Consider the following 136,413-nt stretch of genomic DNA (forward strand, 5'->3'; position numbering starts at 1 on the left):
TAGCCATGCTGGAGCAAGCGCTGATATGGTGCTGAGATGATGCAGTAGGGATGCCTCTCCATGGCCTTTGCACTATTGTGCATATAGCACGTTTGCGATATATAGACGACATACTCATAATATGGGGACATGGTCAAGACAGTCTAGATAAATATGTAGCATTTCTAAACTCTGTTCACCAAACAATAAAATTCACATCAGAATCCTCAAGTGAGCGCATCAACTTTCTGGACACAACAATATACATTGACAATGGGGAGCTAAAGACAACGCTGTATAGGAAACCTTTCGACAAACAACAGTACCTAGAATATACCAGCCACCATCCCAGACATTGCAAACATGGCATCTTTAAAGGCCAAGTCACACGACTACGTCGCATTTGCGTTGAAAACCAAGACTACATAGATAGACTAGATCACCTTAAAGAAACCCTATCAAACTGGAACCACCCAAACAGTGCCCTTCAAACAGCCTACACCGCTGCAACCAAACTTGATCGAGCCGAGGTCCTCAAGCCCCGCCCGAGCATCACAAGAACAACAACGCTTCTTCTTACTACTAAATTCTCACAAACGCACTCCCAAACGTGAATAACATCCTCAGTAAATACTACCAATTCTCACCAGCAACCAGAAACTTAATAAGATTTTTCCCGACCCTCCCAGAGTAGCCTACAGACGCAACACTAATTTTAAAGATGTTTTTGCACACGCCAAACTAAAGAGGAAAGACAAAGAGGAAGTTGGGAACCAATCCCTGTGGCCGCCCCAGGTGCTCTACATGCAAACATATTCAATCTACTACTACAGTAAAAAGTACAGCGTCGAATTACGCACACAAGGTAACTTCGGCTTTCACCTGCACATCAAGCAACGTAGTCTACTGTCTAGAATGCGCTGCTTGTAGCAAACAATACATAGGTGAAACTGGACAACAAATTCATACAAGACTCAACGGTCACCGCGCCGACACAAAACACAATTTAGCCATAGCAGTAGCCAGCCACTTTAATGAACATGATCATATATTTGACAAAGCAAGGCTCTATGCACTACAAACACATTTCCGTTCCCCTCGCGAAAGGAAGTATACGGAATCATACCTCATACACAAGTTTAATTGCCTACACCCGACGGGAATTAATTTGGTACGCGGCAACTTAGGATCTTTAAAAGTGGTAACTTAGATCTGAAATTCTCATATCATCAACCAAGACACAAAACACATTATGCCACCAGCTAACCTTAATTCTTAACCTCACCTACTCTTCCATTTGGAAAAATTTTTTCCTGCCTACTACTCGATTTAATATACTCTTTCAGGTTTTTACGCCTATATCAACTGTACTAACCCCTTATCCCATGTACACTTGCCCCCGCCCGCTTCTGCGCACGTCACTCTCCTGTTTGTTATTCCGGTTTCGGTCCCCCCCCTCTCTTTTCCCTTCTTTTTTTCTTTATATATTTTTTGAAACCCCCTCACCAACACATTCCGAAGTCAATATGCCTTTTTCGGTGCCTCAACCCAGCGTATCGCCATTTCTGGATGCCACCGTAACGACACCTACGCTGAGCAACTGGGGCAATGCTCCTTGAAAGACCATGCCGCTGTCTTTCAGTGACCCCATACATTGCACCGCAGACTCCTCGTCGCCATCTTAACTACTTCAGAATTACTCGACGTATTGCTGCTATGCTACTCAAGTCACTCTTTCAACTCATGTTTTTTTTAATTTTTGTTTTGTTACTCGCGCACTGACCACCTGACCGTCTCTTCTAATGCCACAAGAACATGCCGCCAACGATACCCCTAAATGCTTCCTAACCTCCCGCATCGCCAACGCGCTCCCAGGCCCCAGTCTTTCTTAAAATTTTTAATCCTCTTTCTTGTTCTTTCTCTCTCTCTCTTTTCTGTCTTGGTGTCGCCCTGGCTTCCCCCCTTTCTTTTTTTCTCTCTCCTTTCTTTCTTTTCTTTCCTCCCCACGCTCCTACGCTCCTACTCTCCTGCTCTTGTCCCCCCGTCTTGGGAACGAAGCTCACAGACGTCGGACGACAGCGCTCGTTTCCTCTGAAGTCTCTCCCTTTAAAACCAGCCGCGAGCGACAACACCCGCACGTGACGTCACTGCACTAAATGTACAAAACTAACATGCCGAGGTTGACGAGGCCGCCTTTGATGAAGATAGGTCCTCCTATCGAAACGTTGGCCAGCCTTTCTGAGGCACCTTATCTATGTTTACAAACTTCATACCACAGTGTGCATTTCCATCTGTCAGCCCCTTTCTTGATTTAGCACCTCAGTAGGTCATAGCTGCACCACTCGTGTAAAGATGAAGCTCTTGTCGTTTGCTCACGACCGTCCCTATCGAGCATTGTTGTGAAGCCGGGGGCTCATGCGGCCACGAAGGTTCTATGGATGGCGCCGTGTCAGGTGCCGGAAGAAGGGTCCCGAGCGACGTTTAAGAGACGAGAAAAAGGTTTACATACCAAGGTACATGATCAAGTTTTACAAAATCGGCTCCAACTTTTGGAGCACACTACATGTTGGACTCCTTGCATGTCCGAGCCTCTTTTCCGCAGCAGTTCAGATCCGCTTTTTACGTATTTCCCCTCTTTCACTCGATGACGAGGAAATTCACTGGCGAATCACAAATGCCGAAGCGTTCACACAACGTTCCACCATTTTGCCGGCTCTCTTGTCTCCAACCTCCCACCGTTCTGCCGCCTCTCTTGTCTCCAACGTTCCAGCACTTTGCCAGCTCTCGTGTCTCCGACGTACCACCGTTTTGTCGGCTCTGGTTTCCAACGTTGCACAATACGAGGCAACCACGTGGCAAACTGTGAACCCGCCATTGACGACTTTTCCACGGGAGTCCTTAACAGTGGCCCTGTCATCAATTAGTGACTTCTTCGTGACGGTCAATCTGTCAGGATCGGGAGACTGGCCTTAGGGGTAGTCGGAGAGCGACGTTGTTGTCTTGAAGTGAGGTGTCATTTCTGGGCGCCAGAAAAGCCGAAGATCTGGAACATGACTGCTTGCCCGTAAGACTCAGGTGATATTGAGTCGCCTTGAGTGAACAGTGAGACGTGATAAGCATTTGTGACAGCTGCATGTCTGTTGGTGAAGCATCCTTTGCTCTGAGGGATCACCAGGCACAACAGCATTCGTTTGCTTCAGCTCGGAACGATTGGGAAAGTGCTCGTACGTACGTGTGCGTAGGCTATATCAATATTACATTTAAGTCTTAATGGGAAGCTTTAGCTCAGGCCCAACTCCGATGTCGCCTATTAATATACATGTAAAACGCATTAACGCTTTTCTGAGATAACCAATGGACCGATTTTAATTAAATTTGTTGCATTTGAGACAGAATGTTAAATTCTAGACTGTTGGAAGCGTAATTTTCATTTAGCCATCCAATCTTTTGAAGAGCATTCAAAAACTGGCAAGTTTGAAAAAAAATGGAAACGCAAAGTTTACAAAATCGTAGCACTGCACTAAGTATAGATATCGCAGTTCTGTGAACTGCACCCGTTAGCGCATCCAAAGTGGACAGATTTGATTTATTAATTTACATCTTACGTGAATTTGTTAAACTTTTTGTGAGTGTCTTGCAAAAGTCCTACTCACATATTAGTGCTCTATTTGAGAGCCATATATACCGTATTTACTTGCATATGATCGCACTCGCGTAATGATCGCACCCCTGAATTTTGTCATCAAAATTAGATGTCTTTTTATTTCCCGTGTTTTGCAGTTCGGAGATCGCACCCCGAACTTGCCGCAGCGATATGTCGTGTGCTAAGTCTAGCTAATAATGATCGCGCTTACCATCTGTCGAATGCTATGCGAACGACTCAAGACAAACGAAGCGGTCTGCACGCACCAAACATTAAGTAGATGCCTCATTTCATTACTTTCATCACTTTCCGCACTTCCATGACAAAAAAAAAAAAAAAGCTGCAACCAAACTTGCCTTTATTATGTGTAGGCTTTATAATGGTTGTAGTCAACAACAACAAAAAAGGCGCCTTACGATTCTTCTCATCTGCACTCGTGGGCACGCAACAAATCGCGAGCGGCAACGATAGTAGCCACGTATACACTGATACGTTAAAAGTGTACCCTATTCATACGCCGACGCTTGTAACACAGCTAAGATATACACCCATCCTTAGCGGAAACGTGCCGTATTAGTATAGTAGTGAAGATAGATGCCGCAGTTTCTGCAGCATGCCGGCCATGTGTTTCAATGTCACTGGCAGCTAAGCGCACCCATCTGTTTCTGTCCCCTCAAAGTGGACATGGCTACATTGTTGCCGCAAACTTGCCGATATTAACGATATTATTCATTACTTATACGGAAGAAACTGTTTCAATGAACGTGATGTACTCACGAGAAGAAAAAAAAAAACGGCCGTGGCTTAGCTTGGTTAAGCCTGGTGATTGCGAAGCAATAGTGTGTTATTCTCGGATCAGCTGGTAGTATGGCTGGTGGTAGTCTTGGGTTATGCTAGTGTTACGGCTTACAGTGAATCATCTAAGCACCAGCACGTCCAGGTGCATCTCGGACTCGAGCACGCCGTTGGCGAACGCCCGTATCGAGCTGAAGGACGAGAGGTCCAAGTAGCGCATGACGACGTTCTCGATGCTCGACACCCGCCGAACGTCGGCGGCTGCGAGGAGGCCGCTGCTGATGTCGCGACACGCGAGGATGACTCGGGCGCCGCGCCGCGCCCCTGGTGAGAGGAGCGGGAGTTAGGCCGCCGTTGGGGGCTACCGCCTCGCCTCGCGACGGCGTGAGATGGGGCCCCGTTTTTACACAGCTGGTGTGACGTCACTCTAGGTCACGTGGTGCGACGTCACGCAGCGAGGTCACGCTAAAGGTCAATGGTGCCTACCACCGCCTCGCCACGGAACAGGCTGAAGTGCGACCTAAAGTAGTATTGCTTCGCAATAAAAAATCGCGTTCGGCTTGCTCTGCCGGCCGCCATTTTTGTTTTGGTGTCCCGCAGCAAACGCGGGACGAAAATTTTTTTTTTTTTTCTTATCGCGGGAAATCTAACCCCCGCGTAAAGATCGCACCCCTGATTTTGCGTCAATTTTCCTGACAAAAAAGTGTGATCATTATGCGATTAAATACGGTAATGCATCAATTTTGTCCGCTTTAGATGTACTATTAGATACAATTTACAGAATTGGGATATCGTTTTTCATTGCCGAATCAGAGTTGTAAACTTTAGTTTAGTTTACTGAAAGTTTGCGATCTTGAATAACTATTTATAGAAATGTTGATGGCCAAAATCGAAAATTCGCTACCAAGTATGACAAGCTTTTAACTTTTCTTTAAAACAAACCTGATCAAATTTGGTGTAGTGGTTGCGGAGAAAAACTTTCCCGTGCATTTACACAGGAACCCCCGAGCTAAAGCTAAAAGAAAGGAAGCTTTAGAACTTATTATTTATTGGACCGATATCATTTAGTGATATTTGATGTGTAGCGGCTTACTGTCCTCTCTGTTATGACAATGGGAAACAGGCCAGGCACACCTTTTTACACATTCAGCTCCACAATGACAATTATACTATGCCATGTGTAGCAAAACAGCAAATAAACATATTACCGCAACTTTTAATAATGTTTCTATTTTCATGGAGAGTGTGTTGGGAGGCTAGTTAGGAAGACATAATTTTGGGAACTTAAGCTGTGCTAGGGACGAGACACCGAGGTAGTAGACAGGGCGAATTCAGACTAGCAACTGGTTTATTGAAACTACACAATGATGCCTCTCTGAACAATGTGCATGCCCAAGCCCGATCATAACCATGTGACCATGGAACACTCCCTTACCAAGCCCCTATCTACACCAAAAAATGAAGCTCTTTCCTGAAAAGATACACTGACGATCTGCTGACGCACTTATCTGGACCATGTCTAGCTATCAAGGAAGCTTCCAAGATTTCACGTGCCCTTTGGCAAGACAGGACAGGACAGGAAGGACTGCATTCGTCCTGTCTTCTTCTACCTTGATGTCTCGTCCCTAGCGCAGTTTAAGTTTCCCCAAAAATGTTTTTATTATTTTTTTTTTTACAAATTGAGATATGTAATGGAGCAGATACAGTAGGAGTGGAGATTTCACCGCTGTGGCTGATGCAATCTGAAGTCCCTGTAAAATAAGAAGTAGAGCAATTGGTTTGAAAAAAAATATGCCTGACTTGGCAACGTGCTTAATTCAATGAAATCATATTAAACAATACACACTATGTTCAGCCGAAGGCTTCACTTTAGTTTGGTGTACTTCTTTATAGAAAACTCGGTAAATTCAGGTAATTTGCATTACTCGCACACTCCTTCGCTGCAGCTCTTTGGTTCCACAGTTTGTCAGGCACAACTCTGCTATGAATTTGGAAAAGATTCCAAATGGCAAAAACCCATTACACTAGGCCAGTGCAAGAGGACATGTGCACACCATTGTTTTGCCTTTTGAAATGGTTTCTCTCTTTTGTACAGCCTTGAGGCATGATCAAAAAGCAGACTGCAAAGTTCTCCTCTGACACATTATCTTGTCACAAGAATTTAGACTGGTTAAGCACCAACTGGCTATATTTATGGCCAACAGAAACCAGTTGAGTGCTTCATCTGCACCCCCATAGTAGCTTGGATAACTCACCTTAGGATTACCATACTGGTCCTACACTTGGCCTCCTTTATATGTCATTGGATTGAGGTCAAACCTGATGAAATGAAAGAAAGATCAATTGTAGTATGCACATTCCATGCATAATGTAGAACACATTGCTAGGTGCAAAGCTATATGACATTGCTCGACAAGAAATAATAACTATTCCATCATATTGGTGGAGGTGTAATGCTTTAAAAAGCTTGTGCAGCTTCAGCAACAAAAGCCACTCACCAGAGCTTGCCTGCTCAGAAATGGGGCATGCAGACCTTGCCAGCAAAGAGCTCAGAGATGACTGTGATCCAGAGTGCAAGCACAAAGAATATATATGAGAGGCCCACTTGGTGGCTGCTGGGCAGCTGGTATGGTTCTCCCCCGATTTCATCCATGCTGAAGCCCACCGGGAAGATTACAGCGGCCAGGCAGAACAGAAGCACTGCACCATTGTTGTTTGGTCACCAAAGGGCAATGCTGCAGCTTACTGCCAGTACTACTAGAAAACAGCAGGCACGAATGTTAAGAGAAATATCTTCAAAAGTAAAGTCATGGCTGATTGAGAGCTTTATGAAGCTTCCATGACTGTTCACTTGAATGTTAAAAGCTACATTATCTATATTATCAATAAATAAATTTTAGAAATACTTTCACTTATGCTCAATCACTTGTAGGACTGCATCATTTCTCAAAATTGCAACAGGGATATGACACTTCTGCAACCCATCTCTTTGACTGAATTGAACAAGTATCCCCACCTGGCTTCAATGTGAAACTCATAAGAAATGTCATTATCAACTGATTCAATCCCACTACACAATGAAGGCCTCTCCTAAGGATTTCCAATTATCCCTATGCTCTGTCAACTGAATTCATTTTAGGCATGCAATTTTTTTATATCATTACTCAATCTAATTATGTGCCACACCCAAATGTGTTTTATTAGTTTTGATACCTATTCTGTTAAAGGGACCCTGAAACGATTTTGACGATTTTCTACAAATGTACTGAGTTGTTAGAGTAGGTCCTTCTGATCATTAATTGACACATCTAAGTGCTCCGCGTAAAGCGTGTAATTTATTATAAGGTTTTAAAAATGCACATCGCTGCCGATCGCAGCACACTGCTCGGCAGAATTTTAAGCCGCCCCTACCCATATGACAAAAATCACCCATATGACGTCAGTGGGGCGAGCTATCCGATTGGCTGACCAGGGCGCGTGATCAATAATTTTTCCAACTTTATGGTAAACAAATGATCTTCGTAATAGTTGGAATGTTAGTTCATTTGTTTTTATAAACAGAAAGTAACATAAAGAGAATGCACAAGAACAAATTTTCAATACAATTAAGCACTTCCGGCACACAGCAAGTGTCGTCTGCTTGTGTTACAACGTACTCCATTTTGACGAGAGCTCCGTGGTCAGAGTCGGTCTCAGTCTTTTCGCGAGCACTATGATTCGACTTTGTTGCTTTGTGGACTACAAACGTAGCGACTGGCAATATGTCAAGCTGCAACATCGTGTCCCTCTGCAAGGCAGCATACGAGCGAACTGGCTGCTGCGCATCGGACTGCCGCTATCCGATCGGCGCCAGGGTTTGCGCGTTTGTGGCCGTCACTTTACACCGGAAGATTACTAACGCAATAGCGTTTTGAGAGTCCGGTATTAGGGCAAATGCAAGCGCAAGGGGACAGGGTCTGGCCGCTTGACTGTGCCGTAACGGGATGAGCCATGCGATGAGCAGAATCGCAAATGTGAATGGTCTGCACGGTGCAGCCACCTGGTGGCACAGAGCTCAACCATACACAGTAGCAGTAACGAAGTGTATTCTTCTTTGCTGCTGGTGTGTATTTTTCGCAGGAGTGTAATCATCAACACTTTGTTTTTATAAATGTTTAAAATGTTTTACACTTGGTTAGAGCAATATTAGCGCTTTGTTTGGCTGGTTAAGCGCTGCGCCAACAAGTGGCTGGACCATGCAGACCGATCAGGCAGCACTTACGTCTACGCTAAAGTTCCTTCATCAGCTTGAGTTTATGCCTCCAGTCATTTGCCGAAATGACCAGCTTGCCTGTGGTTACCGGAATACCAGACACGTTCGGCGCTACGAAAGAATGCTTGCCACGCATGCTGCTTCGATAGCTCTCGCTTGGGGTCGACGGCCAAGCGGCTAGCGGAGAGGTTTCACGCGGGCGCGGGCGGGCTGCAAAACAACCGGAAGTGGACGATGTGACAATGCATCGTGACGTTAAACCAGTGAAGGCGGAGCTTAGCCCCGATCGCTCGGCGAACGAGTTGAGGAGGAAAAGCATGACTAGGGAGGAGGGTAACTTCTAATCGCTTGTAGCTCCATTAATACGTAACGCTTCACTTAAATTGTGGTGTGAATGTTCTACTTAAGCTGTACCCTACGCATCTACAAAATTTGTCCGAACCGTTTCAGGGGCCCTTTAATAGGATAAGTCAATAGTCATATGCATTATGCATTACATAAACTGTCTATCTCCATTTGTTCTAAACCTTACCTACAACATCAGCTGTTTGTATTTGACCCTCTAATCCATACTTCTATTTATCAATGTAGTAGCATGTGTTGCATAACAGCAGCATTCACTGAAGCTCCAAGGCTTGTATGCGACATTAATATCAGTCCAGAAAGCAGTTCAAGCAGTGACTTTTTTAGCTATGGTGGCTGTAAAAAAAGTAAACTCTACGACAGATGTTACAGCTTACAACTCAATAGCTTACAAGTCAGACACTGTTTCTTGGAATTGAATGTCAGCGACAACTTCAACTAAGGTCAGGCCCAAGGAATTCTTTTGTTGGCTGGCAGATTTAGATTTTAAATGTCAAAGCAACAGATTGAGAACTAATACAGCCTCTCTAGGCTGACCGAAGGAATTCACTATTGAATCACAAGAGAGAAAGCTTACTAGCAGAGAAACCCATCCATCGTGCATATGGAACAACACGGCCATTCCAGCGTGACAATCCAAGTAGCACTGTGGTAGCTGTGATGCACACACAGCCCAGTACAATGCAAACAAGAGCCAGCAGCCACTCCGGCTGCAGGCGTGGAGGGAAGCAGGTTGGTGGCCGACCCTGCAGCGTGGTGCATGTCTGTAGTAGCCCAAGTCGTGTGTCACCTGCACAGGGAAGATTTTCACTGAAGATGGTGTAAATGCGCTTAAAAGACAAGGATGATAGGTGAAGATGAGACACGCATATCAATGAAGCACACACTAGAAAGCTACAAGATAAAACAGTTGTCCAGGTCTTTTTTTATTTGTCAAGGCAGGTGTTAACCATGCATGACATCACCACAGCCTTCTGCATACACGTCTATGCTTGCCAGATCTTCACAAAACTGCCGTATGGAGGCACCATTTACAAAGGGGGTGAATATTTACAAAGGAGTCATGATATTTTGGGTAGGGTAATGACAAACCTTGACACCACTCAGAAATGCACCATTGGTACTCTCAAAAAGCAGAGCACAAATGTTATGTGTGCTTTAGAAACAATGGTGATTATGTGCAGGTATAGCTGATAATTTTCTATTGAGAAGCCACCAAAATCAAAAATTTATATTTCACATGTTGATACCATTTCTTTACTGATGCCGATGCAATCTTTTTTTGTCAAAAAAGCATTTAAAATGTGAGAAGCGTGCAAGAAGCACCCTATGCATGTGACACCACAGCCATAGCTCCAACAACGGGCACTGCCCCTTGCTTTGCAGATGATCCAACAGACACAGAATACAAGGAGGCTGTGACATCACTAGATGTCACAATTTTTTTTACACTCGACTGCACATATGGATGTTGCCTTGGTGTGAAAATGCAGCAGAGCACAATGTTGGGCTAAAATTGATGTTGCATGACTTCTGAAATGCAAGACAGCACAGCAAGGTTAAGACAGACAGGAAGGAAGTGTTGCCTCTCTTCTTTTATCTATCTTTGCCTTGCTGTGCTGTCGTGTGCTTTGAAAGCAATGTTAAAATACCACTGAGTATTTTGGGGTTCAGTTGCCTCCAGTCAATGCTTTGATGTTGCCTAACAAACTCCTTCTTTTTTTATGTGTTTCAGCTCTTAAGCAAGATGGTCCACTGCTATGAAGGCAAACAGGGCTGAATGCAGTATAACAAAATCACATGATTTGCGAGATTATGTGCCATGATGCATTGTGTAAAGACTGCAGACAAAAGCGTGCCGTTATCTCTGAGGCAATGCAGTGCTGTTGCACTTGGAGTACTTCAGCAGAGTATTACAAAGTTGGAAATAGTAAAATCTGAATCCCTGTGTATCCCTTCCAAGCCATTCTTTATGGTTTGGACACCACCTATGTGAGTAGTCTCAGAGGGAGAATCCACAATACAGTGGAAGCCATAGTGATCTCAGTAAGAGACAACAGGATCCAATGGGAATGCGATACATGATGGCTGCTCACCACATGTCAAAGTGAAACAGAGCTTTGTCAGCTGGCAAGAGTGGGAGCTAAGCTTGGACTATGGGGCTCAGGAATAGCTGGCACCTTGATAGGAGCCTTCCTATGACTCCTGCAGGGATGTTGGAAATGCTCGGGAATGGGACTCAGGGTGACATTTACTCTATGGTAACTTCACAGGATAGGCTGTGAAGGTAATTCTCCAACTGCCATTCATGCGAAATTCCAGAAACAGACTGCCCTGATCATAGCACATAACTCGAGATGCTTAATGCCACATTGTCTTGTTTAGACAACCTACCTCTTCTTGAGTGGAAGATAATGAGTCAAAGTGCACTGTGAGCAATAAGAGCACTCATGAAATGTATAACAAAGTAGCTTCACCTCCAGGCTCTAGTACTGGTCGACAGGCAGGGTGTCTACCAACCGGGAAAACCGGGAATTCTCAGGGATTTTGAGTAGTCTGAAAAAACTCGGGGAAAACTCAGGGAATTTGTGCTTCTATCAGGGAAAAGTAGCTGTAATTTTATTGAAAGGGTCGAAAGACGAGGTAATGCTGGCTCGAGTAACAGACAGGAATCGTAATGAATCGTCTTTGACGCCCTGTCGTCGGCTGGAGGAGTTGCCAATGAACAGTCAACGACCGACTTTCTGGATTCCTAATAATTTGGCCGGCTTTGCGGCACCACCACGCAATTCTCTTTTCCCCATAGAGTCAATGTATCAGAATGCCTGAAATTTGAAACGTAAGAACTCTTCGCCGTCCGATATTCCGGAGGTTGTGCCGGGACCGCAGGTCCGAAACGGCATTAATCAAAGCCACCACCGCTGCCATTTTGATTACCTTGCTGCCTCGAACCTGCGCTCTCGCACGCAGATCCGCTGGCAGCCGTAGCCACCACGGCGGCAACGCTAGGCCTAGGTGCTTCGACGTTCGCTATGAAGCTTCTTGCCATTGGATGCCGTGTTTTTTATTGAAAGAATTCGCTGCTGTCAGCAATGGCATGGACTCCGCCTTTGTGGTCCTCGCGATTGGCTTAGAAGCTTAGAAAGCACGGTGGGTTGCATAATGCCGGTTCCCGAAAGTGAGCTTCGCCTCCGTACCCAAATGTTGGTTGGTGAAGCATACGCAACCGTATTGCAGTGAAGCATAACTAGCGTGGGAAGGGGCTATTGCCATGGGAGACAGTATACATTCCTTAATTATACACGCGTGCACCCGGTATTTCCTATCACAGTACGAGCACTGATATGCCTAATACGTGTACCGGCAGGCCTTCAGAAGGTTTTAGAATGTGCCTGTGGCGGTTTGAGACCTTAAGGGCAGTAAATGACATGCATTTATTTTTTACAACTGGCCGATTTTTCTGACGTTTTTGCGGCCACTAGGGAGTTCGATAAATTGGACGTGGACTGTGCAACTGACCAAGATGCTTCAAGTGGTCTGTGGGGCGAATGAGTGCCGGAAGGAGGACAAGAACAGAAAGGACCTACACATTGAGGATTGAACGGGAAAGGAAGCGTGCTGCCGCCGTTTTGAAGGAGCTTGAGCTCAAAAAACAAAGTGCTGGCTAAAGGGATACTAAAGAGAAACATTAAATCAGTTTAGACTGATAAAAATTTCTTCAGCACTAATTTCATAAGCCTCACTGTCAGTATTAAGAAGAAAAAAACGATCAAAATTCAACTCTTTTAACTTAGTGCCATAACTCCGACACTGGCATGCCAATGTGTCGTCACATATTTCAAAACATTTTTTTCATGTTTGGGTCGTTTTGGCTCATAAAAAGTTTTTGAAACTTGCTAAGGTCAGTGTTTGTTTTGAGTCACTTAATATACAATACAGCACAACTTTACCAATAAAAATTAACTGGGCTGGAACAGATGCCATAAAAATTCACGACGTTATGATGAGCTGGTGTGGAAAGTTCGAGGCTGCGGTGCCACCAGTCTTTCATTTGTGAGTCTTTTCTGGCTTATCAAACATCTTCTCATGGTAAGAGTGGCTTTCTCAGCATTGTTAGAAATTAATTTACTAATACAGCTCAAATTGTTTTTCTCTTTAGTGTCCCTGTAACATTGATTCATGACAGAGTGTGCTATTACTGACACTTCACTTGCTTAAGGGGCGCTTCCTCGATACATATCACAAGTAATCAAATTTGTCTGTGTTGCTTTGTTCATTTTTTTCTTCACTATGTTCGCTACATGCATATGAATTAGTAAGCGTCTAGTAAATTTGAGTTATTGAAGAAAGAAGTGCTTGCATTTTACCTTCTCAATCCAAGTCTCGTCACCTTTCACACTTTTAGTTTAGCAGTCCATTTTCAGTGTACTTGCAACCACTTGCCCCGCAATATTTTCTCCTGATGCAGCGCATTGCCTCTATGAAAATATTGCCACCAATGCTCATTATGGAAGGCCACCATGGTAACAAACCTACTTACATGTGGAGCCTGTGCCTTTTACTCTTTTTGCCCTGACAACGTAGCATGTCATTCAGTTCAGAAGCTTATGTCTCTGTAGTAAAAGTCGTACTGTTAGGTTTGTAATGTGGAGCTAAAGTGCTTTCAAGCAAAACTTTCATGTTCTATTAAGCACGCTGACAGTTGCTACAGCACTCTCGTGTAACGCTTTATTTTTAATGGACACGACACTGCTAAACGACACGTGCGCTATAAAGTCCGCGTTTTCTGAAAAGAACAATACTTGTTGCGGAGACTACGCTTTTTGTTCTTGCCGTACAGTTTGTGATCGTCCAGCCCCTGTAACCCCTGATCTGACTCAGATGTGGATAACACTCGTTCTCTTTTTCTACCAACAACCTTTTCGTAGAGATATGTCACCTCACCGCAGGTGTCGCTTTTCAGCCTGCAGTGCATCCAGGCTCGCTACGATACCCACCACCAACGTCGGAGACGATCCAGTCGGGAAGCACAAGACTCAAGATGGCAAAGATGTTGGCAAGGAAAAACAACGTGCCCGAGATCACTGTCAATTTGTCCATAGTCACGTACTGTGGCACACTTCGCTTTGTGACGCTTCGAACACGTCACTCGTGGTTTCCGCACCTAGCACTTCGCCATCGACTGTCACAGCGTTCCGAGTTTTGGATGCTCATGAGCGAAAGCATACCCCAAATTCGGCAGCAAGGCGGTGCACCGTAATACAATATATTTGCCCTGTCTTCAGTGGGTGTGTACAGCGGGCAATGTTATCCATGTCAGCAGTGACTGTACGGAGTAGATGCCGGAGATGTGACGTTATGTTAAGCAGGCTGCAGCGGCACAGCACTGCGAGGCCCGCACGGCATGACACAACTGTCTTTAAGAACACCGACTACCTATGAGCTGCATAACACCACCACATCATGAAGCCATGTTCACTGTACCAACTGTAGCCAAGGATGGGCCATAAGCTATGTACGGATAAACCAAAATAAACACAACCAACACAATTGACAACATCAGCTTAGCGATCTTAGCGCTGTTCTTCAGTGGTGTTTGATATTGTAAACAACTTGTCATAATGCCGTGTATCAGGCTAAGGTTGTTGTAGTTTTTAATTATAAAATAATGTGTACTTATCTTCAAAGTAAAGTGTAATAAAAATTCAGTAATAATGCCAAGAATTACATCTTAAAAGTATTTTTAACTTGTGCTCCTGCAGCGGCATTTGGAAATATTTCAGCAACCCTGTTACACGTGCTTTCTTTTTTTATTATTATTGTGTGTGTGCGCGCTGAGCGCGTTTGTGCGTATGCAGCACAGAAGATGGCGTAAAACTGCTTGTGGTGCGCTGTTCGGTAGGATTGTCTTGTTTCAAACTCGTTGTGGTCGTCAGTGCGTCAAGATAATCATCTCGGATGCGCATCAACCTACCTTCTCCTTCAGTAACACGCCGGAACGCTTCTTGAAACATCATGAGCATGAGTGTCGACGCGTACGGACCCAGCTCGCAGACGCTTACATTCCTCGACACGGAGGAAGCCAGCGACTTGCTGGGAGCCGACACGCAGGGATCAGAGTTCGATTTCACCGACTTTACGTTGCCGTCTCAAACTCAAGCGTCTCAGGCAGATGGCGGACAGACACAGGGAAGCCGTGGAGGCCAGGTAGGTCGTGTTGTCGCGTGTGTACGTGCCACTTGCGAGAATACTTCTGTTGCCGCGATTCCAAATGCGCTAGGCCTACTTCGCAGGCGAGTGTGATAAGCCTCTTGCTTATTTCATTCGTCGCCGGAGCTTGCAATTTTGAACATGCAGCCGTTCTGCCACCCGTGCGTTTGATGCTGTTTTCACACAGTTGGCACCAGTATATGCCATCGCGTCTAGACCACGGAGTAGCGTTCACTGTAACGTCGTTTGAGTGAACCCGGCGATTTCGTTCGCCTGTGCGAAACCTTGCCCGAAGCTTCGACCATGCGTTTGGCGCTTTACTCAAACAAACATCTCGTTCTACCGAAATATGTCTGAAGGTTTTGGACTACCATTTCCCAGAAGAATGAGTTCATTTCTTTCTTAATCGGAACGTGCCAACGTGCCGCGCATGCCTTCCGTAACTGAGTCCACGAATGAGCCGCTGTCGCGCCAAAGCAGATCCATGTCTTCGTGTGCTGGAAAAATATGTCTACCAAGTGATACGTCACACCTCGAGAAAATGAGTGTGGCTGCTTAGCTCTAGAGCATATTCCTACTGTAGAGGAATACGATCCGGCAGATTAGGCTCCTATAGAGATCCGCTCCTGCGCGAGCAAGAGCGGGAACGGCGCAGTAATCTTGTGCGGGCATGTTCACAGACTTGATAGAGCGTTCTTTCGCGCGTTTTGGGCCACTGCATTTCCCGGCAGTGTAACACAGTCTAGAGCAGTTGTCGAGTTAGACATTTTATCTGCTGTTAATGGCCCAACTGAGCGATATTTACTGCATTGTCCGGACTAGGACGTCGTAAACACGTGCACAAGTGTTAAACTGATCGATGCAGAGCTTTGTTCGATGTTAGCCGTGTTCCGTTTAGAGCATTTCTTTTGGAAATTGGGTTGTGTCAGGGCACAAATGAATGGCGAAACACGTCATTCTATTGTCCAGCTGGCGACTGGGGCTAATAAACATTTCACCGCCATCTATGATTTGGGTATTTTCACGTAGCAGGCTCACTTACCCATTCCTTAGTGGCTGTGGACTGGCAAGATATGTGACCGAAATTGTGTTCTTTTCAGTCATTTTCGTTTACCGAAAAACCTGCATTGCGTTCACTATGATGCGACAGCTTCTGCTCGGTTTTCATGAGGCGAGTTCGAACTTTGCTGCTTATGCCCTTTATCACCAAGTTGCCTTTCTTATGACTAGTAGATCTTGACTGCGGAAATGCCAGTGTATAAGCTAGCTCTGACATTTGTTGATGTTTGTTGGCTTCAAGTGACAGTTCAGCTGAAACATGGCCTGCTGAAACTTGAAAGGAACATTGTTATGCTGTCATGTTAAATGACGTTACAAATAGGGACAAGGGTAGAAAGGAAGTATGTTAAATTAGCAAAATGAGCATTAAACAAAAGTGCAAACAAGATGACTGGATAGGTGCTCAGGTAAAAAACTGGAGCTGATGCAATTTGTGACAGATCACTTGTTTTGTCACTTTTAATAAAACAGTAATTTGATGATGATGGCAATGGCTATCAAAAATACATTCTTTTTCTGAAGAATTTTCGACAACCTCCTTGCCATAACAAAGCAGGCTTTGATTGCATTGGTGTTGTCGTGTAGTTTGAAATCGGCAGTCCATTCTGTTTGCTTTGTTGTTCGTGCCCTTGGTGCTGCTTCAGCAGCACATGTATGCTTTGGTATGTGCTGTAGGCTAGTTATGGTGTGAACAGACATTGGGCTGAGGGGGATACAGTATTAATCAATAAAATGAACACCAGACTTTCCTCTGAGCCCATTAATGGTCATGGTCTTCTCAGCGGGCTATCTGCAAAGAAAGTATGAACTCTTTTGCTAAGTGTTTTTCTCTGTTGGCTTCAAACATACTGGTGGTGGCCCTTTTGTCTGTGTGCCTTGATGCTTAAACAAAGTACTAATGAGCATTGCATAGCTTTCAGTCCTTGGGTTTCTCTTTTTTTTCTTTGCACTACTTCTATAACCTTTGCAGAAAGCTTCCTTGCAAAATAAGTTTAACCATTTCTTGACTTACCTTCATGGTACAAATAAAATCCAGATTCTGTCCATGTAAGATCGAATATCTTGATCACAGTGCAAATCTTGCATGACGCAGTTGTTGGCACTCATGAGCCAACTTGCACACTCTTACTGTGGAAAAGGCTCCTTTATGTTAAGACACTTTATGCAATGTCAAAATTACCTTTCGTCCTTATAGTCTGAGATAACTACAGTGAATAGTGACTTGTGACCCTCAGTCTGTGTGTCTCCAGTGGCTGCTGGAATGCAAGTGTTATTTTCTTGTGTGAATCTCAAAATTTTCTCCACCTCCATTTGCTGGAACTTTTGTAGCCTAAGTTATCTCTTGAAGATATGGCCACCTTGACTTGTGGAATTGCTAGGTCCAGCATTACTTTTGCATTGATAATAGTGTCTTCATATTTGTCATATTTATGTAGATTACAGGAGACCCTGATCATGAGAAGGAAATTGACATTAGAATTAAAAACGGGTTGAAGTTCATTCAGCAGGCACTACCAAATCCTGACAGGTAGCTTACCACTGTCGTTGAAAAGAACAGTGTACAATCGCTGCATTCTACTGGTTTTAACATATGGGGCAAAAATTTGGAAGGTAACCAAAAATCTTGAGAACAAGTTAAAGACCGCAAAGGGCGTTGGAACGAAAAATGTTATTCATTGATGACAAGAAGAGAGTGGCGCGGATCAGAGAACAAATGAGGATAGCCGGTGTTCTAGCTGACATTAAGAGAAAAAAAAAGGAGCCGGGCAGGCCACCTAATGCGTAGGCTGGATAACTGGTGGACCATTAGTTGCAGAATGGGTGCCAAAGGAAGGAAAGTGCAGTTGAGGGCAGCAGAAATTTAGGTGGTGTAATGAAACTAGGGAATTTGCAGGTGCAAGTTGGAATCTGCTAGCGCAAGGCAGGGGTAATTGGAGATGCAGGGAGGGGCTTTTGTCTTGCAGTGGACGTAAATATAGGCTGATGATGATTATTTATGTATTCCATCCATTTCTTGAAGTCTTTCCAACTCGATGGTGTCCTCCACTTCTTTATCTATTTAAATGTTGGATTTGAGGAGTAAGTCTCTTTGGAATGCAGTGAGCTTAGCGAGTGACAGCACCTCCTGTGACATATGCCACTTGGTTTTTAGTATGAGGGCATCACTTCATTCCAAAGAAGGTTCGGCCTTTCAGTGAGGGCTGGCATGACTTGGACTGGTGTCCTCAAAGCCTTTAAGAAATGGCACCGAGTTGCACACTGGTGGCTAAAGGCTATTCGTATCCTATAGTGAAAAGTTGCTTCTTCAAAATCAAGGTCCGCAAAGTAAATGGTTCCATTCTGTGAGGGCTTTATTGTCTGTGCAATGCTCAATTGAACAAGACCCCTTGCTTCCTGTTAACGATGTAATCTGCTTCCTGGTCTGTGAGTTGAACAAGTGTGGTCTAGACACTGGAAACAAACGGGGTTCAGACATGGGATTGATGACACATGCGCTGTTGATACTGCGACAGCACGGTGGTGGTTCCAATGGCTTGAATACACTTTGAGTGTCTATATAATTGCTGTCACAATAAAAACCAGCTGAATGCTGTTCAGGTTCTGGAAACTGTCACGGCAGTAAAAAACAGGCATTTGTCATGAAGATCTGCTGCTGAGGCCAAGATCGCTGGTTCAATTCCTCGCCGCAGTGGCCGAAAAGATGGCTCAAAAGATGTTTTCATCTAGCAGTGCATGGTAGCGATGATAGTAACTTCTATAATACTATGGTAGCATAGGATATCCACTGCCTGTTCGCTGACTAATCTTTATTTCTGAAGACCATTGCGGAATGTTACAAGCTGCCTGAAGTGCAAGTGTGTTCTGAAAATTTAGGCTTGTTTATGTCCGTGATGTGGCCCTCCTACTGCAATGCCTACAGGCAATGTGGGGTAATTATTGAATAAAAAGAAATATACTCCTTTACTGAGGTGGAAATGTAATGCTCGGCATCTATGCTGTGCCACGAAGATGGGCATTTAACATCCATAACAAAGCGCTGATAATTGAGCTTTGGCTAATGTCTAAAGATGAGAGATAAATGGGGTGCATTAATGTTAAAAAGAAAAAAAAGCCAGACATTACGACATACTTGAAATATACCACTAAACTGCCATGGAGGTGCAGCTTCAGAATCACACTCCACTAGAAAGTTGATAAAGGTATATAGTGTACTTGTTTTTTGCAATGGAGCAGCAAAAATCTTCTGGATATTTTGTACCTTCTTTGTCTCTGAAGGCGATGTTCTTGTAACTTTTTGTTACCTGTCTTGTGCCCTTCGTGCTTGTGTTACTAGTTGCTTCTTATAGGGCGGCTTGGTTTCCAATAAGCTCATTGACGTTGTCTTTTTTATCTTTACAGCTATATTAATTTGCATATCATGTTAACACAAAATTAAGCACCTTGCAATTCTAAGCAGCCTCTCTCAACAGCTGCGCCGGCATAACCTACCGATTCTACGCCAATTCTTCTTCTTCTCATGCTTTGTCAGTAGTAGTCCAAGATGCTGTGTCTACATTGTCACCAAAATCAAAGAGTACTGTGTAAAAAAATATTAGTCTGAGCACACAGCTCAAGTTCAAGTGCTCAAAATTTGTAGAAGGTGTGTTAATTATCATTATGGCATTGAATTTCAAGATACAGAGTCATAGAAATAATGCTATATTGTAGTCTTATTTTGCACTGATTCATTTCATTTTCCATTGTGCGGCCATTATAGCCAGATTTAGCCACTCAGTGGAACATATGAAGCATGAAAGTAAACAAAATATGCCCTATTGTGTTTCCTACCTATTTTTTAGAGGATTACTTGTGAAATGGCTGTAATCGTTATGCCCTTTTTCTTGCTTGTGAAGCTTCCTGGGGAGGTGCGCAGCAACGGCCTGGAGGTGGCCGCAGCTGGACAGGCCCTGGGCGAGCTCACCTTTGAGGAGGATGAAGAAGACCAGTACTACGCCAAGGATCTACCCGAGCATGCCTGCAAGTAAGTTGCGTTTCAGTGCCCGGGAGGCTCTGTGCTGGAGTCGTACCGGCTAACTTTTGTGATTTTACCATAATATGCCAGGTTTCTTGAACTTGCTTATTATTATCATATTTATGCGGATAATTTTACTACCTTCCTCTGCATCCACTTTAGTGCAAAGTTGATTTGAAAAAGAAAAGTACAAAACACAGCTGCTGACCAGTCTGATTTTTTGTACCTACTAGACTGCTAGCACGTACCCACAGCAGCACCATCCACTTATAGTAGCTGCCGTTACGAGAATGTTTTATGAATAAAATTGATTAACATTTATGTTTGTTGTACATTCTTGCTGCAGTTATAAGAGTAGAGCACCTGTTCACAGCATCCGTATAGAACGCTCTTTCTGAAACAAGGAGCATAAATAATAAAATAACAATTATTTTTTTCACCAAATCTTAGTATATCTTTGCATTCTCAACATACCGGGAATGAGATGCTTAGAAGAAAACCAAAGGATAAAATAAAGTCAGACTAGCTTGGTTTCTTACATATCTAAAGTAGCAAAAGAGCTAAAGTTAACAATCCCAGAAAGTAACACTCTGACAGGCTGGGGGCGATTTGACTAATTATTGCAACATCTCTATTGAATGTCAGAATTGTGGGAACAAGGGGTTGAAGCCTAGAGAGCGTTGACTAAAGGAAAACTGATATTTCATTCACATAGTATGTAAGTTCAGTCCAGCAGTTCTATAAGTCACCCTGCTTAGAGAATAATGTAATGTTTGTTTGCCTTGTTTGAGTTCCTTAGAGCTTTCTTTGTATGTCTAAGGCATTACTTTGAGGGAGCTCAAGTTTTAATGGAAGCTGCTTCTCGCAAATCAGCTAGATGGAGTCATCATGGAGGTCACTGTAGCAATGTGTGCATTGCAGACAGACAGGAAGGCCTTAACTTCACTGGAACAGGTTTGCAATTTTGAATACAGCCTACACGCTTTGGATACCTTGTGTCTGATACTGCTGTGTGCTGGTGCAGGTACTGCGGCATTCATGATCCTGGATGCGTTGTTCAGTGCAACGTGTGCAAGCGCTGGTTCTGCAATGGTCGAGGCAACACGTCAGGCAGCCACATGGTGAACCACCTGGTGCGTGCCAAGCACAAGGAGGTGACCCTCCACCGAGATGGCCCACTTGGCGAGACAGTGCTTGAGTGCTATTCGTGTGCCTGCCGCAACGTTTTCGTCCTCGGCTTCATTCCGGCCAAGGCCGACTCGGTGGTGGTGCTGCTTTGCCGACACCCATGTGCCGCCCAGTCCTCCCTCAAGGACATGAACTGGGACCCGGACCAGTGGAAGCCACTCATCCACGATCGCTGCTTCTTGCCATGGCTAGTGCGTGCACCTCTTGAGAGAGACCAGCTGCGAGCCCGCCAGGTGACTGCACAGCAGATCTCGAGGCTTGAAGAGCTGTGGAAGGACAATGTGGATGCCAGCTTTCAGGATCTGGAGAAACCTGGTGTGGACGAGGAACCCCAGCAGGTGCTGCTGAGGTGAGCATTTGTCTGGAAATGAAAGGGACACATATAAAGCCGATGCCCAAAATGAGCTATTTTTTTCTCCCGAACGAATGCTTTTACGTTTCTTAATCTCGGTGCTAACTGTTGTGATTGTAAGGCTTTTCTCTTCAATGTGCCAAAGCACCATACCGCAAGTGGTTTATCTTATGAGCACCCATCAAATGTTCGATGGCTCATCACACTGAGCAGTGAAGGTGCATGAAATCAGGTTTTTTTCTGTTGGCTTGTTCCTCACTGTTTCTGGGTTTATCCTTTTTCAAAAGTCTCAACAGTAAGGATTTTAAACTTTCATGCGTCAACAAATAACTCTGCACCATTTTGTGACCCGTTGGTACCTGTGAAAGACTTTCTGAAATAATCCGCAGGTATTCATTCACTCTATCTCCATTAAAACATCAAACCTTTTGACATTCGATGCATAGCTTTTCCACAAAAAAAAACCATGAGCCATTCCACTCTGTGAAGGTGGTTGACCAGCGAAGCTGTTTCGCTCACGACACGGCGGTGACACATAATCTTGAGCGAAGGCACAAACTTATTTATTGTCTTAATGGGTGGTCATTGTGATGAAAGGTACGCACACTCATTTATTGTCTTGATCAGTGGTTATTATATTTCACTCGCATCTGCAATCGCATTCTTTGATAATGCCAAATCGATGCAAGTACACTGCCGTGTGATCAGTTGGGCTGAATCGGTGTGGCATCGCAAGGGATGTATCTGCAACACGGAACACATAAAGCGCTCCCTTTTCGGTACCGACACATCCACATTGAAATCATCGACGATGACAACAAGGGTAGTGTCATCGCAGCTGATTCATGCAAAGTGAGTAGCCATGAAGCTTACGGGACTACGACATGACATGACAATAACTTAATATTTGAGTCCTGAGGAACTGGTATCTAGGGGAGCCGAAGGCTCCCTTGGATCAAATTGGTGGCTCTGCCCATAATGGGACCGGGAGATGAAGTCCTGCCGCAGTGTCGTGGGCCCTCTGGACAGCCTAGAGTTGAATGTGAAGATTGCTGCCCTTGAGCCATTGCATGTTTTGCTTGCCTATGGGGGTATGAGCCATTGATGATGACAGTTTTCGACGTGCTGTTCTGTATGTTGTATGTGCGATTGGATGGAATTGCAGCGCTGTTCGCTTCACTTTGACGAGTTCTTGCAGCCTCTGCCTTACGGGGCTATGGGCCATTGCAGTTTTTGCTTGCTTACGGGGTATGAGCCATTGATGATGATAGTTTTTGTTCAGGGAGAACAAGAATGCACGGAACCCTAGCCATATACAGCTTCGCTGTAATAATTGGTTCTGTACAGAATTTCTCAGGACATTTTGAACATTGCTGCCCTTGGTTAATAGTCAGCATCCCGGTTTATTAGAGCCCAGCTCTTAGGCTCCTGTTCCTACGGCGAGCGTCGGCATAGTCCCTCATAACTGAGTGAACAAACACAGTGAAGGATGAAAGTGAATGCATAATGAATGCAGCTGATGATGAAAGACGGCGATAGTAAAGAGAACACAAGGAAGAAAGCGGAGGATGAGGGTGTAGCGGAACCATGAGGTGGAAAGGGGAGGACAAGGGTATGGCAAAAGCGGGAGAAGAAAAGCATACTGCCACGCAAGTCGGGCTTTGCAGTGACAATGGCTACAAGATGGTGCCAGAGTAGCGCACGTTGTCTGTATGGAAGCAAAGTGCTGCATCAGCAGGAGGTCCCTCTACAGCGGCTGCTGTGAATAGTGTCCACGCATCACCCACATGCCACCTCTTGCGATCTCCCAATTAGCGAGGCAGTCGCGCTGCATTTTGCTCCATTTGCAACGTGCCGCATGAGACAGCTTATCCGCACCACCTAATACGTATACCGCGAAATGAAAACACATATACAGCTGCGCTCAAGTGTTGCATTAGGGAGTATAGTATCGTATTTACTCGCATAATGATCGCCCTTTTTGTCAAAAAAATTGACGCAAATTCAGGGGTGCGATCATTACGCGGGTTAAATTTCGCACGAAAATAAACATTTTCCTTTTTCATCCCGCATTTGCTGCGGGATGACAAGCAGGCGGCTGCCGCTGTCAGTGCGGGACACTAAAACAAAAATGGCGGCCAGCGGAGCAAGCCGAACACGATTATTTTTCTTTTTGTGAGTACATTACACGCATTAAAAGTTTCTTCCATATCAGTAATGAATGATATCGTTAATATCGGCAAGTTTGCAACAATAACATAGCCATGTCCACTTTAACGGGACAGAAACAGAGATGGGTGCGCTTAGTTGCCAGTGACCTAGAAACACGTGGCGGGCATGCTGCGGAAACTGCAGCATTTGTCTTTGCTGCTATCCTAATACGGCACGTTTCCGCTAAGGGTGGGCGAATTCAGTGGAACCCTGTTCATACGTTTTTCACCGGACCAAGGAAAAAAAACGTAACAGCCGGGAAAACGCAACAGTGAGGAAAGCTCCGAAAATGAATGAAAAAAGCGCAGCTTCAACTATAGACAAATAATTTCCACAGAGTGCGCTTAGAAATTAAAAAAGTCTAGAATGGTGGCTTGCCGTTTCTTTCGCTCGCTAGAAATCACCACACATTTCTCAATAGCCTGGAAGGCTGCATTGCTGTCAGAGCCGCGATGGCTTCTCCAAAGCTAGGATTTGGCAACTCCCCGGCATCATGCGGCTCGTGCTCCTCGTCGTCGCCACGGCAATGGCAATGGACTAATGAATATCCGCGGGAAATTTTGTCCTCTTTGGCATAATCATGCTAACGTGCTAACGATTGTTTAGTATTGCTGCGGAGCGCGCGCATCCGAGCAGCCCGGTTGCGCGCAGCGCGGTGTGCTTTCGCGAGAAATGTAAACGAGAGGAGAGCTGGCCCGATAGGCGGAGCAACGCCAACTTCCGTCTTCCCTTTAGCTATAGCTTCACGACGAGTGATGTCAGGGCCTCTCCTGAGTTTCCTTCCTCGGCGAGTCGACCCGTTCAACAAACCATGCGGTGACCGTAATCACAGTGATGATAGAGAGAGCATTTTTCACGAATGGCCACCTAGTGGCGGCTTCTCGAACTGGCGTGTGGCTTCTTGCAGCCAGTTCCATGGCCAAGCCCGGTCAAAACTCGTCAAAAGCCAAAATGGCGGTTGGAGCGCGTTGCCTACTTTAGCCCAGGTGGGTTCGGGTAGCGACGCATCATGCGGGAACGTTTTCACAGCTACTACGTAATAGCGCGGTTCCTTATACATTGGATCCTATGGAAGCTATGCCGGGACCAGATGAAAACGACGTAGCAGCCGGGAAAACGCAGCTGTGAGGAACGTAACAGCGGGGTTCTACTGTATCTTACCTGCGTTGCAAGCATCGGCGTATGAATAGGGCGCACTTCTAACGTATCAGTGTAAACGTGGCTACTATCGTTGCCGTTCACAAGTTGTTGTGTGCCCACGAGTGCAGACGAGAAGAATCGAAAGGTGCCCTTTATGTTGTTGTTGTTGACCTAAACCATTATGAAGCCTACAAATAATAAAGCCGATGCAAGTTTGGTTGTAGCTTTCTTTTTCATGGAAGTGCGGAAAGTGATGAAAGGAATGAAATGGGGCATCTGCTTAAGAATGTTGGGTGCGTGCAGATCGTTTGGTATGTCTTCAAGAGTCCTCCGTGTAGCATTTGACAGATGGTAAGCGCGATCACCATTAACTAGACTTGGCGTATTGCTGCAACAAGTTCAGGGTGCGATCATTACACAGGAAAGAAAAAAAATCGAATTTTGACAACAAGATTCAGGGGTGTGATCATTACGCGAGTGCTATCGTTATTCAAGTAAATAGGGTAATCGTCGAGGAATGCTTTTTTTTCTTTTGAGCAGACATTTCGCCTTCTTTCATGTATACAAAGGTACACATAGCATGTTAACCACACACTTTTTTTCCATGCAGAAGAGATCTTAACTGAGACAAGGTGCAAAAATCTTGTTATTCGGAAAACACTGAATTTAAAAGCTTGTAGTATAGAGAACACAATTTTCTACACATTAACCCTTTTACTCCACATCTATGCCACGTCGCACGGAATCAAGGCAATTTGAGTCTAATTTGGCACTGCCTTGTGGAAGGATTTTGATGCTTAATATAAAATTTTTAATGAAAATGAAAAATATTTGTGACTTGCTTTGCGACAGTCCTCATCTGAACATGCTCAGCTGGCTTATCTACTGCAGTGGCATCATCGCGCTTTTCCACTAGGCTGGTGCATCACTCAAACGCGGGGGGGGGGGGGGAGCATTCTGATAGCAGATGTAATTACAGATCAATGCCAGAAATATTGTGCCCCCGCCAATATTACAAAACTTGCTGTATGCACTCTCTTGGTGAACCGCCTGAAATACAAGAAATAGTCTGAGAATATGCCTATGGTCACTGTCACATATAACGGTGTTCTGAAACTTATTTCCAATCTGAACAACAAATCAGCTGGCGGTCCCGATGGTATTCCGTCGCAGGTATTGAAATCCTGCTCTCAAGAAATTGCGCATTTTTTAGTCGCTCTGTTTAATAAATCATTAAATACCATTTCATTACCTGCAGAATGGAAGGTAGCCCACGTCGTTCCCATACATAAAAACGGTCCCAAAAATGTACTAGAAAACTACAGGCCTATTTCTCTAACATGTGTATGTTGCAAAACAATAGAACACATCATATACAGTGCTGTGATGAAACACCTTCAAAGCAATAAATTTTTTTCGGATTTTCAACATAGATTTAGGCCCGGCTTGTCATGTACGACTCAACTGGTGGAGTTCGCTCACGATCTCTTTTACTCTTTTGACCTTGGATTTCAGGTAGACTGTATATTTTTAGATTTCCGGAAAGCTTTCGACACCGTTTCTCATGCATTGCTTTTACATAAATTATCTTGTCTCGGTATACACCCTGCAATAGTACATTGGATTGGAAATTACCTGTCTGGACGAACACAGCATGTTTTAATAAACGGCACTAAATCAACACCTGTCACCGTAACCTCTGGCGTGCCCCAAGGGTCTGTTTTGGGGCCTTTGTTATTTTTAGTCTTTATAAATGACATTGTGCACAATCTAGAATGCAAAGTGAGGTTATATGCTGATGATTGTGCCATATACAAGAATGTAGAAAATGATTGTGATGTAAGTAGTTTGCAGAATGATCTAAACAAAATTCATGCTTGGTGCATTAAGTGGGGCATGTCTTTGAACAATGCTAAATGCCAACTTGTGTCATTCACCCGTAAACGCTTTCCTGTGAGATCAGTGTATAAATTGGACGGACTACTTCTTGAAAAGGTCGAACACTACAAATACCTCGGGGTCTATTTTTCAGAAAATTTAACATGGAACAGACATATTGAATACTTAACCTTAAAATCATCTCGTATACTAAACCTTGTTAGACGTAATTTTTATAACGCCCCCCAGAAAGTAAAAGAACAGCTTTACATAACAAATGTTCGTCCGGTACTCGAATACGCTTGCCAGGTATGGGACCCTCAAAGCTCTAAACTTATAGAAAAGCTCGAACGCGTCCAAAACCGCGCTGCAAGATTTGTTTCTGGTAATTATAATTTCCGTAGCAGTATTACATTGCTTAAAGAGGACCTTGGTTGGAAAACACTAGCACACCGCCGATTAACTGCAAAATTAGAACTTTTTTTCCGAATCTACTTTGATCTCACAGGAATAAACAAGAACTTGTACATTTTCCCTCCCCACTTCATCTCTAAACGATGTGATCACGAGCTGAAAGTCCTTGAAATGCGCTGTTGTACTGATGTCTACCGTAATTCATTTTTCCCGCATGTTTCCGCACACTGGAATAGGCTTCCCAGGAGCATTGGTGAATGTAAAACGTGTTCAGAGTTTCTGTCTTTATTGTCACGCAGTCTGTCGTAGTATATTATCCCGTTTTCTTTGTATCATTTGGCTGGCATTGCACTTCATGCGATAGTGTACCCTTTCCATTTCTGTCTTGCAAATTTGCACCGCATTTCACAAGACCGTTTTGCCGTCGAGATGACTCATCTATGTTACGTATTTTGTTACTTTTACCACCTGTGCTCTGCTGTATCAAGTTTTTGTCACATGTTCACTTTTCTTCAATTTGTCCCCCCCTGCAATAATGCCCTTGTGGCGCTGCAGGTACTTGTATAAATAAATAAATAAATAAAATATACTTGCAACCGCAACACACCATAGTAGGAATACGGAGCAATGAAAACTCAGGCTCAACTCATTTCATGGCTAAAAAGAGGCAAAAAAGACGCAATCTGAGTCACTCTTCTTTATTACTACAAAAAGAATGAGTTCAGAATTTAATGTGTTAGAATGAGACACATCTCCGGGATGACCAAATATGGGTCTTAAAATAGGCTCAATTTTCTGACTTAATATAGTGCAACACAATTTTGTAGTACTATATTTACTACTCCTGGGTGGGTATTCTACAAAACCTTAATAAAATCTGCAATTGTTTCTTAAAACAATTGCAGATTTCTGCTTTTGCAGAGTCCTTCTTTTTACCCTTCATGTTTTTTGAAACGTCTATAAAATGTTTGAAATTTTCACTGCTTGTGTAATTGTGGCATATTTGGGATTTTATAACAAAATAAATATGATGTAGCTGTATTCTTTCCCTTTAGTTTGCAAGAAATCTTTTTAAGATTTCTCAAATATTTTTCAGATTCATCGCTGTAGCAAAAATGGCAACAAAAAAAAACCTGATTTTAGGTTAGTCAGAGGCAATTGCTCAAAAACCAAAGTTTGGTCATTTTTCAAAACATACTGTGGGTGACATAAATTTTAACTTCCCATGGGCCAGTAGTACTAGCGGTGTAGATTTACCAAAAAAAATTTGGCGGTGTTCAATGAATTAATTTTAAAGTTATAGGCCTTCGAATTTATAAAATCTGCATGTTGTTAAAATGCTCCTTTTTGCCTTTAATAAAATAGGAATTTTTTCAAGGAGCCAGTGGTAAGTTTTGCAAGGCAAAGATTGATTCCCTTATACAGAAGTAATTTCCTACGCTACTTAAAAATTTTGCTTAAAACTAAAGATAGTTGGGACTCCCCTTAGTCTATCCTTATCTGAATACATTAAGCTTTGATAATTTCATTATTTTGGCGTGTTGTTTCCTTATGTGCTGCCTTTTTGGGACAGCTAGCACGAAGCAGCAGAGTCAGCCGTTCATCGAAGTTCAGCATTAATAAGTCGAGCATGGCAAGAAAAGAAATCTGACATCACTGCAGCATCCTGGGCTGACATTAAGAAAGAAATGTTCCAAAACTTGTTTCGTTGTGCCAATTTCTGCATTCGTGGCGATGACAGTGAGAAGGCTTTCAATGAGTGCAGTAATGCGTTTATGGATTACAGATTGGGAACTATTTCCTTCTTCAGGCAGCTGACAGTAATACTGGTATCACATGACGCACTTCTTTTTTTATTGTGATTGAGCCTGATTGGGATAGAATTTTTTGGCAGCTCTTGGCTTGTTTTCCCAAGCGACGGGGAGAAGCTCGGGCCAGATCAGTCTTGATCGCGCTTGAAAGTGGCCATGTGACACCATTATGAGTCCATTTCATCAAAGTGCTGTTACAAAATGTGTACACTCTTATGTTGTCCAATTGTTTAAAAGTAGGGGTGTGCGAATATTCAAATATCAATTTTGAATTGAACAGTTAACATTCAAATAATTCCATTCGCAAGTCGAATATCGAATAGTTGGTTTCGTTAATATTTGATTTTTTGAATATCGGCATATTCAGTAAATGACCTCGCTGTGGTTGATGCCTCGACGCGCGAGCTTTATCTATACAAGGTTCAACGAGGTCAACTGGACTGATCGAAACGATTAATGCTACGGGAACTGAGGGAACAAAAATAGCATGTTTGGAAAGCACAGAAGCAGTTGCTAAGATCGGGCTGATTAGCCACCGGAGGGCATGCTGGTCGCCTCAAATACACAATTCAATGTTCACGCACCTATATTCATGCACTTCGGAGCTTTCTCTCCACATGCGAGCTTACAGACCGGCTTGGCACGCCGGCTCGTAGTACAGTCAACGACCGGTTTTTCAGACCCTCTAGGGAACGTAGAAACTTCCGAAAATTCAAAAAATGAATGCATGCAAAAAAAAAAACACTTTTTTTCTTTTTTTCTCGGATCTAGAGGCAAAGGGTGAAGTACCAGGCTTCCGAAGCCCTGCCAAAGCATCAATGAAGTGGCTATAAAAAGATGCGTTCAAAAACTGTATGCAGCCGGCTGCCGGTTTATTATGTACATGTGCATCGTCGGGCAGCCGGTGTTATTGCTGCAGTGGCTTGAAGAAGTCGTTCATTGTTGTTTGGACGGCGTTCCGGTTGCATGCGATCATATTCACCTCGATCTGAGCAAGGATCATGTCAGCACTGTACACCGATGAAAGAGCCAACAGTGCTCGCGTCAACTCGCCACTTGCAGGCGGCGCAGACATTGGCTCCTCATTTTCAACATCGGAGTCTTCTGAATCCCCCACAACCTGATGGACTATTTCCTCGTCAGTCAGTTCTGCGCCGGTACTAACCGACGGTACTGCTTTCCGCGCTTCGATGCCATCGGCGAGTACGATGAAGACGGAGTAGGGGCCATCGAAGGCAAGCGAAATTCTCAAGTTGCGAACAGTGGAGTTCGCTGACGAGCGTCGAAGCACCTAGGCCTAGCGTCGCAGAGCACACTTGACACAACAGCACAACCACACACCACTCTAGCCAAAACGTGGTCTGTGCAAACAAACGAGATGGCGCCACTCTGGAAACTCCGCCGGAGGCGGAAGTGCGGCGATGAACATAGCCAGCGTGGCCAGACCAAATGTGACAGCTAGATTTGGCTAGTTGTGGTTCAAAGCAGTGATATGCTTCGGCTGCAAGTCAATTTCCTTCGCAAGGGTGCTGCGCGAGGAGCCAAAGGACCTTCCGAAACTCCAAAGCGTCCGGAACTTCAGATGTCCTTATACATTGATTCTATGGGGCTCGTGGCGGTGCTGTGAAGACGTCTGAAATATCAGGCATGTCCAAAAATTTGGGCGTCCGAAAGTTCAGTCGTTGACTGTAGTTGCTGGCTGGTCGACCGCTGACCCGAACGCCACTTCAACGGCTGTCAGTCTAAAGGCCCACCCACATGGTGTGATTTTCTGGCAAAAAAGGAACAGCTGGCCGCCCGGAGACCGGTGGCCAAACCGTAGCTGTTCGCCGCCAATCATACTGGGCTTGATAATGTCGCCAGCGGCCAGCCGCCTGCCAGAAGCATCAAATGCAGGTGGGTAGCGCGGACCATTTGGGGCTCGATTGCATCCGACTTCCAATTGAATGGAGGACACCGCCTTTTTTTGTTGTTGTATGTGCGTGTAGCACGACTACAGGGGCTGCGCATCAGGCGGCACTCTCTGCGTAGCTCTGGTGTTGTTGCCAATAGCAGCGGCGCTGCGATTGACCATTTCTGAAAAGCAGCAGACGAAACGCTCACGTACACTGCAACGTACCTATATGCTTGACAAGCACAGGAGGTTTTGTTCAGATTTTTGGCTGAAGGACTGCGTTTATTTGGTCTGTATTCGCTGCTTATGATCAGACAATGAAATGGGTATTGTTTTTTGCCACAGATGCTAAAGTTGTTTCTGAAATTATGGAAGCGCGTCTGTCCTCGCCACTGGAACCTAGTCACACACTCGAGAACACTGGCATTTTTTATCGCAATTGAGTCCCATCTGGATTAACTTTTCAACGCGATAGAGAATGATCACTGCTATGCGTTCAGCAACTAGGATCGAGTTTGTTTAGCTTGCAGAGCTTAAGGGCGCAAACGACAGTCTATACAAGCTCAAATGAGCAGATTCGGATTGTACATAATCGCGATCGAGTGACCGCGCGTGACAGGAAAATTATACGTAACTAGTCACCACTACATCGAAAGTAAGTTTAAATTAAGCAGTTACATTGTACGATTGTTCTCTCCTTGGCACACCTTTTAACAGCGCATTAAGTGATGCCCTGGAAAATACGAACTGCACAAAGGAATAATGTCGCACAAAATCAGCTGCTGGCCTCATTGCAGTTGACGTGAGCTGAAATTTTACGAATTTAAAAACAGCAGACATTCAGAGAAAGGGGGCGAAACACCACCTCCACGCAACAGGCACCGCACGCAAGAGAGAGTGATTGCAGTGCTGCCACTCCTTTCACCACCAGCAGTGTCAGGGTCCCCTATGCATCGCTGCCTCTGTGCTCTGCACTGCCCCTTCTAGTTCACTGTAGCACAATGAAGGTACGCCGCCGTGTCACCAAGCCAGCACTCGGCGACGAATGTTCGGTCATGAAAGCTAGCTCCATGTGGGTCGGCCTTGACTCGAACGCATGATCTCGTGACTGGTCACTGATGAGCCAACCGTAGGAGCATTAACGACAGGCTTTCTGCAACGTTTTGCGGCCCGTTATCTCATCGGCCAGCGACAAATTTTTGTTAAAACCATACCGTTTAGTCAGTTAGGCCTAATCGGAACTGCGTCATCAGGTGTCGGTGACTAAAGGTACGGTAACTGAATTAATGCAGATCTATTCAGAGTGGTCGCACGACCCTGAGAAAGCCGACAAAATGCCTTGCCAATGAAAGTGAGTGCACAGGATGACTGTTGCATGTTCACAGCCGCCACCTTTGCGAAATACCATGTAGTGGTCCTTAGTTCAGTACACAGTTCGTAGGCGCACAACAGTCTCTTTTTGTAGCCACAGGCGACCTGTCACAACACTGGCTTTGGATTTACGTGGCGGGCTTGAAAATATCATGTGACATTGCGCCGACCTCCGGCTACAGACGCGCTTACACTGACAGCAGATGGACGTGGACAAATAAAGGCGTGGGTGGGGAGGGGGAAGACATTGCATGAACTTGGCGTGGGCCCTCCTGATTTGAGAACTCTTTAGTGCCGGCGCTGACCACAGTTGATGCGTGCGGCGCCAAGTGACGTGACGTGCACTCCCCACTTTTGTCTGTTGCCCACAATGGCCTTGACGAGCTGATGATAACTCGCAAAAACCACCTGCCATAAAGATGAAAAAACCCTCCTGTTTCCTGTAAGAAAACTGGAAAGCAATACTTTTTAAGCAATAGAAGATTGCCATTATACAGACCCTAAACCACATTTTATAAGTCGAGAAATGCATTTGAAATTGAAATAGACTATTTCAGGAATACTTTGTCGTAAAAAGTACTTCAGTGCATTCAGCCGAGGCACAGTTGTTGACAATCAAACGTCCCCTACACAGTGCTTCCACTCCTTCAATTACTTAAACTGCGTAGCCTATGGTGCAGAAGGGAATGCCCACAGTGCTCCGCCTACTGAGCGTTACCATGGTGCACAGTTCGAATTTGATTTTGGATGTCCATGTATGTGCCACTACTTCCAATTTTGGTGCCTACAACGCACCAAAAGTGATTCAGGGAGCCGCAGTATGCTCAGTCAGCGAACTCGTCGTGGAGCTGCAGTATCTATGCTATGTAGCAGACGGCACCTACATGCTACTGTAGTGCTTATGCACAGTGTTTGCTTTGTGCATGACAGGGTTTGAGTACGCACTTGCACTCATATGCTCCAGTCTGGCTGTGTTACGTGGTGTGCGGGCTGGCTTTGTCTCACACCAGCTTGACCGACCGATAGTAGCCGCATCCAGTTTGTGCATGTTGAAGTGCAATCAATAGCTCAATGTGAAGCTATGTGAGGCCTGCCAGAGCGACCAAAAGTGGGCACGTGCTGGCAAGTCTGTGTCGTCTGGTTTATGTTTCGCGTGGTCCTAGGCCAGTTCGGTTTTCAAAACTAGTCGAAATTAGCGAGGATCGACGGCTACGATGCCGATAAGCAGGGAGGACAAAATTAAATTCCTACGCGGCCTATCGAGCATGAGCAGATGATAGGCTGTGTTTTCCGAAAGTACGTAATTATTTACCGAAATTAGAAAGCAGATTTTTGCTTACTTGTGCCTGTTTATTAAACTGTGTCAATAAATATGCAAAGTAACAGTAGGAAGGAGTACACTGATCAAAACAAGCGCCTTTACTGATTGATGTCAGCTATTGGCCAATAGCAGCTGCGTATGGGAATATGCTATAGAGCCAAACCTGGATATATTGAAGCCACGTATAACAGATTGTTGTGTAGAACAAACAGCTGTAATATCCCTTTGAAAATTTTTGTATGATATCTTTATTTTATACATCAAGTTACCTATGCTATATCGAACTTTTTTGTGATCCCCTTCAGATTTGATAAACAATTGAAACTTTAGAAAAGTGATGACCTTGCTCGAATTATTTAAGTAAATTGGGAAGTTAGTAAAATCGAAAAAGGAATTTTTTTGCTCCTTCGAAATCTAAAATTGTAACGTAGCGACATGCAAAGGCTACTGCGGCATCATATTTGCTGCTAATCCAGCCATCTGTCGCATAAACCATAAAATAATGAAAGCAACCACCACTGCCCTTACTGAGGCAGTGCTGAGTTGGCTGTTCCGTGGATAGATATGGTGTGAAGCCTCATCAAAATAAAGCTAGGGATGTGACCATGGCACCTAGATATTCTAATGCGATAGCTTTAGAGCGGACGCTCGAAGAAGAACCTGTCTGTGTCATACTAAAAAATAAATCACCACTTTTCTTACTCATTTATTTCAGGAAAAACTTCGTTAAATTGAGTTTGGCCAAGTTTGTTTCGTTAATTCGGGTTGGTGATAACATTGAATCCTATGGGTACCTGCCGGGGAATGTAAATTTCTTACATTCGAGAGATCGGGAGCTTCATAAAATCGCGTTTCATTAGATCGAGTTTAGCTGTATCCGGGTTCGACTGTGTTGCGAAATAAAGCGTCCAAAAAAGAGCGGGGAGCAGACTTCTGTTGAAAAAAGAGTGTTTGAGAAAAAGGTGACTTCGTGCTCTGCTTGTGAGCTCCACACACCGTGCAGCTCTGCGAAATTTGGCTGAGATGTTGAAAGCAGTGTATGCTATCCGTAGACTGTTTTTTCACCAAGCCTGAGGGGTGGTGACATTTTACATGTCGAACATCACATTTTCTTTTTTTGCCTGAAGCAACACAGACAATGTGATTTATGTCTATTGTGTGGCTGACGCGCAGTCGTAATGCCAACTTTCGCAGAATGGTGGCATGCTGCAGTAGTTTCCGGAAGTTGCACTTCTGGTTAATTAGAACACTTTGCTGTCTTGTGCAGAATACAGTGGTGTCCCACTTATAGTAAAATAAATCACAAGCTCTTGAATAAAAATTGGCGGCGGTTCTTGCAGTTTCAAAATGACAGGTGATTGGAATGATGCGCTGTTTTGCAACTATGTGACGTTGCATTTCATTCTTCAGATGGAGTATCTAACAGACATTTGCAGCTAGGTGTGGGAAGGAACGTACCGGGTACAAAAATGAAACTGAAAATCTGGTTTTCGGACCCAAGTGCTGCCAAATGCTGTTAGTTTTTTAGCATTTTTAAGGGTGAGTCCATATATAACAAACTACTAATATAACGACAATTTCTCGCCAAACTATAGAGTTCGTTATAAACGGGTACAACTATAGTTGCTATTCCTGAGGGCCACCATTAATGCAGGTGAGAATGGTAGGGCTGGTACTTATCTGCTGCTGACAGTGGTCTGCCTAATTTTTCAGTTCCATAAGTTGCAAATATGCACTATATTTTGGTTTACACATTCATTATATTAAGGTTGCTACGAATACAGATACAAAGAAAGCATAAAATTTTGGTCGTTACTTTAAAATAGTTAGTGTTAAAATTTGCAGTACTGAAATTTTTTTACATTAGAACAGTAGGTTTCTGACTGGGGATGTTTCAAATGTTCTTTAATCTGAAAAATCTTTACTTTGTGGTTTGTATAACGATAACGAAGGTTTGTCACATCAGTTATACATGGTCATAAGTGTTATCATATAGTCAATCAAGAAAATGACTCCTGAATAGCAAGCTGCTCTGCAAGCCTTGTGCATTTGTTACACTGGCTACAGGTATGAGGATGGCTACCAGTACCAGAACATCTTTGGCCCTTTGGTCAAAATGGAAGCAGACTATGACAAGAAGCTCAAGGAGTCGCAGACACAGGACAACATAGAGGTACGCTGGGACATTGGGCTCAACAAAAAGATGATTGCCTATTTCACAGTCGCCAAGTCTGATACAGGTGAGCAAAAGCTATCTTTCAGAGGATTTGTGTCTTGCACCTTGCCGCCAATGCAGTGAAGCTGCTCTGTTTGACTGTTTGTGTAAGTCATGCACTAGGAGCAAAAAATTTGTTTGAGTGGGAGTTGGGATAGGATTACCGTATTTACACGATTATAAGTCGACTCGAATGTAAGTTGACCCCCCCCATATCGTGTGTGACGAGAAAAAGAAAAGCATACCCGTGGGCGCATTTCATAACGAAAATTTATTAGTAGCTGGCATGGTCACTGGACTACTACTCCTCACTGCTGCTGCCATCGTCATTGCTGCTATGGTCCCATAGCATGTCGCCGTCCAGCGAAATTCTGCATTTGCATACGTAAGTGCATTTGCATACATACATAATTCCACGCCGAGAGCACCCAACCACATAGAGCCGTCAGGGAGGCTCTTTTGACATGTCTGGTTGGTGTACGTTTGCTGTCTTCTGCCGCCAGCCACTCGTACTCACGGCGGAGCAGGTCCTTAAAAGGCAAAGATCCAGACTTGTCTTATGATCATGTCGCACGTCACTAGCAGGGACCGATCACACATTTCGGTGACATACGCCACAAGCTTGGCCTTCAGCTCCGGAAAGCATCCCGACTTCGGCCTGTGGAAAACCTTTTCGCTTGCCGTCACAGGTGAAAGTTTTGCTTCGCTGCCGTCGCCACTCTCGCACCGCCCATTGAGAAACATCAAACTTGCGGCCCGCTGCGCAGTTATTTGTTTCTTCAGCGTAAAGGATGACAGCCCTCTTCAATGCCGTTCTGAATGAGCGCCGAATGTTTAGTGAACTCTGAGCACTCATGACGACTGAGGAAGCATGGAAGTAGCACGTGGCCGGCAGTCAAATCAAAGCATGAAACTAAAGAGCTACAGGAAGGGAAACACACGAGCTGCGAGTGGTGTCTGCTCTTCCATGAACTATCGATACTCCCCACAAGCGCCGCTGTTCTGAGGGTGCCGCCGCAAATGGAACAGCGGCACTTCCATGAACTGTCGACACCCCCCACATGAGTGCTGTGTGCGCTGTAAAACTGTAAAAAATGTTGAAGAACCTTTCCGAAAAGCGAACAAACGGGAGGGATAGCGGAAAGCTACGGGTGGGGCCGTAGAGCAAACATAAAATTGGAACTACGTTGTAGCTCCCCTGCTATCTCGTTGGTCTCGCTTTTTTTTTCCGGTGCCATGTTTTGGTTTCGATTGTAAGTAGACCCTCCCACTTCAGATATTCAAATGTTAAAAGAAGAGGTCGACTTACATACGTGTAAATACGGTAGTTTTGGCTGCTCTTGGAACCCTAAAACACCCTTCATGGAAACCCCTGGTTTTCAAGAAGACAAAACTGGTGGTGCAAACATCAGTTTGGCATCCCATGTTGAGAGCCACTCAGCGAAGGAGTATCAACCACACACCCTTGTAGAATGCACATCGAAATGGGGTGCCTTTCACATTAATGAAGCGGTGTGGCGCTCAGCTTTTGTTGATAATGAACAGTCACTGTCTGCATGAGCCATTCATATTTGCAGCGAGTAAAACTGAGACATGCAACTTGCTCATTTTTCCTCTAAGGTATGTACTGCCCTTCTGGTACAACGTCTTGCTTGACAGCATCTGCCACAATAGTGCGGTTTCGTTGGCATTAAATATTTACATCTGCATGAGAAGTGATTGTAGCCCCTTTAGAAGCGCACTTGCAGGGCTGGGGCGTTTGACATGCCGAATGGGGCAGTGGATGGCGATGGTCAAGTTCAAGTCATCCACTGAAAGCCAAATTGAGGATCAAAATAACAAAAATTTGGGCTCATGGAAACGCATGGGTGCCGACCAGTACCTTCAATGGGGATCAAATTAACCGGGGTCTGATTAACGGAAGTTTACTGTATTTTTGTTCTTTTCCTGTGTTCACCCAACCATAGTGCTTCCAAGCAAAATTGCTAGAAGGAGCTCTGGCCCTGCAAGCAACCATGGGAATGATCGTTAGTACTATTTGGAATTGTCTCATCTTCATGCTTCTGGCTTCAAAATTCTTTATGATGCAATTTATTAAATTTTCTTCTTTTTAATAATTTCCTAGCACTCGGTTTTGTAAACATTGCAAGTTTCTGAGCACAAGCAGAATCATTGCGAATTGTGGCATTTATAACACAATATGCTGTCAAAAATTTTCAATTTGCAAAGTCGCAGAACTGTTTCAAGCCAGAAGGATGACGTTTAGGCAAATGCATGTATTGCCCATCATTCCTATGTGCAGGGATGTTAGTGCTGCACTAATTGCGTCATCTTGCACCAAACCGTTGAGCTGCGCCAACCTGCGCCAAAACACTCATTTTGAATGAATTTTCCAAATTTAACAGGATGTGCGTTCTCAGTGGCAACCACACAGCCATAGGCATGCATTGGCTAGCACTTAGCCCTGCAATTCAAGCCTCCGCAATTCGTTTCAGTGTTTTCATCTCTGGAGGGTGGTTGTGTTTGGTGGCATAATTGTAACAAGGCCACAAGTAAATGAAAACTGTTTTGTGCTATACAGCGAGCGCATTACGAAGGTTTTATAAGAGTGTTGCACATTTTCATATAAGCGGACCAGCTAAAGATGAGTTGAACTGGCGCTCATTTCATGGGGTAGTGGGAAGGAAAGCCGCGCTGAATGAATAAGGTTGCACATTCTGCTCAACGTGTAGCCCATTAGTTTCGTTACACATTCTAGTACATTCTAGTAGTGTTAGTACACTTACATCAATTAATGGGCGCCCGCCGTGCATGTGATGTTTGAAATCTAATTTGCACATGCACCACATCCGGTTACCGGGATGATAGTGCGGCACACCGACAAACGATCTGCTTGCTTTCATGAAACTTCTTGGTCACACATATTGAATGGCAACTGTAATCGTACCTCACATATGCACTCGGACTACGCAACTTTCTGCCCAGCCACACCAAAGAAAGTCAGGCTCTTGCCATTGCAGAATGCAAGCCAAGGATGTAAAGTTTCATATTTAGTCACCCTTAGTGGCCAAATTGTGGTTATAGTTAAACATTTGCAAAATCACAAACATTCGAAATTGTGTTCGCAGCAACGATGTGCACAATTTGCCTTGAGCAGATCAAGGCCAAAAATTTTAATAAAGCATTGTTCAGCGTATGAAATACAGTTGAACCCTGTTATATTGAACTCTCAAAAAAGCCCCTATCAGTTTGATATAGGGCATAATTCAATATAAGCCTGCTAAAGAACTGGACGTCGTAGAAGCACATACCATTTATAAAAACATTTTATTGGTGGAACTAGCGTAGTTTAATTCACATGAAATAGTCCTGTGTCGTCTTCCACTTGGACAATATTGCTGCGTGCGACAGCACGCACTTCTCCACAATGTCTTAAACAGTCGGAGCAGCCAAAGCTGCAACCTTCCACATTCGTGCAGAAGCACTGGACTAGTGCGAGTGCACCAGTCACCTTGGAGGATGTGGGCAAAGGACACTCGTTGCTCTCCTCATTGTGCCTGCTTTCACTTGTGTTTCTTACGATGTCAGCAATGTAGTCTTCGCTTTCGGGCTTTCCCGTGGCTGCGACACCACCATTTGCACTCACAAACTCATCGACCGTTGACCTGTCAATGGCTTCCGGAAATTGTGACAGATCGCTCTAAACCTCGGCGACACCGGCGTTGGCTTCGTCGCACTCATAAGCATTTTCAGAGTCATCACTGGGTCGTTTGTCTGCTTTAGCCCTAATCTCCTCCTTATTCTTCAAGATCGTGCTGAGAGCATCTTGGAATATTGTATGCTGCGGCGACATCCGACTTCTTGCCTTGTTAGACTCGATTTATGATTTCGAGCTTCACAGTGAAAAGCAAACTCAGTGTGCTTCGCACTAGCCATCACGGCAACACTGCGGGAGAAGGCCTGCAAGGTGCTAACACAATGAACGAGGAGAGCAGCGAGGCAACTCAGACTTTGACTATGCTCTGACCATCTTGCACGACGACGGCACAAGAGCCCCTGATTGGCTGTCTGAGCAAGTGCTGTGGGTGGGCCAGAATAGTTTTTTGCAGGGGGGTGTTGGCGACTTGCCCGACGCGGCGTGGTCATGGTAGGGAGAGCAGGTGGATGGAGCCGCACCGCTGGGCTAAACCTCTTTTGGGATGTATCGGCAAGTTTCCTTGCTGCCGCAAGGGAAAGCCAACTTCTGGGGGCACTTTTGCACCGCTTGACGTTCGATATATCGAGAGTGGCTGCTATTTTTGTTCGATGCAACCATAATTTTTGCTATATGTACTCATAGTAACTATACCGTGTTCAGAAATTGTTCGATATACAGGATGATTCAATGTAAACGGGTGCAATATAGTCGAGTTCGACTGTATATGTTGCTGTTTTACACTGGCTTCACGGCGCCTTTGGCGAAACTGTGAATAAACACGAATAATTGAGCTTATCCAAAATATTCATTGACGATGCAGACTGGAAAGCCAGTGAACATTTTTATCCATTTATTGTTTTCAAAAATATCTTTGCAGCTTTTTCTTGGCAAGCGATGTGAAGTACTGGTAAACATGCAGTGACCTGTATGTCAACTTCAGATCTATCCTGCGGTATTCTCCTATCTTAACTGAAGGTCGCCAAGAATTAAAAATTACCCGAGGGCACTACACGAATGGCGTTCACTGTACCTTGATGGGTATTGTTCATGGTGGCCACTATAAATATTTCTCGTTCATTGTGCACTGATACATTTTTAATGAGCTAAATATATAGGCTTACATAATCGATGATATGTCAATAAAAAAGTTGTGGACGATGTTGTGAAATCACCGATAACAGCATTTAAAACCTAGGATTCGTGAAGACTTAACGAGAAAAAGCCTGGGAGATAAATAAAAAAACATAATCAAGCAAGAACTCGCTGTGGCCGTGACAACATATCTACGCACCAAAAATTTCATCATGCTTTATGCAGACCTTGTCAAATAGGAGCACTGGGAATGAGCGGCCGCGCTTTTGTCTTGCCACGTTAGCAGTTTTTATCCATAGTAACAGTCTTGTAACATTTCACTTTCCAAACGGTTATAAGGCCGTGGCCCAGGCTTGCACATTCATAATATACACAATGCACTGATGACATTTATATCTGATACCATTTATATTACTGGTATTATGTTGTCATGCGGAATTAAAAAAGAAAATCCTAGGTTTCTTTTTTTTCTTTCTGCCAGTCTAGGTAGCTGTATATTGTTATCGGTAATTTCTCTGTGTATTCCACAACCTTTACATTGACACCTTATTGAATAAGTGAGGTAATAAGTGTTAGTTCATTAAAATTAAATAATATTTGCTTTTTCACAATAAAAAGAAAGAAAGAAAAAGTTCAACTAGAATTAACACAAACCTGTCCAGAAAGGGCAGCTGCCTTGCAGGCTTCTGCAGAACTGATCTGCCGTAACCTAATAGTGTTCTGCAAAGACAAATAAAAAACACCTTTTCTTCATATGCCAGCATTTCACTCATATTCACCTTTGCCAAACTGCTCCAAAATGAACAATTCATGCTGCAAACCTGCTCCAAAGTGTCAAATTTGCTGCTCCCAGAGGTTGTGGGAGATACGGGGTCCTCCTCCGTACTCTTGGGACAAAGGAACGACAACACAGTAGTGCAAACAATCACAAGGGCATTTATTGCACCTTTCATAGATCAATGCCTGCTAGCCGAGTTGCTATCCCCAAAACATGCCGATGGGCGCGCGACAAATCTAGAAGTCCGACTTACCGCGACCGCATTGCGAGCGAATATGTTCGCCCCATGCTGGATCCCAACGCCTGGTCGTTCGCGTGTAGTCACGCGAATGGTGGCACGTTCGAAGGCGGCCACGCGAGACAGTCTCGCAGAAGCATGGTCGCCGCACGCGCGAGCGGCACGTCCGCTCCCGCTCGCTTCCCGAACCCAAAGAGAGCAAGCGCCTTCCTTTCGACGCCCAAGTAACCTCGCCTGTCGGTGGCGTTAGCAGCGCAACACTAGCGCCATCTCTCGCACTGCGCTTCAACCACTCCGACCGCCGCAGGCGCCAGGCCACGCGGCGGGCGAAGCCGCCCTGCAGGAGACGCGCTATGCGGGAAAAACATCAGGGGACGCGCGAGAGTCGCGCATCCCCACAAGGTACAACAAAACTTCCTTGGCTGCTTCCATCCCTCTGTGCTGGATAAACAGGCATTCCGACAGCACTCATAGTCATTAGCGTCAGATTTTCCTCTAACAATTTTTGTAGGAAATGCTATGCACCTGTGCCTAGTAGCACAGTCATTAAAATGACAGTACATGGGGACAATCAAACGACCGTACACACAGGTGTCTGTTAATGGCTTTGGAACACCAATGCTATTAATGCTACTTTTGCTGCTCCCAACATCTGCAGGTAGAATATGACAAATCAGTTATGTGAAAGCCCACTAGGTGGAGGAAGATTCATGAAAAGGAAAGTTGCCATATACCTGACAGTAGCTCGAAGCTACAAAGAAAAATGCATGTTTTTTTATTATTATATTTTTTTTAATTAAAGAAGCCCATACAGTTTCTTCGAAACACTTTTGTGTAATAAATGCTCTCATTATTGTGCTCTAATCTTCTGTGCAGATATGCGACTGATGCATGGTGATGAGCTACGACTGCGCTACCTTGGAGAACTGCACAAGCCATGGTCTGGTGTGGGCCATGTCATCAAGATCCCTGACAGTATCCTTTAAAACTGCAAATAGTTTTGACCTTTTGACACCTTTGTGTTAGTTTAGAAGGGCGCCGGGGTATTTTTTCCTTTCTTGTCAGTTGCTGCGGTAGCTCAATGACAATGGTGAGGTGCTTCTTAGCAAGAGGTTGCGGGTTCAATGGACGATTTTAGGAAAGCCTGCAGCACTTAAGAAGGCAAGGGCAGTATGGGAACCTTGAAGGCCAGTCTCGGTTTCGGATGCCATGTGCTGACTGGCATATACTGGGGCTGCCGCAGGGTGTTTACTAGCCCACTCGCCATAGTGTCCCATTAGTATGCCAAGCCCACCATCGAAAGACTTGAAAAACTGCGTGCTCTGATTGGTCTTTGTGGGTGGATGTGACGACGCATGCTAGATTGAACTCGTGCTGCTCGCACTTTAACGTGCAGAAAATGTCTCGCACTGTTTGTGTGTGCTTGCCTTATACACAGTAATGTGTGAGATTGGCAGCTGATGCTTTTTCTCGCGGGCTCTTCGGCTACACGCCAATGCAACCTGCATTCTGCGAGAAATGCATGAGAAGTTATCTGCCCGCAAAACATGCGAAAGGCTGGCAAAACGTTATTGGATGGCTGCTGAAATGAATTAGGGTTGCGCAGCGTTTTGTGTGAAACAGTGTGGTCTTGCGTGCTCTCAAACATATAAAACCTACTCGCAGGAATCTCGTACATGTTTCCAGTATACACCAAGGCGTATTTATCAGCATGGCATTTTGGGGCCATTTGGGTCGCACTTATCTTTGTTTTGCCATGTAACCTGTTGTGCTATACAGTCGAGACTCTTTAAATGGAACCTCGAAGGACCATGAAAATTGGTTCCGTTTATCAGGAATTCCATTTACTGAGAGACAAAGCTGAATTTACAGTTGCATGAATGCAAAACCAGCCAACCATGAGGATGGTGTTCCGTTTAAGAGGCAGTTTCCTTTATTAAGCAATTTCTGTTTACCGACATTACACTGTAGTTAGCTAAAACGGTAGAAGACAGGGTTGAGGCACATCTTACTTTGGTGGCTGCAAGTGAAGCAGACAACAGAGCGCCTTCCCTCAAGATTGCCATAATGTCTTACTGGAAGCTGCTTGAGGCACACGTCATTTCCTAAAATGCTCCATTCCCGGCTGCTGTGGCAGTATTCCGACGAGGCAGGAATGCGAAAATCATTTGTGTACTATATCTTGTGTGCACATTAAAGAACCCCAGGTGGTCAAAAGTAACATGGTGCAAGTAATTGGGGAATTAAACCTCAATTTTCATTCACTTCTATTAAAATTTTTGTTGTTTTGGCATGCTCATGTTTTTAAATTCTAGGATAGACTTTGCTATTGGTGTTTTCTGTCTGCCTTGGGGCTTTTTTTCTTGACTACTTTACACAGACTACAGTGAGGAAGTAGGCATTGAAATGAAGACAAACTTGGGCGTCCCATCTGAGTGCACCTCCAACTTTGTGGTTGACTTTGTGTGGAAGTCCACCTCCTTTGACAGGTGTGTGTTGCGGTGTAGGGCCTCATGATTAGTTTATTATGATATAAAGATGAGTTTAGCCTTCTTTTTCTTTTTCTTTTAATGATTCTTAATTTCAATTGGGATCACACACTGCAATGTCAGGCACATGTCTGAATGTCATGTTCATCCCAACTTTTATAAGAAGCCGTTTAACTGCACAAATTTGGAGAGCTTCTGTGTAAGGAAATGCAGGGTGCTGTGTGTCAGTTGATAGCTAGGCTGATAAAGCAGGAAGCTGGCCCTAATAATCATAGTATATATAGTAAGCTGACTGCAAAAAGATGCCTTGTGTGTGCACTACTGTCTTTTCCAAGTATAAATGTTATAAAAAGAGGCCTTGTTGGCACTGGACATTGTTGCTGAGAGTGTGAGGAAGGTGCATTATTTGCCTGCCAAACAGATTCAGACCCTGTGAGAAATAATGAGAGCTGCCTGTCTTGTCCGTGTTGTGATTTGTGCTTGTTGGTCACCATTGTAGGATGCAGGCCGCACTCCGCAAGTTTGCTGTCGACGAGTGCTCGGTATCGGCATACATCTACCATCGGCTGCTAGGCCATGAGGTGGAAGAAGTGGTGATGCGCTGCCCATTGCCCAAGCACTTTTCAGCGCCCCAGCTGCCTGAGCTGAACCGCTCACAGGTGTATGCAGTGAAGCACGCACTGCAGCGGCCACTGTCGCTCATCCAGGGACCACCTGGCACGGGCAAGACGGTGACATCAGCAACAGTTGTGTATCACCTGGCAAAACAGAGCACAGGGCCTGTCCTAGTGTGTGCACCCAGCAACATTGCCGTGGACCAGCTGACGGAGAAAGTACACCAAACGGGTCTGCGGGTGGTACGGTTGTGTGCCAAGAGTAGAGAGGCCCTGAACTCGCCCGTATCCTTCTTGGCGCTGCACAACCAGATCCGCAGCATGGACGGCCACTCTGAGCTGCACAAGCTGCAGCAGCTGAAGGACGAGACGGGCGAGCTGTCGTCAGCTGACGAGAAGCGCTACCGCATGCTCAAAAAAGCCTGCGAGCGTGAGCTCTTAGAGGTGGGTGCACGTGTCACCGTGCTCGAGTGTGTAGCGGCCTGTGCTTTGTCGTGGTGTCACCTGAAGCTGGCTTGTGGATTTTGTTAAAGCATGCCTCGGCTGGTGGTCAGGTGTGGCCTCATATTAGGGAGACTAGGTGTACGCGAAGCTGTAATGTCTTAATTATAAATGTGTTGTAGTTAATATTGTCTCCCTTCTGCATGTGTTGACAGCCCACTCTTATGGCTGATTAGTAAGAGTAAGGTTTACTGATATTGGCAGTCCTTCCAGTTTTATCAGCACAAAAAAAATGAGAGTTACAAGAAAGTTGTGGAGGAAGTCTTTGTTGAAGCATTATTCCAAAGTTTCAAAATGCGCCACTGAAACATCAAAGTGCTCGGATTTGGCCTCTGCTGTGCTAATCTAGGCAAACTTGGTTGCATATAAAAAAGGAAGCAATAAATTGTAATTACTGCTTAAAGCAGACTTCCTAGCCGTTTCCTGAATGCTTGGCCAAAATTTTTTTTAAATTAAGCATCACGTTCACAACTATGTAGCCTCCAATTACAATGTGCTTGTCATTGTGTGGTAAATCAAACTGTTAAATCCTGTGAATTTCACATAATTGTTATGTTACGTTGAAATACATGTATGGAGATTTTTTAATCCAACATTTGCGTGGACAAAGGTGCGGTTTAACGCAAACTGTAAGTGAATACGCAAGGTTTATGCTGTATCCCATTTTGGTGCATGGTTGTTCAATTTTAACCTTGGTGCTTGATCCTTTATAAAAAATTGTTGGTTGCTTGCCACTTATGCTATCTATTAGCAGGCCTCTTAAACATGTGGTACTTAGAGCCACTGGAATTTAACTTTCTCTTTTAAATTCAACAAGGTTCATTCAACCTAGTTCAACAAGAACTTTACTACATTACAAGAACATTACTGCATTTCTCAAGTGCTATTTGTGTTTGGTATGTTGTAAGCCCTGAGCTAAACCTTCCAAGTGTATCCATGCCTAGCAAAGCCCTGGAGGACTTTTCTAAGTAATCATAGCATGACATCACTATTGAATTACATTGCCTGACAAATCTCCTGCTGTAAAAATGTTTCGAATCCTTCAAGCACAAGTAAACTTAGGCATAGTTATCAGATCTATCAGCGACTTTCCATTTCCTTTCCGATAGTGTGCTGGAAGCTACACAGGGGAAGCGGCAAGGGGGCACAAGGGGACAGTGTCGGCTGCAGTATCTGCTCTGCGCTTTTCATCTCGGAGGCTGCACGCAGCAGATGCACCTATGCGAGACTGCGAAACCAGCACTGAAAAGATTAACTGGTTTTTCTTTTTTCTGTCTTTTTGAGATTGCAGACATATATATTTTTCATTTAACTCAGATTAGCAATAATTGATTACTGTGAATGTTCTCACACTTACGAAATCAGCCAGTAGCGGTTGTGGGTCCAGCTGCTTGCTATGACACTTCATGATGACACTGCGGAAGCGAGAGCTAGTGATATTTCATTGCCTCTTGACACGAGATGGCAAATTCTCTATTGCATGCAGTGCAATAATATTTGGCTCACATGTTCACAGTACCCAATTAACAAATCAATGCCATTCTCTTACTGTGGTCAAATAGTTTTTCAGGGAACACCTGCCTAGTAATAAAGCCACTGTATGACTGGTACAGCTCTTTCTTTATTGAGAGAAAAAAACAAATGGCTGCTACATTGTATTATGTGCATAAAAAATAATCATCATACAATTCCATAATGAAGCTGTAATTAATACCTTACTTGTACTAATAGGGCATTTTCTACAAAGGGTCCTTCACCAGGCTTGGGCGCAGTGAGCAAGCTTGGTGCATAGTTATTGTGCTGGCTGCAAGGTATTTCATATGCCGTAAAAGCAACTGAAATTCAAACAGCAGCCCAAATGCTTTTACTTTTGAGTGGGCCTTGCTTGCTAGCAGAGCAACCGTGTCATACCAAAGGTGTGTCCACATATGTCTGCAATGTCATCGATCATGGCATGTTACTTTGATAAGTCATTCTATGCAGAACATGCTAAATCTACATCACAAAGGCGCCATGCAGCATTAAAGGAGGAGAAAGGAGGTGTAAGGATCACATGATGCGTACATGATGTGGCCCTTCATCTACAGTATGGTCAAGGGCAGAGAATGACTGTCGCCTGTGGACATTAGTTAGGGCAAGAGAGTGTCTGTGTTGGGAGCTTGCCTTCTGTCTGCATATCTTCAAGACATTTCAATTTCTCCCAGCTCCTCTATTAATGAAACAATTTGAGATTATTGTGGTATAATTCTCCCTGGATGGTGTTTTACAATTTCCGGTATATATAACCAAGATATCTGATGCAGCCTGGTGAGGTAACTGGACCGTGCTACGCATTCTTATATCAGCGCAGGATTACTACCAAAAAAATCAAATAAGTATTTTCCGTACAGCGTAGGGAAGGGCTACCAGTGTTTTAATTATTAAGCCTGAGAATGGTGGCCTTGCAGGCTGCCGATGTCATCTGCTGCACGTGTGTTGGGGCAGGAGACCCTCGGCTAGCGCGCTTCAAGTTCCACTCTATCCTCATCGACGAGAGCATGCAGGCCACTGAGCCAGAGTGCATGGTGCCCGTTGTACTTGGGGCCAAACAGGTGAGAATGCGTGTCACAGTGCCATGCAATGAAAATACTTGTCTTTGCTGTGCAGAATCTATTAGAGGACATTAAAAAAGAAATTGCCTGCCTACATTAGCACAGTCAAATTTCGTTAAGTTACAGTTGGCCGGAGCTCGGAAAAAGTACGTATTAAACCATAGCACTGCATAACCGAAATAGCATGAGTTCGCCCACTTACCTGTCAAAAACGGAACTCTGAGTGCGATGAAAGGGCAAGAAATGTGTAGTATTTATTCATTTCGTGTGACAGTCTGTTATAGTCTAATCTCGTTACTTTGAACACGCTTAATTTGAACATTCGGTTCATTCAAACTGACGACGTGGTCCCGTGAAAGTTATGTGTATTCCAATGGGCAAAGACGCCCGGTAATTCGAATGCCCAAGCATTTGCATTTGCGACGGTTAATTCGAACATACTGCATTGTGACAATGCTCTCAGCAGCGCACCAAATCACGTGGTGGTGCCTCCTACCAGCGTTCCTCTGACCCTACCATAGAAAAAGAGCTTAGGAGAAACTCCTCAAAGTTGTGTGCGAAGAAAAAAAAAAATATGTGGTGGAAATTTGTGTGCATGCGTGTGTAGGCGCGCATCACCGATTACTTCTGTTAGTGACAGGTTAGAGACTTCTGCTAAGTGTTTCGGCACCGCCATGTACACCATAAGTCATTGAAATTTCTAGACACAAGAAACCTTAGCCGTCCGATTTTCCGGACTTTTTGCCATGACCGCAGTTCCGAAGCGGAATTAATCGAAGCCTCCACCACCACCATTTTGATTACTGCGCTGCCTTGAGCTGGCGCTCTTGCACGCAGATCCGCTGGCAGCCATAACCACCACCTTCAGCAACGCTAGGCCTAGCTACTTCGACGTTCACTACCAAGCTTTTTGCTGTCCAGTGCTGTGTTTTATTACGATAGAAATTATGTGGACACTCCAGGCGCATTTCTGTCGTCGCCATTGCCGTGAGGTTCTGTATGAGTGAAAGCGTGTGAGGCGAGCTGGCGAACGGTGGTTCAATCTTGCATGCGCAAGTGAGGAACGCGGCCCGGATGCGTGCCCTCTCCTGTGTTGTGTGTACTGGCACGTCCATTGGTGGTTGTATTCTTTGCTGATGCCGCCACTTTGGTGCTTATCCATATAGGCAATTAGGCATTGCCGGATTCGCGTATAAGTGTAAATCATTGGCTTACCGGCCTCTCTACTAACCGAAAAGTCAGATGATCTTTTGCGACACAGTGTGCTGTTGTCTAGACTATCAGTTGAAACCACGGGGTTAACCTTTATGCGACGTGAAAAAAAAGAGTGATCGTGGTACTCGCTAACCGATAGTCACATGACGTGCCACTACGGGATCAGCTAATATATTTAGGCTCTATGGAAACTGAGTTGGGGATTCGTCACATCTGCATTTTAAGTAGGTACATTTAACAAGGTACTGTATGCCTGTTCATGCAAAGTTAGCTGTTAGTGCATTGTCATGATGGGAACATCTGAACGTTGAGGATGACACAAAGGGTGAGCGTTCAATTGCTAGTTTTCTGTTAAAAGCATACGAAGAAGCTGTAATCTTAATTCTATTCTTCATACTTCAAGTAGCTGTATTTCATTGCACTGCCGTTCACTGGGAGAGTTGGATACAAAAAGTTTAACGACTATAAACATCACAACCTTTCCTTGGATTCGTTCTGATTTGTTAATATTTTAGCGTAAGGGTTCCAAACGATATGTGCACACTCTATCTTAGGGCTGATTAGTGACTCCCTTAATGCAGCTGATCCTGGTCGGTGACCACTGCCAGCTGGGCCCCGTGGTGATGTGCAAGAAGGCAGCACGGGCGGGGCTGTCGCAGTCGCTCTTTGAGCGGCTTGTGGTGCTTGGCATTCGGCCCTTGCGTCTGGAGGTGCAGTACCGCATGCACCCTCAGCTGGCCCAATTTCCATCGAACTTCTTCTACGAGGGCTCCCTGCAGAACGGCGTGTTTGCTGACGAGCGCCGCATGCGTGGTCTGGATTTCCCGTGGCCACAGCCAGAGCGGCCAATGCTCTTCTATGCCTGTCAGGGCCAGGAGGAGATGGCGGGCAGTGGCACCTCGTACCTGAACCGCACCGAGGCTGCACTGGTGGAGAAGATCTGCACACGCTTCCTGCGCAGCGGTGTCAAGCCCCAGCAGGTCGGCGTCATCACGCCTTACGAAGGTCAACGTGCCTACCTGGTGCAGCACATGCAGTTTCAGGGGGCTCTGCATGCCAAGCTGTACCAGGAAATTGAGGTGGCCAGCGTGGACGCCTTTCAGGTTGGTTGTTACACGAGTGGAGGAACATTGACAGATCCTTGCCCATTTACTGACTTGCATTGTTGTACATGCATGTGGGTCGGTAAAATGAGAACTATGAACTAGTATGTAAAGGGGAGACGCTCTTCAAAAAAAAATTTTTTTTATTGTTATTTGTACTAGAGGTATCAAAATTGGTCTACGCCAAATTTGCCACTTACGCTAAATATAGATCTACAAAGTAGGCAGTGAAAAATAAAATGCTCATTTATACCTCTAAACAGCATCTCAAGCGTAATGCATGCTGAAACAGTCAGAAATCTGCACTTTCTTTCGCGGTAGTTTCAGGTTCACAACTGTGGTGTTCATCACGTGCAGCTGCTGCGCAAATACTGGGGCCAATAATTTAGCTTGCATGAAATCAATTAGCAACTTGATTGGGGTCTGTGTCAGAGACGTGCCATTGTCTATGCCGTCGTCACTGCTGTTGTCGCCTCTCTTGCACAATGCTGCCGTCTATTGCGACAATGACCGCCCCGTCGGATATCTCTTCACAGCACGAGGCAGCTTTATCTGCACTCAGAAACTCCTAGATCGAAGCACCACCTATTTCATCATCAGTAGTCAGTAAATTTTCTACTCCACTCGTACACTACCTGGTGCGACAGTCAGGCATTATGACACTTAGCTTTCATAATGTAATCAATTTCAGTAGGTTTTACTTCTTCAGTTGTCAGAAATGTGATAACAGAAAATTGTTCTTTGGTGCTTGTCTCAAGTGGGGCAGCCGTCTTTACACTAAGACTATTACTATGGTTGTTCAGCTGTACTCATCTGCCACCTACTGAAACTTTACAGCAAAACAGTTTTCTAAACTCGCAAGCTTCATGAAAGTGAAAGATTGGCATACATATTAAAGGAGCACAAAGCTGCAAAGGAAGTTCATAGGGGTATCTCTAAAAGAAAGCTTCACAGACCTCAGACTGCAATCTGCTTGCTTCCTGGTTAGTTGAGATGGTAGAGTGACTGTCCTGTTTAGGCATTGGTCTCGGGGTTTATTTCCGTACAAGAAAAAAACATTTCTTTGCCTGCACAGCTGCCTTTTTGAGAAACTCGTATGTGTTTACTCTTCTTACTGCTAGGTTGATGCTAATCTTTTCCTTCTTACTAGAACTGTTTACACTACTAGCACTAATGTCGCCACTTACAGGTCAGTCACAATGAATTTCAATATTTTATTATATATTTATGGTTTTCATTTCATTGAATCACATACTTCGTTCTTATACAGTCTGTACTTGTTACTAGCGTCACAAAGGGCTGCCTCCGTGTCACCGCATGCGCCTTGAGTTTCTTATCTCAGCTGCGTGCTGTTTCATGTGTTCATTGGCGAGGCGAAAAGCAGTTCATCTTCTGCTTCTATTTTAAAAGTGCATTTCGCCACTGTAGTGCTAACTCTTTGTAAAAACAGTTGGGCCGTTAAACACTGCTTCTGCATTTTCTTTATGGCTTCGAGCTGCAGCATCTATATTCTTTTTCTTGAGTTCCTTGAGTCTTTTGGGACTCTAACAAAGCAGCTTTTGCAACATGGACCTGCCTTATAAATCCAACTATGCTTTCAAGCTTGCTTTAGTTGTTATCAGTAGTAGGAAGTTCAGGTTTAAGCTTTCCAGCTGCCTTCCAGTGTACTTATTTTATCCTGGCACCTGCAGGGCCGAGAGAAGGACCTGATCGTGATGTCCTGTGTGCGGTCCAATGAGCACCAGGGCATTGGATTTCTCAACGACCCCCGTCGTCTGAATGTGGCACTGACACGTGCTCGCTATGGGCTTATTATTGTGGGAAATCCCAAGGTGCTGTCAAAGCAGCCTCTGTGGAACCACTTGCTGAGCTTTTACAAGGAGAATAGAGTGCTGGTCGAGGGTCCCCTAAATAACCTCAAGGAAAGTCTAATCCAGTTCAGTAAGCCACGCAAGCTGGTCAACACGGTGAACCCAGGTGGTCACTTCATGAGCACCACTGTGTTTGATGCTCGAGAGGCCATGGTGCCTGGTAGTGTGTATGACCGCTCATCTCAGCTGAATGGTGGGCCAGACTGGCGGAACACTGGCCGTGGAGCCTGGGCACCCCTCAAGGAGAACTTCCCTGAGACAGCTTTTGGCCGGCACCACGACCCACTGGCATATATCGGCCCTGCAGAGCGGGCGGCAGCCAATCCTGGCCTTCCTGTGCCTGTGGGGCTGTTCATGAACATGGCACATGTTCCACCGCGCTTCTACAATCAGCACCAGCAAGCACTGCAGGCACGGCGAGGGGCTGCTGGCCCAGCAAAGGGCCCCCCACCCCGCCGCACAGCCCGCCAGCAGCAACAGCCTCCACCAGGACGGCGTGCCCCACCAGGCTCGCAGTTCAACAGTCAAGCTAGCCAGGTACGGGTGCTTCCTTGTTGCAATCCCCCCTTCTCCATCCTTCTGGTGTTGTGTCCACGGGATCTTAAGGGGGGAGGCTACCCTGGAGACCGAACTTTCTTATTTTTTAAGATATCCAGATGAAACTTTCAGGGTACGTTCACACCACCGAACTATGAGGAACTGCAAAGTTTCATGAAGATATGTTTATTAGTTCCAGAGTTATTGAGGTCTAACTAGGTTATTCATGTATACACCTGAGGAAGAGCCTGGAGAAATGCCAGGACATCGTAGGAAGCTGAAATTCACTGTGATGATCCCTTGATAGATATCCCAGGGGGCTAAAGAGCCTTTTTCTTTAATTTCCCCCCAAAAAATTTTAAGACGACCTTGAATTTGATGTAGCCAATAATGACCACATTCATCAAAAATTAATTGCTTATTATAAATTAACTGCACCAGCTTTCAAAAAAAGAAGCCTGTTACCCCCTGGCAAAGTCATTCAGGAACAGAATAAAAAGAACGGCATACAAATCTGAAGAGCAGTTCTTGAGATATCGCCTTCCCCAGCACCACTCCTAGCGAAAAAATCCATTCCGAGAAAACGGGCCTTAAAGTTGAACACATGTGCTTTTTTTATTAGAAAGCTCCTGCAGAGCTTCTAATTAGCTCTTGCGGCTCCAGGCACACTCAGTGTGTCGGATTTTCGACTGGCGACAGCCGAAAGCACGGTTCCGCCGCTGAAAAGCGTCTACGCAGTCGGCACTCGCAGAGGAAGATCGGAAGTTCGATGCTCGTATTTTTATTTATTTATCACAGTACCCACAGCGCCAGTTTGGCATTACAGTGGGGGGGAGAAGTACATATATCATTGACAAACAGCAGTTAATATAGAATACATGAAAAGAAAGATACAGATCAGGGCAAATCGCCTTCACAACAAAAAGAAGAAACAAAGAAGCAGAGCAAAACCGTACATGTGCGAAGTGAATCAAAGCGGTTCTGTTGACGCAAGCACAACGTACAGAGAAGAAAAATTGCAAGTCATACGGCTGAAGCAAAGGCATCATTTGAAGATAGCGATACAACATCGCTGGGCAACCTATTCCACTCACTGACCGTCTTAGGAAAAAATGACATCTTAAAAAGCTCCGTCCTACATCTATACTCTTTAATTTTAAGTGGGTGATCGCGCCTGCCAGAAGTGTAGTCCGGTGGCCTAATGTAGCTATCACGATTGAGGCCGGTCTTAGAATGATATATATTGTGCAAAAATTTTAATCTGAATGTTTTTCTACGATTTTGAAGTGTATTCCAGCCTAATGTTTCCTTTGTTTGGGATGCGCTAAAATACCGAGTATAATTTTGAACCACGAAACGGGCTGCTAAGTTTTGTACTCTTTCTAGTTTCTTTATGTCTGTTGCAGTCCACGGGTCCCAGATAGTACAAGCATATTCCAGTATTGGTCTTATGTTAGACTTGTAAAGCAGGTTCCTTGTTTCTAAAGGAAAGCACTTCGCATTTCTACGTAGCATAGCAAGAACTCTATACGCCTTAGCAATTATATAGTTAACATGACGGTGCCAGCATAGTTGAGGGGTCAAGTACACCCCAAGGTATTTATATTCACACACGGATGCAAGATTAGTCCCGTTAATGCTATATGTATATACATTTGGTGACCTTTGTCTCGTAAAGCACATCTGCACAGTTTTATCAAGATTTATACTCATGCCCCATTTATCGCACCACTCTGTAACCTTGTCTAAATCTTTCTGTAGTTCATTATAATCATCGGGACCTTTCATAACGCGATACAAAACGCAGTCGTCCGCAAACAATCGAATGAAAGATGATATGCCAACGGTAATGTCATTCATGTATAACAAAAACAATAGCGGACCCAAAACTGAACCTTGAGGCACCCCCGATGACACATCAACACCATGCGACAGCCTACCTCCAACGACTACGCGTTGTGTCCTATAATTTAAGTATTCTTTTATCCATTCAATAACCGTTTTATTTATGTTGTACCACGACAATTTCTCAAGCAGTAAAGAATGGGGCACTAGGTCAAAAGCCTTCCTGAAATCTAAAAAGATGCTATTTACACAGCCCCCTTTGTCAAGAGTGGATGCTAGGTCGTGCGTTAATTCTGTAAGCTGAGTAATACAAGAAAAACCACTTCGAAATGCGTGTTGCTGAGGGATCAACAAGGAAAACAAATGTAAGTGAGTCATGATATGGCTAAAAAGTACATGCTCAAAGATCTTGCAAGGTACGCTAGTCAAGGACACCGGTCGATAATTAAACACAGATTTTCGAGGTCCTGACTTTGGAATAGGAACAACATTGGCAATTTTCCAGTCTGTAGGCAACATTCCGCATGTCAAGGACTTGGCAAAGAGCACATAAAGGTATTTAGACAACGGGCCTGCACAAGCGGAAAGAAGATAGTTCGGCAAGCCATCGGGACCACTGGCACTAGTGGTACTTAAACGCTCAAGTTGTAGTTGAATACCCCTCCTGTCGAATACAATGTCATTCATTGGTTCCCCTCCGATAAGCCCGTAGTGAAACATTGAATCAGTATTAGTTGCGCGCGCAGAAAAAACAGAACCGAAGAACGAGCTAAAACATTCTGCCTTATCTAGACTATCATGCACAAGAGACCCATTGTGTTCGAGCTCAGGAATTGACACTTCGTCTTTTCTATTCTTCTTGATAAACTGCCAGAATTCTCTAGGGTTACTTTTTAACTTAGAATGAAAAGAAGCATAAAAAATACTTTTCGCGTGTGATATTGCGGAATTCGCCTCATTTGAAGCTTGTTGCAATTGTTGCTTTTTCTGGGGTGTCGGCTTCTTCCTGTACGCCTTGTATACTTTATTTTTTTTTCCTAGTGCCCTACGAACTTCCCTCGTGAACCACGGCTTACTTCTAGCCCGCCTTGCCGTCATTACCCATGACGGGACGAATTGGTCACGCAACTCAAAAATCTTCTTTTTAAGTAAACACCACAATTCGTCTACGTTAAGCGACTCTGACAATGTTTCAAATACGTCGTAATACGAGTCGAGTGCCAACGAGATTTCATCGACTTGTGCCTTTCGATAGCTGTATATCCGTCTACCTGCGCTATTAGCGACTTTAATGTACTCCAATTTCAGTTTGCACAAAACAGCGTTATGGTCACTTATGCCTGGCAAGATCAGCACAGGTTGCGTATCCACAGGCAAATTAGTGAAAAGTAAGTCTAACACATTGCTTCCACGGGTAGGTTGGCACACCAACTGCGATAGCGCAAATGAGTTGTGTAACTTCATCAATTCTTTTGCTGACGCACTAGACACATTAGGTATTGTCGCATTTTGCAACCAATTAATTTCGGGTAAATTAAAATCACCACCGATCACTAAGGAGTCATAATTTCTCACTTCTACATCTTCCACTAGCTTAGTTAAAACCTGTACCTTACTGCCAGGAGGCCTGTAAAAGGAACAAGACGCATATCGTAAAAGTACAAGACGCATATCGCGCTCCCGTGCACCGAACACCTGCACTGTCTTGGGCTTTGCTGGCATCGCGTGCTGCGAAGAACTAGCGAAAAGAAAAAAGCTGAGCAAATAATCTAAAAGATAGCGCAAGCTCATGTTGAGGCGGACGGAGCAAGGGGCAACAACGACGCGAGCGCGGCATCAAAGGGAGCAGCCGCCGCCGCCCGCGCAGCAGCCAATGGCAGGCGCGCTTTAGCCCGCGAGATTTGAACGCGCTGCTCCGGCCAATCAGCACTCCGCATCACATCGCGGGAAAACGCCAATAGCGCCTCAACAGCGCCGACGATACCATTTTGCAAGGCAGCAAAATAGAGAGAAAGAATCCACGGTCAAAACGACACCAAGATGGCGCGGGCAGGCCGCATGGGCCGGGAATGACGCGCGCGCGAAGTTTGACTTGATTTCGGCATTTGCGCATGTTTTTTGGGCCGCGGTGGCCTCAAAAGTAGCGTTATTTTTGGTACTTTACGGTTGAATTAGGTGCTGATAATTACAAAACAGGTAGTTTATGAGACATACAACCCAAAAATATGGTTTTTCAAAAATCGCCTTTTTCGCGATTTTTCGGTTTTCAAGGGCCGCGTCCCCCCTTAAACTGAATAGCTTTCTTTGCCTCTTTCACCCATTTTTGTGGGGACGGGTGGCCGGATTGTCTCCACCAATGCATAGGGCACGTGGTCTTGCAAAACCAAGCTGCAGCACACATTCATTGCCGAGCGTCAGCTATCTTATATTCTCTTGTAAGGGCTAAACATTTTTTCATGAATTTGTGACGTATTTCATGACGGCAAAAAGTAAACAAATTCAGATCTGCTTTTAAAAACTGACGTGTTCACTGCCATGTATGGTGACCTTTATTTTACGCTTGTTATCCCATTCATGGTAGCTGGCACACCACTGCGAAGCTGGAGCAACTGAAATATAATTCATTACACTGTGCATTAAACTTACTTTCGTTGTTACAGGGACTAGGGCTTGCTGAAGAAAAGCAGGCAGCGGGACTTTTGTAATGCAGGCAATTTGTTCTTGCACCCATTACCAAGCAATTAATGCCGCCATTGCATTAGTGCAGAAAAATATTTCAGATATCATTCTTTGGTGCCCTACCGGCTCTTATGTCCATCCCAATACTCTGTGATGCCTGCATATACCAAGCATTTAGTTACATATTACACAGACCATGGAATTGGGCCCCTTTTGTGAAATGATGCACCATATTTCCAGTGACAAGAATGGCGTCCTATGGATGTCTTACCAACATCCACTGCCAGGACCTCAATATCCTAGGGATGTGCCAAATGCCTCCTGTGAATGTCTCTCACACGACCACTTGCAGCCACACTTTCCGTGTCCTGCGGACATCCGTTGCATGTTCGCAAGGGACATTAGGTCAGAAATACATGGGCTTCTATGGGGTGACGTTGAAAAATTTAAAATTTTGTTAAATCTAGGAATTCGTTACATGGAGGTTTGTTACATCCAGGCTTAACTGTGTTGCTTGTGTGTCGGCTTGTTTTCTGCAGTCCACGTAAGTTATTAGCTTATGTTGACAATCTTTGATGGTTACTGCAACAAACATTACTATACTCGCAGGCAACTTTCTGCGGCTATAAAGGGAAACCTACAGGGGTGGAGCTTCCACACATGTACTACCGCGCCAAGCAGTCCGCCAGTTCTTTTGGTTGCTCGGAACAGTTTGTTTTCTCTTCCTAGCTTAAAATAACGTGGTTGAAAATGCGGGACTTGTGCGCGTTTTGCCTCCATAGCTTTCCCTTCATAGCCACAGAAAGTTGTCCACGAGTATAATTATAAATTCACAACCTGGCAGGTGTTAGTGCATGGCCGCTCCTTCTTTGTTCTGCAAATGCACTTCTGAATCTCTTGGTGTTTCCCATTTGGGCTCACAGATATGCTTCCAAATACATTAGCAGCCAGTCAAAACAGGTAAACACCAACTGGAAGTAAGCCTTGGTGATAATGAAAGGAACTCTCATTCTCGTGCCATTCAGCCGTGTTATCATTGCGAGTACAGTAAACATTTGACTCCATGTATTTCAACCTTTCAGTTAATTCGATCCTGACCGAAGGTCCCGGCAGGCGCCCTTACATTTCTATGACCCAAACTTCTGTTATTTCAATCTCAAGATTGGCGTTCAGCTGATAATTTGAACTGGTCAGCTTCGCCACAATACAGCCGTGCTTTGCGGTCAAGCATACCAAGAATGTAAAGGGGCCACTGTCATGGGACATAAGGACTTAATTTCACACATGTGCGTGCGCCATCTTCAGTCATAGTATAAGCTCCTAGACGATAAATAAGCATGATGGCAGCCATTAAAAGCTGTTTCTGACGTTACTGTGGTGATTTGAACGCTTGTTTTGCGCACCCTAAGTGTGTCGTAAGTGAGACAGTTAACGAGGCATAGTATGCATTGCTGAACTATACGTGTGCACATGCGCCATGGGCCGAGAAGTGGAGAAAAACCATCTGTGTTTTAGGAAAGCTAAAGAAAAGGAAGGCGGTAAGATGAACTCCAAAGTCGAGGGGTCGTTTAGAGCCAACAAAAGAGTGGTGATGAATATAAATCTTTGAATGCCTACCAATGAAATTATTAGGTGTCTTCGTGCTCGTACCGTGACTATAGACGGCACGTGCGTGTGTAAATTAAGGAACATGTGCTATGTCCCGTAACAGTGGCACCTTTCTCCACTTGTTATGCTTCACTGCATAACATGGCTGCTGTATTTTGGCGAAGCTAACATTAAAGGCAAATACTGCCAAGTGAATAAACGGCTTGTTTCTGTGTGTGTCCCTCTTTTCCTTTATTTTTTGTCTTTCGTATAATTAGACCAGTTTCGTCAGTCCCATCTGGGTCGAATCAACGGAAGTCAACTAGAACCTTACAGAGATCACGGCTTCGCAACTTAGTAACTACTGCTAACGGATCTGCATTCAGCACACTTTCGTGTGTAAAGACTACTTTCCAGCATTTAAGTGAGGAGAATGCTAGATACTTCACTACACCATGTGTTCTTGGACTCATTGATGCAGCAAGCATTTACTGAGCTGATGTTTGCTGCTTGAGCTATGTTAAAAGTGGAGATAATTTTGACTGGCAACAGTGGCAATAGTTCCTATCTAAAGCCTTGCCTCCAACCAAGGCAATTCTGAGGCAAGCAAGATGTACTTGTAGAGATTAAGCATAACACTGTGAACAGTTGGACATTCATTTCCATGGCAAGTGGCCACGGCAGTGACTTGTCATTCGTATGCCCAGCGCTATCTACAGTGCAGCTTTAAGCACAAAATGGCATACTCGATGTCGATATCTGCAGTTGATCTTTGCACTGTTCTCTTGCTCAACAGCACACCATTTGCACTGCAAATGCCTTGTCTGTTGAGTACCTCTGTTTGGACAAGTAGTTGTGACATAACGACAACAAAGAACACTTATACACAGGACCAGTGCGGGTGCTCTATGCAAGCGCTCTTTGTTGTCTCTTTGCACTGTTTAAACTTGCCATGTCTGTCATCCTTTGAGGGTAAGCCATTGATTCAGCTTTGATTTTGGCATGTATAGCCTCTCTAGTTGTGTATTACATATTGTGGTGGTAAAAGGCCAGATTTGACGAGACTTGTGCTCATTGTGCGTGCAGGGAGTACTGTCCCAGCCGGGTGGCAGTGGGCCACTGTCGCAGCCTGGAGTGGGCGCCCTGTCGCAGCTGTCACAAGAAAGCTGCTTCCTGGGGGAGGAGCTTCGCTCGCAGGCCGAGGGCATGCTCTCCCAGGACTCGTCTTACCAGGGGGACAGGCACTGTTTTGGACAGCCACCCTCTTCCTCCACAGCCCACTTCGCAGCACAGCAGCCCTACTGAGGAGCCAGGCAGCGGCAGCAGCAGCATCAGGCAGGTGAGGAGGCTTCCACTTGCTCCAGATCTTCATATGCACATCGGAATGGCAAATCTGGTTTGCTGATTGTGCAATGCCATTAGTGCCATTAGTAGTGACCGTCATTGTGTAAACAGAAGTGACATGTTGCTGTAGTTTCCATGATTTTGATGCTCGTTATCTGTGTTACTGCACAATTGAAGTAAACCTCCTAGACTGACACTGTTGTCGTGGTAACTTTATTGCAAATCTTCCATTAGCCCTCAGTGATTCGTCAAAATTTTGACAAATCACGGAGCGCTAATGGCGAATTTGGAATAAAAACTGTGGAATAGTTTTACGTTATTGTGACCTAGATTCACTGTGAACTTCTTGGATAACTGTTCATGACACACCACTGTAGCCAGAGCTGTGGTTAGGCCCTGCACATATTGAATCATGTGCAGGGCCTATAGGACCTATAGCTTTTAACAGCAGCCTCAAAAAGACTCTGCATGGGCTGCCAGAGTTGATGGTGGTGGTATGTGTAATGTTGCAGGCGGACTGAGGCAACAAGGCCATGGGGGCCCCCTGGACAGGGAGACAGTGGGGCAGGGGCCAGCCCCGGGCATCGCGCGCCGGCGCACCACCCAAAGTCCGGGACCTGAAGAAGGAGGCCGGGCCACGCCCCCCCTCTTCCTCCTCTCCATCACCGCCGGAGGCAGCACCACAACTGCGCAGGCTGCGAATAAACAAGGCACTGTGTGTGCGCGGCGCGGGCAGACATTTCCAGTCTCTTGTTTGACTGTTTGGGAAGCTGCTCAGGCAGCCTGACAAAATGTAGAGAGGCCATTCACTGTCTCTCTCTCTCTTCTTTTTGTGTGTGTGTGTGTGCCCTAGTTCCAGCAGTGCAGCACCCACAGGAATGTTACCATGAAGTCCAGTACATGTATAACATTGAGGTGCATGCTGGGAGAGAGAAATGTATAATGGCACAGTAGTGCACAGATTCACTGTCTGTGCCGAGCTGTAGTATTGTGTTTCACATTGCCAGGCCTATTTAGAAGTGCAGAGTGCTTGCACCACACTGCTGCGATTCCAGAAGCAGGCAATGGGCTCCATCCTGCCCCATATACCAGTAACAGCATGAGCCATTAAGAGGAAGCTTTAGCTCTGCTGCTCCTATCTAAAGACATGGAAAAGAAAAAATTTTTCTCAACAACCACTGCAATGAATTTGATGGTGTTTGTTGCATTTAAAAGAAAAAATTAAAGTCTGTGGACTGTTGGAAGTACATTCTTTATTTATGCCATCAATTTAAAATAAATATTGCTGAAAATTGCAAAATTTAGAGAAACGAAACTATCAAGTTTACAACACTAGCTCAGCAATGAAGAATATCACAATTTGAAAATATTTAATAATATGGCTAAAAGAGACAAAATTTAATCAGTTATATATCCCTGTTAAATATCTTCCTGATTTGTAAATAAGACTTGCAAAACTCTTGTAAACATTGTAACAAATCCAAGTAAGCTGTAATTTAGGAAATCAAATTTGTCCCCTTTTGATGCTCAGAGCTAATGGATGCTGTTCACAGAACTGCAATAAGTTTTTGGTGCAGCATTACAGATCTGTAAATTTGCGTACTAAATTTGGCAATTTTTGTAAATGCATTCAGGTCCTAAATTGAAATTGCGCTTTCTACAGTCACTAGAATTTGACTTTCCTTTCAAGTGCAACAAATTTCCTAAAAGTTGATCTACGGTTTATGTCAAAGGCATTTCTACGTTTTACATGTATATATTTTAATAGGCAGCATTGGAGTTGGGCAGCAGACAAAGCTTCCTTTTCCTCACTAAAGCTTCCTCTCCTGAGGGACTCCCAGTGCGTTGTTTGCATTGCCTTTGAAGTGCCTCTGATTATGCCTTTGAGAGCACTTCTGGTGAGTGCCCTTGAGAACAAATCAAGGAACACCTGTGAAACCACTGGACTGAACTGGAGCACACAAAGACTCTTCTTTGCCCGTAACTGTGCATTGATTAAAGTGGAACTTTTCAAAAGCAGTTTCTTAAGATGTTTTAGTGCAAGCCCCAGCCATTGCTGTCTCGGTGGCTTTTTGTACCACTTTTGGGATAATTGCGGAGTACATTGAGCACAATCTCTTGTAAAGGTGAACAACCCAGAATCTGAGATAGATGATGAGAGGCACAAAAATTTGGAGGGCGCTCAAGCTTCGCCTTTTAGGATGGAACGCAATAGCATTCAAAGATCCCTGACTGCTCACGCTTCCCAGTAATGTAATGTAAGTAATGTAATGCTTACCAGAAAATGCTCGCAGCGAACTCTGTGCACGAAGGCAGGCTTTCTGGTAGAAACTCGGCTTCTTGCGTGGGCCGCGATGCAGTGGGGGCAAGCGCCATCTGAAAGTGTTTCGAGGAAACTGGCTCGCCGCCCTGTGGCTTCCAAGATATATGCCGGCACTCGCAAATGGCGGAAGCCATGGCCAGTCTATGTATGGTAGAAACGCTGGAAAAGGTGTTTCTTTGAGTTTTTGCTTAATAGAATGATGTTTTCTCGTATAGTAAAATTACAATCCGACGCTATCTGTAGGTTGTGTGTAAGTCATGCTTTACGATTTTTTTACGTATTTTAGCTTGAGAAATTCGGTTAGTTCAGTGGCTTCCTTGCGCCATGTGGTGGGCCTGGGTATCGATGGTTCGAAAATCTTGCCGAAACAGCGTCCAACGCTCCAGCGATGCTTCGTACCATCGAACCTTTTTGCATCATGTGGGAATACAGAATTGCGGGACCATTTCTGGCTTTATTCAAAATATAATTCCAAAAGAAAAGCCTACTTAGAGCAGCCCCTATTGCATATGGGACTTCCTGTCTCGGTGATTAATATTTTCTTTTGGTGCAGGCACCCTTGTCGAGCCCAAAAGGACGTTTGTCAGATTGTGCATGAATATTTCGTTGCTACCGGGAGATTCACGTGAAATACCTGTCCCTCATTATTAACATTACATCAAAATTTTTTTAAATCTGGCATCTTCGTCAAAAATTGGCCTGACCAGATAAAAAAAATTATAATCCTCATTTAAATATAGGTAGTACTGTCCGGAAGGTTAACAGGAAGCAAGTACTTAAGTTTCCATTGCGAACCATGGTCAATCTTCCCCTTGTGGGTACGTGCCGTGAGTTGAAGGCGACAAGATACAGTGCTTCGTCTCTGCTGCGCAGTTCCCCTGTACGATGCATAGCCAATAAGCCCAATTGGAAATGCTGCTCAAAGGTTTATTGGCATACCTTTAAAACGGGCCACACTGCTCAGCCCATTCCCTTTTAACTCCAGATGGTTACCACAAGAAGGGAGGGAGGCAGCGACCACATTGGTATGATGAGATATTTTCGCTACTGATATCGCAGTAGCATTTGTGCATAGGAATAGCAACTTTACTGACCTCTCGCTCATCTGTATTAGCCCCCGAGATCCTTTAATGGCGCCTTCTCGCGTGTGACGTAAAGGAAGTGGGGAAGGGGGTGACTCTCCTGCTGCGCCGTGCGTGTGCTCGCTACGTGGCGGCAACTTGAAGCTGTTGACTGATGTGCTCTGCTCGAGCATTTAAAATGGGAGTCGGCAGGTTCATAGAACAGTGTATAAGGATTGTTTTAGGAACTGTTCCCTGCAAAATCGAGCGGAAGCGCAATTGCCACCACACTTAAGGTGGATTGCTCCTGGCGCCATCTGCTAGTCAATGTGCACATTTGCATGGAGGGCAGTGGTTTTTCATCATTGCAGTTCTGTTGTTCTGGCGCACTTGTAATGATTTGTCGGCCCTTTTTTGACGAACTGCAGCGTTTGACCTTCAGCTACCATGTCTGCTCTTTAATACTGTGTTGGGCTGTGTAGCGCGTGCTGCGTGTTCGATCACCTGCTCCAATGGCCGTGGACAATCCCATTTTGTTGCTGCCCAGCGCGTTAAGCATATCATGAATAACATTTGATGCCATTCTTGGGACCTGATCACTGTGCAAGTTAGTGCATGCACTGCTTTATAAAAATACGGTCTGGAATGTCTGATACAAGGGCGGACAAGATTGGCGGAGAAAACAATGTTATACATATAGTCTTGCGCTGCAGTGCTGACCTTTGCAAGATAAATTTATTTAAACTTGGTTACTTTCCCTGTGGCACAGCTCGCCGTTAGTCAGCTCAGCATAACCTTTTCTTTCGTTACTCCTGCAACGGGTGGTAGCGAGCACATTGCACGCATGAGGTTCATCTATCGTTGAGAATTATTGCTATTGTGTGACAAAAACAAATGGCAACCTTTGCTGCTACCACTGTTTACAAAATATTTTGTTCTTAAGCATGTCATACATATTTAGAACTAATACAAGGAAATTGAAATGCTTAGGTTTGCCGGTACTTGACCAAACAAGTAGCAGTCCTAAGCACTTAAACACTTCACATTAATGCACACTAAACATACACGCGAAGACTAAAATTTTCACAGGCTTGTCATTGTTTTCTCTCTCTTTATAACAATATTTTTATAACACTGATAAATGATGCTTTCGGAGTCATTGCCGGTAGTCTGAAAGTGCATTGAACGGAAATAATTTCTGCTAACCTAAACAAACAAAATTTTTTCGTTAGAAAGTCGTTATGTGATCTATTTTGCAAGAAAGTTGTGTAACGCATGCTTGACGATTGCGAAACATGGTAGACCATGGTGCATCTAATGTTTGCGATAAACTGCTTGTCATAAGAATTATGATATTCTTATTGTCAGAAAAAGTTTGAGGTTTGCAACACCAAGCGACTAGAATTATGTGCGAAATCTAAAATTTTTATTCACCTACAATGCCGCTTAACCGACACGAAATTTTGCGAATCAGCCCTGTGACAGGGCTTCATTTCTGAATGTGCGAGTCTCGATCGTTTACTCGTTCAGCGCGGTGCTCCATGATTGAGTCACGAGGTTTATGACTGTCCCCGCCCGCGAGGGCTGTTATTATATGAAGAAAAATTTCTTTATATAAAAAAAATAAATTCTATGATTTTACATAAGAAAACCATCATGTTATTATATTATCATCATATTAGGCTCGCCGTAGTGGGGAACCGCGGATTAATTTTGACCACATAGGTTTCATTAACGTGCATCTAAATGCACCTTTGCACAAGCGTTTTTTGCATTTCGCCCCCATCGAAATGCGACCGGTGTCGAATCGGCGACCTCGAACTTGGCAGCGCAACGCCATAGCCACGGAGCTAACACAATGGGTGGTAGCATAAAAGATACACAATATATAACGTTTGTTGTCTTCCTAATGCTGGCATTTATAAATCTAACACTAGCAAAAAAATTTGGAGGACGCTTAAGCTTCACCTGTAAGATTGTAACGCGATAAGATTTCAAAGATCCCTGACTGCTTGTCACACTTCCCGGCAACAGCTGCTTTCTTGCGGATGCGCGGAGGCGAGCGCGATAGTGGTGTTGCAAGGAACCAAGCGGGCCACGCCGCTCGGAAAACGGGTTTGTGTTTGATTTCCGCGTAACAGAATCACGTTTTCTGGGATATTCGAATTAAACTTCAGCGCCATCGTGTCTGTAGGTTGTGTTTAGGTCGTACTTTACGATTTTTCGGACATATTTTGCTTTGAGGAATCAGCTAGTTCAGTAACACCTCTGCACCATGTGGAGGGCCTGCGTGGCTGTGGTAGGGAATGATTTTTCGCCAAGCGACGTCCGACGCCGACATAGTATTTTTTGCTACACGGGGCCCTTAACGTTATAGAGACAGTTTTAGTTTAGCATAGGCAACTTATAGCGTACGCTATACGCTATAGTGTAGCGTACGCTAAGCAGCACACGTTTTCTACAATTATAGTTGGCCGGCGATATCTTCGGATGTCAGAAGCCATATGCCGTCGTTGCAGCTATTTCCTGACTGCAGTGATAGGTGGCGCTGAGATCTCGAATGTTAATGAATGAAAGTTAACTAATGAACTTGAGCCAAGAAGCAAGAAAACGCTGATAAAAGCATTGGAGGCAGTCATAACAAATAAGCTAATTCTGCACAGCTGGAAACAGTAAAATGAATTTGATTTATAGAGGGAAAGGCGAAAAGACGAACATAAAATTCTTCCAACCAATTACGATAACATCAGTTATATTAGGCTGGTGATGCAGGCGGTGAAATTAAAAATGCAGTCATGGGTAAAAAGTAATAGAATACTCGGAGAACTTCAGAACGGTTTCAGAAGTGGTACGCATTTAGATGATAGCCTGTTCATGCTTACCCAGTGCATAGAAATAGCTAAGGCGGAAAATAGAGCTGTATTTAGCCTTCCTGGACATAAGCGGTGAATACGACAATGTGAACAGGGAACTCCTGTGGAACATATTCAAAGATGAAGGTATCGGTCATGAGGTAATTGATTTCCTACAGGAAATATATAGAGAAAATAATGTCGAAATAACATGGGAAGGAATAAGAGTATGTCAACTGTCGAGGTACACAAAGGATTAAGGCAAGGTTGTCCTCTCACCGCTGCTGTTCATGCTTTATATGATAAGTATGGAAAGAAGGCTTCAAGGAAGCAATCTAGCATATAATCTGTCATACAGATTAGGCGGAAAGGTTGTTAAGCAACGACTACCGGGTTTAATGTATGCGGACGATATTGTACTTTTAGCAGATAGCCAGGAATATTTGCAAACTGGTTAATTACTGTGAAGACGAAGGAGACAGTCTAGGTTTCAGCTTTAGTGCAGCTAAGTCCGGTGGGATGTTTTTCAACGATACAACTGATCAGGAGCTTACAATACAAGGCCATGAAATACCCCGAGTGGCTGAACACAAATATCTCGGGGTGTAGATAAACAAAGGGCAGATGTACATGGAAAAGCACGAACATCTCATAGCAAAGGGGCGAAGAGATGCCGGGATAACGAAACATAGGGCATTGTGAGGGTACAACAGGTATGAGGTACTGAGAGGTATTTGGAAGGGAGTAATGGTGCCGGGGTTTACTTTTGGGAATGTGATCCTGTGCTTAAGGGCAGAAGTTCAGTCAAGACTGGAAGTAAATGGGAGAGCTGTTGGAAGATTAGCACTAGGTGCCCACGGGAAAACCACAAACGAAGCAGTACAGGGGGATATGGGCTGGGCATCGTTCGGAGCACGAGAAGCTCAGACTAAAATCCTATACGAAAAACGCCTGAGGAAATTGGACGATAACAGGTGGGCAGCTAAGGTATTTAAATACCTATACAGAAAAAGCGTTGACTGACAGTGGCGGAAAAGAACTAGGAAGCTAACCAGTAAGTATGCCAGACACGAGGACAGAGAAAGACAGAGCATTAAACGACAGGTTACAAACGTGGAAGGTAAAAATTGGATAAATTCAATGTAAAAGAAGCATAGTGTTGAACTATATCGATACTGGAAAGAGCAGATCAGGAAGGAAGCGTTTTATGATAACTCGAGGCAGTGCCCTACTCTTTGAAGCTAGGTCAGTACGTCTTAGAACGCGGACTTATAAAAAGAAATTTAACGAACAAGAAGATACATGTACTGTGTGTGGTAAATCTTTAGAAACAATAGAACACCTCACACTAAAATGCGATGGTTTCCTTCCTGATGTCGATGCGGGCACAATCACGCTTCCTTAGGCCCTTGGGTTGAGAGATAACAATAGTAATGTAAATAAAAATGCAGTGGAAATTAGCAAGAAGCGATTGGAGGATTGTTGACTCAAAAGCAGAGATGCGACATAAGGTTAAATGTGTAGGAAGATGTACTTAAAGAAAATGACGAATTTTAATAACTTACAACACAGTTAAACAAAAATAAAAGGCTGAGCATCGTGGCATCTGGCATCACCCCGTTTCAAAGGGGACGCTCCTACCTTCCATCCATCCATCCATTTCTTTCGTTAGGCTTCGACTCGTTCGGAACGAGGAGCAATCTTGAAAACACCACGAGGTTATCCATAATACTCTGACGTCAAAGCGGCCTGAGACTAAGCGAAAGCCGTTTGCGCAATCATTTGCTACGAACAAAGTGCTTTTTACAAAAGCAACGCCAAATTCAATTCGAAGCGGGCAGCCGGGACCGTCACCATGTTTCACGCAAACTCGGCGAACCACGCAAAAACGCTAACGCTAACTCGTTTGCGTTGCGTACGCCCGCTATACCCGCTGTTTCGTTTAGCGTTCAGCGCATGCGCAGGGACGACCCGCTATTAGAGACTTTTAGCGTGCCCGCTATTCCGGCAAACCGGGGCGGTTTGGGCGGATTACCGGATGGTCGGGGGCGTAAACGTGAGCGGCCTGATTGGTGGCGCCAGCTGGTGGTGCAAAGCTCAACCACATAAACATAGAGACAATTACTATATTATTCTTAGCTGGGGTGTAAGTTTTCGAAAGCAGCGTAATTGTGAACACAATTACGCCGCTGCCGAAAATTTGCACCAGCAGCGAGGCAGAATAAAGTAGGTTACTGCAATTTTAGCTCTGTGTTTGTCTGGTTGAGCTCTACAACACCAGGCGGCTTCACCGCTCCGGCCGCTCACGTTTACGCCCCCGACCATCCGGCAATCCGCCCAAACCGCCCCAGTTTGCCGGAATAGCGGACACGCTAAAAGTCTCTATTTTTAGCGTACGCTATACTAAACCTGTCTAGTAATAGGAGATCGCCATGCTAAGCGAGCACGCAGTGGGAGCGCGAGCAAACGCGTGAAAGTGAGGCTATTTTAGCGAGAGCATAGCATACGAGAATAGCGAATCCTCCCTCTGACGTCACCGGAGTGCTGTTTGCAGTGCCGCTATCGGCTGCGCACGAGGCTTATTGAGGGGGCAAAGGAACGGGAAATGGCATCAGCCGTGAGGTTTTGGATCAAATGCTCCAAGGAAAAAAGTTAAGCTATATTAGTAAATTGCCCTTCTGCAATACCAAAAAGAAAAGGCTGCGGAGTTACTGCGAAATGAGAATGGTAAACCGGAAAAAACAATAACGCGAAATGTCTGGCGAAGCTGGCTTGAAAACGTAGGTTTCTCCGATTCAGAAAAAGGTGCACGACAGCACAAACGCAAAGGTGCCAGTTCACCCACTCACTGCAAGGTTCAAAGGTGCACTGCACCGCGGCGGCACTTTGCCTTGCACTCCGTTCAATCGAGGACGAGCATGCAGGGTGCACCCCTGCACCTTGGCGAATCGAAGGCCTAGGTGCAGTGCACCGTGAATAAGTGCGGAGAAACTTGGCTGAATCGAATAGACCTCATGTACCAGTTTGCCATGACGTCATCGATTTTGACAGTCTGCTCGGGGCCTAAACGTTTGGACTACAGGGTTGTGCTACATTGTGTTACATTCTAAAGGAGCCAAGCACGGAGCTTGTGGTACATTCGACTGGTCACTTTCGAGCGCACTCGCGGAACGGTTTACATTCGCCTCGTCGAAATCGATCGCTCGGAGGCGCTCTCACTTTTGAGCTAGGAGCGCGACCAAAATCTGACAGAATCCGCATCGCGTGGCTACTCCGATTATTTTGGGAGCAACTAGCACGTTCGGTTGGGTCAATGCTTTGTCTGGCTCCACTCTCGAGAGGGCTACGCATCGCTGCAAACCGAGTTGGAGCGCAGTAGGGACCCGTCGAATATACCATTAGAAAGTTTTGAGAAGTGGCAGTGCGCCAAAACGACCCGAATACGAATAGTACCTCGAAACCCGTAACGTCAAATTGTACCGGCGTTGTCATTTAGGCGCGAAAAAAAAAAACAAGTTGAAGTATGCCTCTCACCGCGGAATTGACGAAAAACGTGTTTTGCGTGTCCCTTTAAGTTATAAATGCGTTGCTCGCTATGCGCTTGGCGATGGATGGAGTGTGACTGGACGCATCAAGCTGAAGCAAACGACGTGCGCTTCCGTTGTTCAATATGTCGCGCCATTTTCGTGGCTTCTGTACCGGACGCTATCGGCGTGTTATAGCTGCACCCTCAAACTGCGCTTCCTGGCCAGCGCTAGTTCCCCTCGGGCAGCTCCCGTCGACAATACATTGGCGGCGACTGGTGCGTTGGTTGAAGCACAACTGGCAAGACTGCGCGTCACGGCGACTGCGTGCTTGCAAACGATGTGCCGCAATATGGCTGCAACACGGCTGACCAAAAATGATACTATTCTGATACTATGAGCCGTATAGTCGAAGTACAAACGTCACTCTGACTAGCTATACAGAACATAAGAAAGTCGCAGTGTTGCCGGAAATGTGAAGTATCGATTGCGATAGAAAATTAGTAAAGAGCTGTACGAAGTACGGATTTATATAGTTTTATCGGCCGTATAAACTTGTGAACATTCGCTTACTAATTAAGTTAAGAAGCATGGTGTCACGCGCGCGCAAGCAAACATGAACACATCTCACTCGATGACCGCGCACACGAAGCTATCAGCACTTGGCGACTCCATCCCCATTGCAGTTCCTTTTCGAGATTGGGCCCGCGCGGCCACGCCATACAGCCGCTGCCGGAGTAGAAGCCCACCCACCCCACGAGGCTTGCGCACGACGGAAGATGGCGCGCTTCCTCCCCCTTTCACTGCTTTCCTCCCTTGCACGCGCAAGATTGAGCCACCATCGTCGGCTCACTCTCGCACGCTTTCACTCGCATACAGCGCGCGGCGGCGATGTTATCGCCCTTGGAATTTATGCGGAAAACTGCGCGGCGACCACGGCGGAAATGTGCCTGGAGTGTCCATATAAACGCTATCGCAATAAATGTCTTACGATGGGCACGCTCAACTTGTCGGAGAACGTGTCGCCGCAGAACCGGCTTTATGCCGCTGGCGCCACTTTGGCCAGGGCGGCGTTGCACTGTATAGCATGCGTCACCTTCCGAACTTTGCTCCTGAAGGCGGCGTTCAGCTCGCAGACGCTGGTGATCACCTCCCCGTCCACCATTTTCAATGCGTGCCAGACGAAAACATTCGAAACGATGTGCCTGAGGGTGAGCTCATTTGCGAAATGCAACCTGCATTTAGTTCATCCCGCTGTGGTTGCTTAGGTTGCTGTGGTTGCTTTGGTGTTGTGCTGCTAAGCACGAGATCGCGGGATCAAATCCCGGTCACGGCGGCCGCATTTTGATGGGGGCGAAATGCAAAAGCACCCGTGTACTTAGATTCAGGTGCACGTTAGAGAACCCCAGCTGGTCAGAATTAATCCATAGTCGCCCATTACGCATGCCACATAATAATGTCGTGGCTTTGGCGCGTGACACGCCATAATTTCTTTAAAATTTAGTTCTCGTTCCGGCACCGTTTATATGTGTGTTGACATGACATTTTCGGCATTTTTTTTCTCGTTAAGGGGCCATGAAATGTCATCGAACTATTACGCGTTTATCAAATTGTAAAAGAGTAGAAGGGCCAATATGGTTGTACACACAAAAAAAGAAGGAATTGTGCAAAACCATCGACGTTGACTGTCGATGTAAGCGAAATTAAGCCGAGCACTCTTAGAAACCTATTCGCTTTATTGAAGGAAAGATGCGCTTGATGGCGTACTTGTTGCAGTGAGGACATTTAGGCAGCTTTTCTTCCATATTGCACATTTCTGTAGCCCGCCGCAGTTGCTTAATTAGTGGCCATGGTGTTGTGCTGCTAAGCACAAGATCGCGGGATCAAATCCCGGCAGCGGCGCCCACATTTCGATGGGGGCGAAATCCAAGAGCGCCTGTGTACCGTGCAGTGGGGACACGTTAAAAGTCGCATTGTTGGTCGAAATTAATGCGGAGCCCTCACTACCGCGTGCCTCATAATTAAATCGTGGTTTTGGCACGTTCATCAATTCTGTAGAGAACAGAGCCGTTAGCAAAAGCACATCTGTAGTGGTATCGCAGCTCTCTTCTGCAGCAGCCACAAGGGGAGATGGTGGTAGGATAAGAAGAGGGCCGCCCTTCCCGAACGCTCCACCACGGCATCTAAGCATTCAGAAGCACCAGGGCCTTGCGCGACGTCAAGTGCCGGTGGGTCCGGCTGTTCACTTATGCATGCTCAGCTCGGACGACCTTACGGAGGCATAATATGTCTCATTGAAAAATCGGGGGTCAGAGCGCTAACGGAGACTTTAGGTCTGGTGCTGTGCCGGTTGCCAGGCGAAAAGAGAAGTCCGGAGGGTCGGAAAAATTAGAGAATTTTAGTGCGTCCAGTATTCCGGCAAGAGCGGGCGGTTTGCCGGATGAGCGGAGGCGTAAACGTGAGCGGCAAGATTGGTAGCGCCAGCTGGTGGTGTAGAGCTCAACCACATAAGCACCGAGTCAATTTCTATATTCTTCTTAGCTGCTGGTGTAAATTTTCTACAGCGGAAATTTTCTACAGCGGCGTAATCGTGCTCACAATTACGTCGCTGCCGAAAATTTGCACCAGCAGCGAAGCAGAATATAGTAGGTTACTGCAATTTTATCTCTGTGTTTGTCTGGTCGAGCTCTACGCCATCAGGCGGCTGCACCGCTCCGGCTGCTCACGTTTACGCCTCCGACCATCCGGTAATCCACCCAAACCATTCCCCGTTTGCCAGAATAGCGGATACGATAAAAATCTCTAATTTATATACGGTAACTTACCTGACGAGGATCAGAAAAGAATAGCCAGCGAGAGCGTCGTGCTCTTCGCTTAAACAGGTAGGTATTCGGTTCCCCAGGTCCTCTACGCTTTCCCAAGTGTTATTTCACCTCATTCCTTGGTAGCAGCTGAGCCGGAGAAATTCCGTTGACCCGCTCGCAGTCGCTGACGAAGCGGGGCGCTTGACCTTTGACACTGTAAGGTGTCGGGAATGTGGGCTAACCGCTAACCACCGCCGTTCGCTGAATTGACCGGTGGGCACCGTCGCTTCTGCAGACGCAATCATATTGATTGCGGTGCTTGCATCTTTGCCAGCTCCCAGGCGTTGGACACGTGTTGAAGGGAGAACGTACATTCAAAGCAGCACGCTCGCCGGAGTACCACATTTGTTCAGAGTGGAGCGTGTTGTGCCATACTACGAACACCACGTGGAGACCACGAGGTGACGGGAGCTGCCATACTACATGCGCCACGTGGCTACTACGAGGCGACGAGAGCTCCCATTTCTCCGCGACGAACCAAGAATTCGACGCGGGCGAGGTCATCACCCTGCCCCACCTTGTTTCTGTCGACGAGGGGTCGCCGAAGGGATGTAAGGGAGAACCGGCCCATTGTGAGAGCAGACAGTCGCTTGCAGCCGCCCAGTCGGTCTGATGCGCTCCTACTGCTACCTGTACGCTATCATCCACTATCTATAAATATTGTATAAAGTTTTTCGTTTCTTCTTCGTCTGCGGAAAGAGTCCGTCTTTCGTCCTCAACCCCGAAGTGACAACAAGCGCCAGGCACAACAGTCTGAACAAGCCTAGTTGTAGCTTCGCGCAGCACTGGATGATTAAGAAATGTTTATCTGGAACTTGTATGTCTGTGAGCACTAAGTTCGCATCAGTGTTCTTTTTTTCTTATGTTTACGACGAACGCGTCTCACAGCTCGGTTGTGCGGGCATATCTGCCTTTCGCATGGGCAGTGCAAGCCGGACCACCGACCTTGAAAACGGGCAGAAGAGCCAAAGACGGCTATTCGCTTTAAAGTTGTTCTTCTTCTGCAACGCGTTCTGCAGCTCGGAAAATCGGCAAGACGTAGAAACTTCCACTACGCGACCGCGGATTACTTTCATAACGCCATTTCTGTGATCTCCAGGACCGGCCCACCTAAGTATGCAAGAATTAAGCCGACTGAGCAGACGTGCCTAACCTCGGAAAGGGAGGAATATAAAGTTAATAATGGAATTTAGCGCTTGGAGATTGCAGTGACGATACTTAGATACCGTTTGTTTAATTGCGTAACACCGTAGGTAACAGAGCCGGAAGCGCACAGCTGCAGGAGTGGTACAGATGGGGCTGCATATAAGCCGATTCATTATGACTGCTGTCCTGTTCGTGTGCTATCTTGAAACACAACGATCATCATGACCACCGCGAGGCTTCGAATAGCAAGTTTCGCTTTTAGGAATACTAGCGTCGAAGCGAGTTGCCATCACTTATGATGATGATGATGGTTTATTGGCATGCCCTATGAAACGAGATGGTGACAAACATTCACTTAGCCTGCTTGAGCTAATCAGGTTTACTATACATGCTTTTCAGTCTACCATTTTGCATACATCTCCTTAATGTTTTGTTCTCTTCCTTAAAACTTATATCCACCTTGTACCGTTACCTATGCCTGCAGCGGACCCGGTCCTATTCATTTCTTCGCTGCGTTTTTTCCCGCTAATACTCCCAGCGTCTCTTGCTTATATCGACTGCTGACAGATTAATGCTTCCATCCAGTTTATATCTCGGTGCTTATGGAAGGTGTACGTTACCTAAGCATTGCTGGGTGACTACCTTCGCATTCCATGAGGATGCGCTGAGTTGTCTCCGGATTTTTGCTGCAGCAGATCCATGCCTCATCCTGATGATAATATTTGTTTCGGTATATTTTGTTCCTTAGGCAACCAGCCTTGAGCCTCAAATAGCAAAACGTACAAACAAGCAAGGAGTCATTTGTGTTATCATACAGATTTTCCCTTCTAATATTTCTTTTATAATCTCTATGGTCTTTTTTTGTTTTACATCCTTTGCATCCAATTTACCCTCTCCGTTTCTCTCACTTTCTTTTTGATAATTCCTGGTTGTCTATTTACACTTTCAAATATCCTGCACTTGGTTGCCAACTTTCTTGACCTGTTCCCTTATTCTAAGTTCATGCTTTTGAGGTAAAGATATCTTTCTGTTTTAACCGGTCATTTATTTTCATCCTTGTCCCTGAGTCTTCCTTCAAACGTAATTTTGCTCTGCGCTTCTCTGACTTCAAAGAGGCCCAACTCATGTTGCCCTGCACTGCCTCATTTGTGGTTTTACCGTGGGCCCCCTAAGTCAACCAGCCTATTGATTTTGGTTACCTTCCAACATCGACAAGATATATATATATATATATATATATATATATATATATATATATATATATATATGTATATATACAGGGTGTTTCTACGAAGACTTTAAGTAATATTTAAAGATAGCCGTTTTGAAATAAGTGGGCGATTCCTTCAGAGACACACCGCCAGTGGTGGCGACCACGGGGATACGGGTGATGCGGAGTGCTTGGTCGCCAATTAACAAAAACAATTCATTAGATTTTAAGCTTTTAGTTTCAAGGGGCTCATCGTAATTGGGCAATCGAAGCGGGGTCGCCTTACAAGCCATGACAACTTTTGTATTTGGAAAAACTTCGATTAATCGCGGAAATGTGGCACGACGAATTTCGGCTATCAAAGTGCACGAAACCGAAACTGGGCAGTTGCAGCGAGCGCAAAGCCGCGCCCCTCTAGGCGCCCTCCTAGAGGCCTGGGCTTCTTTAGCGTGCGCCTAAATCTAAGTGCCTGGGCGTTCTTGCATTTCGGCACCATCGAAATGCGGTCTCCGCGGGCGGCAATCGAGCCCTCAACCTCGTGCTTAGCAGCGCAGCGCCATAGCCGTTAAGCAACCGCGGCGGATGAATACCTTTTTCGAATGATGAGCAAGCGTTTTCACCATCAATGCAAAACGAAGTTAACATCCTAGTATATTCACGTTAGCAAGTTTCTGTCATTACGTTGCACATTATAAAGCGTTGTTCACTAATAGCAAAAATTGAGCATTGATAGCAAATAAGCATTTAATTCACATGGTCGGGAACCTTGGAGGAGCGCGAATGATAGCTGTGTACTAGGAAATGTGTGGCTCACCGCTCAGTGAAGCATAGCCGTGCTCTACTATACATGAGCTACCATGTTTTCTATTATGGAGGAAGGAAAAAACTGTTTTTACTTCCTCCATGTTTTCCATCTACCGTGACGTCACCTACGGGTTGAAATGACCCAGGTGATCAAACTTTTATTCCGATCTTTCTTCCTTTCTTTCTTTCTCTTTGATCGTACATGCACAGTTGAGGATTTAAAATATTCAAGAAATATTCGGAAGAATATATTTGTACTTGCGAATAGTGACTATTCGATTCGAAGGCCGAATAGGATTGGACATTTTTCGATTTGTTATTCGAAAATGTCGAACATTCGCACATCTCTAATTGTAAGTCATGCGATAGCTTCGTAGCGTAAACCTGCTATGTTCAATTGTATCGTATGATGCGCATGTGTGTGAAGAAAAGACGTCAGAGAAGATGATGTAATTGCGATGCTGGCATTTCGATGTTTGTTGGCTTCTCTCATTTATTCACGGATCCGTCCTCGTGCTGCTTCAGTTCTGGCATCGGCGCTCACGCCACCTGCAAGCATAGGACGGTGCTGCGGGGCCAGATTGCTTACCCAAGAAAACAGGGATGGTTTTGCTGAAAAATCTTCCCATGCAGGATATTTTCTGTTTGTAGGACGGGCACACCGCAAGGCTCTGTCATTTCCCCAATACAGTTTAATCTAGTTATGCTCGGATTAGCACAAGAACTACAAAAACTCGACGGCATTGAACACACCGTATACGCCGATGACATTAGAACCTGGGCTGCAAAGGGCAGTGACGGCCAAATCGAAACTGCCCTACAAGGCGCCATTGACGTCGTAGAAAATTATGTTCAAGGCACGGGACTCCGCTGTTGCCCTGAAATGTCGGAGCTTCTCCTATACCGCCCCACACTCCGTCGACGCCCCCGACGGGGCTCCACGTATAAATGCCAATACGAGGAAACCAAACTCCACCTGAGGGATGGCAGACCCATACCCGTGGTTTCTAGCATCCACGTTCTTGGTACGACCATAGAAGCCAATGGAGCCAACCTTACGGCTATCTCCAAGATCCTTCGACAGACCGCTAATACATCCAGACTGCTGAAACGGGTGGCCAACCGATGGGGGGGTATGAAGGAAGAAAGCCTCATCCACCTTGTGCAATCTTTTATCATCTGTAACATTACTTACGTTGCACCCTTTCTCAACTGGTACAAAGCTCAAAAGACTAAACTGGACATGATCATCAGAGGAGCCTATAAGCAGGCCTTAGGACTACCCAACCCCACGAGCACGGAACTTCTACAATTAGGTATCCACAACACGCTAGACAATTTAATCAAAGCGCAACGTCGATCCCAACTGGAGCGGCTTACTCTCACAGAAACGGGCCGCAGCATTCTAAACAAGCTTGATATCACCTACCACCGCCAACATGGAGATAAACACCCAATACCACACGACATTCAGCAATTGATACACGCCGACCCTATTCCCAAGAACATGCACCCAGACCACAACAAAGAACGCAGGAAGGCACGAGCTACCTCCCTCATCAAAGCTTATGCCAACACCTCGGGCGCCACCTTCGTCGACGCAGTTGAATACCATGATGGACTTTGCTTTGCGGCGGTTACCATAGCAGGCGGCTTGCTCCGACATGCCGCCAGCATTGTTACCCAGAATGCCGAGACGGCCGTGGAAGTGGTCATCGCCCTGGCCACTCTTGACCCAGCATATCACACCATATTGAGCGATTTTCGCACAGCAATCAACAACTACATAACCACTCCGTATCTTACAACAAGCCCCGGATTCGTCTGAAAATCAAATCACCCTCGTCTGGATCGCAGCACACGCCGGCGATGTCCACCCGCACCTCACCAACCTCAACGAGGTTACACACTCCGTTGCACGAGGACTATAGTCAACCGTGCCGGAGACGGTACAGGGGCACCCGCAGGACGCGACCTCCTTGCAAGATACGACCTTGTGAACTCATTTTACCTCGAAAGAAGAAGCTTCCCCACTCCTCACCGTAAGTTCAACAGAGCACAGGCACCCACCTTTCGCCTGTTACAGACTAATACATACCCCTCCCTCACACGCTATCACATCATATACCCCGACATCTACCCAAGCCACACGTGCAATATCTGTAAAACTCAATCAGCAACATTCCCCCACATGCTATGGGAGTGCAAACATCAATACCCAGACGTTAAACCCGTGACCCTCCCGTAGAGATGGCAGGCCGCCCTGCGCAGCTCCCATCTCTACGATCAACTCTGGGCGACCCAGCAGGCCTATACGAAGCGGCGAAGAGGCATGACCTCGACGTCCCATCGTGGGAGGCCTAGGCCCAGCCGACTAAGCTGCTGGTTCTCATTAAAGTTCACTCTCTCTCTCTAGGACCATCTGCCTGCTTTTTTGCCTGTCACATTATTTTTTATGCACGCATCACACAAGAACTTTTCACCAGAAAGGAGTGAACTTGACAGTGTTGTAGAGTGTTCGCCTAACTTAAAACGGCGATAAATAGTATTTCATCTCAATACCTTGAGCACAAGAGGACACAGCGTGTAACATGCTTTATGCGTATGCCTATGCGAAACAGGGGAGGAGGCTGGTGAGGAATGCTAGTTGAGTTCATCTTCTGCCTGCGCTTGGTTTGTTAAGGCGACTGGACATGTAACGGGTAAATGCTTGATCACCTGCAGTTACTACCATTCGTGTCTACCACTGCCTTCACGCAATGAATGAGAACGGCATTTTGCTTGAAATACGCCGACGTGACAGAGCGTAGCAGAGCCTCACTAACAACGAGCACGCCCCCAGTTTTCTTCATACGGTTGTAAGACATATGCCGTTCTGGTGTCTTTGTAGGGGACTTAGGGCCGCTCAGATCTTAGAGAGGAGTTTTAGGCTTTGCTTGGCCTCCCCCTTTTGCCTCTAAATGGAAACTAAATGCTACAAGAGAATATTGGATGGAACGTCACCTCGAGCACGCAGACAGATAGTGTGGCCGCTTGTACAGATCCCGTCACTTACGTCTAGAGCGACGTCGCACTGTGCGGCTGAATTTTATGAAGGCGGATTTAGGGTATGAAATAGTTGTAGAGTTCTCTAAATCAAAACCACACGAATCTAGTAATACATACGTTGAACGTAGAAGGTGCTGAGAGATTACGCTTTTTTGTTTCTTTAAAGCACAAGGGTACACGGTGCTCTAGACAGTCCTGGTCGAGTCTGTACTGCCATGGTGATAAAAAGTTCTCGACTTGACTAAGACGGGAGAATGTGGAGGGATATACAGGCTTTACGGCGCTGCCATCCGAGCACGTGACTGCGCCGCCGTCACTTGCCTTTTGCCTTCTCCCATAGCAGAGAGAAACAGTTTATCGAATAAATATATGAAGTTGAAGCCCTCAGTTTGATGTTCACTGACGTAGGGGACGAGGCACAGGGTCATTCCTGAAAAGCGCTGTCTGAATGAATTATCAGCTCGCCAGCGATGTAGCTGCTTCAAGCAAAAGCACATAAGAAATGTTTACGCTTTTCGTAATTACATCGCATCTTATTTAGGTGTATAAATTAAGTATTTACCTAAATGTTTAATACAGTACGTATAATTACAGAGAGTCTACAGGATCCATGGCATGCTAGTACCGACATAGCCCAGATGCTTATTTTTTCTACTTTTTTATGACATAGGACAGTTATCGTCACTTTATTACTCTGCAATCACAGGCAGGTCTAGAGGGAGAACTCCTGAGGGTCCTGGCCAACAGCGCCACACAGTTTCCCGAGCAGTCCCTAATGACCAGCCTACAAGCTCGGGAGGGAGGAAGTGTCCGTGCGAGCCCTGGAAACAACCATCGCCAAAATGCCCACAACACAACCGCGCAAGGCAGAGTGGAGTAATCGTGCCTCCCTACGCCTCTTTGTGAAGGTGAGCGAATGAAGGCGCCGAGTATGTGTACTCACCAACCATAGTGATAAAGCAAAATATGCAAACGACGGGAACCAGTCGCAGGCGTGCTTCAATGTTTCACTTGAAGCTTGATATGCACAAACTGGCCCGTTAGAATATTTTATGGAAGTGAACGTAGTTTGAGCGTTTTTCATAAACCATCCATGAATCTCATCTATTTCTTATGTTGTTTGCACCACTATGCCACAACTCCGATAATTGGGGTCAGCAGTATTTGAAATAAATAAATAAATAAATAAATAAATAAATAAATAAATAAATAAATAAATAAATGCCGGCATACCAGCTGTGGTGACGTAGTGGCTGTGGGGTTGGGCTCTTGAGCCTGAGTGCGCGGAATCGAATAACGGCCGTATCGGCCGCATGTTAACTACGTTATATAACCATTGCGGTGATTTAGGAATTCGGCTGGAGATGGTATCCTTAGTGAAATGTAGAAACTTAACACCGTTTATCTGATTGTTTCTTTTCCATTTCTCCTTTCTTTTTTCCTTTCTTTTTTTTTTGTGGTGAAATCGTAGAAAGCTTCCAACGGTCCCGCAAAGCAACTTCGCTGTTTTCAGATATTAGAGTAAAACAATGACTTTGCCTCCTTTGTCTTGCTTTAACCTCAGTTCCTTTGCAGTGGGGGACAAAAGAAACGCCCTCTTCCCTTCCCCCTTTCCTCTATGTGTTTGTTAATTTGTTTAATTTTTTGCTATTCAGCGAAATCACCACAGTAAGCGTTAGATGCTGCCGTTTCGCAAAATTAGGCTGCCATACACTTTATTATTATTCTTTTCGGCTTTCAAGTACAAGACAGCCGTAGTCGCATGAGACGGCCACTTCGCAGAAAACTAGCAGGCGTCGTATAATCGTATAACCTCTTCGTGGAATCCATGTTAGTAGCACTTACCATGCGTTACGTCGCCGCAGTCATTAACGGCCGGCTTCGGAAACCAGTGAGGAAGAACGGCGTCAGGGAGAGAGCGACCGGGCACTGATTAAGCCTACAGCGGTTCCTAGAACGCAAGGCGATGAGAGACGCTGGCCTAGGAGGACAGGGAAGGCACTTGGCGGGTTGACGGATAACTAAAAAGAAAGCTACCTTCTAAACGATGTCAAATTGAACAGCGAAAACTGTATGGATGCTAGATCGCTTCGTTCTGGGAAGAAATGCAATAGGTAAAGAGAAAGAAAAGCGACAAGAAAGCGTTTAACCATCACGAAGGGCCCCAATATATCGTAATTAAGACACCGGATACGTGCAGCCTTCCGTAGTATTGAATGACAGTGCTAACTATCATTGGCCGAGAGTGAAATTTCAGCGTATTCTTGGTAAAATAATATGTGTTATATTGTCACATGTATAAAACTATTTACACGGTGCATTTACAAGGTGTATATAAACAGCAGCCGAGAATCCCGAGATGCTGTTGCCACTTCGTCGTCTTCACCGTCGACGACCTTGTTCTCTTTTCCCACCCAAACAATATGTACCTTCCGTGCTCGTTCAGTAATGTAATGGCGGTGATAAGCATTGTTTGCACAATAGGGCAGATGCACACGCAGGTATGACGCACTGCCTGCAGGCCAATGTTCTGCTAAGTGAACTCACGCGCACGGGCGCCCCGTACGCACACAAACGCGCATGCCTGCAAGTGAGACAGGCATCGTGAGGTCCGAGTCTTTACTCCAGGCATGCATACACAGGGGACATGGCTGAGGACAAGGGGAAAAAAAGAAAGCCGTTAAGTCGCGCCTTCACCGTGCTCCCTTCCCGCATGTACACATCGGTACAGCGGTACGCATAAAAGCATAGGCAGCACAGGCCAAAGCTATTTACAAGCAAAACTCAAAACAAAGAAGAACACGAGGTGCGGCATAAAATGTACCATACAACAAACACAATAACATCTCATTGCAGATATTCAATACAAATCAGACAGAAAGAGTTGACCGTCACTCAGCATACGCTAAAGAGGATGAAGGCGAGAGCCTGCGCCCTCACGAGTCACTGATTGCATTACTTGACATTTTTATTCGAATACGTTGTTACTTCCTATTACTTGTTTTCTCCCACCAGAGGTCGTGGGTTCGAGTGCCTTAATTAACTATATCTTAATTATCTGGGCCTTAATTACCTTCACCCTAATTAACACCAAAAGGTCGCGGGTTCAACTCTTGACCTTGATGATGTCAATTGGAATCCAACTGGGAGATATGGCCTGTTCGCCAATATCTCCAAGTGGTTTCAACAACAATCAAAGGTCGTTGGTTCGAGTGCCTTAATTAGCTCTATCTCAATTAACTTTGCCTTAATTAACACTACACGTGGTGCTCACGCTGTTTCTTCGCCTCGGCTTCTCGATTTCTTATAAAGAAATGGATGGTCTTATTCGTCCTATTGAACACCAAAGGCCATGGGTTCGACTTCCATCAAAGGTCGAGGTTTCGACTCCCACCAAAAGTCGTGTACCTTAATTAACTTCGCCCTAGCTCACACCACAGATTCTGGGTTCAACTCCTTACGAATTTCGGTGCCATGAATTTTGGTGCCATGATGTTGGGCATCGCATTTTTCGACCCATGAGCCATCTAAGGCTTTCGCCTTAATAATGAAAAGGCAATGTACGGAAATAATTAACGAACGATGTTTCGAAGAGAATGGTAAGAAATTTCACTGATCAAGGTGAAAAATAAGCCAAACTTGTTTAGTAAAGAAGGCGAAGTATATTTTAGAATTTGAAGACTTCGTACGTGACAAAGACCAATATTCATGGTGTCGTGTTTGGTAGTAGTGAATGTTGGGGTGGAGGTGAGCAACTTTGGGTAAGAATAATACGCCGTGTTCAATCTGTGATTTGTGTAACTGTGGCACTTGTTGGATAGGTGCATGATGCGATAGGCGGTAAACAGTGGTTCAGAATGTGTTCTGTAAGGACAGGCAGCAATTGCTCTAAGCGTATACTTCTGCATAACTGAGAGCTTCACGATGCTTGTCTGTGTTGCAATACTGCACACCAAAACGTGGGCAGTGTGTCTTGTTTTAATATGTGAACATTCGCTGAGAGCTAAAGTAATTTGGATGAGTGAAAGCCAAGTGTGGTGACAATTCCAAGGCGTTTCATTAAGCTAGATCTGAAAATAAAAGGAGCAAAAAGAATAAGGTATACCGTAGGGCTTGATTTTTCGTTATTTACAACCACAAGAAGGCAAGAGACAATTGAATCGTCACATAGGCATTGAAACTGCTCTTCAAACAAATATTCAAACGCGCTTACATTTTGTCAAATAATAAGCAGCGTGTCGATTTCATTAAAAAAGAGTAAAGTGCGAGAAACAGATTCATTATATCACAAGAACGAAGTCTTAATTATAGCACCAATGATGTTTACATTCGGACCGCTCCATGGATGTTTACTTCTGATTGGAAGTAGCCTGAGTAAGGGATCAATTCAGATACAAGTAGCTATATTACAATGGGAATTCTTCCTTGCAGCCCTTTTCGTTCGGTGCTCCATGGTTTCCAGCAGACAGAAAACCACTTAACCCTGGCCGGTAGCATCCGAGCATTAAAGACGCAAGCTCATTTATTTCAACTTGAGACATACCGTGCGAATACCGACGACAGATGCGTGCGAGTGAAGTTTCAACAAAGCCTCGTTAAATTTCTTAGTGTTATATCATACTAATATCAATATTTTATCGGTTTAAAGTGTCAACTGCTCACAGAAAATTTGCTCGTCTAAACTGCACGAAATGAAAAAAAGTCATTCTCACCCTTCATTTAATGGTTGCATGGGATTCAGTCCTTCCCGCCTTTTAAACGGGTCACCAAAAACTAAGTGCAGAGAAGTCTATGAGCAATAACAGAACTAAGTTAGGATGAGTCGAATGAATTAACAGAATGACTAAAAAAATTAAACGTATGCTTTTATTTCTAAAACGTCGGTTGGGGCGAGCAATTTTTTTTTATATGTAACATCACCTTTAGAAGGAGCTTCTCCGTTAAAGCACCAGCGCTGTGGTGAAGCAACCTTCGCAGAGCACAGTTGACAAAAAAACGTCAGTTCAACCGTGGACATCGATGTTACTTTTCATTGCCTACTCCTTATTAGGTTTCCAGATAGTAACTGTTCAATTTTAGACGCTTCATGCATTTTTTGAGGTTGCTTATTTTCGGAACTTCCTCAGGAAGGGCCACTGCGTCGCCGACTCTGCGCCATGCCACCCTCTCTCCCTAGCTCTGTTCCTTTTTTCCCCAACAATTGAAGTTAGTAGAGGCTGTTCGTCACACTGAGCGAGTGCATACTAAAGTTACTTCGGAGCCCTTCTCTCTTCGACAAAAATGAGCAAATCACCAGGGCGCCGTCACCGGCGCTGATCCGGCGGTCGAAAGGGCAAGAAAGATGAGCGCAAGCGGCTCTATTCGTCTTCAACAGAAGTATCGCAAGTATCAGCGTCGACACTGTGGTAACCTATGCTGCGGTGTACTTTATTGGGCACCTCCAAGCCTGTTCGCAGTTGTCACAAATACTATAAGTAGCGCACTCCAAGACAGCATCACTTCTTTAGCAGCGTGCCGCGTGCGAATGCAAAATGTATCCGTTAACTGCTAACGTGCCGTGACCCTTGGTTCAATAGGTCAAGGGCTTTCAGAACACAAGCGACTGGGGGCCCCTTTAACTGCATTTCAGTCTGGCTGCACTTGACATTTCCTGGCGTTTCTGCACCGTCGGCCGCCGCCGCCGCAGCAGCAGCGGCGCCCGCTCCCCCTTTCTTCCCGCCGCGGGAAGGGACGTGCAAGGGCGTCTCTGGCACGTGAGGGTCGCGCGAGCCCGCGCTCCTCCCGGGGTTGCCGCCGCCGCCTCGGAAGCGCCCCCAGGCCGCCTCGGAAGCCGACGGCAGCGGCGGAGACGATTCCGAGGATTACAATCGCCGGCAGCCGAAGTGCCGCGGCGGCGCTGCAGGCGCGTCTCGGGCGAAACCCGCGGGTCGATGGTGGATGCTGCGCGCGCGCAGCGTGTTCCCGGCGTTGCAGCGGCAGACCGGGTGCAAGGCGGCGCCAGCGGAGGAGCAGGGAGAAGCGAGCTCGGCCGATGCCGGTGAGGGCCGCCATGGGGCCCCGCGATGGGCGCAGCCGGGCGCTGGGCGGCGGCACCGCGCCGCGCGCCGCCGCCTGCTGCTGCTAACCGCCGCCGCCGCCGCCATGTCGACCGGGCCGTCCGCCGTCTTCCCCGGCCAGCCATGACGGCCGCCTGCACCATCCTGCTCTTGGCCCTGCGGCTTGCGCCAGGTGAGCGAGCCCCGCCGGCCAGGCCTAGCCACTAGGCCTAAGAGGAGACCGCGCCATTGGCGCGCCGCGGGGCCGTCGACCCGCTGCCGCTCTGAATCACCCACGTGGGCCTCGCAATCCGGCCTCGGTAGGTGCGGGCCCCGAGGGGGCCTGCACGATGGCTCGGAACCCCGGGGGTCCTATCGCGCGCGCGGGGCGGCCGCCGCGGACGAGGGCGCCCCCCCTCCCGCCACACGCGACTGCAGGGGTGCACGGGCGCCCCTGCCGCCACGGGGACACAGAGGGGCCCAGACCTATTGCTCTCAGACCGTCCTCAGTAAGAAGGAAGCACGAACATCGAAGAGCGCGCGCCAATGAAGTGAAATTCGTTGCGCAAGCGAAGCTTGCGATCCAGGGAAGCTCAGAGAACTCGCACGTCAGACAGGAGGCTATACGGAGAGGGTGCCCCCCGAGTCCTAACTACAGGCAGAGCACGCAGAAGGGAACGTTCCAAGAACACCATGGAGGATTGAAATGGCACATGTACATCTAGTCTTGTGAACAAATGAAGCATGAGGTTCCAAAGCGGACTTTCGGCAACTGCAAGCACGGCGCAGCCTCGTCAATTCCATGTGCCTCGCTCAAGATCTGGTGATCCAATGTTTTTCATGGGGCCGCATGGCCATTGGTTTGCGCACCTAGCGCCGAGCATTGTACCACGTGCTCTTTCACTTGCGAGTCAACCCTTGGACGTGCACGTGCCGGCCGATCCCGTGGCACCTCACTGTGTTGCCGATATCTGCACAAAAGTGATTTTTAAGAGACTCCCGCTCTTCAGCTCACTTATGTACTAGCGACATATCAGAGTTACGCGGTGTGCAATACCTGCGGGTTTAATAGTCTGGAGTTACAAGCATCTTGAAGTTAACATGACCGTGAGAAGGCTGCTTCTGGCCAGGAGTTGGTCACGCTTGTTTAGGGCGGATAAGATTGTGCAAGCGTATTATGATTGCATTGCTCCATCATCATAGAGTGATGCGTTGGTACAAAGTACTTGACGTGAAGCTGCAATAAATGACTTGCTGTCGTGAACGACACTCTGAGACTGCGTTTTTCACGTGCAAGTGATTCGGCAATGATGAAATCCCTAAGGAAACAGCACAGTTTTCTTCTAGAGAAGTCAATAACCTGACTTGTACGTTCATTCATGACGCTGCCCGAGTAAACTCGCTTTGTTCATAAACATATCGCACGGTATGTCCTAGCGGATTACCACTGGAAATTGGATAAACTGCAATCAATAGAAGTATAATTGCTGCAGTAGTAGGTATCACTTTCACATTCTTAGGCTCGATCGAATTCTGCGCGGAAAGAACGCTCAGTGTTTCCTGGCCACATTGTCTTTCTTTAGCACACCCCTCCCCCGCCTCTCTTTCTTACGCCCGTACATCCACAGCTGCCGTACTTTATCGGTTGCGGCGATGAGGACTTGGTGACTTCACACATCAGTATGTTTGTACTTATGAACCACAGATAAATCCTATGAAACAACATTTGAACCGCTCAAGACGTACTGGAGCATTCCCGAAGTGACATCGTCGAAGAACTGGGCTGGCTTAGTGGCATTGCAGACGAAGACAGAAGATTGAGAACAAATGAGGAACGTGAAGAATGAAGAAAAAATGACATCCAAGCACCCTAAGGGTAGACATCGTCATCCACATCATTTCCAGGAACATAAGTTTACTGCGGCGAAGGTTCGATACTGACCCTTTTGGTTCTAGTCTTATTTAGGCCGTAGATATAAAGCGCGGCTTCAACATATGTGGGAATTTGGACAGTTTTAGAAACCAACTCTTGGTCAATTACCTTGGCACAGTTTGGGGAAAGTTCACCATGGTCGCGCTTTCGGTTCCAAGATTTGCTAAACCGCCCAGCCTATCCGAGGGACTACCATCCCCTAGAAACGATAGAATATCCTATCTAGATTTACTGTCGACAAGATTGAACAAGGAAATTATACTAAAATGACGGGGACATTGAAACAGTGCATTCTAGTAGAAGAATCCCATGGAGCGGAAACTTGGAGCATAACAAAGCTTGAGAAGAAGCGAAGGAGCGGGCCACACACAATAGAGGGACAGATGAGAAGCGCCAAGTTAAGATAGATAAAAACACCTGTATTTATTAGGGAGCAGGCTGGTGCTGCTGATATTCTAGTTGATATTAAGAGGACGAGGTCAAGTTGGTCAGGTCATGTAATGAGTAGGAGGAGACAGCCAGCTAAATGGAGTAACAGCGCGGAGTGCAGGACAGCATGAAGCTTAAGGGTTTGCCTTCCTGCTTCACTGAAGTGACGCAGGATATAGCAGAACATAGGAAAGGACAGAACGTGAGAAAGGCATAAAGGAGAGATGCCTCGACCTGCACCACTAATATATCGCAGGTTATAGGAAAGGACACTCGGAATGAACGAATGAAGCCCAACGATCACTTCTTTGATCCTATCCTGTGCGCTGTTGCTTCATTTAGCTATAATATGTACTAGCCAACCCAAATAAGCACAATTTTGAAGACAAGCAGTAATCGGTTAGGGTAACGCTGGGTGCCAAAGGAAGAGAAAGACATTCAAGGACGACACTGAATAAAGGGCTGGGACGAAATTATGACATTTCCAGGCATAGAATGGAACCGGCTAACAAAGGATAGGGGTATCCCACCCTAACCCTTCCTGTCAAATTACAACAAATGCAGGTTGTTTAAACTTTTGATCGCATGGATATATACTGTTTGTGTCTTTTCCTCCCTCTCGTCATCTAGATGCTAAAATGAAGGCAAACAAGTCGAGAGGGAGAGAGAAAGGAGGCCAAGAAAGAGAGGGAGGCCCAATAGATACAGTTTTTTACCGTGCACGGGGGGGGGGGGGGGGGGAGGAGGAAGATGTAGTTAAGATGAATGAAATGGGAAAACACGACTGGGATGCACACCGCAATCACGACGCGAAGCAGCGCGCAGCAAGAACTGACAGCTTCTCTCGCACGTCCGTTAATATCAAGTTGCTTCAGTTAAGTTTATTTTGTTTTCAGTAGTTTTGTAGTGCATTCATCTATAATAGACGCAAAGAGGTTCCGCTAGCGCAAACATGCGTTGTAACCGCAGTCTTAGGCTCCTCCTTTCTCCTAGTGGGAGTCTGGGAGTCTGTCTAGTCTGCCAAGGGCGTTTGCGCGCTAGAACCGTAACGTAGAAACATACAAACTACATGTACGGATGTCTCGTCCCAGCTGGAGGCGTCAGAGCTAGGGCTGCTAGCTGTTACCATAAGAAAAAAAGTAGGGGACGCTTAAGCTTCGCCTTTAAGAGCGATAGCATTCAAAGATCCCTGATTGCTTCTCACGCTTCCCGGCAGCTGCAGCGTATGTAATCGTAATGTTTACCGGGAAAAGCTGGCGGCGCACGCTATGCATGAAGGCGGGCTTTCTGGTGGAACGCGGCCTCTTGCGTGGGCCGCGATGCGGCGGAGGTGAGCGCTAGCGGGAGGTGTTGCAAGGGATCGGGCGCGCCGCTCGACGCCGTGGCCGGTCTATGAATGGTAGAAACGCTGGGAAAATGGTTTGTTTGAGTTTTCGCGTAGCAAGATTATGTTTTCTCGCATATTCAAATTACAATCCGACGCTATCATGTCTGTAGGTTTTGGGTAAGTCGTACTTTGAGATTTTTCTGCCTATTTTAAATTGAGAAATTCAGTTAGTTCAGTAACTTTCTTGCGCTAGATGGAGTGCCTGGGTATGCGTGGTTCGAAATTCCTTTTGCCGAAACGGCGTCTGACGCGCGACGCCGGACGCCGACGCCGGATTTTCTGCGACACGGGGTTTTTAACGCCATCGCGTTAATACGTCCATAGGCAGGAATCATAATGGCGCTGACTTACATTCCAAACGAGATAACTTCTCACTGAACCGCCAAACAATATGTCGGAGCTGTTCCTTAAAGTTCACGGGGGTTGTAATGTGGGCTTGTTCGTTATGCATCTTCAAGGGGTGTACGGTAGCACGATTAAAAGGCGGTACAAAAGAAGACTTACAGGGGCACACACAGCGCTGTGTGTGGCCCTGTGTGTGGCCCTGTGTGTCTTCTTTTGTCCCGTTTTTAAATCGCGCTACCGTACACCCCTTGAAGATGTTGCTTAAAGTTGACAGCTGAATCCAATAGCTTCAAAAAAGTCAGGTAGCTGTCGATCATGATAATATTTAGCGTGGCTTCGCAGCTTCTTTAATTTACTGTACGCCGGGCGCCAATTATAGAACCACGAAGCTCAACTGGAAAGGTGGCGCTAATTAGCACGCTTCTAGAGTTGGAAGCTCGGTCTGTGATGACGAGGACGAGAAAGGAAGGCAGACACTGTGACCCTATACTTCCTTTATAGTCCATTTAGGCACCCAGTATGTCAAATCACCTAGCTCTAGAAGTCACTGAACCTAACAAAGTCAGCCGCACTCACTCATGCTTCACCATTCGTTAAGAGCACATATCTCCCTTCTAAAAGTAATACAATTGCGATTCTAAATATGACCGCAACTATTCTATCTATTTGTCATGAAGTACAAATACATGGACACGGTTGTTAGTAATTGCGGACCATTTGAACGCCCTGTCCATACAGGGTGCGAAACCGGTCGTGGACGCCGTCGCTCAAACAGCAGCGTAATGTCGACGTAGGAGAATGTCGACTACAAAAATATTGAACGAGCAGATTTAGTTTAGAGGTAAAAAAGAACCAACCAAACCAAACCAAACAAAAACAATGAGCACATATAGCTGTGTAAAATGTAGCGTAGCCCTTCTAATGAATTTCACATTCTAATTTTTATTATTCTGATGATTCTTTTCTATTTTGGGCTTGTATTCAGGAAAAGTTCTTGCGTAAGTTAACGCTGGGGCTATCGCCGTGGTGATTGTTCTGTTTTTTACGCCCACCGCCATCATGAGCGACGGGCGCCACAGCGTCGCCCAGTGGGGGAATATCGGGAAGTTGGAGAGGTCAGGGTGAAGGTCAGGCTTTTGAACTGCTGCTCGACAGAGATGAAAGGCGGACATATGAAAGATAGGAACAGAAGCGGCAGATGATGGTAAGGGGGCACGATGATTAAAAAAATATTTGTGATCTCACACACGTGTGGTAGTGATGCTCCGAGCTGTGAGGAACAGCCAGCATTGTCTGCACAGCCTGCATCACTTGCACTATTGTTTTAGCCGCAGGTGTACCCAAACAAGCAAGTACCTGCTGTGGCAAGGTGCTAACCACTTGCTTTATTATCGTCCTTATGTGATAGTTCAACGCTGAGCTTTAGCTGGGCTGCTGTCGTGCGGCCTGAAGGCACGTTTGCGAGTCCAGTCTGGTGCACTTTACTCGAGGATAAGCTATCGGAAGACAGTTTCCAGCTCTTGTGGCCTCCATTCGCGGAGCAGACACCGACGAGGCTACTAATGCGAACGTTAGAAAGGTAGTATGAAGCTAAAGAGAGGCTACAAGGAAGGTAAAGCTTTCAATATGCGTGATTTTTTTCTGCAGTCTAAATGGCTTTGCCATCTTTAGAGAGGAAGAAAGAATAAATTAGGAGAGTGCAGGTAGACCCCTGCTTGCCTGCACAGCGAGAAGTATCATGCAAATGAAAGCCATTATGCTTTACTGTGGTGACGCTGCGGCTGAGCTCGATTGGCTAGCCAAATAAAACTGACACGCCAAGAACGAGGTGGATGACAGAGCAACCATGACAAAAAAAAGGTCCACACGTAGAACCGTCTGCTTGCCTTTTATATAGGTAGTAAACGTTGATTCAACCATGCTGCCGATGTCTGGTTTTCAACGCTTGATCTTATGCTATGCCTTTGGATTGATAGCCTGTTCAATTACCATAGCACGCGCGTGCAGATTTCAATGTGTCAGACAGCTAAACCTTAAGCTGTTAAGAAATAGGAAGCGGTGAAGGACTGGGAAAGAGGGGCTGCGGCTAAGTAGGTCTAATATTTCAACATAACATAGCATGATTATATATATATATATATATATATATATATAAGGCACGAATCTACGCTAAACAGTATTTGTTTGCTCATTCTGCAATGAAGTGACTGCATTTGAGCGAGTAAGTGGTCGAGCAGCTGGAAGTATATCGTGGCTCATAGCCAGTTTATCCAGAGAAATAAAAATTAAATAAGTAAAAGGCCGTGGTCAAACGTTCATATGTGCGCATCAATGTTTAGCCACATTAACGAGAAGTGGGCGTGTTGGATGGAAGGCTGAAAGGGAAGGCGAGTCGATGACGCTTGCGCAAGCCTATGTGTTGGCGCGCAAATGGCTGTCTGCGCGCTGTTGCAGGCGACATTGACAGCGTGCGAGAAATCGTTAGTCGCTTTCCAGCGCCATTGAGGCTCGGCTCCACTGGCGACCCTGGCAGCGAATGGCGGCCGCACTCCGCATATAGACGCGACGTTTTGTATCGTCCAGCGTTTTGTTTCATCAACATCGAACAAATTATAGGGATGCAGGGAGTTATGTATAGCAGATGCACACAGCCGCTTCTCGGGATATAGGTGGTAATGTTCCGATATACCTCTAAATTGATATAGCAGATCCAGTTCACGCATACAGTCATTCATCTATGAAGTATTCAATATCGCATTAGACGTAAAATGTAATCAGCAATTACTTTCACGGCTCAATTTCCTGATCGCTGAGTAAAGCCAATGCAAGCCAGTGCTGTTACGAAGAGAGACATATTTTATTGCTAGGAAATGCAGAGAGGTCGACCTGAGCCAGCGCGCTCTAGCCTGCTACTCGATAATACACAAAATATACGGATGTTGAATGTCTAAGATCCTTTTTATTTTACGACTACGAGAGCGTGTTTCATTGAAACTCGCGGCACACCAGAATCAAAGCACCGCCGCTGATAGGCCTGTTCCTCGTCTTGTGTTTAGCTAATATGAAGACGTATTCAGGCTTCTTGCAAAGCGGCTTCATCTTCGTGCAAGGATACGCTCTGCGAACGAATTCAGCGCCGGTGATTTGAAGGAGAAGAAGCGGACCGAGTACTGGCTGCATCACTCTTATAGTACGTAATAAATTTCTCGAAAAAACTTACTGCTTGACGAAGCGGCATCATGGCCTACAGTTGCCTCAGCCTCATAGCCTACAGAATTGACGGCGCTTTGCTCATTTACATTGCTTGGGCCGTCCTGTCAATATTTAAAGACAGCGTGGTTACTGGTGTTCTCTTATGGTTGCTCAAGGTCTTGATAAGTTGCAGTAAGGCTGTAGTTCTAACATTTTCCAAAGGCAATGACACCGTGCTCGTGAAGGAAGCCGCCTATATTTGCGCTTGCTGAGAAGCCATTTCCTTCATGTGGCAAGCGCTAATATATTTGTCTTCGGCTTTGCTCCCATGCGCCTGTTTTCTTGTGCCACCGACAGTTTGACATGGATTTGGCAAGGCTTCCATTGCAAAAAGGCAAGCCTAGCACATATTGGTTCACAGGAAGCTATAAATTTAGTGACGCACACTGATGCGATGGATGCTGAAAGTATACACCACATGTAGTCGCCAGTACATTCTTTTCTCTTTTTTTCCTACCGTTACGCTCATCTATATTGATTAAAAAGCGGCCGCTTCTCTTGCTAGCGGAACAGCGTTTGCACTTGTCGCATATTCTCGTTGATAATTATTATATAATGTAGTCGACGTATCATTTTATAAGCGATGGATCGTTTTGCTGTAACTTACAACAGGGAATGGTCGCCTAGTAACCGTTTTTGTGACGCATTGAAAAGACTAATGACAGTGCCCATAGCGAAGAGGAGAAAGCAGTTACGCCTTATCGTGTTCAGTCCTATCGTTGCATTCATTGACTCTTAGTTGCAGGCACTGATTTTGTCGCGTCGGTTTGGAAGAACGAGCATAATAAATCTCGGCATCCATTGCTCCGCCTTGGGTGACCATGACATCAATTCGGCTTTATCAGCTGTACAATGCTTGTGGCGAGCTGATTTATTTGCAGTGTGAAAAGACTACTAACCAGCCCAGTTATGCAGAAGTCTTCAAGGTTCAGGAAGTTTCAGGTAGTCAGAAGTTGGGATTCACCCACCAATAGCAAAGATGCTACAAATAGAACCGTTTCCAAATGACCCACTTCATAGAATTCTGCGTGGTACTGTAAGGTGGATGGCTTTTCTTGCACTCTAAGTTGCATGTGTTTACAGAAAGCATAAGACGATTGAGTGGTTTGATTTAGAGAAACAAACCATTCAAATCCAGGAAACACGTGTCGACTGATGCATGCTGCCATTCGTCACATCTCAAGTCGCGCGCCTATATGACATCCTTGAGGAGACCGGGATGTGAAATTTGATGTTGATGGACAAAAATGCTCGCATAACCATGTTCGAAACAATAGTGCACTTCTCGAAATGAACCTGCGATAAAAAAAGGGCAGCCTGATGAACATGGCGTGGTTGGACACATGACAGGCGTCAAACTGCGTAGAACTCAGCTTGTTGGGGAGCAAGCGTGAGGCAGGATGTCTACGAAGACAGGCAACAACAAGAGCTGTTTATGAAGGAGCAATAGCTGTGCCGTTGGGAGTGCGACTAGCACAAATCCTACCGCCATACTTTTGATTTTCTTCATAAGCTATCTAAGCTGCACCGCAAGTCATGACGAAAATGCTACCAAGAAAATACGGTTCAAGCCGACCCAACGCCGCTGTAATTGCAGTGCACACGAAAATGGGTAGACACATAACCTTTACTCGATTCATTTCTTGATTAACTTTCTTTTCTTCAAGACTGGCAATGGCTTACGACAGTGGCTTTTATAAACAATTTTATTAAGCAGGCGAAGGGCTCATATAACGAGGCAAACTGGAAGCTTTGTTCTCCTGATAGTGCTACTAGTCTGCTCGTCTCTGAAGCTAAATCCTTGATGCAAGTATTATTTCTTATGTAAAACGTGGATTTCCGTTGCTTATTTATTTGTTACCCGTACCTTCAGTGGCAGAGGGCATTATCGTAAGGCGGTTACATTGACTAGATTACTCTCACTAGCGAAGAAGAAAGAAAACATATGAAACATCAAACGGCCATAAACGGAATGGTAATTCGCTCACAAAATTAGGTAAGGGATGGGAAAAGCCTTTCAAGGGGGTCCATGAATCATCTGTTAGGCGTTGATGGCGCCTCTGGGGGACAAATACTTGAAAAGCACTTAGGAGGGCCTAACGTTCCCAGCAGTGGTCGCGTCGACAGTAGTTCAGAAAAAAGAAGTCATTGGTGTGGCACAGTGGACAGACAATTTTATACTTGACTTTAACCTACCCGATTCTTGGCGAATCCCCCAGAGTGGGTACGTGTCAGTAGATCACAAGGTTGTACATCTACATGTCGCAGACGATCGAGGGTTCGAATACAGCGGGCATTTCTCCAATACACCCTCTACTTAATATTAATGTTCCCTGTGCTCGTCCATTCTGTTTTCTCTCACTTTTGTTGAAATTCTAGTTATGTCTCTTGAAAAGATAATTCTTTTTCTGAAAGCTTCTTCCCCTGCATCATGGCCTGCGCACAAACATTAAAAAGCAGAAAGCAACGGGATGTTAGGGAGGCTCTGTTCCCGAGTACACGAGTTGGCGCAGAATGCTCACTGCACTAAAGACTCTGCGAGTGATAACTGTGCACCGAAGCACCGCCACAAGGAGACAATAATTGGGGAGTGTTCGAACATTGTCATTGCAGGCCTGCTTGCAGACTGCGGCGCCGCATGCACGATCTCGCCGCACCGTTCATTCGACACGCGCTAATATTGCCGTGTCGACGGCACTTATTCTTTTGCTGAAGAGCGATCGTGTTTTCATTGACACGTGTTGTCCCTGCCAAAAGTGATGCTCAGATAGTGGCACAAGAATCAAGTGCCGGATGCGAAGATTCGTGTGTCCTTCCTTCCCCCTTTCGCGCCAGTCTCGCTTTCCGCTAATACGCGCCGTGCTGCGCTCACCGTGAACGCCAGAACTACTGCTACTCACTGGTAAATTGTCAGCGGCCTTTGTAAATTTGTTCGGTATACTCATAGTAAGCGATAACGAACACCTGATACGAATTTTGGCTTAAGAAAATTTTCCTCTCAGCGTGGCAAGTCAGATATAGCGTCATCGGCACAACTCCATAGTCGCCAGTTGCAGAGAAATATGTTTCAAGGAAGGGAGGCTTGGTAACAGTTGGACCGCGTAAAAGACGAGAGCTTCGCAAGCAAGAAGGCAATACCAATTGATTTTCACGGTAAGGAGAGGTGATGTCGGCCGGCGTGTCCGTCTGTCATAAAGCCAAATAGAAGATATAAAGTGCAAATGGATAAACAAAACAGAAAAGCTGACGAAGAACACAGTTCTCAAATAGACATCAGATGCACTTGAGAACAAAAGAAAAAATCGCTGCAATGGCGTGGGGTCATACGTTTGGTCTCTATTTGAGAGCTTAGCCCCACCGAAATGCGGCCGCTGTGGCCGGGATTCGATCCCGCGACCTCGTGCTCAGCAGCCCAACACCATAGCCACTGAGAAACCACGGCGGGTGACGATTAAGCAAACAAGAAACAAATTGCACCATAAGAAGCACAACGGGTACCTCTGCCTGCCTCGAAGGAATAAAAGTCCGTAAAGAAAATAATCATAAAAAGAACGCGCAATAGAACGTACAGAAGGAAAATATACGAAGAAAGAAAAGAGAGAACATGATGGATAAATAAATTTTCGAGCTAGATATAACGGAATGTCGGGACATGTCGCTGCGATAAGCTTCGAAGGAGGAAGCCAAACATATCACCTCGATGGTCGCATCGAACTGACACCACACGACAACCAGAATTGTACGTGGAGTGCACGAGGCTAAACGGCAAGACTATGTCTGCTACATGTGAGCTGCGCTAAACTGTGCATCGTTTACTCGTTGGACCAGGCAAGGACGTCCAAGAACTCGTTTCTACACACCTACATACGACTGATTTTCTCAGCCTCCTACAAAGAAAGATGCGGGCACAGCTTACAGACTACCAGACAACAACGTCTTATGATTGGCCTGCGCATCCACCGAGGTTTCTTTGTTCTATGATCGACTTCATAGCACGAGCACGATCGACTTCCCATCGCACGAGCACTTCGTTCCAGCCAGTGCGTGGACCCTTGTTGGTGCCTTGATTAGGGCGTGCGTCTATTTACTCTGCCTTAGCAGCCAACTGCCTGCGAAAGCGTAAGAGAAGTTTCGAATGCCAGCTTTCAGCGTAGAAGGGCTTTTTTTATTGCGTTGAGGCCTTTAAACACCTCAAGATATACAAACGACAAGTACACAGGACAAGCACCAGGCTGTGTTTTCCAAGCGCTTGGCCCGCGTTCTTCTTTTTGAGCGCTATCCTATATTGGAGCTTGAAATATAATGGACGTTTGGTTCCGGCAGCCTGATCGCGCTTTGATAGCGAAGCAGCGCAATCGAGTGGCAGCGACTGGATCAGTGAGAGCACGGACCTGCCGCGCGCAGACCACGCGGTTTACGCTGCGCTCGCTATTAATGCGAAAACATTATATATGTCCCACGAGGAAGGAAACAAAGATCAGCGTCGTCAGTGACGTCATCAACGTCTTTATGACGTCAATAGCAATGCAGAAATAAAGTTAGAACAAGTTAGAGTAAGATGACTTAAGGTGGAGTAAAGTGAATTAAGGTGAAGTAAAGTGAATGAATGCGAATAAAAGTGAATTAAGGTGGCTTAAGGGTGTTACAAATTAGAACAAGGTAGATTAGGGTTGAATTGCGAAGAACACGCGACAATGCATGGCGTCACGTATTGTGGACGTAACCAATTAATTAGAGAAGTCATAATGCTTTCGCATTCAGATCACGTAGGGTACTTAGTGACTGTCAATTATTGTTTACTGCTCTCGATAGAGACACATTTCGGGCGACTTTGTACGATGAAATTGCGTTTCGCTTCCAGTTTTGGCATCTGAAGACGAGGAGCGGCTGGTGCGAGATCTTTTTCGGGACTACAACAAGCTGATCCGGCCCGTGGAAATAATGAACATGACGGTGGAAGTGCAGTTTGGGTTGTCATTCATCCAGCTCATCAACGTGGTAAGTATACCGCGTTCACTATGCAACTAGGCTTTGTTTCTTTCTTTTTCTTTTTCTTTTCCTGGTTGACGCAGTTGGCCTTATTCAGTGGGCGCCGCCACTAGCCTTATAGTTTTTACTGTAAAACGACATCACGCGGACAATATCCTGGCAGATCTGATCGTACAGGCGGCAGCGCCTACCACGGTCCTTTTCTGAAACGCGCTTTTATTAGTCTCACGATAGAGATTAAAAAATATAAATAATATGGTGGTCTGTCCTCTGTGTGAATCTCGAGCTTTAGAATTCTGGAGCTCATTGCCAAGTGTACCTACATTGAAACATTTGATCGAATTATATATATATATATATATATATATATATATATATATATATATATATATATATATATATATATATATATATATATATATATATATATATATATATATATCATCATCATCATCAGCCTAGTTACGCCCACTGCAGGGCAAAGGCCTCTCCCATACTTCTCCAACTACCCCGGTCATGTACTAATTGTGGCCATGTTGTCTCTGCAAACGTCTTAATGTCATCTGCCCACCTAACCCTCTGCCGCCCCCTGCTACGCTTCCCTTCTCTTGGAATCCAGTCCGTAGCTCTTAGTGACCATCGGTTATCTTCTCTCCTCATTACATGTCCGGCCCATGCCCATTTCTTTTTCTTGATTTCAACTAAGATGTCGTTTACCCGCGTTTGTTGCCTCACCCAATCTGCTCTTTTCTTATCCCTTAACGTTACACCCATCATTCTTCTTTCCATAGCTCGTTGCGTCGTTCTCAATTTCAGCAGAACCCTTTTCGTAAGCCTCCAGGTTTCTGCCCCATATGTGAGTACTGGTAACACACAGCTGTTGTACACTTTCCTTTTGAGGGATAGTGGCAACCTACTGTTCATGATTTGAGAATGCCTGCCAAACGCACCCCAACCCATTCTTATTCTTCTGGTTATTTCAGTCTCATGATCCGGATCCGTGGTCACTACCTGCCCTAAGTAGATGTATTCCCTTACCACTTCCAGTGTTTCGCTACCTATCGTAAACTGCTGCTCTCTTCCGAGACTGTTAAACAGTACTTTAGTTTTCTGCAGATTAATTTTCAGACCCACCCTTCTGCTTTGCCTCTCCAGGTCAGTGAGCATGCATTGCAATTGGTCTCCTGAGTTACTAAGCAAGGCAATATCATCAGCGAATCGCAAGTTGCTAAGGTATTCTCCATCGACTTTTATCCCCAATTCTTCCCACTCCAGGCCTCTGAATACCTCCTGTAAACATGCTGTGAATAGCATTGGAGATATCGTATCTCCCTGTCTGACGCCTTTCTTTATAGGGATTTTGTTGCTTTCTTTGTGGAGGACTACGGTGGCTGTGGAGCCGCTATAGATATCTTCCAGTATTTTTACATATGGCTCATCTACACCCTGATTCCGTAATGCCTCCATGACTGCTGAGGTTTCGACTGAATCAAACGCTTTCTCGTAATCAATGAAAGCTATATATAAGGGTTGGTTATATTCTGCACATTTCTCTATCACTTGATTGATAGTGTGAATATGGTCTATTGTTGAGTAGCCTTTACGGAATCCTGCCTGGTCCTTTGGCTGACAGAAGTCTAAGGTGTTCCTGATTCTATTTGCGATTACCTTAGTAAATACTTTGTAGGCAACGGACAGTAAGCTGATCGGTCTATAATTTTTCAAGTCTTTGGCGTCCCCTTTCTTATGGATTAGGATTATGTTAGCGTTCTTCCAAGATTCCGGTACGCTCGAGGTTATGAGGCATTGCGTATACAGGGTGGCCAGTTTCTCTAGAACAATCTGACCACCATCCTTCAACAAATCTGCTGTTACCTGATCCTCCCCAGCTGCCTTCCCCCTTTGCATAGCTCCTAAGGCTTTCTTTACTTCTTCTGGCGTTACCTGTGGGATTTCGAATTCCTCTAGGCTATTCTCTCTTCCACTATCGTCGTGGGTGCCACTGGTACTGTATAAATCTCTATAGAACTCCTCAGCCACTTGAACTATCTCGTCCATATTAGTAACGATATTGCCGGCTTTGTCTCTTAACGCACACATCTGATTCTTGCCTATTCCTAGTTTCTTCTTCACTGTTTTTAGGCTTCCTCCGTTCCTGAGAGCCTGTTCAATTCTATCCATATTATAGTTCCTGATGTCCGCTGTCTTACGCTTGTTGATTAACTTAGAAAGTTCTGCCAGTTCTATTCTAGCTGTAGGATTAGAGGCTTTCATACATTGGCGTTTCTTGATCAGATCTTTCGTCTCCTGCGATAGCTTACTGGTTTCCTGTCTAACGGCGTTACCACCGACTTCTATTGCGCACTCCTTAATGATGCCCATGAGATTGTCGTTCATTGCTTCAACACTAAGGTCCTCTTCCTGAGTTAAAGCCGAATACCTGTTCTGTAGTTTGATCCGGAATTCCTCTAGTTTCCCTCTTACCGCTAACTCATTGATTGGCTTCTTGTGTACCAGTTTCTTTCGTTCCCTCCTCAAGTCTAGGCTAATTCGAGTTCTTACCATCCTGTGGTCACTGCAGCGTACCTTGCCGAGCACGTCTACATCTTGAATGATGCCAGGGTTCGCGCAGAGTATGAAGTCGATTTCATTTCTAGTCTCACCATTCGGGCTCCTCCACGTCCACTTTCGGCTAACCCGCTTGCGGAAAAAGGTATTCATTATACGCATATTATTCTGTTCTGCAAACTCTACTAATAATTCTCCTCTGCTATTCCTAGAGCCTATGCCATATTCCCCCACTGACTTGTCTCCAGCCTGCTTCTTGCCTACCCTGGCATTGAAGTCGCCCATCAGTATAGTGTATTTTGTTTTGACTTTACCCATCGCCGATTCTACGTCTTCATAAAAGCTTTCGACTTCCTGGTCATCATGACTAGATGTAGGAGCGTAGACCTGAACAACCTTCATTTTGGACCTCTTATTAAGTTTCACAACAAGACATGCCACCCTCTCGTTAATGCTATAGAATTCCTGTATGTTACCAGCTATTTCCTTATTAATCAGGAATCCGACTCCTAGTTCTCGTCTCTCCGCTAAGCCCCGGTAGCACAGTACATGCCCGTTTTTTAGCACTGTATATGCTTCTTTTGTCCTCCTAACCTCACTGAGCCCTATTATATCCCATTTACTACCCTCTAATTCCTCCAATAACACTGCTAGACTCGCCTCACTAGATAGCGTTCTAACGTTAAACGTTGCCAGGTTCAGATTCCAATGGCGGCCTGTCCGGAGCCAGGTATTCTTAGCACCCTCTGCAGCGTCACAGATCTGACCGCCGCCGTGGTCAGTTGCTTCGCGGCTGCTGGGGACTGAGGGCCGGGGTTTGATTGTTGTATTCATATAGGAGGTTGTGGCCAAGTACTGCACCAGGGTGGCCAATCCTGCTATATATATATGGCCAATCCTATACATATATATATATATATATATATATATATATATATATATATATATATATATATATATATATATATATATATATATATATATATATATATATATATATATATGTAATATAATGTAATATTCTTGTGCCCGTTAACGGTGCCTTCAAGAGTTTTGAAGTTTTCATGGAACTTCTCCATGTTACTAAAGACGCTATTACTCTAGCAGAACCCATTACTTTCGTTTTGCATGGTACAAAGTCACATGGAATATCTTTTGCGAATTACGGTACTCCGCCTGATTAGGTGGAGAGCCTGAAAGTAACACGCTCCTGCACACTCCGTGCGTCTTTAAAAGTGCAGAAAGGCATTAATGAGTCCGATCATATAGTGCAACCAAAGCGTTACAGTTGTACGAGGGTGCGAATCTGAAGCGGCGACCACGTGGAATGCATTGCAGGCGAAGTATCGTTGCGCCTAATTCGCCGTACTTGGTGCCCAAGCGGATATCTCGAATGAAATACACTCCATGTATCTTCTTCGCTTCTATTTTACAAATTTCGGGCAGTTGCCATGGCTTTCCTGCAAGCAAACCAATTCTCCTAACAGCAGCGGCCTCATGAAACGAACTTGCAGCCCTTTTTCGATGTGGCGCCACTTGGAGTCGGTGCGTCCGCATGCACTGCACAACGACCTCGTTAAAGCAACTAGCTCTCCTTAGTGGAACAAGTTTCGGCCATCATTGAAGCACGGTTAACCGCGTAGCGTGAGGTGGGCGCTCCGACGTCATACAGAAAAGACGTTGGACATACGTCTCATGTGGTCGCCGCTTAACGGAGATTCAGGGAGCGCATTCACCTTGAAGATTTCAGATCACTGCACTTGCCGCATAACAATGCCTCTCTGCGCTGTTCCTCAATTCTTAACAAATGCTTTAGAGTTGTATCGCATCTGCCACTATGACGTACTGCATGATAAAAAAGCCCGTTGTTGATTGGATCTCGCTGCGCGTTTGTCCCGCGCGCGTCACTACAGTGGCATCTCTCCGTTTTGCGTGTTTTCAGAACGAGAAGAATCAAATCATGACGTCCAACGTGTGGCTGCAGCTGGTAAGTGGGAATTTGTTGGCTTCGCTATCGTGGGCATCCCTCGAGCCGCCTGCGGTCGCTGCAGGTCTGGACCGACTACCAGCTCAAATGGGACGAGGCGGACTACGGCGGCATTTCGGTGCTGCGGCTGCCTCCGGACAAGGTCTGGAAGCCGGACATCGTGCTCTTCAACAAGTGAGCGAACGCTGCCTGACTCTACTACTAGCAGTCTTGCACTCAGCCATTTTCGCTGCTTGCTGAAAGAAGTTCAGGCACTGTGGTGCTATACGAAAAAATAAAACATTGACAGCTGGCCAGGACGTACATATCACCTTGACATTGTCACTGCGCGTGCTATAGTATACCTTGAAATTCACGCGAACGGTCTTATTTGCAAGTTCGTGAGCATTTCTTAACGACTATATCATTATGCTAAAGGAACTACAGAGGGGCACATTGACGGAAACAATATTGATAGAAATTTTCATTCGGGACTCTTGTCTTCATCACAATACTTCCCTTTCATTATTTCTTCGAGCTTATATTGAGGCAGTATATAACCACCATCCAATACAGGTCTGTACATCGCAAGGTAGAGAGAGAGAGTTAACGCTTTATTGTGCACGGGGCTGAAACTTCCTAATTGGGTAAGGAGGAGGGCATCGCAAGCTAAATGAGCCATGGGACACTTTTCCATGCCCTCTCTTTGTGCCACTTTTCTCCCTTTCCCAGAATATGAAGCAAAACACTTAACTTTCCTGCCTTTTCTCTTCACACTTCTCTCCTTTGGGTATAGTGTCCGGGACGCTGTCATGACACTAAGGTAGAGCACCCGGCCCGCACTCCGAGAGAGCTCGGGTCAAATCCTAGATCAAAGCTTACCATAGTTTTCTCGCTTTTTGTTTAGCAAAACCTACGCGATGACGGCTATGCACGCAACTTAAAACCAAGAAGATGACTTCTCAAAAATTTTCTTTCACCACCTCTGCGGTCGAGGTTCGTCGCACGACTGCTATATAGTTATTAATCATCGGGAGATCGATGTACCTGAACTACCTAATGCAGGGCTGGTAGGGAGTTCGAGCTGGCGCAACGTTCAGAGTCTCTTATAATCGGGTCAATTCAAGGTCATTTGCATGGCCTTGGAACTGCAGTCTTGGCAATGCAGTACGGTGTATCACGCAAATATGCAGCACCCCTGTCCATCATAACAATACCACACTTTCCAGCATATCAAAGATAAAAGAAAAGCAAGGAATATTTAGTTCATGGTAACTATTTCTTGAGTTGTGTTATGTTTCTAGGGGTGTCTCACAGTAAATGTGACGAGCCAAAGAGACGTCTTCCTGTACGCTTCCAAATGTCGGTGACGTAAGACGTCGGGAGGCGTAGTCAGTATATGCATATGCCTGTTCTATACAATGCAATAGAATGCAATATACTCAGTAATACGAAGTGCTGATGATTTTTCTCTCGCGGCATCGCTGTTGAGGCGTCCTTCTTGAAATAGGCAATTATATGCGGTGCCCGAGGCAAGAGACTCCCCTAGCCTCAGCAACCATTGCTATTTATTTCCCTCCCACCTCCCCCTGCACTGCCCATCGAGGAGCAACGAGCACGATTCGGAACGTGTATTCACGAGTCCAAGTGTGAAGCGTGCAGTGCAGTTTACATGTATTTACACGTAGCCAGTGCCAGTGAAGCGCGCCCTACGCTATTGCCACAGACTTCGCCATTGCTGCGGTACAACGAGGGGCGTCCAAGCTAAGCCTGAAGTTGTCGCCAACAAACAAAGACATATTTATGTGAGTGAAAACCATAACTATTATCTGATGTAGTTGCGTGCCGCTGCTTATTCCAGTTTTTTTGTTGTGACTGGAAGTGGTAAGCGCGTAAAATTTTACGCTCTTTAGATAGTCTGGAAGCTTGCTTCGCATTATAATTTCCCCATCATCATGGTTTCCTAGAAAGCTCTTTGAAGGCACAAGGAGTTTGAAATCCTTAATGTAGGTGCAATAGCTACAGTGCAGACGTGGCTATATACAGAACAGACGTAGAACGAGCATTCCTCGCGCTCGAACAGAAGTTGACCTGCGTGAGTAACCTGGTTTTTCGTTTCTTTATTTACATCTTACATTGGAGCCTTGCGCACATCATGACAAGGCGAGATTAGCATACATTGTTGCTGGAGACTGTAAGCACAGGCTGAGTCTTTAAAGAGAAGCCTTGGCACAATTCTGCCTGCAAGGGGAATCAAGGGGAGCGCTTTCTGTAGCTCTTGTTTTCCGGACAGCCCATTTTTACTATCACACGGGCTTTGCGATTAATTCAACCAGTGGTTCCTTAGAGGTAAGTTTTGTCCTAGTTGTAATATACTTCTACACTCATGACAGGCTTTCATGCATTCCTGCTTATCGAAAGTTGCAAGTTGTGCCAAGAACCCTGGCATGGCACTAAGCTAAGTCCTAATGATGCGTGATGCAGCGCTAGTGCAAGAACCATTGGCGTTTCCAGCTGATTGGCTAACTGCGGTGTAAGTGCGGGAAATAGGATCGGCTGTAAACAACAGGTGCTCTGTGTACGAGAGCGTCGCTTCTCCCCCGCAGCGCGGACGGCAACTACGAGGTGCGCTACAAGTCGAACGTGCTCATCTACCCTAGCGGCCAGGTGATGTGGGTGCCGCCGGCCATCTACCAGAGCTCGTGCACCATCGACGTGACGTACTTCCCGTTCGACCAGCAGAAGTGCGTGATGAAGTTCGGCTCGTGGACGTTCAACGGCGACCAAGTGTCCTTAAAGCTGTATAACGACAACTACTGGGTGGACCTGTCCGACTACTGGAAGAGCGGCACCTGGGACATCGTGGAGGTTCCGGCGTTCCTCAACCGGCACAACAACAGCAAGCAGCAGCGGCCCACGGAGACAGACATCTCCTTCTACATCACCATCCGCCGCAAGACGCTCTTCTACACGGTCAACCTGATCCTGCCCACGGTGCTCATCTCGTTCCTCTGCATACTGGTCTTCTACCTGCCGGCCGAAGCCGGCGAGAAGGTGACGCTGGGCATCTCCATCCTGCTCTCGCTGGTCGTCTTCCTGCTGCTCGTCTCCAAGATCCTGCCGCCCACGTCGCTGGTGCTGCCGCTGATCGCCAAGTACCTGCTATTCACCTTCCTCATGAACACCATGTCGATCCTGGTGACCGTGATCATCATCAACTGGAACTTCCGCGGCCCGCGCACGCACCGCATGCCCAACTGGATCCGCGTCCTCTTCCTCAAGTACCTGCCGGCCATGCTGCTCATGAAGCGGCCGCACAAGACGCGCCTGCGCTGGATGATGGAGATGCCAGGCGTCGGCATGCACCACTACCACCCGAGGCCGCCGCCGCCGCCGCCCGCCGCCGCGGCCGTGCCTCCCGCGGTGCCGCCGCCCCCTCCGCCGCCGCCGCCCGCGCACCACCTGGCGGCCAAGCACGGCGGCGGCAAGCACGAGTGCCTCGAGCTGGCCGACGTGCACCACCCCAACTGCACGCGCAAGGCGGCCGGCCCGCCGGCGCTGGCCGGCGGCCGCCGGGACTCGGTCGACGGCCGCGACTCGGCCGCGGGCGACGTGCTCTACCTCAGCCCGGAGGCGTACCGCGCCACCGAGGCGATCGAGTTCATCGCCGAGCACCTGCGCTGCGAGGACGAGTACATTCAGGTGCGTCTCCCTTTCCTTCGCCCCGTCGAGGCTATAGCTGTTTGCGTGTTGTTATTTGGCCGGATGTGGTGGTATACCGTCAGTTTCATTTATCGTCATAGATCGGCAACATGAGCCTAAACTGCTCAATCGCCAATAATTTCGCAGGATATGCACTCACTCACACTCACACTCGGAAGAGAACAGCAGTTTACGATAGGTGGCGAGGCACGGAAGTGGTAAGGGACTTAGGGCAGGTAGTGACCGCGGATCTGGATCATGAGACTGAAATAATCAGAAGAATAAGAATGGGCTGTGGTGCGTTTGGCAGGCATTCTCAGATCATGAACGGCAGGTTGCCATTATCCCTCAAGAGAAAAGTGTATAACACCTGTGTCTTACCAGTACTAATGTACGGGGCAGAAACCTGGAGGCTTACGAAAAGGGTTGTACTTAAATTGAGGACAACGCAACGAGCTATGGAAAGAAGAATGATGGGTGTAATGTTAAGAGATAGGAAGAGAGCAGATTGGGTGAGGGAACGAACGCGAGTTAATGACATCTTAGTTGAAATCAAGAAAAAGAAATGGGCATGGGCAGGGCGTGTGATGAAGAGGGAAGATAACTGATGCTCATTAAGGGTTACGGACTGGATTCCAAGAGAAGGGAAGCGTAGCAGGGGGCGGCAGAAATGTTAGGTGAGCGGATGGGATTAAGAAGTTTGTAGGGACAACATGGCCACAATTAGCACATGACCTGGGTAGTTGGAGAAGTATGGAAGAGGCCTTTGCCCTGCAGTGGGCATAGCCAGGCTGTTGATAATGCTGATGATGACGACACTCATGTGTGCTGACACTCGGCTGTGCTCACCACTCCCGTTGCTCACGCCCGTTCATACTCAACGACGCTCAATCGCGTTCATAGTCGCCTCCGGTCTCATTTACCGGCGCTCTCTCACATGCACGCTCACGTCCATTTACACTCACTGACAATCACTCACGTCCACTCAAAATCACCGTCACTGACATTCGTTTGTTTTCATGTGAACTGTCATTAACTCCTTTTTTTTTTCACTCACGTCCACTCGAACTCACCGGCCCACTCACTCACACCACTCACACCCTTCGTCTCTCACTAAAGCTGCACCTTACACCTGCGAAGTGATTGTGGGGCAAGTACCCGTAAGTGTACCCGTCAATGCCCAATATCCGCAAGTATGCCGCGGCTACGGAAGTCACCAGATCAGCTGCATCTGCAAAGCTTTATTTATTTATGTTTATTTATTTATTTATTTATTTTTCTTGTAATGTTTCTTATAATTGTCGTTGTCTGCAACCTGTATCCTCTTGTCTCAATATGCTCTCAGTTTATGTGGCAAAGTGCCCTCCGGAAAAGCACCCGCTTCAAATGCACGCTGCGGCGATGCCCGCTTGAGCACTTCGAGGAAGTGCCGCGCAGCTTGAGGGACGCAAAAACTGCATATATTTGTTCCTTCTGGTTATTTATGGTCTGGGGATTAATTACTGAGCGAGCCAGTGAGTTAGTGAACTTAGGGGGTGAATTGAGCGAATAAGCGAGACGGCAAGACAGCTGCTGTGTGCAGTCGAGCTCAGCTCGTTGGAGAGGTGATGGCATAATTCCGCCCTCATGCGGACATCTGTCTCCTCACAAGTCTCCACATTTGATTGTGGGTGTGCTTTTCAGTACTAACACTCTTGTCTGCCTCTGCTGTCTTAACTGACGCACTTATCCAATCCATCATTCTCGTTCTGGGAGAAATGCAAGCAGTTTATTATAGCAGTACCTGCAGAATCTGCCGTTGCAGCGATATTGAAAAAGGTGACATGTGTTACCTTTTTATTTCCCTTAGCATAGTGGGCCTGTTGGTAAATTTTTGGAGCTGCTTAAATTTTGAACATGCTTTGTTACTGTAACTATGACACGCAATTACCATTTTTCCTTCTATTTTTCCTTTTTTTTCTTGAGTAAGGCTTTGTTACACAGCTGTCCTCCAATCAAAGAAACAGCCTGATTAAAGTTTTAAACGCGTAATTATTTCTGTGCCTAACCAACGATGAAACCCGTCCGTCCGTCCGTCCGTGCGTCCATCACGCAAGCGAATCGGTTTCAAGATAGAGCCCGCAGCAGCGAGCAAATTGACCTTTGTGCTGCCTCTCGCTTCAACGCGAACTGAGCGGCGAGAACACAGCGTACACGAAGCTATCAGCACTCGGCGCACTGTGTCCCCATCGCATGTCGCTTTCAAGATAGGGTCCGGGCGGCCGCGCCATACGCAGGCTCCGCCCCAGTACGGTTGATCATGGTTGATAAAGGTTCGCATCGAGAAGAGGCAGCGTCATAGACCATGTCTACATACGAGGTCTACCAAACGCGACACTGTTCAATTACGTCACGTACTTACAGCAGGCATCGGCCAGTGCCCATCTTCCGCGAAGCAGCGGCATCATCCAAACATACTATCATCCAATTTTAAGATAAAGAAAAAAAAACGCAACAAGGACCAAACAAGTGACAGTGCACATAATAAATGTTGCGTATATGTGCTTCATTTACAAAATCTCGTACTTTCATCCCACGCCCATATCTTCTGTGAGTTATCTATAACACGAGTGAACATTGCTACTACTCGCCTTTCCGTCGTCTCCTGCTGGTCTCAGTTAACATTTCAGTGTTGCAACCACGCTTCTCAGTTTCACGATTCTTTCGCGGTGTTTGTCGCAATTATACCAAGCACAGCTGCATACGACGACGAAACAGCAGGCGATTAGTAGCAAATGCTTATCCGTCATTTGGATAACACCTACAGGAACATACTTCTGCGTGTAATTTTTTTTCGTGCAGCTTGCCCTGCAGCATATATATTCATTTAAGTAAAATGTGGAAGCCCTCGTCGTATAAAAAATTGCTGTTGTGGCTTAGCCAACATGTGGTTCATGAGCTAATGCCCATAACAGTGCCTGTTTGACTCTTTCGTAGCTTGGTTGCTCTTAGCACTCTTTCTCGAGAGGCGCCTTATTAAGTTGCACAAAGAGCTATCGTGCTGTGGATACGAAATGACGCGGTGGCGTACTGTCAATAGCGTTTATTCGAAAAAAAGTTATTTCGGTGTCATGGATTCTAAAGTGGGAATCGGGACGTTGCTGCCTCATGAACACACCTTTTGAGTATTTCGGGCTTCAGAGCAACTATGTTTATTTTTCTCGAGTAGATCACAGTTTGCACTGTCACGCGCGCTTTTGCAGATACGTTGAGGCAAGAAAGAAATAACGTCGGATTATTGGCAAATATTGTAACTGGGGCTGTGCAACCAGTCCTACGTCAGAACGTACCGATCAGCGACGCCATTTCGTTGAATTACATGGTTTACTTCCTCTTCCTTTTTTTCTTTCTGTTTTCAATCTGCATTGAAGCACCATCTTCTGCCGATAAAAAGCGATCATTTGGGATTTAATTAATCAGCTGCTTAACTCTGCTTTTGACCGACATTGTTTGCGAGCAGGGGCACGATGCCAAAGGTAATTGGCATATTTTGCACATATGTTGGGATAACAAAAAGGCAATCAATTTGATTTTAATTGTATTACAAAAGGGCGCTTAAGTCTAAAATTCAGTATGTTCTAAACGCAAAAGCATAAGACAAGTTTTGATTTGCACGCAGAACAATAAATAACGATTAAAGGCATGATTTCTCGATTTTCTTCGAAAGCAAACTTCGCACCGATAAAAACAAACTATTTGAATTTCGTTTCTAAAGTACAAATCCTTCCAGTAACTTCTCATCGCTTTCGTTATCTTGCCTTTCCATCGCGCTTATCCCTCCTACAGTATACACGGTAGTAAACCAAGTGTACAACCATCCTTCCCTTCCTTTTCTTTCCCTAACACAGGTAACATACTTCTGCTACAATTTGACCATATCACCGCTATCTTCTGTGAAAATGCAAAACTAGCATTCCCCCAAAGCCGGTTTCCACAAAACAGCGTCGCCGCGCCAGTTTTGTCGTGTACCACAAGCTGTTGCTGCACGTCTTGGCGGCTCCATTGACCGCCGCCAGTGCTTTGTTCTTTCTGCCGCTAGCGCTCATCTTCTTTATTTACCTTGCTTCCTTTTCTGCGCTGCACTTTCCACTGTGCATCGCTCGTCTCGCGCGAGTGGATCGATTAAGGAGCCGCCAGCTTTTGCTACTACAAAAGTTAACAGGTCGCTCTCGTGTTTAATCCTACAACTCTGTCTTGGTCACTGCGTCCATATTGTCACGAGCCTTCAGAAGTGCTCTTGGAGGTTTAATAAACCGCAGAGCAGCTGGCTCCTGGAAAAAGCGTCCGTCAGGGATGGCTCGCGAGCAGGGAAGGGAAGCGCGTCTTCTTTGTTTTTTTCTTTTAGGCTCGACCCACTCTTGCCCTCGACCCACTCTTGCCCGCGACCCACTACCCACATGTGGCATTATCCCCCATTCCGAACAGAAGCACCGTCTCGATGCTGCAAGATAGGCGTAAGCAATAAAAACAAAACAAACTAAAAAATAACACAACGCAGGCAGAACGAAAGTACGAACTAAAGAATAACACAACGCAGGCAAAACGAAAGTACGAAAAAAGAAAAGGAAACGCTCCGCTGGCACAATTAATGAACAGAGAGTCAAGCTCACCAAGATAAATGAAAAGCAGAAACAAAGAAGGATGAATGAGAGAAAAAAAATCACGAACTCGCAGTGTACGGCTTCATGCGCACAACATGAAGTATGTCCGACCTTGGTTGTCGTTGTGTCCGGGTCCGAGTCTGCGATGTTGTGTCCGGGACCACTTCGTAGTTAACGTCACCGACGCGGCGTAGTACTTTATGCGGTCCAAAAAATACTGGCTCAGCAACTTTTCACCGAGGCCACGGCGGCGAACAGGGGTCCACACTCAAACTTGGTCTCCGGGGTTGTAGGACACGTCGCTGTGGCGGATGTTGTTGCTTCGTGCGTCCATCTGCTGCCACTGGCCCCGCGCGAGCTGCCGAGCTTGCTCGGCACGCTCACTAAATTCATCGGCGTCAGCTGTCAAGTGGTCGCCGTCTGGACACGGCAGTGTAGCATCCAGCATCGCCTGGCCTACGCGACCGTAGAGAAGGCGAAATGGTGCGAATCGCGCCCTCTCTTGCACGGCGGTGTTACACGCAAAGATCACGTAAGATCCGATCCCATGTTTTGTGTTGGACGTCGATGTACATGGAGATCATGTCTGCGATCGTCTTATTTGGTCGCTCGGTAAGTCCCTCGGTCTGTGGATGATACGCGGTCGTAATTCGATGCCTGGTGTTGCTTAATTCAAAAACTTCACCAGTAAGCTGGGCAGTGAATGCTGTCCCTCTGTCGGTTATGACAGTGGAGGGAGCACCGGGACGCAGTACGATGTGGCGCATGAAGAATTGCGCGACCTCTGAAGCCGTGGCTCGTGGAATCGCCTGCGTCTCAGCATAACGTGTTAAATAATCAGTCGCGAACGATCACGCATTTGTTGCCGTCGGCAGAAAGAGTAAACGGTCCGAGAATGTCCATGTCCATGGTCGAAAGGCGTGTGAGGTGCTTCGATTGGCTGAAGGAAGCCAGCCGCCTTAACGGACGGTGTCTTTCGGCGCTGGCATTCACGACAGCCTTTAACGTACTGTTTGACGTTTGCCGAAAGCTCGGGCCAATAGTACATCTCGCTTACTCTAGCGAGTGTTCGTGAGAAGCCTAAATTGCCAGATATGGGTTCGTCATGGCAAGCGAAGAGGACGTCGTCACGCATGTCTCTTGGAACCACCAGGAGGTAAGTATGGCTGTTTGAACGGACATTCTTCTTATACAGCATGTCTCGTAGACAGAAGGATGTCAACGAGCGGGACAGATGGCGTGGTATGGCTGTGCCGCGGCCCTCTAAATGATCGATGATCGGTCGAATCTCAGCGTCGTTACGCTGCCGTCTGATCAAGTCTGACGAGCTAATGGCGCCCAGGAAGCCGTCATCGCCCTCTGTTTCCTGATTGACAGGATCAATGGGTGCGTGGGATAGTGTATCAGCGTCTTCGTGCTTACGGTCAGACTTGTAAACGATAGTGACGTCAAATTCCTGTAGCCGCAAGCTCCACCGTGCCAGTCGTCCCAAAGGGTCGCGCATGCTTGCCAGCCAACAGAGGGCATAGTGGTCCGTCACTACTTTGAAAGGACGACCATAGAGGTAGAGGCGAAACTTGATAATCGCCCACGCGACTTCGAGACACTCTTTCTCTGTAGTCGAATAATTCGCCTCGGCGCGGAACAGTGAGCGGCTGGCATAGGGCTATAACACTTTCCACTCCATCTTGACGCTGAACGAGCACTGCGCCAAGGTCAATGCTACTGGCGTCGGTATGCACCTCTGTATCGGCATCATCGTCAAAATGGGCAAGAACGGGTGCTGACTGTAGGTGCTGTCGTAATTCACCAAAAGCTGCCTGTTGCTCAGCATGCCATACAAATGGCGTGTCGTCCCTTGTAAGGCGAGTCAGAGGCTCCGCTACTTCGAAAAACCCTTCATAAACCGGCGATAGTAGATTAGATTAGATTATGGGGTTTTACGTGCCAAAACCACCTTCTGATTATGAGGCACGCCGTAGTGGAGGACTCCGGAAATTTCGACCACCCGAGGTTCTTTAACGTGCACCTAAATCTAAGTACACGGGTGTTTTCGCATTTCGCCCCCATCGAAATGCGGCCGCCGTGGCCGGGATTCGATCCCGCGACCTCGTGCTCAGCAGCCGAACACCATAGCCACTGAGCAACCACGGCGGGTCGGCGATAGTAGGCGCACAAACCCAGGAAGCGCCGGGCCTTCTTATCGGCAGGAGCTGGAAATGCGGCCACAGCGGCAAGCTTGTCTGGATCGGGTCGGACCCTGTGGCGCTTACTACATGCCCGAGGAACTTGAGCTCTTCATAACCGAAGTGCCACTTTTCCGGATTAAGTGTGAGGTCTGCAGATCGGATGGCTTCTAGCACACTCCGCAGGCGGTCAAGATGCTGCTCGAACGTTTCAGAAAATACGACCACATCATCAAGGTACACAAGACAAGTCTGCCACTTCAGTACAGTGAGGAACGTGTCCATCATTCGCTGGAAAGTAGCCGGGGCTGAACACAAGCCAAAAAGAAGGATTAAGAAGGACAAAGGCTGTTTTCTCGCGGTCTCGTTCGTCTACCTCGATTTGCCAGTAGCCACTTTTTAAATCGGGAGAAGAAATATAGTGGGCACGCCATAGCCTATCTAATGAGTCGTCGATACGCGGCAGCGGGTACATGTCTTTTTTAATCGCTTTGTTAAGCTTCCGGTAGTCAACACAGAAGCGGAGCGTTCCGTCTTTCTTTTTGGCAAGAACGACCGGTGACGACCACGGGCTGTTGGAAGGTTCGATGACGCCATCGTCAAGCCCGGACCTGCGTACGTATGGCTTCGCGTTCTTTTGCCGATACGCGGTAAGGCTGCCGGTGTATCGGGCGTGCGTCCTCGAACGTGATGATCCTGTGTCTAGTGGTGGGAGCCTGGCGTACGTTTGAAGAACTCACGAAGCAGGTCCGGAATTCATGCAAGAGCTTGCGCTGTGCAGTCTGGCTATCGGTGTGCTGTTCAATATCAATGTCGATATGGCCCAGGGACGTGTCTGCTGTCTTCACTACTTTCGACGTGAAACAGTTGTTAAAGTTTGCATCTTCGTCTGCAAACGCTATCGAAGTGGAGCGGAAAAGTTGTCCATGCTCGTTGCTGAAGTTGGTAACGAGCAGTTGCGATTGGCCATCACGAAGCTGTATAACACTCTAGCCACACAAACACTTTGCTTCAGGAGGTGTACCAAATTAGTTTCGGCCACCGCTTCGCCATCGCGTAAGCCGCAGCATGTGACGTCGACGAGGACACTGGCTCGTGAAGGAAGCGTTACACTGTCTCCAGAAACACGAAGTACGTCGGCACGCCATTGATTGTCCCGCACGTTGATTGCTCGGTCGGCTGAGAATGTGATACGACACTCTTGAAGATTAATAATAGCGTCATATTTCTGCAGGAATTCAACGCCAAAAATAACGTCACGGGAGTATTCGCGTAAGATAAGGCAACACGCTACGAATGTAGATCCCTGAATTTCAACTCTAGTCGTGCAGACGCCCAGTGGGGCAACGACGTGGCCGCCAGCCGTCCGAATCTGCGAGTTATACCATGGCGTGATTACTTTCTTCAGCTGCGTTGCAGTTTTCACGCTTAATATAGAGTAGTCTGTGCCGGTATCCACTAAAGCACTAACGGCGTAACCGTCAATAGTCACTGCTATATCGAGAGAAAGCCGGTCGTCCTGTTCAGCTGCAGGTGGCGTCGAATCGAGATCTGTCCGTGTCTGCGTCGATCGAGGGTTTTCAGCACTTCGATCGTCAGCGACCTCGCCCCCAAAGATCGCTTTAGTTTGTTTTCCCGGTGGGGATGCGTGACCGCGCGGTAGAATACCGCTGGGATGGAGATGAAAATCGTCTCGGAGACGGTGACCGTGACTGCCGCCCGGCAGGTGGTGGCAAGCGCTGCCGAGAGAGGTAGTCGTCAATGTCCCGGGGTCGCTGGGCGTATCGGGCGGCGGCGAGTATGCAGAAAAGCCGCGAAGTCCAAGGCGCCGGTATCGGCACTGGCGGTACAGGTGGTCAGCTTCACCGCAGTGGAAGCATAGAGGCCGGCGATCGGGTGTGCGCCAAACATCCGACTTCTGAGGGGACGTGCTTCTGTCGTCGCGCTAGTGGACGGGTTGCTCCGGACGATGGGCAACTGAAGCGGCATGAGCAAAGGGCGGCGGCGTGTACCCAGCTTCGCAGTACGATACCGGCTGCGCCGACTGCAGTGAAACTGTAGGAAGAGCACGAACGAACAGCGGCGGAGAGGAAGCAGGGTGCCTTAAGGCTTCCGCATAGGTCGCTCGGCGGTATTCAGTAGGTGCAGCCGCAGCATTATCAGGAGGCAAGGCACCACGGAGGGCCTGCTGCAGCTCGCCCTTGATTACGCTTGTAAGGGAGCTTACCGTAGGGTGCGGTGTTGGTGTGACGCCGGCCTTTTGCAACTCTTCACGCACTACAGAGCGGATGAGCTCTCGCCGACGGTCACCGTTGCTTCCGATGGTCTTGAATATCTCAGCAGCGGACGTTCTGTTCTCTTGCCGCTCGTACAGCTTGGATCGATGCAGTAGCATCTTTTCCATGGTCACGGCCTCGGACAAGAACTCCGCGACTGTCTTCAGAGGGCTCTGCACGAGACCAGCAAGGAACTGCTCCTTGACCCCGCGCATCAGATGACGTAACTTCTTCTCCTCCGTCATTTCTGGGTCAGCGCGTCTGAAGAGGCGAGTCAAGTCTTCGATGTATGTGGTCACAGTTTCGTTTGGCGACTGGACGCGGGCCTGAATCGCTCGTTCCGCTCGTTCGTGGCGATCAGCACTGGTGTAGGTCTCCAGAAGCCGACGACGAAAATTTTCCACAACGTGAGTTGCTCCTCACGGTTCCGAAACCATGTACACGCGCCGTCCTTCAGGTAGAAGTAGATGTGTCTCAGTTTTGCCGCGTCATCCCAATGGTTCAAGGCGCTCGAAGTCGACCATCCAGTCTTCGACGTCTTCGAACACTGCGCCATGGAACGTAGTCGGGACCCGTGGGCTCTCAAGTGTATACCGATTCAACATCGTACTCTCCGTACCGGTTGAGGGGGGTTAAGTGGAAGCCCTGGTAATACCGGTTGAAGTGGTGGGAACCGTCGCGTCGAAGATTTGCGGGGCCAGTTCCTGCGGCTGACCCGATGCACGGGAGTGTCGACTGGTACTAGATTCGTCGTGCGGATCCTTGGAGGGGTTTGCAACATCCGTGAGGGCTACCCAGCACCTCCCTCCAGTTTGTGACGAGCCTTCAGAAGTGCTCTTGGAGGTTTAATAAACCACAGGGCAGCGGGCTCTTGGAAAACGCGTCCGTCGGTTTGGTTTGGTGCCTGCAGATATAGCACAACCCACTACGGGGTATTGGCCATGAATCGGGCGGCGGTGGGTCGAAAAAGAATAAATACCTAAATAGGATTTTTTTTTACTGAAAAAGAGATATTAAATAAATTCTAATCGTTAATAATAATTTTCATGCTTTAGTTTCTTAAACTTCGAAGACGTCGGGGTTGGCTCGCGAGCAGGGAAGAGAAGCGCGGCCTTCTTTTTTTTGCTTTCGGGCTCGACCCACTCTTGCCCTCGACCCAGTACCTACATGTGGCAATGTTGACTACGGCGACTAAGTGTGCATGCGCCGCCGCACCGAAGCTTGCGATGCCTTGCATCACAGACTGGAGGGAACTGTGGCGCTAGTGTTTACGGGAGCTGCAACTTGCTGGGTCTAGCATTGGAATGATGGTTAGTATACATGGATTTGCCCTAACTATGTCCTTCTGGCTTGATGGGGATATGGCATGATAAATCGACAAAAAAAAACGATTTTTTAAAATTCATTCCTAAAGAATAATACAGACTATGCGGAGCAAAGCCGTGCACTGGCGAGCGCGCAAAATCATTCGAAGGCATTTAAAAATGGCACCGAAAACCGCGCCTCCTGGTAATTAAAAATAACCATAAAATTGCATTTTGTTCAAAATCCCTTTTTTAAAAATTTCCGAACCTTTATGTACCTTTTCTCGAAAGCTATCCGATCGATTACGCTGAAATTTTCTCAGGTTATACTGGAATCCGTCGCAAATAATCAGAACTTCAAACTTTGAAAAACTGTTTGAGTTATAATATTGAAAGAAAAAAGATTAATTCGAAAGCGTCTCTTACGGTACGTGACACATGCGGGCAATATATTTTTATTGTAAGATGAATGTCGGAACCTAAATTTTTTAGGGTTAGGATTAAAACCACCATCATGTAGAATTAGTGTGCGAAATTTAACGGTCATACTATTTTTGTTCCTGAGGAAAGGTACATTTGAATTTAGATCCCAGCGTAAAATTTGGTTCTGAAGTAGAAAGAAGAAAGGCTGCAGTAAAAAAAAATTACTCCTAGAGAAGGCTAAAAGCATTCCTATTTAACACAAAAGATTTCACAATAAATTATGGAGCAGTTGTTGAGATACAAACCGAGATGACCCATTTGCCATACCGTACTTTGCCATCATATATACCGTACCCCCTTAAACAGCTTCGTGACTTTGCAAACTGATCACTTTCGTGAAAGCACTGTTATAAATAATGAAATAGACATTATTTATATTGTCGGACGGCAGGGTTCGAAACTTCTAGCACAGAAGCTCAATATTAAAATCATTACGCTACGGACGCATGGACAAGCGGAAACACGGCAATTATCAACGATTATGCGCGTTTGCAGATTCTTATTGCCTTCCGCATTAAAAAAAAGTATAGACTGCTCTGAAACTTGGACCAGTGAAGACAGATGAAGCGCATCAAACGAATCCATGAGAACGTCTGAAGCCTCAAGCACGAAGAGCAGACAAATCCACGTACTATGCCCATCATTCCCATCGTGGCTCAACGATCGCAGCGCCAGAGTTTCCTCTAGTAAATGTTGTGGGAAACTCTATGCCTTGCACATTCACCATGTTTTGCCGCCGTGAACGAGGACGGTTGCAGGGTCGCGTTCTTCACCGTGATGCGCTACACTCTAAGAAAAGTTTGCACTCCTTGGGGCTCATCTTCTCCCCGAAAACAGTAACCGTCATCTTGCTTGCTTGCTTGCCTTCGAGAGTGGCTCACACCCACTACGGGGGATTGGCTAAGAATCGGGTGATTTATGAAAAATGAATATATGACTCTTAAAAGAAGCACTATTGAAAAATTTTGAATCGCCATCTATCTTGCTTACCTTTTCCCTCTTCACCGCTGCGTGCCCGGTACTTCCACGTCACGAACTGCATTCATGTTATCAGCGTGGCAGCGTTCTTGACAGGACAGCCGAGCGTCATGAAGGAAGAAGGAGAAATGCACGATGCGTGCGTGGCGATTGTCGTTTGCCGACAGGATATGCCCAAAGGGTGCAATTTCTCTTTTGCGTGCATGCGAGTAATGATGTAGTTGAAGAAGAAGAATATGATGCTGAAGGGGATGACGATAATGACGCATTTTAAGCCTCCTTTCCTTTCACCCAAATTGAATTTGAATTGTTTTATTTTTACGGTTATGGTAGAATTTTCATATTTACAAAATCACGCCGGCTATCCAATCTCTATCTTTCGATTCTAACTTAGCCAGTATACAATTTTGCACTCTTTTCTGACATTTTCCTTCGACCTACACTATTCTTGGCCAATCCCTCAGAGTGGGTACGTGCCAGTATATGCCAGGGATCTACATTTACGCATTAAATCGGGTGGAGAGGCATTCGGGTAATATTGAGACGGTGAGAGGCAAATATCGGTGAGAGGCAACTGGTGCTTCGCCTTTCGGGCGGAACTGCAAATTTGTTTAGCACCATGCTACTGTCGGGCGGACGAAGAATTTTCTTTTTCAAGTTAGAGCACGCATTATTCTCTATAGGAGCGATGCAGCAGTTCCTGCTGGTGCAAGCGACTGGCCGCATCTTCATGGCTGGCCCCGTCGAGCGCTGAAGTTGATGAGTTCCACACGGGCTTTGGACGAACCTCTTCGTTACTGGCAAGGCAACGTATGCTGCTGCCCTCGAAGCTTTAACACGCGACTGAAGTTCGCTAAAAGACTGTTCGCAACTTCCACTGCTGAAAAATGAAAAAATGTCATATCGCGTTTCAATCTTAGAGTGCTGGACCCGTGTTGAAACACCTTTACGAGCACCGGACCTACACTTGTGCGCCGTCTATACACAAGATGGGGACGACCGATAACATGCTCTTGCTACTGGCCACAGTTTTGAGAACCTTTTTTTTTGTTCTGTACGCAAGGGATGTCGGGTGCAAAGAGCACCGGCGAGGGCAGAAATTCTAATACAGACAACTTAATATACATTCATATAGGCAAATCTGTAGCTAGCCTCCTTTCATCGAATCTCTCATGTCGTCATATAGCTATGCATTCTCGTCGTACACCAGCAGAGTCATACGCACACACTAGTAGTTGTTCACTCTGTATAAGCCGAACGTGGGTATATCACTTTCGCGAGTGTCATAGTGTAAACTTGCTGACGCTTACCGCTAACAGGCATTTTAGTGACGCATGTCAGTAGCATACCTGGAAATGGTCCACAAAGCTCTTGACATACACTGGACTGGTTCACAGGTGACTGGCGTTTGTGCGCTCGTCAGTCACGATGACACCGGCCTGCCATAACTTTCATTTGTAAGAGCAGCAGCTTGGGCGTCTCAACCTACGCCACTATTCGCTTGGAATGGCGGCCAAATGCGCGCCTTTTGTCTACCATCTCAGCCACCGTGCAGTAGGTGGACGTAGTTGTCTGACTGTTGTTGGATATGTTGTGGTCTTTCCAGAGAAGCCTCAGCGCACTCTTCACCGCAGCGCTCTTACTTCTGCAGAATTTTGCTGGGGGCTGATCATTTCTGCGTGGTTGGTTGTTCTTGTGGGAATAATGCACGAGCGGTGACATATCTCGGATATGTAACTCGGCTCTATTACGAGGAGCAGTTAATTTTATCAACGTGTGCGCCGCATGCGGGCCGAAGTAATAAGTAAAGCTGGTGTGAAGTCAAGCTCAAAAGCCATTAGTGTGATAAACTGTCGATTGCAAGCATGTGTACAAAGCGTAAGTCTTGAGGATTGTTGACACAATACGGGGAGAAAGCTTAACAAGTGGTGCAGTGCTGGTGAACACCGGTGTACCCACCGCTTGGCCATTGGGCGAGTGCATTGACGCCGAGTCGCCGCTCTGTTCCAGATCCGCGAGGACTGGAAGTACGTGGCCATGGTGATCGACCGGCTGCAGCTGTACATCTTCTTCGCGGTCACCACGGCGGGCACCGTGGGCATCCTACTGGACGCGCCGCACATCTTCCAGTACGTGGACCAGGACAAGGTCATCGAGATCCACCGCGGCAAGCCCACGTGAGCGGGCCCCCAAGCATCTATACGTACAGTCTCTTCTATATACTCGGACCATAGGTCTAGGCGGACAAAAACACGTGGCATGTCATGCTGCTGCGCGCGACTTTCGGGCCACACCTCAAAGTACTATCTGGAAGTTGCCACTGATTGCTCAAGACTGTGCTGCGCCCCGGGGGGACGAGGAGAGAGACCGCCGCCGCTGCTGCTGTGCGCCGCCCCCTCGACGATGCAGCCGGCGGCCGCGTGCGCTCAACGCGACACGACTATGTTTGCATTCGACGAGTAAAAAATGTTTGTTCTCTCACGCGCCTGCTCTCTGGCCGCCGCCGCAGCAGACGACGGCCGCCCAACACAGCTGCATGCGCGCGCGCGCGCGCTTCTCTCAGGTAAGCAGGCTGCGTGGAAACCGCGTGGGGATGCCCGCGCACTGCTGTCTGCGGAACCTCGAGTTCCCGTGCTGGGGCACGCTACCAACAGTGCCTGGCGCCTGGTTTGTATGTACTCGCTCAGTGGGTTTTTGTGGAACACTTGCCGCTTAGGACAGGCAACCCCTGTCCAGCAAAGTAATGGAATTGACAGCAAAGGAACGTAGCCGAGGGAGGTTCTGAACGACATAGACTAAAGTTCCGAGTGAATTCGTTGGGCAGGGTTAATTTGAGAGCCGCAGAGTTGTCCTTGTCATGCAGTAGACTGGGGGTAGAACCACTACGCATGTTTATAACATTCGAAGTGCCTACTCAGGCTCTTTCAAAGAAGCATCGCATTGTTCTCCGGCCATTTCTATTGCTCCATAATCCAATTTCTTGGCAACAGTGCATGAGGATGAAATGTGTACATTTATAGACGGCCACGGTAAGTTGAAGTACATCTAGTGCTATGAAGTTACAAAGGCCTTTATGCGTGATACAGATGAGAGACACGCGTGTTGCGTTTAAAAAGAGTATGTCTCTTATAACGTATCGACCGTTGCGTAATAACCAAATGGTCGCTCCAAATAGATACTGTTGATTGTATTGGCTACAGTTGTTCTGACTGAATTATCATTGTCAACATAGCGACCTTCAGGGCAGCTCTTTGTGTTAACGTGAATTTATATATCCGATGAGCGGTTATTTTTGCAGGACGTGATGTGACCAGGCTTGTGCAGCTGTTGTCAAAAATATTCGGTCAGCTTAGCTCGACATCAACTATTTGGTGGATTCTCCTTCCACCTCTTGTGCTCCGATCATGAGGATTCGAAGACGAGGGCCCTACTGGCTCTCCCGAGTTTCTGAGCGCGGCAGATATGGTGAAATTTATTTATTTACAATCTAGAGCACTGCGTGAGGGCTGCTTCAGAAATAATCAAAGTTTATTTAGGTACACTAAGAGCTACGAAGCTTTTCACTAGACAGCTCGCAATAAACTTTCGTCCGAGCCTATGAGGCTCTGACTGCATAAGGCTGTATGTCTTGGACTGAGCTTTTTCATTTCCTGCTTGAAACTTGAAACGAAATTCCTATAATAGTGACTCTCGCGTTGAAAAGCCAGCATTCACAACATCACACTCCCGAAAGCAGGCAACCGTGTACGGTCGGATTATATTGAATTCGACTCGTTTTCCTTCCGGGTGATGTCTTGTCTTAGATAATTTTACAAGCTGGGAAAATAGCAAGGTCATGACTACAACTACGAGACAATGTTAAACGTTGCTTTTTGTATAATACCATAAGATTACAGTCGCTTCTGTCTCTATAGTGTACGCGGAAATTCATTTACGTACATTTGCGACCCTTCTGATTTGTGAGCTTAAAGAGGCAAACTTAATTGTGTTTGCGTGTGAAAATGCATTGGTGTTAGTTTTGTGGTTTGATCTCAATGTAACAAGATATTTCTAAATAACGTGGAATGTGTCATGAAATTGCGGCTCTCGGTGCATGGTGACAGCATACTATAGTGCGAAAGTATAGATAGCAAATGCCTGCTCATTAGAGCAGCTCGGTCATGGCTGAGCAGCATCGATGACCGGAGATGAGATTTTCTCGTACGGTAAACGCGATTTCACTGGTTAGATTCCGGTAGTGGCATATCAGCCTCTCAGCTCAGTGATTGGTCACGCACAGTGCTTACATCAATGCTTGTGTGGTTGCGTAAATTTCCCAGTTTTGAGGGTGACTACTCTGCGTTGCGCTTAGTATATGAGAAGGGAAATGGGATCAGTTTTACTCAATTTCAGGGCACACCCCAGAGTTACCAGCGCAGCTTCTTGGTCGCCACGAGAGCGCGCTTCATATAGGTGCAACGATGGTCGCATGTAACATCTACATCGCACCATTGTGTCAGTAACTAATTACTATGCAATATCAATAAATGTGTCAAAATCCCATCATTTTAGTCTAAGGTGCTGCAAAAGTTCTTGCAAGAAAGCGATGATGGTAGAAATATCATTCTTGCATTTTCTAAGAAGTCCTCGTAATTACAGAGTAATTAAGTTTCGAATTACTGTACGGTCAGTAATGTCGCATTTCTTCATCAAAATATTTGAATCATTGGCCCAAACCACACGTGCGAGTAAATCATTTGCTGTAAGCATAACAAGGAACGAAAGACTACTACTACTTCCGCGTTGCTGAGAGAATGCGATACGTCGGACATCCGTCAAACACGGTAGTGCTTTTAGTAGAGTGGTCAAATGCAGCGGAACGCTCTGAAGCGAACAGGAGTGAAAGGGGTGAGCAGGGGGATCAATTTAAGCGCAGCTCAGTTACCGTTTTTTTTTTTTGCAACTACTGCACAAAATTGAATTAAAAAAAATGCTTCCTTCGATTCAGAGTGAGAGCAGCCATTGAGCGTCCATGATGAGTACGCTGGCTTAACAATTCCAGAAAATTCATGGTCCCCAGGACCTGGTCGCAGTCGCTCTCACGGCCACCGCTGTGTAAAGGATTAGCGCAATGGACACGGTTTGGCTATCGGCGCAGATATTTTCTTCTTTGCTGGGTGCTCTGTGCCATGCACGAGTGGCCGGCTCATGCCGCGTACACCGTGTCTGAACATATCCCACAAACAGGTGCGTCACATCGACTGCGGGCCGTGAGCTTGCATGCAGCTCGTGGCGCAAACTCGCACATGATAACAGTGTTCTCCGTGCGTTAACGCTGACACAGTTCTCTGCGTCCCGAAGCGGGATGAGAGCTAAAAGAACTCCGCCGTGTAGCAGACCAGAGACGTGCTTCTGCGGACCCGATTTCCCTGATAGTGCGAGTTTACTTGTAGTTTCTACCCGCTGGCGTATAAATAAAGGCGTATCGGTTGACAAGACATGTCGATGCACAAGTTGGACCGTCGTACGAAGTAAATTAAAGGAACGCAAGGAAGTACATTTGTTGAAACAAACCCTATTAGGTATTGAAGCAGGGACACTGTGGTACGTGATATTTTGAATGCTTAATTCATCAGGCGGGCGCGGGGGTGACGGAGGCGGGGGGGGGGGGGGGGGCGATTTCGTTTGCTGACACGTCTGTTAACTTCAGGAAGGTCGAAAATAAGTTAATTTGGCAATGCCCTTAGTTATTATAAAGAACCGGCCGAGCTTATTTTTTTATAACATCTGGTGTACTCTTTTTTTCTTTTCGTATGTGCAGATCGTGAACTGTTAATTGGTTGCATTCGTGTCCGTGTCTCTTTTAATGCGAATAGCGTTCTTGGAATTGTCAGGTCAGTTTTCTTTCCAGCTATCTATCCGACCGTATTTGTGGGCCAATCATAAAGATAATTATAATGCAGTCTAATAATGGCGGACCGATCCCGAAGGTTGTGCAGTCTAAAAAATGTGCGCCTCTTCACTGCACTCTTCAATGATAAAAAAGTCCTTCAACATTTCTGCGAAATAATATTCGTCTCAAAAGAATGCTATTCGCATAATTAGTTCTGCTGGACTGAACTTCTTTCTTTTTGTGCTCTTTCAGTTTATTCCGCATATCGTTTGCTGTCTATAGACGCAAGAGAACGTGACAAGCCTAGAATCTTAAAATGTTTCGCGCGGCCAGATGATTCCTTTTAGTGGATGAGTAGTCGGAGCAGCGAAGTGGTGAATATGACGAAAATTATGCATCGCAGTGCACAGTAAAGAGGAGTGTGTCGCATACTGATGTTCACTGTACTGTGAGAAACGGACTCGTCGCACTGACAGGAAGTTGGAAATCTGAAATTATCGTCATGCTTTGAGCAGATAACCTTATCTGCAAGTTTTTTGTAACTTTGACCCCAGCACTTCCCGAAATGTGACTTCCAAAGCGGCTCGGAGCTTGTACAGACGACCAGCACAAATATGTAGCGTTGGCTAAAACCGAGTAGAATTCGTAACGCAACATGTAGCCGGAAATGTAAGAGCTTCAGCATTTATCATCTGAATTCTCAGCAATAAATAATCATAATTTATTATATGTACTAAATATTGTGCAAATAACGGAGGGAAGTATCAGTGTTGAGAGTAATGAGAGAAGCGATGACAGCGAAAAACACGTGAACCTGAAGTAAAGGTACAAGGAACTGCTGAGTACATTCGCAAGGAAGCCGGTAGCCTATCAGAAGAATGTTCTTTTTCAGACTGCTTTGTTGACTGCACGATTACAGTGCCATGAAGGCTAACGTGCACTGACCTTTGCATAAAACTCTGTAGTTTGCTTCAAGCGTGCGCTGTTACTGAAGTCAGAGCATGCACCAGCTAATAAGAAGGCGAACTTGAGACAGTGAAACCGGCAAAAGCACGGGGGAAGGTTATTGCTACGGTTGCCCCTCGATATCCTCCTACAGGAATGGTCTTCAAACAGTACGCAACCTTCCCGCAACATTGCAGTCCTACACGGACGTGTGACAATCTGTAACCTCAAGCCCACATCGTTGCGCGACGCTCCCGTGACGAGGCTGCGGTCTGCGCGCCACGCGTAGGGAAGGATTTTTTTCGGGAGGCGCCGACCGGGCCACACGAAGGCTCGTTCCTGCTTGCAACCCCGGCCACTCGTCAGTCATCACTCATCAATGGTAGCAGCAGGGCGTGCCCGCTACGACGCTTATGCGTAAATGCATACGCACTTTGTAAAGACTGGCAAATTCATTTCTACCCAGGATTCTAGTCTCTTCGTCTTTAAGAGGAAGCTTTAGCTCGCGGCAAACTCTAATTTCCCTATTCAAATAGATGCAAAACAGAGAACTGCATTTAGACAACCACTGTGCCGATTTGATTGAAGTGTGTTACAATTAATAGGGAAAGTTAGGTTCTAGTGCCTCTAGGAAGCAGAATCTCTTGATTCCGGGCCTGACTTCTTTTCCAGAAAATTGGTAATTAAAAAAGAACTGAAGCAAATCTGTAACCCTGCACTAAAATATATATATCGTTTTGTGAAGTGCATCCGTTATATCATCTAAAGTGAACTAATTGATGTATGCATTCACACATTACGCGAAATTGTTACAATTTTGCGAGGGTTTGCGAAAGTCCTACTCAAGAATTAGTGGCATGCTCTAGAGTGGTGTATAAGTAGTAACTTCTTGGCCGCTTTAGATGTCTTATTAGGCACAATCTACAGAATTGTGATATCGTTTTCTATTCCTGAGTTACAAAGTTGCAAACGTTATGCTTGTGCTTTTATGTCGTTTCGCAATTTTCAAGAATTTCTGTAAAAAAAATTACCGGCCTAACTTTAACCTCTGCTCCTATAGTCCTTAGAGTTTGAATTTTCATTCTAAATGTAACAACCTGGTTGCTTGTCCGTTTCCATGTATTTAGATGGCAGGCTCCCACATAAAGATTCCCCTTAAGAGAAGACTTCCTCTTATGCGAAACCTCCCTTTTATGAGGAAGCTTTAGCTCGCGCTCTGTTTAAATAAATAGGAACGCTGAAATAATTTTCGCTAGGCATCCGCTTAACCAAATGTGACGAAATTTGTTTCATGCAGAAGAGCATGCCTACCGACAGCACGGAGCAGATTTATGATTTATGGTTTCAATATTTTTACAGTTTATGTCTTTAACGTTTCTCAACATTTTTTAAAAATTGTTTACTACTCTGCAACATTGCAATGAAAACTGTCATCACATTCCCGTTAAATACAGTAGTTGCCTCTCTGAAATAAACCATTAATTTCTAAGTAGACTATGTACCGACTAAGCTGTCGTCAAAAATATAATTATTACACGTAAATACAAAACGAATACACCATATTTATCGGCTTTTGATGCTCTAATTGATACCGTTTCCGTAATTGGCATATCTGTTTTTGTACCGAGTTACGGAGTAAGCTCGACGCTTCGGTTCTGTGGGGGTATCTTTATTACTAATTTTCGGCAAATGTTGTTAACTAGTTGAGGCCTCAAGTCGAAAGTGTGCTTCCAGCAGTCGCTACTATTTAGCTTTTGCTCTTAAATGCAGCGATTTGGTTTGAATCAGTGCGGCAGTTACCGAAGTAAAGTGTTTCTCCGTTTCACATGTATTTGAATGGGAAAATCAGTGCTGACGGGGAAATAAAAATGCTGATTTAAATGCGGTAAACTTAAGAAGAAGCATTAGCTCAGGGGCTCCTGTGTATACAAATGGGAACGGAAAAACAGTTTTTCTTGGCAACCGGTGCACCGACTTTGGTCATGTTTCTTGCATCTGTCGAAGAAAACAACGCTGAAAACGCTGACGAAAAAGGAAGACGACAGGAGGACAAGCGAAAGCAGGACCAGCGCTCGTTCTTTCTTCTTCATTTCTCATCCGTGTTTTTAGCACATGTTTTCTTGGATGGATTCATACCAACGAGTTCGCATTCAAACACTTCTAAGTTGTTGCATCTAAAAGAAAAATGCTATAGCCTTGTGACTGTAGGAAGCAGAATTTTATCGGAGCTTGGATGTAGGCCAGTCGTTGATTCGGGATTTTGGGAAGTTACCGCAAGCAAAACACGAGACTTGAAGAAAGACTTGGTCCTTTCTTCAAGTTTCATGTTCTGATTGTGGTAACTGCCGCAAATTAAAATTTTATTTAGGCTGTCAGTATTTTTAAAAATATCCTTGAATATTGCAAAATTGCCAGCAACTCTACTATCAAGTTTTCAGCTTCGTAACTCAGCAACAACAACAACAATAACAAAACGGTATCACAATTATCTAAGCCGCACCTAAGAATACATCTAAAGCGGATGAAATTGACGTATTATATATGGTTCTGAAATACCGGCTGTTTCACGAAATGCGTTCGTAATTGCATTAAAATAGGAAAGATGAGATAATGAGGTGGTTTAGCCAGGAACATTTTTACCACAAAGGCCTACATTTGAACATGGCTCTACGTTGTAATCATTCGAGTAATTGTGCAAATTAGACTAATTGCATATTTTAATCAGAAGAGCCTTGGTATTGATTATAATGTATTTCAAGCGTACCGAGTGTGCAGCTCATAACCGCTTCCAGAATTGCAAGAACTTGACGCTGGTAATTTTTACCGCGTTATGAATTTCACAGAGATTTCCGCCTTCAATTTCACCCAGAAAACCGAAGCTGGACCGCCAACAGGTTCACACCCTCAGCAGGTTGTCCACGAGGGACGTCACCGCTTCACCGGCGGGCGAGCGCGAAGCGAGCGTCAAGCCGCGCTCGCTTCGTGCTTGATTCGACGCCGAGGGGCAAGCGGTGACGCCGGTGACGTCACTCGTGGGCGTTCACTGAGGGCGTGGCAGTTGCGCCATTCGGCTGTTCAGTTTCGCTTTTCTCTGTGAAATTGGCCAGAACTCATAACACCTTAAAAATTAGCAACGTGAAGTTTTTTTTGCAATTCAGGAAACTGCTATGAACTCCTCGAACGGCACGGTTCGAGTTTTCCATGGGGACCAGTCGCATGGCTGTTTCGGTTAAAAAGTTAACCAGTCTAATTTGCGTAATTACTTGTCTAATTACTACACCGACTCACGGATGCCTCTGTGGCAAAAGCAACCCAGAGGAAATCGTTCACACATCTCAATATTTTTGTCTTTAAGGAATTTCAAACAAATTTACTGAAACACTCGCTATACCACTAGTTTGTGAGTAATTCCCGGCCACGGCGGCCTTATTTCGATGGGGGCGAAATGCGAAAACACCCGTGTACTTAGATATAGGTGCACGTTAAAGAATCCCAGGCGGTCGAAATTTCCGGAGTCCTCCACTACGGCGTGCCTCATAATCAGAAAGTGGTTTTGGCACATAAACCCCATAATTTAATTTTTTTTAGTTTGTGAGTAAGACTTTTGCAAAGCGCTTGTAAACCTGTAACAACTTAACGCAAGCTGTAAATTCACATATCAAATTTGTCCGCTTTATGTACTCTAATGGATGCAGTTTGCAGAATAATGATACCTATTTTTACGGCACAGTTACAAATTTGTAAGCTTCGAGCTGTAACTTTTTTAGCTAACCAATTTTCTGGAAGCTAAACGTAAAAAATTACAGACCTTAAATCAAAACTATGCAAGCTGGAGTCACTCAAATTTTACGTTCTCTCTCAAATGCAGCATATCCTACTTAAATCAGCGCATCGCTTGTCTCCTAAAAGAGTTTCTGCATTTTGCATACATTCGAATTGGGAGGGAAATCGGAGCTGGCCTTGAGCAAAAGGTTCCTCTTAAAGCAGGGCCCACAGTGGGGCTTTTGATACACTGAACCGAACTTTGAACCGAAGTTTCAGTTCTCAGCGAACCGATTACTACTTAAAGTTAACTGCTAATTAATTTATAACTAAAATAGCATTTCATAGTTTTTAGTTACGAATCTTGCCATGGACAAAAGTAAAGGTGGAAACTGTTTTTACACTTATTTATTGTGGAATGGTGTTCGGACTTTGTGGGGTGAAGAAACTCAACTTGGTTGCTCTGAGTCAATGGCGACGAGATAGAAAAGGCGCGAGAACGGGAACGAGAAGCTTTTGAACACTCTGCACTCAACGGCTGAATTACGAACATCCGAGTGCGTGTTTTTTTTGTTTTTTCTTCTTTTTTTCGCAGCCTAGCAATAAGCAGAGGGTGACGAGATGTACGACAGATGCTGATGTGTCGCGAGAACCGCCGGTGGCGCTTCACAGCTGCTCGCGCGTCTTCGCGCCCTTAGTTTTTGGCTAGGCTGCGCAAGAACCCCACCCTCTGCTGATGGCGTTTCTGTCATTGAGTGCTTTACGTGTATGCGTATATTACCGCATAAAGCTATTGGACTAAGAAGAGCAATAAACGCTTTGAATCGTTAAGTGACCTAAACTCACTCTTTTTTTTTTGCCGGTGTAGGAGGATTATGAGGAAAATTGAAGCTACGCTATCATGGGTGACGTGGCCACGTCACGTTACCCAGGCCAAGGAAGACGGCGGAGGCACAGCAAATGCGGCGGGCTGCCCAGCTTGAGATGTCGGGCGTGGAGCGAGAAGGGCGTGAAGAAAGTTGCCGACGTTTCCTCCAGCCAGAAAACAAACTCCGTGCTGTGAAGGAGTCGGGATCCTCGCGAGTGGCGAGACTGCTGAGAGCATGGGATCTGTCGTTAAGCATGGGATCTGTCGTTGTACATGCAGTAACTGGAGAATTATAAAATTATTTGGCGATATTGAAGACAAGAGCGAATTAATGAAGAAGCATAAAAATGGCGTCATCTTGTGCATTCGCATAGACCATTGCGTAGGCGTCGGAGCATACAAGAACAGTAATAAGAGTATAGAATTGAAAGGAGTTTAATTGAAGAGCAGCGGAGGAACTTACTTACGCCTATAGCCGGCACGTTGCTTTTCATGCGCGGTGCGTAAGTGTATGATTTTAGCCGTGTTTTCTGAGCCCATATTTAGCCAAAGTCCGTACCTGTCGCTACTTCGAAACAGGGCACAAATATCCTCTTTTTTCACCCAAATTTCGTTAACAGAGAATTCCAACCGCTTTACTGCTGGGCTGCGTGTGTGAAAAGTGCACATAGTAGCCATAATCCATCGCTTAAGTGGTTTATAATGTGTTATTTCGTAGTGAGGCACACATACGAGTTGCAGCACAGATGAATTAACGTTCATCCCTTAGCCAAAAGCACTGAACGATCTTCAGCAGCGAAATATTGTTTCCGGAGAAATTGGCGCATCTATTTGAGGGACAGGTGCTGCCTGCTCACATCTATATGTTGCCTGAAGATTATGAAGCTAGAGTGGTGAAGCATAGTGAGTGAGCTTGCAATCTATCAGAAGAAGATGAAGAAAAACGTTAGTGTGCCGACTTCTTTCGTTCTTTTTTGCCGCCTACTGACTTCGTGTAACGTGCAGATCTGTTAATGCTTGACTTCACCTGCTATGCGCTACTGTGCAAAAACATAGGCTACGCCCACAGGTGATACGCTCAACAGCCCATCACACTTACATTTGAAGCGCACGTTCAACGAGCACATTTCCTCTCCTTTCGCACAACAATACTAGCAGAATTTTGAGTCCAGCTTAAACGGTACCCAAAGGAAGCGCCACAGTATTATATTTTTTCGTAAGTTTGGTGCACATCACACAAATGTACCCCATCCTATGTAAGAACCAACGCATGTCTTACAGTTCATTGCATACTTTAGCAGAACAGCGGCCCGATCTCCTGGAGCATACTGCACTGACCTGCAAGTTCTGCACCGGCTTGTGCGTGAACACAAATGCCAGAAAGTGCCGCCTAATATGCACCCACCATGATAAAACTCACTTGAAACATTGACTTCTTAAGAACAAAACTATTTCCGGCAGTCATCTACTACAATATAATAATAAAAAAAAACATCGCCTCGTTTCGGCTCGAATTGTGAGAGATTTTTGTATGGCCAGTTTTTCATTGCTCGGCCTCCTTCGCCAGTAATATCTCCAATATCCAGATTGGCTGGCAGTTATTCTTACGAACAGCCCGAGCGTGAGAAAGTTTCCTTGTGATTACGGGCCCTCATTCGCATATGCTCGCAAATACCTTCGGCTGCCTCGAAATGATTCCTCATACCTCAACACCACAGCATGCCCAACACTCGCTAGAATAGCGCAAATGCACATGGCCTACATTCTGTGATGTTGCACTCATGTTTCTCATGCCAAAAATTCTTCCAGCTCTCCTTTACGACGTGCTCTTACGCAAAACGATTTGCAAAGTCCTCTCGTTTTTTAACTTGAGACAGACGGCTGAACTGTAAGAACTGAAAGTGGCGGTTTGCCTCTCCCGTACGGGCAGGCGTAGTCGTGCCAAGCTACGGAGAATATTGTTTCAAACAGCTTTCTTTGTTGTTGTTTTTTTAACCATGAACATCCTACTTCCACACAATATGGTCCCCTCCGCTCCCATCAAGTAGAATGGGTTGGCGCCGTTTCGGATTCTGGGGATTAGCCACAAAGACGTCTTGATGCCGATTTTTTTCGGAGCCCAGCCTCCAAGTTTAGCGCTACTAAACGAAGGAGCGAGCGCGCTGTTTTAGCTCCCTAGTGCGTTGTTTCTATAATGAATTGCTCGTGCTGGCTGCTGCTTCGTCTGGATTAGGTGCCCGAAGCTGGCACTAGACGTCTTCTGCGTATCCCAGCGGTGCCCTCAATGCATCGCCCTCTGGTGGCGCCTCCTTCGCGTCTTTTCTGTTCTAAATATTTTGACATCTTTGGTTTCTCGCAGAGACACGGCAGGCTTCGGTCTGTTCTTTCTTTGGCTCTAACTCGCCATCTCTCGTGCAGTCTGCGTAGTCGGGAAAAACGAATGTGGCTTCACAGCAATCTGAAAAAAAAAATCCTTGGTGTTTTTCCTCGGCTATAAATAGAGGAATGTAGTTTGTTTATTTATTTATTTATTTATTTATTTATTTATTTATTTATTCAGAGTATTGCCGTATTATTTTTATTCTTTTTATAACAATTCGCTACAGCAATGAAGTGTTAGTGTATACAATATTTTTTATCTATTTAGAATGCTGCAAACATGATGGGTGTGACGTTAAGGGATAAGAAAAGAGCAGATTGGGTGAGGGAACAAACGCGGGTTAATGACATCTTAGTTGAAATCAAGAAAAAGAAATGACATGGGCAGGACATGTAATGAGGAGGGAAGATAACCGATGGTCATTAAGGGTTACGGACTGGATTCCAAGGGAAGGGAAGCGTAGCAGGGGGCGGCAGAAAGTTAGGTGGGCTGATGACATTAAGAAGTTTGCAGGGACAACATGGCCACAATTAGTACATGACCGGAGTAGTTGGAGAAGTATGGGAGAGGCCTTTGCCCTGCAGTGGGCGTAACCAGGCTGATGATGATGATGATGATGATATGCCAGCGCAGTGCGCTCACACGGGGTGAAGACCGCATTAATTTTATGTGTTGCTTGTTCCAGATAACGTGGAATGCAGCGTGTGTCGTTTTGGTGGTCCATGCCTACAGGAGTAATAATGCACTCGTAATAAAAAGAATATTTGCAACAGCCATTCCATGTCTGAAAGTAAGGTGTGATTTCTGCAACGTTCAAACGAAGCTTCATATCACGAATGGTTGCAACCCGTTACCCTCTATTTCTGGCCATAAACAGCACATTTGCACAAAATACCGTGAAATGTTAATTAAGCTATATCAATTAGTATAATAATTTAATAATTATTAAACGGTTTGGTGGACCATTCACAACCGGAAAACTTTCTCCAGCTTATCATAAACGCTACTACAGGCAATGCAGCAAGTTTCCCGTGCCTCAATCAGAATGTTCAGGTATAAAAAAAGCTTAGCATTTATGACACTTTGGCAAAAACTGTCATCGACTGCCCAAATGCTGAGATTCATGTGCAGGAAAACATGGGTCACATCTATGCGCTCCATGCTTCAGTTGTACAGAGCTCTATTCCTAGGGTATCTACGCTACAGCCTTCCAGTGTTGTCCAGTGTTGTCCAGTGCGGTCCAGCGTTCTCCAGTAAGGGCAAGTCAAATATTCGCTCATGGGAGAGCTTACAGGGCCAAGCATTGCGCACGTGTTTAGGAATTCCTCGCTACGTGTCAACACCTGCAACACCCGTGCTCGCCAAATATCATCCCTTCCAAACATACGTTGCTGTGGATTGTCTCAGGACGCATATCCGTCATCTTTCCCGCGTCCCCAGTCATCACTTGGCGTTATTGCCCTCACAGAGACCTCGCACAAAGTTTAATGACGTTATCCTCACCCATACAGATTGTCTTCCATCAGGATACGCACCAGCAGCAAGGCCTTCATTCTCTTTGTGTTGTCTAAAACAGCCCAAGGTGCGCCTAAGTATTCCGGGTGTGAAGAAGGAGGTTAATCACCCAAAAATAGCCCTGAAACAGGCGACGCTGCTATTAATCAATGAGACATACGAGAACCGAATACACATCTATACCGATCATTCGGTCTCATCCACCCGCTCTTCAGGTGCCATTGTCATTCCGGCTACGAAAACTACAATGAAATTTAAACTGCCACACATGACAGCATCAACGGCGGCAGAGCTTGCAGCCCTGCGTGCTTCCGCCAAATACCTCCTGCAAGAGACGCCCCAGAAGTGGTTCATCTTTGGCGACTATATAGGGCAGCGCTTCAGAGTCTGCATTCTGCCCTATACCACAGGACTCGCGAGCAGCTGACATATGAAATAAGAGAAGACTACCGTCAAGCTATCGCTAAAGGGCTCGAAATTATATTCCAGTGGCTACCTGGACATACTGGCATTGCTGATAATGACCTCGCCGACGTAGCCGCCCAGTGTGCCCATTGCACGCCCGACCACTCCCAATCCCCTCATACAGAACCGACGCGGCAAGAAAGCTTCAGTACTGACACACAAATACTGGTCTTCTCCCAACCTCCCGAAACGTCATCTTCATAAACTTGATGCATGCCTAATGCCACAAGCTCCATCAAAAGTTTCCAGTTCTGAGGCGACAGTATTGTGCCGCCTCTGGCTCGGGATGGCTTTTACGAAGGCCCACTCGATCCGCATTGGTATGGGGATACACCCATGTGTGGCTTTTGTGGAACTATAGAAACGATTTAACACATCCTATGTCTCTGTCCCCAGTACGATGTCGAGCGTGAAGCTCTTCGGAAAGCGTTGAACCAGCTGGACTCTATACCATTTCCGGAATAGAAGATCCTTGGTGCATAGCCGCACGCGTCGATGGCAAAGAAAGCCACGAAAGCGTTTTTGCCCTACCTCAAGTCGATAGGTCTTGGCGACCGTGTGTAGACTCGGTGCGAGCCTTTAAAAGGGCGCGCAAGTGCTCTCTCTATGTCCCCTCGCTCTCTCTCGCTTCATCCCTATACCACTTCCCCCAGTACAAGGTAGCAAACCGGACGCGCGTCTGGTTGACCTCCTTGCATTTCCTCTTCTCTCTCTCTATGAGACTTTGACCATCACGGGCTTAATTCTTTTATCTGACAAGTAGCACGTCCAGTAGGAAATTACTCGCCAAGACATGATGTTCATGAATGCAGTGTAATTTTGTCGCAGCAGTGTAAGCACTGCAGCGTCAGAATGCACTACTCGGCATCTGCGCGAATTAACGAAACCTCACTTTCGCACAAACGAAATAATTTTTGAAGTCACAATTGAGGTCAGACTCGAAGATCAGACTTGAAAATTGAGAGGGTCTATAGAGAGACAAATAGCGTCGCTATGGGATTTTTAAAGCTCACAGTGCCGAATGAGCATTCTGCTGAGCGCGGTGGTATGAAGCAAGTGCCCGTGTTTTGCCGACTAGTATTTTTTGTCAGAGGGACTACTGTATATATGATGGTTCTTCCAAGTCCAGCAAACCACTTAGGTACAGAAACAAAAGAGGACAGGACCTTGAGCCGTGAACTTTTCTTATCAGTGAAGAAAGTTCAGTTGTCTCCGAGATCGGCCCACTTTTCATCACGCCCATCTCCGGGATTGCACTATCTCTAGGACCGGTCCACATTGCTCGGCAAGAAGCGGACCGAGCAGACCCACCAAACTACGGGAAAGAAGGCATGCAAAGCTTCGCTCTAATAAAATGGTTATGCGCTTGGAGGTGTACATTTGCTGATATGCAGATATTAAGGTATTGGTTCTTGTTTCACTTCTTAATTCAGCAGCGAATAGAGTGGGCTACCAGCACATCTGTACAGGAGTAGGGAGCTACATATTAGCCGATTCGTTAGATGAGTGCTGTTCTGTATGTCAGCTGTTCGTCAAGCCTGTTAGTTCCAGCACAACGGAGGCTTACCGAATAGCTAGCTCGCACACAGAACGGTGCTCGTATAATGAATGGGCTTATAGTACGCTGCAGCATCCACTGCAGACGCGGTAGCAAATTCCGAGAGGGTTCACCTATGAATTTTCGCTTTAAGGAGGCGCGTGTAAAAAGGGAGGTAGTTTATCGAAAGCTGGAGATGCCAGTCCGAAATCATAAGGGAAAAAGAAAATAGGCTGAGAACGAGAAGTTAATGCAAGAAAAGAGACCGGGGTGTGTGTGTGTGTAGGGGGGGGGGGGGGGGGGGGTATTCTGTAAGAGTCCACCTAGTGTTCATTTTGGCCGCTGCTGATTGAATGCAGTTGTACGAGCGAGGAGGAGACGAGCGGCTCTGCCAATCAGCAGCGGCCGAAATGGACAGTCCGCTAGATGGACTCTTACAGAATACCCACCAGTGTTAGACGAAAACTCTTATTTTCCACGAACAAACTGCCAGACACCTCGAAGCCTGCATGTCGGCCGGCATGAAGCGAGGAGCGAGAGGTTGTGTCACAGACTTCGGTATTACCGGCACCGATAGCTTGAAGAACCATTTCCTCAATTACGGGATAATTCTCCTTGAAGAGTCGGTGATGTTACCTGACTTTCTAAAGGGAGCACTCTGTATATCATAGCACAGGCAGCGCACAATAATCATCCGCACTAAATTGGGTTTAATTGATCACAGACGTCTTCACTATGGCTTCTAGATCGATTCGTCCGCTCTGGATTTTTGCGACTCGTCGAAAGGGGATTGGAAACAGGGTGTTAGTTTTGTGTATTCCACCACGAAAAATGGGGACAATATAGTTATCTTGATGATCCCAGCGCTTGAAATTTACAGCTCGCGCTATTACTGCATAATTCGGCACTCTTTCCTCTATAATTTTCTCTTCCTCAGCGCGAAATATAACATGATTAACACATCAGGTGAGACCAAGCTTATCTTTCTTTTTCAATAAAACCACTCCCTCTCTCTCTCTCTTGCTCTCTGGCAGTTTTTCTCCTCTACAAAGGCATCCCGAATTTCTCACTACTCCGATGCATGCGGTATAGTAAATTGCATTTGAGAGGTCCAGTCTGACGATGAGTTTGGGGCCTCGGGCGTGCGCTCGATGATTAGCGCTCATTTGCACTGATTTAAGCCATAACTTTCCTTCTCACGTCGATTCCCATGAGAAATATTTAAGAAACTAACTTCACCGTGGTAAGTGTCCATGCGTAAAGCATTGCTGAGCGCCGTATGGTGCAGGAATTGCGGCCACATGCTTCCAGCAATACGAAGCAGCGCGGGAGTTGCCGTTCCGCAAGCAGTCGTTGAAGGGCAGCTGATTAATTTGCCCGAGTCGGAGCATCTTTATGCCCATTAACGCCGGCGGCGATTCCGCATTCCTGCTCCGGCGAAATGCAGCCGCTATACGGCAGGCAATCGAAGGCGC

General features: G+C 46.0%; 3 protein-coding genes across 3 annotated transcripts; 2 read left to right on the top strand and 1 right to left on the bottom strand.

Moving 5' to 3' along the window:
* Positions 1–5,613: 5,613 nt before the first annotated feature.
* LOC126520584 (uncharacterized protein C16orf52 homolog B) lies at positions 5,614–14,589 on the bottom strand. Its single transcript, XM_055065584.2, has 5 exons — positions 14,030–14,589; positions 9,610–9,822; positions 6,916–7,117; positions 6,673–6,736; positions 5,614–6,168 (listed from the first exon to the last, which is right to left on the bottom strand). The coding sequence occupies exons 1-3, from the start codon at positions 14,130–14,132 to the stop codon at positions 6,930–6,932; spliced, it is 504 nt and encodes a 167-aa protein (XP_054921559.1). The 5' UTR covers positions 14,133–14,589; the 3' UTR covers positions 5,614–6,168; positions 6,673–6,736; positions 6,916–6,929.
* Positions 14,590–14,863: 274 nt separating this feature from the next.
* Upf1 (Upf1 RNA helicase) lies at positions 14,864–61,030 on the top strand. The gene is made up of 12 exons (XM_050169363.3): positions 14,864–15,239; positions 20,195–20,322; positions 21,338–21,850; positions 35,961–36,133; positions 42,790–42,888; positions 44,294–44,402; positions 44,902–45,460; positions 47,965–48,108; positions 49,905–50,426; positions 52,118–52,834; positions 60,032–60,284; positions 60,802–61,030. Exons 1-11 carry the CDS (start codon positions 15,048–15,050, stop codon positions 60,248–60,250), a joined length of 3,375 nt encoding a protein of 1,124 aa, XP_050025320.1. The 5' UTR covers positions 14,864–15,047; the 3' UTR covers positions 60,251–60,284; positions 60,802–61,030.
* A 24,040-nt stretch (positions 61,031–85,070) lies between these two features.
* Positions 85,071–120,073, top strand: nAChRbeta1 (nicotinic acetylcholine receptor beta1). Its single transcript, XM_050169368.3, has 6 exons — positions 85,071–85,349; positions 97,364–97,500; positions 102,002–102,046; positions 102,111–102,220; positions 104,632–105,727; positions 119,605–120,073. The coding sequence occupies exons 1-6, from the start codon at positions 85,184–85,186 to the stop codon at positions 119,773–119,775; spliced, it is 1,725 nt and encodes a 574-aa protein (XP_050025325.1). The 5' UTR covers positions 85,071–85,183; the 3' UTR covers positions 119,776–120,073.
* The last annotated feature ends 16,340 nt before the right edge of the window (positions 120,074–136,413 follow it).

This window comes from Dermacentor andersoni, chromosome 3 (assembly GCF_023375885.2).
Source record: "Dermacentor andersoni chromosome 3, qqDerAnde1_hic_scaffold, whole genome shotgun sequence".
Taxonomy (NCBI): Eukaryota; Metazoa; Arthropoda; class Arachnida; order Ixodida; family Ixodidae; genus Dermacentor; species Dermacentor andersoni.

What these genes read in the sequence shown, in the direction of transcription:
- LOC126520584 (XM_055065584.2), bottom strand. Translation starts at nt 14,132, where the DNA reads ATGGACAAATTGACAGTGATCTCGGGCACGTTGTTTTTCCTTGCCAAC. An exon ending in GATCGTCTCCGACGTTGGTG is followed by an intron (nt 9,823 to 14,029) that starts GTGGGTATCGTA and finishes TTCCCTGTGCAG; the next exon opens with GTGACACACGACTTGGGCTA. An exon ending in ATGGATGGGTTTCTCTGCTA is followed by an intron (nt 7,118 to 9,609) that starts GTAAGCTTTCTC and finishes ACAATGGTGCAG; the next exon opens with TGCTTCTGTTCTGCCTGGCC.
- Upf1 (XM_050169363.3), top strand. Translation starts at nt 15,048, where the DNA reads ATGAGCATGAGTGTCGACGCGTACGGACCCAGCTCGCAGACGCTTACA. An exon ending in CCCCAGCAGGTGCTGCTGAG is followed by an intron (nt 21,851 to 35,960) that starts GTGAGCATTTGT and finishes CACTGGCTACAG; the next exon opens with GTATGAGGATGGCTACCAGT. An exon ending in AGTCGCCAAGTCTGATACAG is followed by an intron (nt 36,134 to 42,789) that starts GTGAGCAAAAGC and finishes TCTTCTGTGCAG; the next exon opens with ATATGCGACTGATGCATGGT.
- nAChRbeta1 (XM_050169368.3), top strand. Translation starts at nt 85,184, where the DNA reads ATGGGCGCAGCCGGGCGCTGGGCGGCGGCACCGCGCCGCGCGCCGCCG. An exon ending in GGCCCTGCGGCTTGCGCCAG is followed by an intron (nt 85,350 to 97,363) that starts GTGAGCGAGCCC and finishes TTTCGCTTCCAG; the next exon opens with TTTTGGCATCTGAAGACGAG. An exon ending in CCAACGTGTGGCTGCAGCTG is followed by an intron (nt 102,047 to 102,110) that starts GTAAGTGGGAAT and finishes CGGTCGCTGCAG; the next exon opens with GTCTGGACCGACTACCAGCT.